The following is a 144,179-nucleotide window of genomic DNA, read 5'->3' on the forward strand; positions in this document are numbered from 1 at the left end:
AAAATGAGAATAATTGTGAATTGATATAACCTTTAAAAAACCTGTCAGGAAAAGTAGATATTGTGCAGATTTCTCTGTGCTTCCCTGTCTGCCAAGTGAAGTCTTGTCAAACTGAGCAGCAATCTTCCGCCAAATAATTCCACCACTGATTAGTCTGTCATAGGCTTTGTCAGTTTATCTTAACTTCTCTGCACTATGGACTGAATACTGGATACCAAACAAAGATCAAGAGAAAAGAAATGTTATGCTTTCTCTCTGTATAACACTGCCTTAACCCAAACATCCTCCTCTCCTGAAGTTGTGAAGCAGCGAAATTCCTCCCCAGGACCCCAGACTGAAAAAGGAAACAGTCACATCTCCAGTAGGACCAAGCTGCTCACGCCCTTCCTGGCGAGACCCAGTGTAGGAATGGTTAAAGGGGTGAGGGGAAATATATAACAAATTGATCAGTATCAGAAAGAGTGATCCTTTACGTGTCACAAGCAAAATATAAGCAACCTCTCTGTCCTATGCGAAATCTAAGGATAGGATAGGATGGAATGGAATGGAATGGAATGGAATGGAATGGAATGGAATGGCATATTTCAGTTGGAGGGGACCTGCGATGATCATCTCGTCCAACTGCCTGACCACTTCAGGGCTGACCAAAAGTAAAGCGTGCTGTTAAGAGCATTGTCCAAATGCCTCTTAAACACTGACAGGCTTGGGGCATCGACCACCTCTCTAGGAAGCCTGTTCCAAGAGAATAGATTCCCCTGGGAAATACATGTGGTTCTTCCCCAAAGGAGAGTTTAACTAGCTTGTGTAAAGAAAGACAAATTGTGTAAATTGGTTAACCAAAGGGTAAATTGAGAGAGGGCTGGAAAATTGTGCTAGGTGAATGCGGGCATCTCCAGCTGTTGACAGTGGCTCATGAACAGCTGGATAGCAGAACTTGCTACAAAAAAACGCCAGCCAGCTTGTGTTGCCATGGGACTGTCCCAGCTGCCAATATAATTCAGAATATCTGTGATTCGTACATCAGTGGTTCAGATCAAGAGAGTTGAGTGAACACCAGAGATCTAATAAATACATCCACTCCCTTCTCTCATCTTCAAAGGGAAGAGCAGGGAAATAAGCTTCTGACACACAATAAGGCAGTCACCCCTGCGTGGGAGAACGGACTCCTCAGAAAGTATTTATAACATGGTTAGGGGCAAGGCACCGGCATGTTGGACAATGCATTGACTTCTCTGATAAACACTTTCTGAAAAGTAATTTCTGGAGCTAACAAGGAATTATGTAAATGGAGACATAATCAGATAAAGTGATCAAGACTGAAGAAATGAAACACTCTTTCAGGGTGCAGTTGTGAAAAGGTGATTGGGATGCATTTAGCAGATTTCAGCTAATGAAGTCAAAGTTGTGATTGCAGGCAAGTGAGGAAAAGGAACAAATTTTAAATGGTAAGTCAGTATTTATGTTTTCTAGACTTGCAGGAAGTCAGGGTTTCATTTGTTTCAGCCCAAGTGGTTGAAAAAAAATTATAGGAAATTTTGAAAACACTCTTTTTAGGAATAGTTCTTTTTTGTGTTTTGTTTTTTTTTCGCTAAAAAAGTAGTTTTATTTCACCATCATCATATCCAGTAACTCTGATAAACACTCTGACAAACACTCTGACAACCATAATAAACATTCTAGTAAACACATTGATAACATTCATAGTGATAAAGTCTTGTAGAAACATTTGCAAAAATGGCAGGTAAGGAAAACGATGATTTCATGAGAGATTCAGTTTCTTCAGGAAATGCTCCTTTTATGGCAATTGATAAGCCATGTTTATTGAAACTGGATTAAAAGCAGGTTTTACCAGCTGTAGGGAAGATGTAGAAATTCTCACTGGGCCTGAATCTGTGCCTCTCCTCTCTCCCATCCCATCTGTCCACCTGCACTGTGGAGATACTGTGCCAGTCTGTTGCAGGTTTCTCCTGCCATGTGCTTATATGAGAGCTGCAGTTGCACCCCTCTGTGGGGTAGGTTTCAAGTTTGAACCTGATTCCTTCATGTAGATGCCTGCATGCTGCTGCTGTTGCTTCTCCCAAAACTGAGTCATTCAAGTGCCATCTAAGAGGAGAGCGATATGACTTAGGTAACGAGAGCTGCGGTGTGAAGGCTGCTGTTTGATCCTACAGGTAGGTCCTGAGTTGCAGGAGGGACCACTCATCACCATGCTGTCCTACTGTCCATCAGGATGTCTTCTCCACCTCTCCTGGCTGAGCCGCTTTGCTGTGCTGCAAGAGATGCAGTGTCTGGCCCTAACAAATTGCATTTGCCTGAGGATGTGGGTGCTGTGATGTTTTCTGAATCCCGGCAGGCCTTAGGCAGCAGAGAACAGTAGCCTAGGCAGAGTGCTCAGCTCTGCAAGGGGAGAAATGGCACAATGTAAGCATCAGTTGCAATCTGGCATCATTAGTTACTTCATTTTTCTTAGATGATGTCCGATACAGTTATTTGGGTTGCATTGTAAGTTAGGTTGAAAGCTAAGGCCAATTCATGGAGTTGGGAACAGTATTTTTTTTTTTCTGGTAAACAAGAAAAAACGTTCCTTTCACTTTGTTGATCCAATTCATAATTATCCAGTGTAATTACTCATAATATTAATACCTTCTCATAAATTTTATTTTTCATTGCAACTGTTATCCAACAGTCATTAATAAGGTGCTAACCTTTACTTGGTATTCCATCTGTGACTGGAATACCAGATTTCAGGTATTATAAATCAGTTTTAAAGGTTCAACATCAGTTTGAACATTTCAAAGCATACCTGTTTCTGTCAAGCTTTCGCAAAAGGATGTTTCAAAATTCATTATTTTTTTAATTCTATTTTGAGAATCCGTTTGCACGTTTCAGAAAGCAAGCAGAGTAAGGAGTCAATTCTTTGGGATATTCAAATCATGGAGCTAATCCAAGATCCATTCAAGTGAACAAAATTTATTGCATTTACTTCTTCTTTCAGTAGACTCCACCCTGCAGAGACGTTAATTTGGGCATTGTTGCATTTGGTGTCAGGCAGGGAAGGATGCTGTGGATTAATAGTTCTTCCAGGATGGGAGGAAAGAAACACATTTTCATATGCTAAAGGAGATACTAAATGAATGAGTCATTCTGTTGAGCAAATGACACCTATGTGCTTATGGCACGTTGATATGTGGAAATCATATAAAGTCTGGGTGCCACCATTTTTATTATATATTAGGCTATCATGTTTCCACTGATGTCTGCACATGTTCTTTCATGTTTGTTGACTGTTAAAGGACATCACTGCTTTCTAACTGCTAATAGTTCTCATTACTATTAGTTCTCAGATATTTGAGAATTTATTGGTATTATACATGGGTCTTTCTAGCAAAAGAAAAGCTAGGTATGTGCTTAAATGGAGCTAAAGTTGGAAATTTGGCATGTATTTTTAAGCCGTGCAGTGCAGTTTTATTAAAACAAAGAAACTTATGTCTTGCAAAGTTACAAGCACGCTTAGGTGAGTGTAAAGATTTAGCAAATCAGTGTCTCAAACCAATCTCTTAAATCACTGTGATTTATTCTTTTTTTATTCACAGTCATGAATTTCTAAACCAAATGTAAACAGCAGTCTTCAAACCTCTTATTCAGGGTCTCTAAAGTCCACTTCTCTTACTAAATTAATAGGAAACAGTTTTTACTGCGTATTAACTTTCAGTTATTTTTTCATTGCCATTTACTTCAAGTCATTTTATGGTACCCATTCAAATTTTGAGAAACTGGTGTCTTGGTGGACTTCAGTGCATCCAAACATGAAGAGATAACTAGACCTGGATCCTGCAGCCTGGGTTGTGAGGGTAGACTCCAACACGGGTACACAGCCCTTTTGAGGTCAGACGGACCGTTAATGGGTACCACAGTCCACCTTTGGATCGGACTGCAGGACGGTGGCCTGGGCTGAAGCAGACCCCAACACTGGCTGACAGGAGCCTCGTAATGTAGGACCCGCTGAAGTGTATTTCGTCCTGCACGTTCATCAGATGGTAAAAATAATTTTAGACATCCCCATATTAGATTACTGTAAAAAATATTTGACCTACCAGTTGTTACTTTATGATGCATACTGCATAACTATTTACTATTATTTACTTACTGACCAGAAAAACAAGAGCCAAATCCTGGAATTCATCAACTAATAGAGAAAGATCTGTATAAAGCTCCTGCTGTGCTTGGTATACCACATATGTCTGAGGCCAATTCCATAAAAAGAAACTTAACATGAAGTTGATCCTAGTTTAATTCAGGCTTTAAGATGCATACACAATATTTTGTAGTATTTGGGAGGTGAAAATATTAATAGTGTTTTCTTATTTAAAAAAAAAAGTTCAGAACTAAAAATAATGAGGATTTTATGAGAGGGAAGACAGGAGGGAAAGAAAAATGCATTGTAGGAGTATCGTTGCTGGTTTGTGGCAGTTCTTTTGGGCCTCACAGAGGAATGAGAGCCTTACGGTGCCTGAGCTGTACCCAGCTGACGGGCAACCGCTCTCCATCCCTTGGATTTCCCCCTTCCCAACTGTAGGCACCATGCAGCTCCTGACACTCTTTCTGAATTCAAAACCCTTTCTGGATTAAGGTTCAGGAGGGGGGAGCCTTCATTCTGGATGCTTGTTTTCCTTCGCAGTGAGGGGTGGGGAAGCAATTCATCAGTGGCTGCGGGGGCCGGGGATGCTTTCCCGTACAGCCACAGCCTGTTGGGGCTTGGTGGAGCAGGCAGCAGCACCGCCGGTGTCCTCAGCCAGGGCAATGGGGCCCTTCTTTGTGTCCCAGGCACCATAAGGCATCACTTGACGCATTCAGTCTCCAGCAGTATAATTTTGACTTTATTTCAATAAGCAGTCATCTGCAGTGGAGTACATTGGTGGAGTATGTTTCAAGCTAGTGCATTTTTAGGCTACTAAATCTACTAAATTTTCCTAGGTGTCTCTAATTTAGGATTTGCTTCTTTCCAGAAGAGCTATTAAAAATCAGCCTTGATACACAAAGGTACCCTGCTTATGAATGTAAGGAAAGTGGCACCAGATGCACCACAAATAAATAAGCATTTCTGAGTTGCACTCAACACATTCCTTATACTGATAGCCGCCAAATTATGTTTTTTTTAAAATCAAATCGTAAGAGTTAAAAACGGTTTATCTCTGCTCATCCACCTGTGTTTCACATTCTTCATACAGTTTTGCGCTGTTGAGTGCTTCTTCGTGTCCTCTCTCCTTATGTTATTACATGCTTCTGGTATCACTGGATGAAAAGCATTCTGCCTCTGCTCGGTGTGCAGAGCCCATGCCGTGTCTTTCAGCATATAAATTAGCATCCAGTGCAAGGTGTGTTTTCATTTGTCTGTGTCTAGTTTGGCAGCATTATTTAATGGAGGTTGTCGTGTATAGAGATTCCTGTATTATAAAAGGCAAGGCATCCTTAAAAACACATTTTCAGAACTTCATCAGGTGAATCACTCGGCTGGATATGAATGCTTCAGTCTTTTGCGTATGCAAATGTGGTATAAGACAGAGGGCAAGGTATATGATTTGGTTTTTTAGATATTGAAATCAAACTTTTGCTTGTTCTTAATTCTTGTGAAACCTTCTTGAAATTCTTATTTTAACCTATTTCCCTCTAAATTAATGACAGGTTTGCAGGGACAAAAGTACTGACTGCCCTCTGTGATTTTTTTTTCCCTTGAGCCTGGGTTTGAAAGGGATCTGTCATCTTATGTTCGTGGGCTGAAAATATAGGTGTAATTATGAATAATTGGTTTAGGAATTAAATATTTCTTTGGAAAGGTAAACTGTCAAGCAGGAAATATATGTAGAAAATCTCTATAATGCACTTAATTAAAAAAAAATCCGTATTAGTAGCCTGCAAGTATCCAAGCAGTAAAAAGACTTTAAGCTTTGTTTACATTTTGGCTGCAAGAGGTGCCTCTCTTTAAGTATTTAGATAAACAAACCAAAGCTGCTGTTTTCATTAGCATGTAACACAGGGCCCTGTTTCCTTACCTCGGAGAATATTAAACTAAAATTTGGTAGCAGAAAGCAATTTGATCTCTTGCAAATATGACTCTTGATAAACCTTACAGTATGGAAAAAAAAAAAACACCCAACCTTCAAATTTCGTACCTATTGACATTGCTTAATAAAAACATCTCGAGTGCTGGTGCTTCTGGGTGTGTTTCCAATAGCAATGTGATTGCAAGGCTCCGTGGATAAAATTACCAATCCTTTGAATTCTGACCTTCAGTCTAAAACAGCTTTAGAGGTTACTCTTTTTCCGATTTGTGAGATTGCAGAGAAAAAGTTAATGCTGCTGGAAGGAAGCGGGGGAGGGAGCTGGGCTTGGAGATGAGAACTGGGACTTTGAAGCCATCTGAGAAGTTTTCCTCTGGCCTTGATTTGTAACAACAAATATTGGCAGTCTGAGTAATTATGCGAAGTTTCAAAATAGAGCATGTGGCAATTGAAATTTCTGTGAATACAATTACTATTGAGACCCAATTGATTTTAAGGGAAATTATACTGTTGGGTTCATCGAAGCCTGAGAGCTAGCTTAAGCCCGTCATCCCTGTCTGTGGGGAGGGGAAACCTCAAAACTGAGTCCCCCCTAGACACATCGACTGGAAGTGCCTGTCTTTCTCCACTGAAGATGAGGGTTGGGATCATCATCTTAAACTAAATGCTTAATTTTAGATGGTTACAGTAAGGTGGGAATCTAACCCCTGCTGAACAAATGAGTGTCACGGTATAATTACTGTAAGGTTCAAAAGAATTTATTATGGTAATTTCTTAAAAACAGTTTACAGGAAAAGCAATTGATGCGAGTGTAAAATAAATTGCCTTTGTAATGAATATTTTAACTTAGACTTCCACTTTTTCCTTTTCATTACAAGGCCCAAAATGTGGAATATTTATGAACTTCACTTTTAGAAGATACTTCACCCTTCCTGATCATCGTAAGAAAAATATGTGTGACTGAATGTTTCAAGGTTAAGGACGTACATATTTACTGTATTCAACTAATGCAAGGTTTGTGATTTGAATGTGTGTTTATGAATCACTTATATTAGTCATAAATGCAGCCTTGTCTTAATAATTTATGAAAGTGAGCTCGGATGCTGTTCTTGCAATTTTCTTCATAATTCTAAATGCTTTAATTAACAATTATTTTCTCTATATCATTTTTTTATTTGCTTGTCCAGTCTTATATGTCAGCAGCTGAAAAATTATGCAATAATTGACACAAATAACTAAAATACAGTAATGTTCCACTGCTCCATCTACTGTTGAACAGTGACATGAATAATGCTTCAGGAAAAAAATACGGAACGCATTTAGGAAATAATAACAAAATGGAATTTGCAACAAATAAACCTATTGTTTCTGTGGTTAGTGAACAAACATATTTTTCTTGCAGAATTAAGAATTCTGAGTACGACTTTAATTCAGAGTTGAAAAACAAAGAGGAACTTTCCATCTCCCTTTTCACCTTACAGGAGGTGCTGACAAAACTGGTTTTGTTCATGTTAATGGAAAATAGTCAGAGAAAAGACAGTCTAGCATTACTGAGCTGACTCATGTTATACAGTGTGCTGTATTTGTATCACTGGCAAAAATGGAAGTTATTGCTGTGAAAAAAATTTGCAATGGTTTGTAAATTCTAGCTTTTTTCTAGTAGCACTAAATTGAAAGATGAGGAAGGCTTAAATAGTTGTGGGAGGACGAACTACGGAAAAATGGCATGTGTGTGAAATGATGTGTTTTATAGTCTTTACAGAACAACGGAACTTGATTATTTTGTCAGCTCACTGGTAGTCTCTGATTTGTACTGCGTTCTTCGTGCAACTTAGTCTTCTGAGGAACTACTGAGTACAGCTTTTATCACCCGTTAGAGTGCTAGCAAGCTGCTTCTCATCATCGCTGGTGCATTTGATTTGACTTGTTCATTTTTGTAAGCAAATTACTAATCACAGATCACAGTGAAGGATGATTATTTTCAATTTTTTAGGCAGTTATGTTTCCATGCTGAGCTGGAGTAAAAGCTTGAATGTAAATTAGAAAAATTAGCTCTTTTTCAAGGATGCTCACAGGTTGCAATTTGCTCCTTTCATTTCACTCCCTGTCTTGCAAACAGCTAATTCTCCAAATAACTTTGCTCAAAGATAATTACGTTGCCTTCAGCAGAACTACTTTTATAAACAGTTACTAACACGTTTATGTATCTTCTGAGCTGAGGTTTTTGCACAAAAGAAATGACATTCTCACTGATTCTTAGGTACCATAAACAGGGTTAAAAATCCCCCTGTAAAACTATTGAACTTCATTGGAAAATGGAAAGTAATTTTCAGTAGTTCAATTTAATAGGTAAGACACTGCTTAAATGAGGGCTGTTGTAGTTAGAAAAGCTACAAGATTACTCTTAAATCGGGAGTTAGATCTCAGAGCTCTGCCCTCAGAGTGTGACAGACCTGGTGTCTCAGTCTTCAGAGAAAAGCAACGCCATCACTTTTGGGTAGAGCGTCTACTTCAGATGATCTGGCAACCAAAACTTATCAGTATTTTTTTGTGGCAATCATAAGTATAATTACCTTCATGAGATTTCTAGAAGAGAAAAATGATGTAGAAAGTTTTCAGTTGGGTGTTACACAGTACCAAAAGAGAGATGACAGTATTAGATGTATTTAAAACTTACCTTCATGTAGGAAACCCTCCTTTCACCCTGCCAAACTACTTATTTATTTTGCAGTTAGAGTACTGAGCGTATTTATAGTTTACATTGTTTGTGTCTATAAATATATATATCTGCTATATATTTTTTCCCCTGTTACATAATGCTTTTAAGATGCAATGAATCTATTGAAAAAACATGCATACCTTGATTTTGGAAAGTGAAAAATTGAGAAACACTAAGGTACTTGCTATCAGACTAGTCTTTGGCTGCTTCTTCTGTGGAAAATCTCTGCATTCGTTTATGTGGTCGTTGTCAATAACTATTTCAGAATCATATAAAGTCATGCATTCATTCATTCAAAAAGCTATAGCAGTATCTACTTAAGATTAATAAAGACTACTATTTCATATTTTAAATTATACAAAATGATCCTGTACTTCATACTGAAGTTGCTGATTAAAAACAAGTACAATTGCATGCAAACTAGCAAAGATGTCATTGGGGCCAGCAGTTCATACACATTTTGAGTAAGGATGATGGTTAGCAGCACACACCTTTCCTTATAAAATGCTACACGTAGACCTTAATTCATTATTAATTTTATCCAGTGTACCTTGAAAGAATATAATGAAATTGTCCTTCTCAATCACACTGATAGTTTTTGGACAGAACAGTTAAAACGGTTGATTTCTGTCACTTTTTTTGTTTGTATTTACCAAGGTCTTCCTACTTCTGCTCACGTGAGTAGCATGAGACAATAAGGGCTCCTGTCAAACGCTGCAAACTTCTCCTCCAGCCAGGGACGTCTCTAGGCAACAGCTGCTATGTGTAAGATAAAACTTGTATGGAGACATAGGAGGGCTATTGCCTGCTTCAGAGGGTTCTGATGTTGCATTGCAGTTGTTACGGGAAGAGCCAGGCGGCAGCTTTCGGGATGCATCTTTTGCTTTAGTGAAGTGTCGTCTTCCTGGGCCTATTTCTAATGTTAAATATTTCAGTAGCATTTCCTACTTAGTGACAAACATGCAAACATCCCACTACTCCACATCCATCTTATATCTAATTTTTCTTAATTATCAGCACGTCTGTAATTGTGGTACCTAAGGGCCCAGTAAATACTGTGTTCAGGATGGACCCTCTTCACTTGTGCTAAAACGAGTGTGTGACACTGCATATGGAGTTAAAACCATATTGCATGAGTAGTAGTTGTAAAAATCTATCCAACAGCTTGTTGTTCCTTTGATATTATGTAATAGGCCTGGTCCTTTACTTCTTTTGACTCTTGAGATGCTAGCTGCATCAGCGGGAACGCAGAATCAGGGCAAATTCAGGCATGATATAAACATGTACAAATCCCACTGAAATCTCTGTTCCAAACCCAGTGTTAGCGCAATTGTGGTTTAAAATTGATGTTGGGTGCCAGTGATCAACAACCCAGCCTGCACTGATTTGGTATGCAGTTAGTTGGAAGAACAAAACCAAAAAGCCAAGTAAACAAACTTCTTTCAGATAGGTTTCAAATAGGTGCAGTACTGAGCTGGCATAATTAGATTAGCTATTGAAATAAAAAAACTGAACTCAGTTAAACCAAATGAGGATCTGGTCCATGGTATCAGCTGTAGGATAAGTTCATAGGTTAGACCATACCATGGGGTAATGATATACACTAATCTGAAGTCCAATCTTCAGACATCAGATAAAGAACTTTAAGGCACTGTTTAATGGCTGCATAAACACAGAGGACCCTACTTTATCTTATATCCCCCATCTAGATCATTTATATAGCTTCGGTTCCCATACTGCCTACATGCCATACTACAGAAAGGATTAAAAATTCAAAGCCGTTCCTTTTCTTGCCATGCATCGTCAGCACCCTTTTTCTGATCATCTTAGCCTCTGTGTAATTTATCCCATGTTTATCGTCACATCATCAAGCTTTGTATGTGTGTGGGGGGATCTGTCTCAGTTTAATTAAATACAGAGACTGGGCACACTCCTGAAGTTATTACTTAGACAAAACTCCCATTAGGGACTGCAAACTCCAGCCAGCAGTAAACCTGTTTCAGTAAGCTTTATTTTCAAAACAGTAAATTTTTTTCATGTATTTGTGCTATTTGTTTTTTTCAAATATCGCATGAAGTAGATTTGAGGAAAAATTCACATACATCACTAGAAGTTGCAGTCATATTTTTTAACATCATTTTTCGATTTCCATAGCACCATTGAAATATCACTGGTTTTGAGGGAGGTTTTGAGTTACATTTTCCAGTGTCAGATGGTACCTCACAACAAGAATATGATATTTTTTGAGGTTTTTTTCCCTCCAAAAAATGAGCTTCTGCTTCCTAAAAGTATGTGCCTGATCTTTTTCATGTAATAGATGGAGCTCCTAGAGACAGTGAAGCAAGACATGTGTCTTTAACTCTATATAGGATTGGGTAGGGTTTTTTTAAACTGTTCTTATTATCACTGGTAGAGACTTCAGTGGTAAGTATTTTCCAGAGGATCACGGCTGTTGCAAAAAGCACATAGTTCAGAATGACTGCATACCCTTGTATTTCAGCATTTCAGTGAATTTTACCTGACAAAACTGCATGTCTCCATAATAAGTAATTTGTATTTCTTTCACAGTTTAATATAGAACATCATAAATAGTTTTCTTGGCGCGAGATCTGGTTTGCGACTATAAAGAAGTAAAGGGATTGTGTTTGTGCTGGCTCCGCAGACGGGCCCAATCGAAAGCTGCTTATTTTGACCTGGGTTCCCATATATGGTGTGCGACTGTCCCGAGATCCCTTTTCTCCGCTAAACAAAATGAAATCCTAGGTGCCTTTTCAGCTCGAGGTTGACTTGTAGCTTTGCAAACCGATCTGCTTTCCTGAAGTATTCCCAATGTACTTGCTACGAAATAATGTCTCGCTTACTGGGATGTAGTAGCCAGAAGACATTTCTCCTCTAGAAGTATTGCTTTCATTCACAGATTAGTTAATTGAAGGTAAGGATATCTTAGCAGTGAATAACCACAGATTTCTGTAAAGAAAAAAAGTGCTGTTTGAATCTATTTATACAGTATAAAGTTATTTTTTTTATTTAGTACTGTAGACCTGGCATAGTATTAAGACTTCTTTTTTTTGGTACTGCAAATCATTACGCTGTTTTCCTCATCATATTTGGATTATGTGTACTGAAAAAGTGTAGAAAAAGAAGTGTTACATGAATTGAAAGATACTGTCTGCAAAGTGGAAATGCTCCGGAGAACCCTGGTCAAATTTAGTTATTGTGTACGTTATAATGTTTTTTAACATAATGTACATATTTTTAAACGGGGTTTTTTTGAATTATGAGCAACTAAAAGTGCTGTAATAGAAATGTATCATAAACCCATTTCAGTTTAATGGCTTACTAATTAAATTATTTAATTACTTATTGATTGGTAAAAGCTAAGCTTTAAAGAGTTACTGTTACTTAATGCACAAATTTAACTCTATGCAACCGTCACTCTCTTCTTTGGAAATATTTGTAAGGTCTATGGAAAGGGCCTTTGCACAGTTTTAAATTTTAAAACTTTAGTAGGTGAGTACTAATAATTTAAAATACAAATTTGACTGTATTTACAATTGGTTTTAGGGGTGCAGGTATTTCACATATCTGCATGGTCTAAACCATTTTAAAAGTTCCAGCTACTTTATTTAATAAATACCTTTAAATTGGAGAAGGCTGGCTTAAATAGTTTTAGCAGACCTTTTCTTTACAAGGTTGCAAGAATGTCAGATATTTGAGAACAAATCTGTTACATATCCAATCAAAACGGCATGTCCGGACGTGCATGCTGGTTGTATGCTTAAGCGCCTCTGTGAGTATCCTTATTTAGCTTCTCTCATTGATACAATGTTGGTGTAATTCCAGTTATTCTATTAGGACGGCTTTTGTTTAAACCCAGCTTACGAGAGGGGACGCATCCACACACAAACTTTTTAAATGAGGAGGGACCCGAGGGGATTCATTACTTGTTCTGGGGTGAGGCTGAAGAAGGTGTAAAAGGGGCTCTGGCGCGGAGGGGGGCTGCGGGGCGGCCGCCGGCCAGGGGCGCGCAGCCTCCGCGCCGGTTCCGCGCAGCCGGACGCCGGCGGAGTTGCGGCAGCCCCGACTGCGTTTCGCCCAGGCGGGAAGGTTGACTTCAGACCGCGCAAGCCTCATTGGAGTTGTTGCTTTTAAACCAATAAGGTTGGGACAAGAGAATAGCTGCGGTTTGCATTACAAAAACAAAAACAAAACCCAAAGGAAAAAAAAAAAAAGAGGGGGGGGCGAAAAAAATAAAAAAGAAGAAGAAGAAGAAAGAGGGGAGTGAGGAGGAGAGAGGGCGCGGGAGCGGCAGCGTGCCCCCAGGCGCTGCCTGGGCAGACCCACAAGGCTGAGCAAACAGGCGGCGGGGCTGGAGGCTGCCCGCGCCGCGGCTTTGTCTGCCCGCCGCCGCCCCGCTCCGGCCCCGGCCCCGGCCCCGGCCCCGGCCCCGGCCCCGGCCCCGGCCCCGACCCGCGCCCCTCCGCCCCGGGGCGCGCCCGCCCCGCCGCGCCATGGGAGGCGCCGCTGCCGCCGCCGCCGCCGCCGCGCTCTGATCGCGGCAGCGCGGAGGTTGCGCGGAGCGGAGACGGCGCGCCCCGGCACCGTGAGTACCAGGCGGGCGGCGCGGGCGCTGACAGCGGCGGCGAGGCGGGCGGAGCGGGGCAGCGGGAGAAGCGAAAGGGAGAGGAAAAGACCAGGAAAAAAAAAAAAAAAAAAAAAAAAGGAGAGCGATTGCGATCGCCTCGTTGCAAAGCAGCCCGGAGTTCGGCGGCGGCGCGGGTTAAGCGTGCGCGGAGCCGCAGGGGTACTTTCTGCCGTCCCGGGGAAGAGCACCGCTCAATTATAAATCACTAGGTGCAGCAGTTAATTTTGGCCGTGTTTCAGGCTGGGGTTTGTAGGCTTCCCACAAAGCAGATGTTAGGCGGTTCTGTTTATTGTGATCAGCCAGGTTTGGGGATTCTCCTGTTTGATTTCCTAGAGTGCTAATGGGCCGGCAGATAGGAATAACGTGATGGTGAGATGTTAAATGGGGGGAAAAATAGGCACGGAGCATAGGAAACCCGTAGACCTTTCTGAAAGAGACATGAGAGCGTGAGAAAAATAATAAAAAAATTGGAAGGAAGAATGCCTGACAGAGATTTTGACAGCGCTTTCTGAAGCAGGAAATCCTTTTGCTTAATATGTTTAAATTTTCCAAACACCAAGGGAAACACACAGATCCCCACAGGAGAACTTTTCAAGATGACAGAATAAACATCTACACAACTGAAATAGTTGACGTTTATTGACATTTTAGGTGGCTTAGTTAGAACGATGATCTTAGAACGAGGACGTTAAAGACCGTTTGAAGTCTCATTAAATTTACATCTTGCTTTTGAGCAACCGAGACCCGCAGAACGTCCCCAAGTATGTATTTCTTTCGGTGTTTCTGACAAACACCAACAAGAGGAAAGACTGCCCTTTGCAGTGAAAGGGTTGTTCTGCAAAACTAAAGGTGTTAGTGCATTTAAAAGTGTTTCGTAGAAGGTGGTTGGGTTTCGGTGGGGTTTTTTTTTGGTAAGTAAACATTTAAAAATTAGGTAAGCAGAAGAGAGAAAAACTTTCAGGAAAAAAAAAAAGAGGAAAGCATATTTCATGTAGTTTGTTTAAATTTAAAATGATCACAGAGAGGAATTTGGGGAAAGAACTGGAAATGTTGTGTAGTGTATCACTGGAAGTTTTTAACGTTAGATACCACGTATAAAGAATCTTTTATTTTCCATCCCATACTGAGACGGTTCGCAAAGCATCTGCCAGAACACAGACTGCTGGTTTGGTGTGTAAAATAAATGAATAACGTGTATATGTATCTGTAAATATATATATGTGTCTGTATACACGTGATATACTTTTGTGTATATGAAGACGTATGCACACAGCGTTTTAGATGTTGCTCAGGAGCCCATGACACGCAGTATTTAGGCAAGCACCTCACTGCTGTCGAAGTTTTCCCGAGGCCTGGTGGGGTCTGGAAAGGAGCAGCCATCCTCTCTCAGCAGTTCTGCGCAGTGACAGACGGCTTGAGTCACGCCTCGCCTTTGGAGAGCGGAGAAAAAAAGAATGAGTAATCATTTTGTTTGAATTGCAATAAGTATGAAATATTTCTCAGGAGCCAGAAAAATCTTGGAAAAGCAGAAAGACATTCTTAAATGGCTGGTCAGAATAGGAGCATTGTCACACTGTAGTACTTCTTTCTTAAAGGGAAGAAAGTGTTGGTGTTTCAAACCGTTTCATTCATAAGTCTGTGAAATGAGCATGCAGGACAGCACTTCTAGAAGAATTTACACTAGTAATTAAAAATGAAATAACTGTAATTACCTGCTTCTGGTTTAATAAGTGCAGTTTGTCTTTGATGTATCTAGTGAAAAAGCTCTACCTCCTCACTTAGAGCACAGCCATAGGATTATTGGAAGAGCGAAAGTATTACCAAGTTTTATGTGTTGCCAGCAAGGTGCCTTTTTGTAGCCAATTTGCATTTTAGTTTTGTAACATTTTGGCTGTTGAAGCCATTCTGCCCGTAGATCCTCATTGCATAGCACTTTTAAGGAGGGAAAGAGTGCTGCTGGGGGAAAAGTCCTCCTCTCTCCCTCCCTCCACCCCCTGCTAAAAATGACAGATTGTTTTTTTTTTTTTTTCCAAAGGAGGAACACTCTGATTTGAAAATTGCCATTGTCTTTGAAATTTGCTTCTTTAAAGTAGAACTGTTTTAAGAAAAAGCGCATGTGCTGGCTATAGTTTTCTGGGTTACCTTCTTATTTTCACTTAGAAAATTTCTTTTCAGCTGGAAAAATGTTTTAAATTATAGCCATTAAAAAAAAAAATTGCTCCTAGCAAGCAAAAATACTGTGGAAAACCTGTAATTTAGACAAGTACCTACATTTTATTTGCTCTGTGCTGCTGAAATTTAGAATCCCTTCCCATTTACAGTTTACTTTTCACAGAACATTATTAACTTTTTGGCTTCATACATGATATTCTGTCAGATGCTTTTGATTTGTAATTTAGCAAAGTATAATAAACAGTGCAAAAGTCATGAATTTTCCTCCGCATCCTGAGCTCTGTGGTAGGGAAAATGTGATAAAATGTGTACCTTAAGTCTTGTTTGATGATCTCTCAAAGCAAGTTTGCCTTCTGGAAATAATTTCTGGGGTTGAAGAGCATGGTATTAACAGATTTAATGTGGCTATTCAATGGATTGGTGGAGTACTATGTGAGGTTTAACAAAATGAGAGAGACAAATTGAACATCAACAAAACCTACATCTGTGAAGAATTATAAATTTAATTAGAAAAAAGGCAAACTTAAAAGACCTCATTAACTAATCAGAATTTGATGTTACTGATTTAAGATTCTTAAATGGATGAATTTCAAGTAGCTTTGCTATCATTGTCCTTTTTTCCTCGCCATGTACTATATAGTGCCCTGATCCGCAATCCGTGTTAAAGAGAATGAATGTGAACGTTATTTACAACAATCAAATTATACACAGTAATATTTTTGAGGTATTAAGGAGAATATGTATGTCATTTTCGATATAAGGCATTGTTAGTTTAAGCAGAGCGCAGAGTATGAAGGGTGAGTGACAGCTCCTTTTTTCTCTTTTTGTTTTTTGGTTTTTTTTTTTTTTTTTTTAATGTGCCCCTTTGGCCGGCCGGGTAATAAGGCCATTGCATTTTTTTTTCACTTTTTGTTTGATATGTGAGTTATGTTGCAGAACTTCAATTATCCAGAAATCTGTTGGCAAAATGGGAGAATGTATGAGAGCAAGCACACGCCACCCAGAAATGTTTTTATTCTATGAACTAGTCGTCATAAGTGTGGTTCCTTACTACGTTGTAATTTTGTACTACACATAAAAAACTGAAAGCATGTGAAGTGTAGCATTTTGTAAACTGTAACTAATTTCACTCACATCTGTGTCTAATTGTTGTCTGCATTCGCATTCTTGAGAGCAGATTTATTTTTCCTGGACCACTCTGTGGATTCAGCTGACCAGCCTAAGTGAGGATTAGTTGTTTTAAAGTTATTTTGATTAAAGAGTCATTTTTAAATATGGTAACGTGCAACACATGGTTTAAATAATCCTTGAGACACAAAGGAATATATCTAAAGTATGTCTAATGAAAATGAAGATTGTGAATATGAACTTGCACAAATCATAGAGTGTTAGAGGACATATACAGTATATATTTAATTCACTATGAATGAGCTGGATTTTTTTTTTCTTCTCCCATGAATCCTTAAATGAAATCTCTCTCACTATGCACACACGTGCACATATACATATATATTTGTAAGTGTATGGAAGTTATTATTTTTTTAATTTGGGTAAATAAAATAGTGAGGATTAATTGTATTTTAGAGTTTAGTGAAGTATGAATAGGGCACTTTTGAAAGTATCAGTTAATTAAAGCATCTATTTGAAAAGGGAAGTTTTTTCCTATTATAAAAGATGTTTTAAAGGATCCTGTGCAAGAGGGAGTGAAGATATCTCTGTAAGCAAACTTAGTTCTCACCTATAATTTTTTCCAGGTGTTTAGAAGTAACAGCAGAAACATATCCTAAGGCACTCTGCTGCAGTTTCTGGGGTAAAGAACTGAAAAAAAAAATTACAACAAAATGCACAGTTTTGAATGTATCTGCTCGCCTGGTTTGATTTGGCATGCGACAATGTATTGAAAAGCACATTATACAGTACTTTAAGTACCCAGTTATAAAAAGATTGATGTTTTTCAGAGTGCATCATTGCATGCTTCTTGACATCATTTGTAATGTTCTGCGTTGCCTGGCTGCCCCTAGCAGTTGTTTACTCTTGCTAGTAGTAATTCTGTCTGTGATTAAAAATAACAAAAAAAAACCCCAACAAACCTACAGACACACAAGTAGGATTTGCTTGGATGATTTTTATGGCACTTAAAATGCCTCATCTCTCTTGTCTTTGCTCTGTGATTATTTAAGAGATGTCGGTTCAGGTTGAATGGAAACGCACATGAAGGATTCTCAGTGCAGACATTAAGAGGATATATACCTTGCCCAGAGAAGCTTTTGTGTGCTTTTAAGCTAACAGTGTCTAGCAGCGTATCTTCACCTGAATTTTATCACCTGCTGACAATTGTTACTGGCTACAGAGAAGAGTCTGTTAGCAAAGCAACAGTGGTTTTCTATTAGGATATGAAAAATCTATTACTCACCTGAGTTGTTAAAGGAGTTGTTTTATTAAACTGGAAAGTTATTGCTGGGCTTCCCTGTGGAACCAGATTCCTTTTCTTGATGAGTGACCTCAGAGGTAAACGCTACAGCTTCCTCCTATTTATTTAGCCAGAAGTGTTCTTTTAAGTCATTTTATCAGAAATCTCATTAGCGACCGGAATTTTTACGAGTAAGACCTTGTGCAATAATGTGTGGGGTTTTTATTTTGATTTGCCTTAGTTGGAGATGGGCTTGTTTTGGAGATGGCTGTGTAATACTGTTGGTCATATATTGAAGATCTTTGCCATAGGTAGACCTGCCCCTTGTTGTCTCCCCCCCCCGCAAAAATAGTGTCAGCCTCTCCGGCTTGCTTCGCCTCTCACCTTTGGAGCGAGCTACTGGTGGGTTCCCCGCTGCCCAGGCACGGAGGAAGGATGGCGAAGAGCGGAGGATGAGGAAAGCCAATGTGATGAGGGCAAGAAGCTGTCAAGAGTTAAGGGGATGGGAGGGAGAGATAACCCGACCGGCAACAAGAGGCGAGAGGGGTGGAGGATGCTGGGGGGCTCGGGGCTGGAGCGGCCCCGCGGCTCCCGCTGCCCTTGGCGGGGCGGCATGGTGGGGTTACCTTCGCGGGGGTGCGCGGCCGTGCCGTGCCGTGCTGTGGGAGGAGTGAGCCCCTCTGCAGCTGTCACGGGCCCCTGATGAATCACTATCCCGTCACTTGGCCGCCGTCCCCCGGCGCGGGGAGGAGGGAGAGAGACCTGCCGAGGAAACAACAGTTGAGCCTTCAATTTAAAGACAATATGCCTTTCACGGGCACCGCGCCCTCCTCCTCTCCTTTGGGGTTTAAAGGACAGAATTGTCATCCGCGGTGATCTCCTTTCTTTAAATTAAGGCCTCGTAGTAAAGCGGAGTAATAGAGGCTTCTGTTTGTTTCCCTGGTTTACAGGTGCAGAAGTCTCAAACCAGTTCAGATGTTGCTGTTTCCTCAAGCTGCAGGTAAGGATTTGATTGAAAATTGCTATTTTTCTGCAAGCCTTTTATTCATTTTTTTAACTTCAGTTGATAAGTAAGTATTTATTCTTGTTTTCCGCATTAAGCAGATGAGTAAGTGCTGGAGCGTTGCTTTTATGTGCGTGCAACCAAGTCTGTAAACCACGAGCACGTACACTTTTTCACTAAATTGTCTGACTTTATGTTGGATACTGGCTTTTCACACTCATTGCGATATCGTCCTTTTTTATGTGTAGATTGGTTTAGGTAATGAAATATAAAGTGAAGGATTTGTGTTTGGAACTTGTGATAAAATCTCAGTTAAAATGTGAAAACCTCACAGCTGAAATGACACTTATGCTTAAGGGTATTTATAGCATTACTGTGGGAAGAATTTTTTATATAATTTTAATAGTCTTTAAAAGAGCCTAAGCATTTCTTTTAAACCGAAAAATTACTGGTTCAAATGCCTTGGAGGCAGAGCAACCTATGAAATTTCTGCTGGGAGCAATTGCTTAGACTGAGTACATCAAATAACATTATCAAAAGTTTTAGGTATAAAGAAACGGAAAGATGGGGCACTTCAATCATGAGCTTCCTCATCATCAACCAAGGAATATGTCATGGTGGTGATGGCTGTTAGCTGTTTTGTATAAGGCTATTAAAAATGCAGATTGGAAATATTCAGCTGCTTGTGTGCTGTATAAACGTTTAATTTTTGCTTTGAATCGGAATTGCTCTCTTCTTATTTTGACTAAGTGACAGCTGCTGAGATACGACAGAGTGCTAAGGCATACTAACGCCTATATGGATTCACTGTATGTTGGTCATATCCCTTTTCAATTGGGCACGCTTTATGTAATCCACAAAGCAAACAAGTGAGCAGACATAATAATGTTTTAATGCTGCATTTGTTTCAACGGAAACAGAGGAACAATTAAGTAGTTTGCCAGAGTAAACACATACATCAGGAATATCTCATTCCCTGTCAGTAGATGATAGGTTTCCACAATTGCTTCAAGTGTTTTATTTGGTTTGGAGGCCCATTATATTGCCACTGAGTGGTAAATCTTGAAAAAGCAGAGTGTTAATTTGTTGTTAAGAGAATATATGTCTTCATATATTGGTGATTCTGTCTTTGTATGTATCTTAAAAATACAAGGTGAAATGAATGTTTAAAGTACAGTACTTCGTATCTAAATTTTATTCTGTTAGAAGCTGCAAAAATAATTACGGTAGCTGGTCAGTCATGTGTGCGGGGCTACAAAATGAATTTAGCAGTAGAAAAGATCAAGTTGAGAGAAGCTGTTCATTTTTTACTGAGTGTTTTTGGGATGTTGATTAATAGCAGGCTGCATCTCATGTAGGTAATTCCTCTGTAATCCAGGTTGAATATGTCACTAAAACTAGTTGCATCTTATTTTCAGGTCTATGGAAATGCAGGATCTAGCCAGCCCACATAGCCGACTAAGTGGTAGTAGTGAATCCCCCAGTGGTCCAAAACTTGATAACTCTCATATAAATAATAATTCCATGACACCCAATGGCACAGAAGGTGAGCCACCATTTTTTTAGTGTTTCATAGTTTGTTGTTTCTCCTTGTTGCATTGGTGTTCTGGCAGTCTGTAAGCCATATAGAGAAAATGTTGTACTATTTTAGGTGATATGTGTTTATGTAATGCGGTGTATAGAACTGATGTTCAATGTTTATCAGTAGTTACTATTATCAAGTTTCAGCAATAGCTTTCATTCCAGGTTTATGTTCCTTTCATGGAGTTTGAATAGAGTGAGCAGAGCTTAAAAAAAACCCTCAAAACCCCCAGAAAGGTAGTTTAGTGATGACAAAAAAGAAAGTGTTTACAGTTGTCGAAATACAAAAGGCAATCTTTCCGTCTTTTTCACTATTTCAGTATTTCTTTATGTTCTCACTTTTTGCAAGCTCCTAAGGCTATGAAAGTTTTGTCAAGTAGGCTAATAAAACTGAGTGTTGAAATTTCCTCAGGCTAGCTTGCTGCTCTGATGGAGTGGCCAAAATTCAAACAGGTGTAGTAATTCAATGGGGTAAGCTGATACTTATTTTTCAAGAAGCGGTCAGCCAGTTGATAAGTTATGTTTGTTCTCAGTCGAATACTAACAGCAGAACAAGCTAACAGCTTTGCCAGTAAGGACATATAATGAAACACAGAAGAGTTTATATAATAAGCAGTGAAAAATACTCTTTCCTGTAACATTTCTATGGCAATGCTAGGAAAGATCGTATATGACGTTTGGCTAGCTATGTGGACAGAGATTTTAATACATTACTAGAAAATAGAATCGCACATCTTCAAATAATACTTTTCAATATAAACGTACAGCTTAATAACTTTTGCAGCAAAGATATGCCTTTTTTTCCCCTAAGAACTGGGTCATATTAGTGCTGTCAGACTGTTTAGGATTATGGACATGCATTGCATTCTTCCAGGAAAGGCACATGTCAATCAAACAGATGTCGCCCCCCTCAATTCCCCAAACATCTCTGTTATTCATTCTAATTGGAGTCCTCTGTAGTGGGGAGGGTTTATGGGTTATCAGATTAACAGGCGTTTGTGCCAGAGTTGTATATAATTTACTTTTTGCTATCACTGTAAAAGTATTGCTGCAATCAAATTTTAAGCCATTTGAAAAAAAAAGAATTTTTAAAGAATAAATGAAGTGCTTAATGTCTTAATGTAGTTTAAGCAGAAAAGTACTTCATGTCCACAAATGAGTTGTCTTTCTTTTTCATGCCCAAGTACATTATTATATTTTTATATCATATTATCAGGTATATACTGGTTATTGGTAGAGGATAAAATTGCTCAACACTTTCAAATTAAAATTCCTCTTGCTCACGGAAGCCTTTGCTGTAAACTTCACCAGCTTTTGTACCTTCCATGTAACCTGAAGGTTCTTTAGTAGCACAAAAATAGGGAGTGTTCCTTGAAACACTGAAAGACACTCACCATCTGGCTTGACTTTTTCTTCTAAGTAGTTGTTGTGTGCAGGCATACACTCTGAAAAATGGGGTGCTTAATATTACTTTGTCAGGAAATTAGCTATGTATTGTTTCTATTCATGCACTGACCTCAAGTAGAAAATAATTTTGGAAATAATATCCCAACTTCTAGGTAGGTATCAGAGTTTATCAGAGAAAGTAAATTAAATCACGGTAACTTATTTATCTGACATTAGAATTTTAAAGCTCAGGCATATTAATTTTGTTTGAATTCTACCCAGAAAACTATAACTTGCAATACACGTTTACCTTCTGAGATGAAGCCAAATGGTTTTCTTTTGTTTGCAATTTTCCCTCAGGTGACATGACCCTCCTCAGCACTGCAGACTGGTTGCTAAGCCCTAGCACACAGACCCCCGCAGGTTTGGGTGGCTGCGGTGGGCGCCGCAGGCGTGGGCGCTCAGCATGCATTTTCAGATGTTGTCCAGAAAGCGTCCTGAGAAATAGCGTGTGCTTGGCAATTCTCATCTAAACTTTCTAAATTGAAAATTCCTGTCTCTGATTGCTCTTAAGTGACAAATAAGGAAAAGTTTGTGAAACAAACATAATTGAATAATTTATTTCTGAATTAGATGCGTGCCAAGAGACAGAATTTGTGAGTGAAGCAGCTGCCTAAGAATCTGAAAGTGGAATTTTTGCTGTTTTATCTTGAGAAAATGTTTGGTTTGGGTTCCTTGAGCTGCTAAACAGGCTTAAGAAAAAATGGAGTGAATGAGGCAAGGGTTTCTTGTTTTTTTTTAATGAAAGGTGCAGTAAAATTATTTTTTTCTGAGATTCTTGAAGCAGAATCCTGCTGAGACACAAGTGGCAGATTGTAAGGATGCAGTTGTAAGGGCTTGCCAGACACCTTTCTTAAAATGCTGCAGTGTGGTTTGCTTGCTTGTTGCACGGGGAGTGAAGGTGTGGGTTGCTGAAGCTTCACATGTTAAATATAATATGTGAAACCAACGTCTAATCTACTACACGCTCATTCTCACTAACATGAAAAAGCCCTCCTTTTCTGGCATAAGGGACCTTCATGTGAATGAGAAACAGGGCCTCCAGGTATTCACATGTCATAAATATCTTGTAAAGGTATGTTAAATTTGATTTGACTATGGGTGTGATTTAGGCAAATTTCCATACCCCAAAGTGCAGGATATGTTCACTAGATGAGGGGGAGGAAAAAAAAAAGAAGAAAAAAAAAAACCTGTCCCAAAGTGAAATGGCCCCGTTTCAAACAAATGTTCATTAATTCCTCTAAGGCACATTTTCAGACTTGTCTCTTATTGATGTTGTTCTACAAGAGGATGTGGTTGGAATATATCTCACTGTTATCAGCTAGTATTTTTAGCTTCACACTTAGTGGTAAATTTTCAAAGCACTGAATGGGGATTTAGTTGTGTGATTGAGTCTGAGTTTAATCTCTGCGTGCAGCTTTGATATAATAACTCTTTGTGTGCTTAATTTCACTTTGGTAGAGAAAAATAGCTGTAGTGCAGAACTGAGCAGGTAGTGCTGGCCGAGGACTGCAGCTGAAGAAATTCAGGGGGTTTTGGGTGACTGCTATTTATTTCCTTCTAACTAAACATTTTTAAACAAGTCAGATTTACTACTTCTTGTCTCAGATAGCAATTCCTCTACGGAATTCTTTTAGAGCATAATTATTTCTGTAGAACAAGCACTATTTTAAGTTTGTTGTAGATCATGAGACAGTCTTCATAGCTCTGGATGTATGTGTGGTGAGGGGAAAAGTAGCATTTCCTTAACATCTTGATTAAAGAAAAAAAAAAATCTTAGCTAATAAGAAGTAATTACTCTGCTGGTGTTTGTTTTTTTTTTCCTCTTCCCCGGGCCGGGCAGCATGGTCTTCAAACCAGTGATGGGGAAGTAACAAGGAAATTATAGACCCTGACCAGTCAGAAATATCCCAGGAACAAATGCAGGGGAGTAACACTAAAATATCTGGCTAAAGACGCTCAGAAAAATCAGTTCTGGCATGCCAAGATGGTGCTGATGATATAAATACTGCAGTATTTGAGTTTTCTGTGATCTCTTTAAGTGTTTTTCCACAAAATGCCCTCTGTTGTAGGGAACAACAGACACTGGACACCATTAAAAATTTGGCCCTGTATGACTTGCCTAAGAAAACCTGTTAGAAAAAAAAAAAGAGAATTGAAGTAATGTTCATAGTCATGCCTTATCTCTAATCTTCCTTTGTCAGCAAATTGCTGTGATGGGTTCATACTGAAGGAGTTAAAGAAACAATAACAACAGAAGCTAAGAAAATTGCCATTCGTTAAGTTTTATCAGACAGCTAGTGGCTGTTCCAACAACAGTGTCCACTTCGGTAGATATACTTTAGAGGGGAAAGGCTGTGAGTGATCAATAAATTTGAAAGGAGTAGCAAAGCTGTTTTCCATAGCGGACAACTGCATCCAGTTTCTGCCTACAGTGATTTTTACTTTTATCTAAGGAATGTAAATCAGTTCTGATGGATTACATACAGTGAGAAACAGAAGCCTGTGGCCCATCATGATGATGTTTTATGCAACTGGAATGGAAAAGAATAGATGAAGATTGAGAGAAGCCGTGGTTTTTCAAGCAACTACACTTCATTCACACTGGGAGTATGGAGCTGCTTCTGCCCTCATTTTTGAGTGTTCAGAAGGAAGAAGAGAAGGCATTTTCATATCAAGCGGGAAGGGAAAATGGATAACAAATTGAAGATCAGATTTTCAAAGATACATAGGAAGGGAAGCTTCAAAGGGAGTTGGACATCAAAATTCCTTTGGAAAGAAAAGGTTCTTGCTCTTTAAATACCTGCTGCAACATGAGAATGAGATCCCACACAAAGGCATTCAAAGCTCCCCACTACGTGACTATCTGATGGGTGGCCACTAGAAAGGTTGTTTTAAGTCTGGTGAATGTAAATCCATCTTCAGGCTTTCAAAAGACAGCACCGTGTAGTATGTTTGCTGTCGAGTTGCAATATTACAGAATGGAGAAAAAATTGGTTTTGGTATTTTCTGAAGTAATGGTGGAGTAAGATGTTGAAATCCATAGAGAGAGTATGGGCTGGTCATTGCTATGGCACATGATGCAGATTTCTGTAAGTAAATGATATGTTGAGTAGTCGTTGTAATCCTAACAATACTTTGTAGCACTCGAAATAGTCTTTCAGTATTGCAATCAAACCTGCACACTGGCAGTGAATAATTTTTAATTTTGTATGTTATTATAATTTTTAATAGTTATTCATAATGTTGTGTACTTTAGGGTGCAAAGTTGTGCTAGATGATGGCAATCAGACAAAATGATCCTCCTTTGGGAGATGTTTGGGTTCTGGTATCTTTTAATTGCTCACTTCTGGAGTTTCTGCCAGTTATGTATGCTGAAGTTTCTAGACTTGTGTTTGTGATGAAAAGCTTGAAGGTATGAAACTTGTAATTGATGCAGGGATACCTCCATATTTAGACATCCTGAAATAATAGCCCGGTAAAGGTGAATCTAATCTTTGCATTTCGGTAGGGTGTTAGCATCAAGAACAATTGATGCTAACTTCTTTACTCAGCCCCAGAAGAGTGCAAAAGGACAGTTGTGTGGCCACAGGCAAAGACTGCAGTGGTCCCAGGCCCCAGACTGGCAAAAGCAACCTGGGAGTTTGTAGGGGCTAGTAATCTGGTCTTCAACCTGCTGCTACTTCTAAGATAAAAACCAAATTCACATCAGTCTGCCCGTTTATGTGAAGGCAAGGCGCTGACTTGGACTATCTTTTCTTTCCTGCTTTTCACCTTTTTCTTCTTGCTGTATTATGTTGGCTTCCTTCCAGACTCGTTGTCTTATCTGTGCTTTTATTCTCCTGCTTCCCTGAGAGTCCTTCCGTCTGTTCTGAGCACATGTAGCATAATGCTCTATTATTCCTCTTTCATAGGTTTTTGGCCAGTGAAATAACTTGTCTACTCCTCTGTTGGCTCAGTCTAGCAACTCCTGTTGCAAGGTCTTGAGGAGGAGACTGGCTAATAAATATTTATGTATTTATTATCTTTTCTGTATGTATGTATGTGCATCTGTTTGTGAAAACGTCACCATTTTGTTTTGCCCCATAACATTTTCCTGAGAGAAAGGACCTCGTTTAAGTGAAAAGTCAATAGCAATACTGGTTCCCACAGACATTTGAGGGAAAGAAAATACTCCAAATGAGAAAGGACTTAAAAAAAAAAAAAAAAGAATGGAACATCTTGGAAGCACCATTATTTTAATATCATTTATTTTTGCAAACTTCTCATAAAATGTTTTCACAGCACATGCCATGCCAGACTGTGGATGGAGAGTGGTGGTGTGAGAGCACCCTCTGAGTGTGCCTGAGGGTCCCAGAGCCCCGATGACACAGTGGCTTTGCACAGGCTGCAGGAGGTCAAGAACCTGTGAAGATACTCACTACTTCACTAAAAACTGTAACTGTGACACATCGCGCTAGGTGCAGTGTCTCTCCAGCAGGACCAGCCTGTTATGTACGATCTGCATGTGTGCAATCGCGTGATTGCACAGCACAAGATAGGAATATCATATGCCTGGCCAGTAATACAGAAGAGAAGGAAATTCAGCCCCTGCTGTCGATGTTCACAAGGAGAAACTCCAGGGAACAGGAGTAAGACATCTAAATCTAGACTAAGATCACACCTTAATAGACAATAGGGTGATATTTGAAGAGCCTTTGCAAATTCGGAGACTTGTGGCCCTTCAGATGATTTAGCACTATCATTTACATCTTGTAGTCTTCTGAGGAGTTTTTGCTTATCACAGGTAGATAAAAAAGCATGAAACTTGGTTACGCTGCAAGGTTAGCCATGTCATCTGACCCCTGGTCAGTGAGTGAAGTACTTGTGCCACCTGGTTTGATGAGACAAGCTGGGGAGTTTGCTGCTGCTGCTGGGTGGAGGGGAACACAAGCTGGTGCTATCCCTTTGTCCAGGTGAATTTGGCTTTAAGTCTGGCAGTCCTAGAGTTCAGACCCTGGCCAAAAGTAGAGAATATTATTTCCCATTTATGAAAGGCCCCAACTGCTTTGTCATTCTGCTTCTGTCTTCATGTCTCAGTCTTGTTCATGACAAGGCATGACTTCTCCATGATGCTCTCTGTTCACGTGAAGCCCTCCATGTTCCCAGAAGGTAGCTGAAGGCAACCTTTTTTTTTCATTAATGCCTGGGGCTGGGATGCTGTGTGGTCGTGCTGTCTGGCTTTGGTTTAAAGAGTACAGATATTTTACACAGACGTGGTGCAAACTGTTACACATGTGTAGGGGAGTTGCCATGGTCAGATTGCCCATCAAGGATATTTGAAGGCAAAAAAAAAAAGGCGAAATAGACCATAACACCTTTAAAAGGATTGTTTCTGGATATATGCTGCCTCCATTTGGACAGAAGAGATACAATCATTCGGTATAAATTGACGAGTGAGTGTGAAGGGGTAAGAACCTTAGTTTGACTTAGATATTCTCATCTCCTAACTGCAGTGAATGAGACTGTTTTAACCCATGACACTTAATTCTCACTCAAATAGCCAGGTTGAATCTTGATTAGCAGCTACAGGTACTATCAAAATTTGTCTCTACCTATATGGTTTTGACTTTTCTTTCTGGTTTTGCACTGTAGTGGTGACACCATTTCTCTGTAAATTTAAGGTTTTCATGGCTAGATGAGCAGGTTACAATGACATTAAAGCTCTTTCAGTTGTAACATGTAATATAAGAGGAAGATGAGGGTCATGGGGGAACTGTGCATACAGTGAAGGCTAGGTGTTAGCCACGGCCAGAATACTGCAGAAGTTTTGAAGCCTTCTCACATCAGAGGAGGGGAAAGCAGGAAAGAGTCTGGGCTTGAACTAGAATGTGCTGCTTTGAGCAGGGACTTTCTTTGAAAACTGAACATAAATTTAGGCTGGAAAATACCTTCTCATAATTACCTTCTGGTAATTTCCAGACAAATGAGATTCAGGAAGAGTCCTCTGCTTTGAGAAGCAAGAGCAAGTAAGTTTATCGGGCTTCATGGTCAGGAGCTGATGATTTGACGGTCTGTGATAAAAAGAGAGAATAATGTCCTGGATAGGAGTTAGTATAATTGAGTAACCTATTTATAAGTAACCTGTAATCTTTGGTAACTTCTTTATAATTGCAAGATTTTTCAGTACAAAACAGTTGAGAGTTTGAATAAAATAATAGAAAATATCATCAGCTTAGAGATTCAATGTAGAATTTTTGTCCTGTTGTTAATGACAAATCATTTTCTTTGAGCTTTCAGATGAGCTTTGGGCTTCTAGTGTGTACAGAAAGAGGATGGTATCAAGTAAAATAGTGTATAAATAGCAATGGATACATAAAATACTTAATCAAGATATAGCGGGGCAGTATCTGTCAGGAAAATTTGCATGAACATAGTGTTTAGCTGCTATTATTTGAAGATGTCACCTTGAGACAGAACAAAATAGGGCTAGAGATTGTATTTATATGTATGTCTATAAACAAACTGACAGCCTCACTTACTTTATTGAGACTCTGTGCCCTGTGAACATTGAGAGCTGTCAGCCAGGAATTACTTCATTTTGCCCACTTATTTGTATAATACAAAGACTGTAACATTATAATATTAATTCAGTCTTAAAACTGCAAAATTAAAACCGATTTAATAACTCAGCCATGTTTACAATATTTCTATTCTCATTTAATGTATATGGCATAGCTGTTAACAAAAACTAGTTCAGTAGAGCAAGTCTTTTAAGTATTTTAGATAAAGTAATTTAAAAAAGATATTTAAAAACCTTACTTTTTGCATGCTTGAAGGTGCAATCTTTAGGATGTATTCTTAGGACTTTTGTGTGAGGAATGGCCAAATGTTAGGTCTCTAAATCCATATTTAAAACTGCTAGCATCTCATTCCTCATAGCACTGTTTACTGCTATATACTCCAGTGACTGCATGACAAGGTGTGAACTCAGAAAGTTGTTACTTGGCCAATGAACCACGTGAACTTGTGAATTCTGTTCTGAAGTTCTCTCTCTTTGTGGAGTTCAGAAACTGCCATGTAGCCATTTTGTAATATGGCTGACAAAACACGGCAAATTGCACTTGCTGTCTCTGAGTGTCTTAAGAAGAAATATCTTGACAATCAATATAACGTTAGATGAGCAGTTATGCTATCTCCAAATGTTTGCGCTTTTTTTCTCAGAGCTAGCATGTGTGTTATTGTCTGATACTCCTGTTTTTTTCTGTTGTTCTGTTGTGTTGTTTTCTTATACAGTTTCTTTTTAACTCTTGTTTTTATAATCTCATCAATGACTAGAAAAGAAAAATAAGGAAGAAAAATGTCTCTCTGTTGACATAGCTTCTTAAGCTCCCTGGTATATAAATCAAATCTATATCACTTATTCTAAATGTTGAATTTTTGCAGCAGATTAGGAATACATTAGATTGCTTCTTGAACTTCTTGTTGATAATCTGTTTTATTACATGAGTGATTTTGCTGGTACTAAAACTTAATAGCATATTGCTAGATCAGAGTCTGTCTCTATAATGCAAGTCTGATAATTCTGCACCTCTGTAAAGCTCTGTTTAGATAAAGGAACAGCAGAAATGGGAACTCTCCTGTTTTGCTTTCTGTGGTCTCTGCCATGACTGAGCATGCTGTTGGAACTTACTGGCAAGCTTGCAACGCATTCTGTGTAAATGTGGCAATATTCCCACTGATTGCCCAGTGTCATCCTGTGAAAGCTTAGGACACGTTGCAGAAATGTTAATTGTCATGGAAAATGTGGAGGGCTGAAATCCAGAGCATGCTTAAGGAGCATGCAGCAGGGCCAGATCTGTGCCCTTCCAAAGCCTTGTTTCCTTGGACAGCTCCATATATCTCTCGTGATAGACATGGATTACTGATGCGCTACGTAGAGTAGCAGACTTGTAACCTTAGGAAATCCCTTCTTTCCCCATGATTCAGGGGGGAAATATGCTCTGTGGCAGGTCAGTTTTTGTCTTGGGCAAACGAGAGACCTTCCTTTGCAGTGAGAATCCACTTAGTGAATATTTCCAACTGGTAAAACCATGGCTGTTTCTTCTCAGTTTATTTCTTTGTATAGCAAGCTTTCATCCTCTTGAAATGTTTTTAGGCTCAGATAGAAGGAAATACGCAGTCACTTTCTGGCATTTTGATTAAAATGTTTGGGGAATGGAGGGCTTTTCAGTTCCTGTCTGTCTTTATTAAATTCCCAACTAGCTGCGGCACAAGGTCTGTTAAGGTCATGGTTGTTCCTAAAGATAGCATGATAGGGCTTATTTATTATCACCCTACTAATGGGTATCCAGATCAGGAATAATGTGAACAGCCTTTCTTATCCCATTTTTCATATATTCAGGAAATACAACAGCTGAGAGAGGAGACATAAGTAACAGTTGTTATGAAAAATTTATAAGCACTTCAGTCAGCAACTAGAATTCACTTCCATGAAGAAGGCACTGCAGTGTATTTCATATATGTTTTCCTTTATCTTCAAAAGTCGTATGTTTAGTAAAGAGCATTCAGTTATAAACATAGTTGCACTGAAGTATTGCTCATGATTCATAGAGGCAGAAATTCCATTTTGATGAGATTTTTCCCAAAATGGTATCTTCAACAAGGATCTGAGATCCATGTAGGTGGCAAGCAGTGCATGCAAAGTAGGCTTTTAAACCAATGGCAAGAGAGGCACTTACATCCACTTAGAAAATTGTCCTAAAAATCTTTATTTAGAACAAATGATGCTATAGGTCTCAATACTGTGTGAGGTGGCTCAGTGTAGTCCTTGGGCTGCTAGTTTGCAGTGATCCAAACAATGATATTTTATTCTATAAGGAATATAGAAGAATTGTTTCTCCAGCAGAGAAGAGGGGAAGAGTTTGGAGAAAGCATATACTGAAATCTTACACCCTTTACCTCAAGTTAGGTTGATCTGTCTCATCTTCCTCTCTTTTCCTCCTCCACAGCTGTCAGATATAGAGAAAAGCATCTTTCAGTGTTATTTCCAAAAGTATAATTGCATTATGGAAATTAGGTTAAGAAGACTTGCAGATTTTTGGGAAAGCTGGAGTAATCTATGAGGGGAGTATTAGTCTGACTGTAAAATGTAGCTGTGATAAACTTCTAAGAAAAAGCAGAAGATAACATAGGTGCTATCTAGATTAACAAACTGTGTAGGACTTGCTGTAAAAATCTGGTAGTTTCTGGAAAATTACTTGGGACAGACATTTTGCAACAAATATTTTGTTGCATCTGTGTGTTAGGCTTTCAGTATGTAGTTATGAAATGGATGTTGGATATGTTATATGCTGTGTTTTTTAAGAAATACATTTGTATTAGAGTTGTAGTTAAGATCATGAGTGCACTCTTGAAGTGAACCTCTTGGACACCCCTTCTTACCACATGTCAGTTCACCTTGTGGAGTCTCTTGGACTTCACATCTTTCAAAGAAACGTGCTCTGCAGGAGTGCAGCTGATGTTCTCCAGCTGCTGATGGGTGCTCACTCCTTGGGACAAGACTAAACCTTGCATGAATAACCCCCTCCCAAAATGCCTAAACTGTGGATACTGGACCCTCTGCACCAACCATTTCATTCTGTGAAACTTCTCCTACTGGGCTGCACTGCTTGCTTATGCAGACATAGCAGTTTTGTGTGGAGCTAGTATTGATCTCCCAGGTTAGTGTATGCAGACAACACATCCTGCATGAGAATGAAAAGAAAATAGTGGGCAATTAGTAAAATCTTTAGAGATTGCATGTAAATCCCTTGGATGAGGTCAGGTGAACGAAATAGTGAGGCATGCAGAAATAAGAATTTGGATTGGCAAGGAAAGGAAAGGTTCAAAAGGGGAAATTGCCTCTCCTTCATCCTTTGCAAACCTGGCACCAGAAGGGTTTCTGCTAGTGATGGTTGCAATTCCTGAACATGTATGTGTAGACGAACATATGTATGCACACACGCACACCTATGTCAAGATGACACTAAGGCTTTACATGTCAATGGGGTGCAGTTTGCCTTGGTTTTCTTGGATTCGCTTTCTGCAGTGTTAGTGAACTGCCTCGCTGAAAGGTCAGGTATGCACCAGTGCTGGTGTGTGGGAAGCGGCAACTGTGTGTGTCAACAAGAGCAAAAGTGGTGGGATGTTGATAGTAAGATCAGCTCTATTGTTTTCTGAAACGTCATCCTCAGTTGCTTTTGGTGTGCTGTATCTCCAAAAGCTAGGTATGTAAAAATGGATTTGAGGGATTGCCTTGCTGATCTGGTAACTCCCTAGGAGCAGGTATTGTGCCTGTTTGCATCTGTGCCAGGTCAGCCCCATCCTTGCTCCATGGATCAGAATATCATTACCGAGATTGCGCTGGAGTAACCGAAAGGGAAATTTGCTTATTTACTTGAGGCTTTATTAAAAGTCATTAATTAATAATTAATTATGAAGCAGCATGAGCCAGGAGAGAATCTGTCTTACTCTCAGTCTTTTTCACTCTCTGACAGACGTGTTGTGTTGCGGGTGCAGAGGGAATCATAGAATCATAGAATACCAGGTTGGATAAAATGTAAAAGCATTCTTTGAAGTACCTGGTAAGGACTGTGTCTGATTTGTTTATTCAGGATTGCTGAGTATAAAGTTGGTGTTCATTTTGAGGGGAGAAATATACCATGAGGAAAGTGGTTTACTTCATTAGAAATTGTCATTTTTCCTCTGAAATGTTACTTGGATGGAAAAAAAAATTCAACAGCCCTCAGAGAAACCCATTTAAAAATTATTTCCTTTTTTGTCTTATTCAAATTGCTGTCTTTCAAGCCTGTAAATGTCTGTGTGACCTGATCTAAATGTGGACCCTTATTGTTGGGTCTGCAGGATTAAGAGGAATCAGGACAGGTGCAGGGAGTTGCATGGGGACTTCTGGTTTGTTACAGTGGCTCTTATTCCTTGGGGACAGAAATAACCCTCCTGATCATTTTATATGTATGTGTAAATCATAGCTGCCAGTACTTTGCATTGTTTGTATACACAAATACATAAAATGCAAAATATCGATAGCCATGATTTAAAACATTTTTGGCAGATTTCTGTTTCATTGAATTTGTGGCTGTAGTGAGTGTGTGTGCATGCGTGTGCAAGAATATTAGGTGCATATAGAATATATTTTATTTATATTTCTATAGTTAAAACAGAACCAATGAGCAGCAGTGAGATTGCTACTACTACTACCACAGACGGGTCTTTAGACAATTTCTCAGGATCAGGTAAGGAATAAACAAAGGTTCTAAGCTCAGCATTTTTTCATTTACTCTTTTCTTATCCCATGTGGTCTAAACCTGTGCACAGCTGTTAAAAAGCCTTGTGCACTTTGCAGCTTATGCCTATTTCTGTTCATCTTACTCAGACAGTGTAAGTCAATAGGAGTTTTCCCCGAGTAAGGAGCATTACAGCATCGGGCTTATTAATGTCCATTGGTGTCTTCGGTGGGAGTCTCACTAGGGAGTATTCTGGCCCAGAGTAATTACTCTTTTGTTTTCTGTGAGGAACCATACCTGCCTCTGTGATTAGTGTTGTAATTGAGGGGTAGGTCTTCCTCATTTATTGTAATTTATTATTATCAAGGTATTCATTCTTTTGTCAGGCTTTTTTTCTTCCTGGAAGCCAAATACATCTTAGCTTCTAACATACAGGAGACAAACGCTGTGAGAAAATCCTAAGATGTTTGCACAGTTTTGCATACCTGTGGATTAACTGTGGTATTTCTAGCACATCATTTTTATGGTGCAAATCAAATAAAAAAGGATCTAATACTATGTGATGGGATTATATTTCCAGAGTAGCAAAATTTGACATCTCGCAACCGGTCAGGCTCCAAGTAGCCAACCCTTTTCTGGTCTTGTCACAGCCTCCATTTTCTGCACATGCTGTTGAGTATGAAAATATCAAACTTAAAAGCCAAAAATAGATTTCTAGAGTATTTTAAATCTCTGAAAGAAGAAAAGGTAGCGTGTTTAATAGTAGCTACATACATCTGTGGTCGGACCGTAACATTTGGCATATCTGCAGCCTCACAGGCCACAGAAAGAAAAACTATCAGGTGTGGAAGGCATGGAAAGAGATTCCCTGCTTCCCTCCACGCTTCACGAGCACTCCTGGAGTGTAAAGATGATGGATTTTCCCTGTAGTTGGCCAGGAAAGGGGTAGCTGGCGAAGGGTAATTATCCGTGCCTTGTTTATTTCCAAGTACTTAGCAATAGGGCCTGTTGTTTCTCCGGCTGTCTGATTTTACAGTAGTCTCATAACCTGCCACTGACCCCTTCCTGGCAAAGGCTTCAAAACCCACCTTGGGACCTAGAGAAGAAATGGCACCCAAACGGTAACCAGAGAGGGAAAGGCTCCCGAAAATAACGCCTGGAGCAGAGCATGCCGGCACATCCGCCACGCTCTCAGCAGCACCCAAAAATACCGAAAGAAATTGGGATGGGTTGGCGTAAAGCTCTGTGTCAGCAGCGGGGGAGAAGCTCACTATTTAGCCTCTGAGGCTTAAGTGTTTCACTAAGAAAATTTGCACATTGGTTGTGGCATCTTTATGCAATACTGAATGTTTTGAAGGTCTGAAGCATTTTAGAAAGCAGATAAGATGGGGAAAAAAAGAAGGAAGTGTAATATGGTAATACATCATCTGCATTATAGAATTATTTAAAAAAAAAGAGGCACGTGCTCTGAAGCTGGCCATATGTTTTCAATCGAGGCACGCATAAAGCTCCTTCATAAAATGTAGGTCTTAAAAATTCTAAAAGTTAATAAAATGTTGCACTTGAGATATCAATAATCCTTTGAAAATATGAAGGGAAACGTTTCCATTAGGAAATAGATTGTTTGCATTGAAAATGTTGTCTGTGTGCGAGCAAAAAATAAACTATTGCTCAGGAGTTGTACAAAGGGGCAATTTAGTATTTGAAATTTGTAATCAAGATTTTAATGTTAAGCATTCTTGTATAGCTCCTGATAAAATATTATTTTCTATCTAAGGTATCAGTGATATTTGAATTTAATTAAAATCTTGTTAATACTCTGAAATTCTATTAGGAAAAATAATATTTATCTTTGGTGTGTGTATTTACACTTCTGTGTGCTTTCTTTTCTCCTTGGTGCAGCAATTGGAAGCAGTGGTTTCAGCCCAAGACAAACACATCAGTTCTCCCCACCACAGATTTACCCTTCCAAGTATGATATCTTTTAAAAATAATAATAGTAGTAGTAATAATAATAATAATTGAAATAGGCAGATTTTAACCTCATTTAAAATAATAATTGGGTCCATCTGTTAAGTCATAATTTAAACCACAGCAGCTTCTAGGCAAAAAAAAAAAAATTTTTAATGCTAAGAATGTATGTGAAAAACATTTGGAAAATTCTTATTTTATTTATTCTTTTATTGGTTTCTTATTGTTGTCTTGTCTTTGCCTTAGAGTTTCTGTTGTCTAGCATAGCCTATGATTATGTGTTAATGAAGTAGCAGGATTATAATAAGGCTAAAAATAAGTACACGCATGTCTGTCTAATGCAGTGTCTGTCCTATTTTCTGTCATTTGTAATCAATAGCAGACCATACCCACATATTCTTCCTACCCCCTCTTCACAAACGATGGCTGCATATGGGCAGACACAGTTTACAACGGGGATGCAACAAGCTACAGCTTATGCCACCTACCCCCAGCCCAGCCAACCTTATGGAATCCCTTCGTATGGTAAGAAACCCTGTCCATGTTACTTTATTCCAGAGGTAAATATTTTTTAGAACAAGGTTACGTGACCCTTGCGTCACTGCTTAGTGGGACAGCTGTGCTCTCCAGCATTTCTTGTGGGAGACTGGTAATTTTGCCATTGGAGTGGGTGATGCTTAATTTATGTATTAAAGAGCTAAGAAGCTACTGAGAGGATGACTCTGTTTTGGGATCAAGCAGAGAGATTCATTAGATATTTATTAGTGATATAAGAAAAACAGCACTGAAATGGGAAAAGACATCTAGAGATTTCCATTACACAGGCACAGCTCCTGGTGACTTGCTGAGGAGCTCTGCTATCCAGCAATGGAGTGGGGTACTTCGGGACATAAACATCTGAATTTCAGCTGATCCAGATTACTGGAATCCAAGTGAATCAGTGAAGCTGTGCTGATTTTCAGCAGGTGAAAAACTGATTCAAAAAGACCCCCACCAAAAAATTCTCACTTTCAATGTTTTAAAACTCCCTGGAGGTGAAAATTGAGGTAAATTGCCACTAAAGCTGTGTCTGCCTGATGAAGGAGATAGTACTAAGTAGCAAATATTAAAAAAAAATAATAATTTAAAAACAGGCTGCTGTGGGTGAGACCATTTTGCTGCCAGACTGTCTGCTGGCAGACCACATAGCAGTTCAGCAGCAAGGATACATTATTAGAAAATACATCTTCTATTCTTCTGGGGGAATATATTAAAAATATACAACCCACATGCTTTTAGCAGTATATTTTGTAAAGATACATTCAGGTAATGTAAGTTCTATACCAAAAAGACAGCACTCACAGTACAAGCTGTGCCCCTTAAAATCATTAAAACTTTTAAGTGCAAAACTGGTGAATCTTTCATCCTGAAATCTGCAAGTTGAAATGCACCGGGTCTGCAGCAGATTATTGTGAACAGTAGGTACAAGAAATAGATTACTATTTCCCCTTACTTTAAAAAATGTGTTTCATTAATATATCATCAATAATTATGATCCAAGGAAGCATTTTTCCTGTGGCTACAGCCTTGATTACTTACTGCCAAAAATATGGTTCTAAACATGAATTGGATATTTCAGTTTCAGTTTGAATCCACATATTTTAAACTTACTTACACAAACAAAATATTTTAAGGATATTTAAACTACATTTTCAAGACTACGGAGAAGGGGATTCTTCCCACCACCACCAGAAGCTCATGTTGGTGATGAGAGCTTGTCTGCTATTTCCAGCTGGATCGGGTGGTGTGATAACAGACAACCCCTTTCCCCGCCACGCTTTTCTTGACCTGTTTCTCCTGCGGACACCTCATGTTCATACTTGGCTGGCTGTGGTGGTTTGGGCAGCCCAAACAGTGACTTTTTAGTTTTTTGCTTGGTTCCTCTGGATGAAATCCTGACCTCACTGAAGCCAACTATAAAACTCCCACTGACTTCAGCAAGGCCTTGATTTCACTACTTGAGTTTAGCTGTCTCGCTGTCGTCGGAGCTATAATTGAGAGTTGCTTTACTTGGCAACTACTCGCTGGGGGTTAACATGCCTGCCTGCTCTTTTCTTTTGTTTTGTTTTTTCGCCCAGTCCGTCCCCTGTGCCTAGGACTTTGGATAATTTAGCCTAACGTTTTACATTGCAGAGCTGCTTTTGACCACCGAAACCCCCAGCTCCTGAGCCAAGTGGATTTTAACACGTTTTGTTCTTTTCAGACAGTGCCTCATGACTGGAGCTAAGGTGCTTCGTGCTGATTTACTTTATAGGAGCAATATTTAAAAGCAAATAACTACTAAAAAGTTTTGCGACCTAACACCGTATATATTTTTGCATATTTAAGGCACATCATATAATCCGTGCTCCCAAAATAAATTACATGGGGAACACTGGGACGCTCATTTGCAACAGGCAAGAACTGAAGCCTTGTTTAGAGCCAAACATCTCTTGGGTCTCTCCTTTCTCCTGTCCAGGCAGAGAGCTTCCAGCAGGTATAAAGAGAGGAGGCTTATGACATAAGTGAAAGGAAAAACTCTTGTTTCTTTACTCTGGGGTTTACTGGAAGAAAATGTACTCATGAATTCCCATATCAGCCTGCCTCAAGTTTTCTCTCTAGGGCAGAGTTTGGGAAGGTGCTGTCTCGAATGCACCTCTAGCCTCTTCATTTTTCCACTCCCCCACCTCCATGGTGGTGCAGCCGTGCAGGCAGGAAGGGGGGCGGAGGGGAATGCCACTGACAGCTGCCTCCCAGGGGCTCCTGGCTCTGCTTCATCTGCAAAGCCCCTGAGGAGGCTGGAGAATTTCCTGAAGCTCCCTCCTCCTGCCTGCTCCGGTACCAGCATCTAGCAAAGGCTTCGCTTACCAACTTCTTTTCTTTCCAGACCCTGGCAGTCCCCTTACGTTTTCTCACTGTCCCTTCCCCCTTCCTTGCATACATTAGACTTGGGAGAAGCAGAAGGGAGCATCAAGGTTTGATGAGTGAAGGCCTTCTAGATGAGAGCAGGTGGGAAGAGTAAGTCCCAGGAGATGAAAGGCTCTTCATAGCATGGAGGTTTGCAAAAGGGCACGTCAGTGCCAAGTTGTCTTCACTCAAGTGGTATCCTCCTGCTGCTGCCTTTGATCGTCTCTTCCCACTTTGTCCGAGATGGAGAGTTAAATCAGGCCGTTAAAGCTGGACTAGAAATGTAATGCTTGATTTAGTTAAACTTTCTCTAAGCAATATTTAATCAGCATTTCAGAAGTCCTTAAACAGACAGCAAATAGGGATTGCTGATACCAGAACATCCATAGCAGGAGTTTCTCCTTGGAAAGGAGGTGTCAGATTCGTCATTGTGATTGTTTAATTGTAATGTGAAACAGAAGAAGCAAGTAAGCATCAGGGAAAACCAAGCAAACAGGGTTAGTCTGGCATTAGCAGGTCTGGCAGAAGGAATGAAGGGTAATTAATGACAGCAGTTGAAAAATAATGATTTAAATGGCAGAAGAAAATATGCTGCTATTTGGATATAGGGAGATACTGATGTTTTGCAAACACAGTAACTTCTCAGCCCTCTCCTACCTTCAAACGTTGTTGAATATTGTTTTAAAAAAAAATATAACCAGGAAATGGACTTAGATTAACAGTCATTTTCAAAGGAATGTTACTAATTCACACTTAGTTAATTCAGTTCAAATAACGGTGGTTTCTGAACAATGAGGTACCACTGAATGCCACAGTGAAACCTAAGAGTATTGTATTACTTTTCCACTGCTTTGGCTATAATTATTTTTAAATGGTAGTTCATGTTGGGACAGCCTTTTAATTAAAAGTAAGAGACAGAAGCTGAATTGTGTGCTTTTCCTCAGTGTTTCACTTGCTGATATTTACTTGCTTGTTGCCTCACAAATTGGGGGAAGAATCACTGGAACTGGGAGGCAACAGTCATTCATTTAATTGGACTTTGGATTCTTTTATTACTAAATGTCGAAATCAGAGGGTAATGTGATGTGTAATGGATTTCCCTGTCAGTGCAGATTAATGACTCTCTGCTATGTTTTTCCCAGTTTGGGAGATTGCTTCAGGAATAGTTCCTGTATATTATGTGTTTATTTGTTATAAGACTGGATGCCTCCTATAGTGTTTAATTAGCTTTAAAAATCGTCATTACACTTGATGCTGCTAGTTTTCTTTATCCACTTCTAATTCCTTAGAAAGCTATTGCACTCGGAATGTAATGTAATTTTCATGTAGGAATATTATACAATGCAAATCTCAGTTATGTCATTAATGGGTGGATGGCAGGAGAGCTTGGCTATGCTATGCTTCAGTAAAATCATATAAAGTTGCTAATCTACCTCTGTGAAATGCCATGAATATATGGAAAAGTTAGCTTCTGGCAGGAAAGGAAAAAAGGAATAATGCAACTTCCTGTTCATGTATAAATTTCTTTTGCAGTTATTGGAAACACAGTTTTGAATTTAACCTCTCCCTGGTGAACTTCATTTTAGTGTGTGCTTTTAGACTACCCTAACCCTGTTCATTTGTGCATGCTCTCGATCTTCGTTCTCTCATGCATGCAATAGTAGGTATATGTTAAAAATGCTGTTAATTAAGTGATTTTATTTTCCATCCCTGTTTGAATACGAACAAATAGATTTGCTGTCACTAACTGATTTAGGTGCATTGTGGGCAGGCATCAAGACAGAAGGTGGATTGGCACAGTCACAGTCACCTGGACAGACAGGATTTCTAAGCTACGGTGCCAGCTTTAGCACACCTCAACCTGGACAGGCTCCCTATAGCTACCAGATGCAAGGTCTGTATAAACAGATATTACCATTAATTAGATATAGTTAATGCTATGGCATTTTTTTCCCCCCTTATTTCTTTACATTCTTAGAATAAAAATGAATGTTTGCTCGAGTTCTTACCTCTGATGCTATCGCAGTTGGAGCTGAAATGATGATTGCCTTTGGTGAGAGCAGCGACAAGCCAGCTCTCAGCAGTTTGGAAGACCCCTCGCTTAGTGACTTCATTAATTTTTAAATAGTGAAGTGCTGTAGTGTTATTACAGTAAAAATGTATCTCCAAATAGCAATCGTTTAATAAATAGTGAATGTGACAAAGCGAGTCCTGGAAAACGTGTCAGGATTATGAATTTAGGAAGTGCCAAATATAATTTGACACCTGAGTGTGTGCAGGGAGGGAGAAGATAAAAATACCTACTGCAGCTGTGGAGGTAGCTAAGTAATGATTGAAGTCTGTTTCTTTGAAGTCTATTTAAAAGCTGTAAGTCTTTGTATGTGCAGGCTATTATTATCAATTATATTTTGTAGCCTTACTTGCCTGTTTAGTTTACTTAATATCTTTCCACCTTGTTCTCTGTATTCCCTTTTCCCCTTCTCTATCGGGAAGTCGCTGGGTGTGCCTGCTCCTGGATTTTCACCACTTTAAGGGATATTTTAAAAAAAATCTTTGTTTACTAGAAATAGCTGATTGTGGATGTCTGCTGCAGGACTTTTCACCCCTGAATTTGACAGTTGAAATCATGTGTGTTGCAGACTTTAGAATTGTTGAAATCAGTATCACTCACAGAATTGGACCGCATTTTTTAAAAGTTTAGCACCTCTCTTTATTATTACCATGCTCCATTTAAATTCTGTGCCATCATGTAAACGCTCCATGAAATGTCTTGAGGCAGAAGTGCTTTCAGAGACCAAGTGAATGAGGTTTTGCTTTTGTTCCATGGCTTTAGGGGTATATTGATCCAGTCCTTTGCTCAGACACAAGAGAGATGTTTTTTGTTGGTTGTTTTTTAATCCTCTTTTGAACTGTGTGTTGAGTAGCTCCATAGGGCAGAAGCCACCACCTGACATCTGAAGTATTGCTTACTTGTAGTGTGCTCTGACAAGTAAAAGGAAGATAGTATAAGAGTAGTATGCAAACTTTCATCTACATGCTGAATAGTGTTGATCTTTTGCTCATCACAGTAAATATAACCATAACCAGGTTATTGGTTTTGCTTTCTGCAGATAAGACGCTAAAAAAAACGAACAGACATACCCCCCTCTGAAAAAAATCCTGCCTCTCTGTAGGAGAGAGCTCAAAGTGCTTGCCAGCAGCAGCTACGAGGAACTCCTTGACCGACATTCCAGCTTTTAAGGAACTGATAATTCATGGTCGCTAGGAAATAGAGTTATTGAAAAATCATGTCTGTGTTGCCTGTAATTTCTGTTGCAGTAGCGCCTTTGTGCCAGTCATGTATCGGGATCCTGTTGTGCTAACTTATACAGCCAAATGAAAATATAGTCCCTGTACAAGTTGGAGGGTAAAATAAAACACCCAGGCTTATTAGGGCCTAATGTAACAATAAAGCTGACACAGTTTAGGCATAATAAACAGTCGTCACCCCATATTGGTTATCTAACAACAGCTCTAAAGGTGTTTTTTTTTGTAAGATACAGAGCAGAGGGATGTCAATAAAAAAGGATTTTAGGGAGGACAATGAAGTAGTTTTGCAGATGTCTATGGGAAACTCATTCGATGGAAGGAGGAAAGGGGGAGCAACATGGGATAATGTGAGTGAATGCTTGTTGGAAAATTTTAAGAGTAAGTAGTGAATTCTGGCATTAGTAGAGCAAAGCTAGGACTCAGTCAAAGGACTACATAGAGGTCTGTCATAAAGGGTATTGCTTTGTTTTCTGCGATATGCAAACTGTATATAAGATGAGAATTGTCAAGGTCATGAAAGGGTGGCGGTTGTCAACAGTAAGATGTTGGAAAGCACTTCAGCTGTACATGTTGAAATGCAAGGATCTAAAAATATTCTGCAAAAGAAATGTGTTAAAGATGACCCAGTTGTGAAGCTCTAATGAGCGGAGGGTCAGAGGCGTTGATTTCATGACAGTATTGTCTGCGGGGCTGAGGGAGGAGGGGGTCTGAGCCTGGGTTCTGCTCCAGCTTTGCCGTGCTTGGGCTAAGAGCTGCCTGCCCGTGGAAGGCAGCAGATCGCCAACAGTCTGACTTGGGTGGAAGAGCCACAGGTCAGAGTGGGAGAGTCTGGGGGTCCCCGTGGTGCGTATGTCATTTCTCTTGTGCTCATGAACAGCACAGCATGTGGATGAGGGAAGGACTGGTCTCCTACAGAAACCTTACAGACCGTAAGAGTGGAAATAAGGAGAACATTTCAAATGAAAATATTGGTGGAGTTGTTAGAAGCTAAGTAGAAAAGAATCACATTGCTGAACAGGTCTTTCTTGCAGTTAAATGTTGACTATATATTTATACTATGCATGAAAATATGTCTTTTTAATGTTTTCATTAGGCTAACTTTTGAATTTGAAACAACTTTAAATTGACTTAATTCTTCCTTTTGATTGAACAGATGTTAAAAGTAAACGGAACATTTGTTTCCCTTTCCTCATTTAATTTTGGAAGGAGAACCTATTCATAGTTTCAACTATTATTTACGGACAAAATTGATTCTCTTGACAGAAGACGGGGTAGTGCTGCTGCTGTTCAGTTGTTTGTGCAGAAACCTCCAGAGAGGGAAATGAGTTTATTCTCCCTTTCCCCTCTAGCAGTATATGGGCAGGCTGCAGCCTCAGCCTTGCCATAGCCTGCAATAGCCATTCTTCATCTTCTGTGTGCGGCTGCTGAGCTGCTGAATAGAGATAATGGATCTCACAACCTACTTCACAACCAAGCGTTAACATGACAGCGTGCTCGGGGCCCTGCTGGCTTTCTCGCCCGCAGTAAAGGGGATTTCCTAGTGGCCTTGCAGTTGCCGTGCTCGTGCTCCCTGATTGGGGTTACCTCGTGCTCGAAAGCTTTGGAGTTATTCTGGTTCCTCTCCGTGGGGTGAATGTCTCCCTGCAATGTAAAGGCGCTGCCTCGCGGTGTGTGTGCAGCCACTTAAACCCAGTGCTTTTCCTGACCCTGCTAAAATTACAGCGTGATTAGTCACCGAACAATAGCAGAGCGACAGACTGCCAACTTTTGAAAATGATAAGGAAAATCGCTGCCTGTGACTCCTTGCTAAGATTATTCTGGTAATTGGATTTTTGTTTGTCACAAATTTATCATCCCTATAACGGGGGGTGCGAAGTGGAGAGTGTGGGAAGAGGACCTAGATGGTTCTGCCACGTCTCCCCACTCTCTCCCCGCCCTTACTTTAATGAGTATGTTCCTTAAGCTGTTTTTCATATAAGTTGCTTTATAGATGTTGAAAGACCACTTACATGACTAATGGCTGTGGGAACGGGCCGTCGTTCCTATATTGGCAGAGTTATAAGGATTGCTCAGTGAGGATAAATGGAGTGGAGAAGGGCTAGGGGAAACGCCAAGGAAAGAGCTCCATTTGCAACCGTCTTCTTGAATATCCTTTGATTGTGATAAAAGAACGGCTTTTACCCTGCACACGGGTATCCTACCGCTGGAAGGGTACTAGACCTGTGGTGAGCCCCAGCATTGTTTTAGTTACCAAGACTGTGATGTTTGAGAATATACTAACCGATTGGTTTGGGAATTCATCCATAAAAAAGTAAACGTTAAGGTATTCGGTTATTCTTATACAGTATAAAAATATTGTGCTGGATGGCTAAGCAGTTACTAGGACAACAAGGGGGAGTTTGCCAAGGATTTTTAAACACTGTAAGCAAACGGAAGAAACCTTGAGTTTAAATAGCCCATCTGGCCGTCTTAGGCTTTCCCAGGAGAGCTGCACTAAACTTCTGCCACATACATTGTACCCTGATGATAGACATAGCCCATGGCAAGGAGACTGAGCTAGGAAAGCAAATGGACTTCTGTGGCAAATACCCAGGGGAGGACCGCATCCTGCACCTCGCGGCAGCACGGGGGCGAGCCCCGCGCCTGGAGCCCGCGCCCTGGTCCCAGCAGGGTCCAGCCGTCTTCCGACGCTGACTGGGATTCCCAGCTTTAATGTGGGTCCACGCTCTTTGCAAAATAGACCTTTGACCTGCAATTCACAGCTTTTATCACATTTTAAAGCTATGAAGCGGGCGAACTTGGGGCAGTAAATCTTGTGCATTTTGTAAAGATTCTTATTTTTGTGTTTGCTCAGCTAAGGCAGGAACAGCAGCTCTATGCCGTGCTGCGGCCGATTATTTAAAAAACAAATGGCAAAATTGGAGTATTTTAAAAAGCAACTTTAGGCCAGTAGTTCTGGGTGGCCCACAAAGCCGTTTTTGAGAAACCTGCTTCATGTTTGTTACGGTCTAGGAGACCCCTACCCCTCCTCCATAGGAGCCAGCGCTGACCATGAGATGAAAGAGAGAGATCTGCATGTTAGTATGTGTGTGTCTTTGTCTGAGAGGGAGAGATGCTGGCTGGCATGTAATTACTTTTCTCATTTGCTCTTGCAAATTATTTGCCAAAGTTTCTGTGGAAAGATAACGTATTCATCAAAAAAAGTTTTGGTTTTATTTTTTTTTCTTCTTATAACTATGAGAGACCTTTTATATCTTTTCAGAATGGTTCAAACCATGCACCTATAAAACTTGTGTTTAAATGCATTACTGCGTCACTCAGAAATAACTACAGAAATAAAAAGAGACACAGTGACTTACATTCTTCCAGCCAAAGCACTCTTAGAAATAAAATAGCATTTCAAAGTTTTGCAATTTAAAATATTTTTCAGCTGTATTTTGGCTCTGGGGTTTGTTATAATAAAAAATAACATCTGTTTTCCAATTTTAAATTAAATTTAAAACAACATGTTTTTCTCATTAGTACTGTTTATCTGTACTATCTGCTAAACTTGGATGTCAACTCTTCTGCTGAAGTAATCTGATTTTAGTTCACAGGATTAGTAGCATTTATCAACAACCACAGAGCTTTTGCACTAATAGCAAATATAAGAGAAGTGTTTACAGGCATTATCACACGTTAAGTTTAAGCTTCATCTTTTACTCCGCTGCTGTTGGACATACTTCACATCTTTGAGGCTTAACTTTTATAGCTTAACTTTTAGTAACTTTTGCAATCACAGCCCTTAAATATTTTTCCTTCTGACTTTTTATAGCTAGGATACCTATTTTTTTGTTGTTGTTGTTTAGAAAAGTAAATAGCTCACAAACGCCCTTTAGGGGTTGTACTAAGCATGCAGCCCTGCCTACATTCCTCGCTGTTTGGAGTTGCAAGAAATGTCGCTTCTCCCAATGAGTAACCACTGCATAGGATTTGGTTGTTAATTGCGTTGTCGGGTACATCAGAGGACTGGTGCATCCGTATGCCTGGCTCCCTGTTGATTTCCATCTCTCCTTGCCTCCTTTGCTCACCTGCAAGCTTTTTGCTCCCAAGGTCTTGGTATATCTTTGCACTAAAGCAGGTTTCGGTGGCAAGGGAGGCTGTAAACAACCGGGCACGCTTTGATGCAAGCTCCTTGCTGGCTGGTGCTCTCCCACTGGACGAGTTCAATAGGTTGCCTCATTACAGACTTTCTGTTGGCTTACGTAGCTTCACCCTGTGGATCCATATGTCTCAGCTGGTGGCTGTGTCACTCCCGGGTTATAACCAGTGAGGGCAAACTAGCTGAAAGGGGGTTGCTGCCCTTTTAGTGGAACAGCTTCTCAGGTTAGGTATTAAACAAGAGCCCCATCTGTCTATTTTTGGTGGCTCGTGAGGGGAGGAGGGAGGTGAAGGCAGTAATTCAGTCTCTGGGCTAAATTCAATCTTGGGTCTCCCTTCTCAGAGAGGTACTTTTTTTCCCTTGTGTCATGCCCGGTAGACTCTATTAAAAAAGAAAAAGGTTTGCAGCCCAAGGCTGTCTATGATCGATTAGCGAATCCTGATGGCTTCGCAGTCGGGCTGAGCTGTTTGGAGCAGGGAGTTACGGCTTTTGCTGTTCCTTCAGGCGCTGAGGCTCAGGGAGGGGAGCGGACCCGGTTCTCGAAGGCGGTAGGAGAAACGGAGCCAGTGGGCTTCAGTGAGGGGAGACGGCATCTCTCGAGACAAGGCTCACAGTTATTGTTCAACAAAAACTGAAAGTGAAGAAGCCCTCATTACTTACACAACGCTGGGGATAATTCAGAGGGGTGGAATAGCCTAATATTCAGTCAGACCCGAGGTGGTTCCAAATTCCTGTCTAAATTTCAAGTTTTTCTTTTTATTGCAATAATGAAACACAGGGTGTAGGAATGATAAATTATCACTTTCCCTATATTAACATGTTATAGACCTGATGACAACCAAATCAGTCAACATATGGGAAATATTACAAATATGCCATATCCTTATGATGTAGTCGCATGATGGAAGTTATTTTCCAATACTATGTTTTAGTAATTCACATAATTTTTCATTTCATTTCAGGCAGCAGTTTTACAACATCATCAGGAATATATGCAGGAAATAATTCACTCACAAATTCTACTGGATTTAATAGTTCACAGCAGGTAAATTTGTAAATATGAGTCAAGGAAACTTTGGCAAACTTAGAATTATCATCCACTGAAAAAATGTAACCCTTAAATAGCTTTTTGAATGAAATTAGCATAATTTCAAGTTAAACTAATGTTTATAAATGTTTTTCTTCAATTCATCATCTTCTATAATAGAACTAATTGTCTGCATTTGGTGTTCTTATTCACACATCTTCAGTAGTGTGCCTAATAAACTATTTGTATGGGAAGACATACTAAATGATGTGTAATTTAGATTTCGGTTTACTGCCTCACAGCTTTAAGTCCTACAGCATCCAGTCCAGGAAGCATACGTGCTGAAAGTCTGACATGTGTTTGTAGTTATATTTTGGAATCTATACTAAAAAGTAGCAAAACTTTGATGGACTATTCAGTTGCTTTTTTGTCTTGCAGGAATATCCCTCTTATCCCAGTTTTGGCCAGGGCCAATATGCACAGTATTATAATAGCTCACCGTATCCTTCACATTACATGACAAACAGCAACACCAGCCCAACGACACCCTCCACAAATGCAACATACCAGCTTCAAGAACCACCATCTGGCATCACCAGTCAAGCGGTTACAGATCCTGCAGCAGGTAATTACATGGATTTTATGGTCCCTATGAAGCACGTTTTTGTGAGTTGAAAGGGGGTTGAATTGGATTTTTTTGTGTGTGTGTGTGTGTAGTCATTGATTTTTTTTTTTTATTATTTCTTAATCCTGAGCCTGTGGCACATCTTGCACAGATTCTAACAGAAAATAGACTAAAGAAAAACTGGGATCAGTAAAAGTTTAAAGCTTGTATGAAATACAAGTTGTTTGTATTTATTTGTAAAATGCTTGTGTTAAAAATTGCAGGATATGAGAAGGTCTTTACGCTAAAACAGAACCCGGTGCTTTTAAGCTCTGTCTTCATTAAGATAAACTCCTTTGATTTTTTCCTAAGTAAGACTGATATCGAGAGGCCTTCAAACCATAGCCCAACTGTCCACTTGAAAAAGAGCTTTTGTGTTTTTCACTTTCGGAGGACATAATAATGCTTGTAATGGGGAGTTGAAATTGCACAAATGTTTCCATTTTAAGAAAAGATTTTCAGTGGCTTGTCCTTCTTCCCAGTCATTTTACCTTTCTTGCTGGAATTTGGCAGTCTTTTACTAGTTGAGATATTTTTTGAACAGTTATGCCAAACTGCTCCAGCTGTTTTTGGAAATGAGAGGTGAAAAATACTTTTCCCATTATTAAAAGAAAAAAAATTACATTTTTTAACAGTTCAAGCACGTCAGTAGTTAGTAGATGGCAGAAGTTTGCAATCTGTCAGAGAGAAAGTCCAAGGTTACAGATGTGTTTCTCAGTAATACGGTAAGAAGGAGCTATGATTTGGCAACGTTATCAGGAGGTTTTGTTTTGGAGTTTTGTTGGGGGATGTTGTTTTTAGTTTTCTCAAAGTACTTGATAGGACTGATCTTGCATGTGCAATGTGAGCTTTAATATAATTTGCTAGGACTCTCTTGCCTTTCTGCGTGATTGTGTACCTGAAGAAAATGTATGTAGTGTTGTCTCTTTTGATACATTTGCTGAAAGTAAGTAGGGAAGAAAATACAGCCGGAGTGTGTGTTTATATACACGAGATCACATGTGTGTGCAATGAATTTGAGAAAGGAACCTTTCTAAACAAATGCATATTGGAGGCTGCAGCTTTTAGAATATATGGGTGCATGTTGGAGTCTGCATAATTACTCTGCTTTTCACTTTGTTTTTAATGCTTTTGTTTTGTTTTCTTGTGGATTTTTTGCTTTTCTTTTTAAGTTGGAAGCAGTAAGTTCCTCTTATCCCCCCCAAAAAATGTGATCAAGTTTTAGCTTTTTATCATGATACTAAAATTGAATCGTTTTATCATCTGGGTTTTGATCTTTCACAAAATCTTTGCATGTATTTTTTTAAAGTAGTTGATACTTCCTAAAAGCAACAGTAAACGCATATATGGAGAGAGGAGGTGTATTTTTCTTAGTGGCTTAAAGGTTGTCTTCTTATTTAAATAGTTTTCTGTGCTGTATAAGCCTGCACAGAACTTTTCTATCAGTTCCTTTTTAAGGAGTTTTTCTTTTCTCCCTCAAATCTTCCACATTCTTGTTAAGAAAGTTTTGTCTAAAAGCTTGAAAGAAGTTGGTATGCTTTCTCATGGATGGGTCCTGCACCTAAGCCCTCTTCTAGTTTACGTTTTCATGTATTGAAACCTGTACATCCGTGGCTGCCCTACCACTGCTCCCTTAGACACGGTCCTTGGTCATGTGCACACCTCCTCTGGCACTGCTGGGACTGCTGTCTCTTTCCCTGAGGTATTTATGTTACTGATTTAACGATTCTGAACAAGTTCCTTCAAATGGTTTGCAAATAACAAGTCTTAATGTAGGTATGGGGTTATCTTGAGCTGGCTGCCTGTACCACAGGCAGGGACACATTTAGGAAAGTACCTGCTGTGGGCTACTCTCTATTAGGAGGAGCTAATGGAAGCCATCTTTCTGTTCCCCTTCACCAAATGGTCACAGTCAGCAGAAGGTATAGGGCTAGACTGAGATTTCTCCATTTATCTTTATGCACTTCATGCATTTAAATTAGGATCGAACCCATTGAGGCTCCTTCTGTATTCAGTGGAGAGAGATGAGTACCTCTGTTTAGAGTTCAGTTTAACTACAGTCTTAATCCTGAGGTGCCAAAGCCTCTCCACTGGTATGAGAGCAGTTCAAGGTGGCTGACATACCAGTGTTGGGTTCCTAGGTTAAAATTGAGTGAGAGCCTTTTACTGCCTCACAAACCTTCAACCCTGGTAGAAGGAAAGTGAGGACTAGTCAGTGAATCCAGTGCTGTGCCTGACATTTCCTCTCAGACAGTGTAAATTTTTTTGCTTTCTTCTTGCTGCAGCTTATTGCAAAGCCTTAGCTGAGCTCATACACAGTATCCTTGGAAGATAAAGCAAGGCTGGGGTCAAAGAAAAGAGGGATCAGCATGGAGGAAGGGAATGCTGGTGGAGTGAGGACAAGTGAAAGGCATATTAGAGAGAAAGAAATTTGCAGTTGGGTCAAAAGCACGGAACAAAGGAGCAAACTAAACAAATATTAATTACAATTAGTCAGATTTCTGTAGGATGTTTCGCCACATCTGGTCAAGTTAGGCTGCTGATTCTCTGCCACAACTAGAACGCTGCATATGAGGGATGGTGGGAAGCAGTGCAAAGCCATCACATTAGGCTACTGTACCCCTTTAGTCGGATGGGCTCCAGCTGCTGAATGGCAGCTGTTCTTACTGGATGTTGATATCCCTAGACATCTGCTATATTAAAAAAAAACATGTAATCTCTGCGGTTCTGAACTATGCCAGGACAAGCACAGAACCGCCTTCAGACTTTACAGAGGCACCAGAATAATTTGACAGACATAGGTGGTTCCTATGAATTTGGGCCAGTAAGTGAAACAGAAGAGTCTGGTAAGAAACATGTGAAAAGAGAGAAAGTAACTATGTGCTCTCATGACATTTTTAGTAGAGTTTTGCAGACTCAGAAAGCTCAGATAATTTAACTTTAAATATGTTTAATTCCTTGTCCAAATATAAAATAATCCTTTTATGGTTTCCCACAGTTCCTAGTTAAATATGCAAGTTTTTGCCATGCAATCCAGGACGTCCAGGGATTCTTGCAGAAGAATCTGAGATTTTCCATGCTCAGAGTTTCTTCTTTCTCTTTCCCTTGCGGATCTGAAAAATTTCTTGTACCTCCGTTTTTGTACCTTTTGTACAAAACCTTTTGATTGCGCAGAGGTTGATAGTCCCTGTCTCCATAAATCAGACATACAAATTAATGTTATTTTCTCGTGAACAGAAGGCTGTATTTTTGTTAGTGACATAATCAGAAAATTATTAAACAAAACAATAAATCTCAGTATGACATTTCAAATTTTTAATATGTGCTTTGCTTCAGATTTCACTGCAAATTTTGTTTCTGTTCAAAAGTAAGAATTTTCAAAGTTTTTCTTTTCACTTGTAGAATTCTAGCTTTTGCTTTACAGAATAAAATGTTTTTCATCAGAATAACAGCAGAATGTTAGGTCTCTTCTGGAAAGAGCTTTCAATCCATACATGAGTAGATTATCCCAGGTACGAACAGCAAGTTGCTGATTTTTCATGTGAGCTGTGGTATGTAAGAGAAGTAATAATAATTAAAATGATAAAAAATAATGAAAGTAGACTAGTGAGCAAAAATTCTTTCTCCCTTCCAATACTCAAATTCTTTGAAGTAGGTTCAGAGTGAACAAAAGGAAGTATTTCTTTATGTTGCATACAGGTAAGCTGTGCAGCTGCAGGATGTTGTGGATGCAAAAAGTTTATGCCAGTTCAAGCATTGCTTAGACAAACTCAAAACTTGGATTTACACAGATGCCAAATTCAATTCAAGAAATTCTTGACACAAAAAATCACTGGAGACAGTGGATGAATGAGTGCTATGTGTATGTCCGTCCTTTTTATGCTCTCTGACATAGTCACCTGCTGTTGGCCAGTGTTGAAATTTATCCTGAATGGATAGAATTTTGCCCCAATCCATTATGCCTGCCCTGATGTCCTAAAATAATTACAGGAACATTCATAGCATGTATTTCTAAGAGTTAATGTAGAAAATAACTACTTTTTCTAAAGCTTTAATCATTTTCTCTTGCAATATTTCAACTCCGTCATCACAGCTGGTAACAAAAAATTCTTGCTTTGTGCAAATTTTTGTTTAGAAATGCAGTCAACAAAGCTGAGTTTATCCTTCTATTTCATATGATGCTGTATTTATGATTTATTAAACAGTGTTTCTCACAAGAGAGACTTGCATTGTTCTTGAGATTTGATCTCTCTCAGTTTTCTTGGTTTCTGCAATAAGTATGTTTAAAATATTACTGGAAGGTTTTTTTCATATTGCTCACATACTTCACAATGCAGATTAAAAACCCCACAAGGGCTGTGCTAGCCAACAAATATTGTTCTCAGCCATGGGTCACCATTTTGCTCTTAAAGACTAAACTTCTTTTTCCTTGAACACTATATAACATTTAGTATTGCAAAAGGGAAAGCTACTTTTACAGTTTCTCCTTATCATATTTCATGACAATAAATTAAAGACAGGAAAGTGAAACAGAGCAAATAGACTATATAGGCAACTTTTCACTGATACCTGTATGGAAACAAATACTGCCGTATTCGCAGTATATTACTGGCGTTCTCATGTTTGCTCTTTTTCATAAATATAAATGAAGAGTAAATCTAGAGTATATATTTACATAGGAAGGAAACACAATGAAAATTCTGTAAAAACAGAAATGAGATTGGATGCATTAATGAATGGCAAAGTACGGCACTGGTTTTGCTTTTCTGATAATGGGTGTTCTCCTGTTTTTGTGTTAACAATGTACAAATTTTAACTCTTGCATTGCATTCAACAACATATAGCCTGACTCACTGTCACAAGATATATTGAGGCTAAGATCTTGATGTACTTTTCAACAGATTTTTTAGTAGATAAACAGGATGTTCGTCATTGGGTTTAGTAGGATTAAAAATAACGATAATTTCAAATTGTTTGAAACCATAAATAATGAGTAAGGAAGAAGTGCCTACAATGGAGAGAGGTACTACCTGCCCATGATGAGATTGCTTCACCTTTTTTTCTTCAACATTGAAAGTGGGAGAAAAAATTCTGGACCACTGCAGGGCTTGTTAATACAGTTGTTGTCACACATACCTAATGTATACTGGTTTACATGATATACATAGTATTATATTTTGTAAATATTTTGAATATACAATCCTAAATCAAAAAGTCACCCAAGTCTTGAAGTAAATTGGCATTCTTGCCAATGTTTTTAACAGATTATTGAGGGTTTCTGTCAGTTCATAATAGTATGTTAGTAGTCCTCAACCAACATTAGATTCGTTTTTCAGAGGGAGAATATTTTGACATTCTGTCAGAACAGCGCTGAAGATATCCTTCTATGATCCTGTCAGCAGGCATTATTGTATTACTTGCAATACTTATTTAGTAGTTTTACTTACTTACTACTATAGTAGTAGTAATTTTTTTTTATAGAGAAGTAAAAAAAAAAAATCCTCAAATACCTATGTGATTCCACTGCATTGTTTGATCCTGGTCCAGTTTTACATAAGCAGTAAAGCAAGAAGTTTGTATAGTGAAATTTTGTGTTTAGCTTTATTTATGCAAAAGTAAGAAAATCATAGCTGAGACTGACATATTGAAACTACCTTATACTTATATAATGAAATTATCTTATACTTTTATTTTGGTATACAGGAGTTGAAGTAACACTGGCCTGAGGATTTAAGGGCTCTATTTGAAATGAAGTATAAGATTTGGGTGGAAACCATTAATCTGGGCACAATCTAAATGGAAAATATTTTTACATACCTATTTGCAAAGACATTTGACTATAGTAGCTATCCTAGACCCATCTCATCCATGTTATTTACATTGTGACATGAGATATGATTACTTTGATAATGTGTGTTTACTCCTTTTTGCATACCCTTTCAGTGTAGTAGGGAAAAAGTCTGATGAAATTTGCAATGCCTTTGGCAACAGCAAGAGCTCTACCCACACACTTGCCAGTCAGATTTACCTAGGGATAGACTTGATTTGGGGATTTCTGGGACAGCTAGTTTTCCCCAAATTTGTCATTTGATACTATTGCTGTAGTAAGAAAATACAGCAATTACTTAGCGGGATTTCCGTAACAAACAGAAAGGAATTACAAAATACAGTGTTGCAAATGGTATCTCTGTGGCTGTATTGTCTATTCATAAGTAATCAAAGTATTCTCATTTATGAAATGATGGAAGATTGTCCTGTGTGACAAAACCATCAAAACTGCCCATGATGATGTATAACGGGGAAGTATATGCTTATGATATTTTATGTCAAGCTGCAATAATATGGTTCTTTGTAGCACAGGGGAAGGTCTGCTACAGTATGGTTCATATATTTTAGGTAAAACAGAATGAAAACATATTTCACTCCTCACAATTATGTGTATGTTGGAAAAAGAGGTGTACACTTGTAGAATCTGGGTTAAAAATGTTTTTCTTACTGACTAGAGAAGTCAAGATTGGGTCTGTTACACTTGGTCAAGGTTTGGAAGAGGGAATTCTGAGTGTGTGAAGCAGAAACAAGCCGTAACATTTGGTGTCAGACAGCCTGGGGCAGAGTGCAGAGAGGTGCCATAGCAGAGAGATCTAAAATGATGTGTGTCTGTTAATGGATGCAGAAGAATAACTGTTACTACAATATTATTATAATTTTGTGAAGGTGTAGGCAACAGACAGAAATGGCTTTAGTGGTCCAGACCAACGGCTCAACTGGCCCTGTACCCTGCCTGCTGCAGTGGCCATCAGCAGACACCCCGGGAGCAGCAAGGACAGGCTAAGCTTGTGTAAGACTTGCCCTGAGCACTTTTCCAGCTTCCAGATATTTTCATCTCAGGGGATTTCCAAAGCTGCTGTTGTTTGTATGTTTAGGGTGTGCCTACATTTTAATTTGGAGCAGGAGTCTGTTTTGAAGCGAAGAGCTTTGACTCAGCAGAGCGGTCCTAGAGCACCCAGCTAGAGTCCTTCCAGACAAAACTAACCTGGAAGGTGTCCTCCAGGACAGCTCCTAATTCCTCCAGCCCCTATTGAGGATGCTCAGGACACCAGATCAGGCTGGACCTACAATGAAATGACTTCCCAGAAACAGGCAGTGAAGCATGGGGTCGCCAGCACTTGTTTGGTCCCACAGACCCAACCTGCTAGTGCAGACAGGGCCATAGCACCCCTGAAATCCTCTTTTCCAAGGATTTCTCCAGGCTTCTCTTGAACCCTTGTAAGCTTTTGAGAGCCTGGCTTTTTTTGAGAAAAGGTGCTACAAATCTAGCTTTTATTTCTCAGAGTAGGTACAAGGAAGAAATTTTTTACAATGAGGGTGGTGAAACACTGGAACAGGTTGCCCAGAGAGGTGGTAGATGCCCCATCCCTGGAAACATTCAAGGTCTGGTTGGGTTGGGCTCTGAGCAACCTGATCTAGTTGAAGATGTCCCTACTTATCTGGGGGGGGTTGGACTAGATGATCTTTAAAGGTCCCTTCCAACCCAAACTATTCTATGATTCTTTTATCTGAACTCCTCCTTCTTGTGTTTAGCCCGGCTGCTGCCAGCTTCCTTTGGTGATCTTGCTTTATATTGGGGCAGGTAGTGGAGAGCTGAGCCTCACTCACTTTTCTACTCATGATTTTGTGCAGGGCTGGGTTTTCTCTTGCACCTTCCTGTGTTTGTGATGCTCAGGAGCAGGATAAAATTAAATTCAATGCTTTAGAAACATAATCATTTCCCTTGGCTAATATTAAAGTATGTCTGTTCCTATGAAGTTAGCTGAGGTTGAACAAATCAACATACTTCTATCAACGAATGTAGAATAATGGGTATAACAATAACATGTTTTGTGGCTATATAGCTTGACTTCAGCAAGGCTTTTGCTGCCCTGACAGTTAAATCTTTTCGCTTAGCAATTTTATAAGCAAACTAGGCTAAAGCAGTCTAGCAGAAACTACAGCAGAATGATATAAAGCCGTTTAGGAAACCACGTCCAGAGAGAAGTCAGTGAGAGCTTGCTGTTAAAATAGAAGGATGGCTACAGCAGCATTCCTCAGTGTCTGCCTTGGGCCCAGCATTTTCATTAATCATTTAGATGACGGAACAGAATGTGTTTGCCTATTAAATATGTAGATGACACCATGCTGAGAGGGGCTGTGAGTTCTTTGGAGACAGGATGAGAACTCAAAAAATGGAGATGTGATCTGAATAGGAGCAGGTGTGAGGTATACATTTAGGCAGGAATGATGAACTGCACAAATGTGGGATGGGGAATGTTGGCAGCTCCTTCCAGGCTCTACCTTTCCCTGCGGACCGCTCTCAGTACTCCAGATATTAGTGGCACACCGAGTACCCTCAGCCGCTGTTGTTTTTCTTGCTCCAGAATTTGTCAGGGCTTGGGCTTGTCAAGGCTCAGGGCTCAGCTGGATAGTGGATTCTTTAATTAGGTTTCCTTATGAGGACCTGAGAGCGACCATTGGACAGTGAGCTGGTAACCCAGCCGTGCATATGGAGGCTGTCCTGTTGAGCAGCCTTAATCCAAAAAGTACATGCTACGGTTTCCCTTTACATACATGGAATAAGTTTCTTACACACTATGTCACGTTTCCCCCCCATTGGTTACTGCCATCTGTCACACCGAAAAAACAGATTGGCCTCCTGAGTAGGCTCAGAAGCTCCAGGTATTAGCAATGTTGTGTATTCAGTTCATGTGCAATATTTGGCCAGGTCTTTGAGGAACACCCAGTTAAGTGCCACTTCTTCCTCAGAAGATGATCTAGGGATCCTGAAACTAACATTTATTGAAAGTATTGCAGAAAATGCAAATTGTCCCCTACCAAGTGGTGTCCAGGGGAGTGTAGCCTGCGGGACATGGGAAGTAAAGCTTTGCTCAACTTTGCTTTGCATTACTGGGTCCAGTTTGGAGAGAAAATAGAGAGCAATAATCAAAGCCTAGAAAAGAAGATCGTCAGGGAAGGGTTAACCTAACAACAAAGAGGATCGGAGAAGAGTCTTCAAATGCATGCAAATACCATGAAGGGAAGAATTTTTTCCCCACTTTCATGGATGGAACTTAAATTGCTGTAATGAATGCTGAACTTGTATGTTTTGTTTCTAATGGTATGGCTGTTGAAGCAGCAGAGTAGCTTGCCTGGAGAGATCCATAAGAGCAAGACAGACAAATCTCTCTCGGGAATGATGCAGCTACAGTGGCCCCCAGAAGAGTGGGCTATGGTGTGCCCAGCCAACCTTGGTGTCCCAAGGTAGGGTGGGCTATGGTGTGCCCAGCCAACCTTGGGGTCCCGATATAGGGTTGAGAGTCTCTCTGTCAGGTGAGGGTCTGGCCCATTCAGACAGATGACTTGCACCTGAGAAGGGAAGATGGAAATGAGCCTCCACCCAAATTTGCAGCCCTGTGTTAGACATTTTGAATGCAGTGTACCTAAATGAAGGTGTTCGCAAAAATGGAAAGCTGGATGGCTCTTACAGTCTTTCTTCCCCACCCTCACCACGCTCTGCTCTGTGTGCTCACTCTTTTAAGGTTTACTTGGTTTTATTTGTCATGAAGGTTTTTTTTATACTTTTTCCATGCTATCTGTTCCCTGTTTTATTGATTATTATTATTACTACACCAAGTTTAATACGGAAAATTTTAGGCATATCACATCTGTGAGAAGAATTTAAAAAACTGGGATCTAAAGCCAAACTCCTAAAAATACTGTCAGAGACCAAGAGCAACCCTAATTTCAATTAGTCAATAGGAAATGCAATTTTTCATTACATCTGAATTTTAGAGCACATATTTAGAACACCATTGGCTGATATACCTGTTGGAGAAATTCTAGTCTGTGTATTTTACTGGGTTGTAATTTATTTCAAAGCTTTTGTACATTGTTTTCTTTCTTTTCTTTTTCTTTTTTATTAAGGGTTTTAATAATAAAAAAATGTATAGGGGATAAACTCATTTAAGTTTAAAAGGTTGGGAAAATTTGTATTAGTTGAGTTATGATTTTTTATTTACGTTTTAGTACAGTAGATGAAAGAGCAATCAGCATTCAAAGTATTTGTTCAGATAAACATTCTGAAGTGTAATTGTCATAGGAAAAAATGTATATTGGAATGTACATGATCTTCGACATTTAAACCTCTGTCTTTAGTTATGTAGACTGACGTGGCTGGGTGATTTTTGTTGTTTGGCACATACACAGAATCACTCTTTTAGGTATAGGTTGAGTCTTTTTTGAGGATTCTTTCTTTTACCTTGAGTTACATCTTAACTTATTATTCTGCTTTTAGCCTGAGATACTTAGGTAAAAGTAATGTGAAATATATAATATATACAAATTTCCATTATGTGTAGATTCAAAGGCTAAACATGAGAACTTCAAGACCTTTTCCATTCATTCAGCACAAGCAACGGTTATTAGTTTGAGTAATTGTGAATATGTGGTGTTACACAGATGTCCAGAGTCTCCTCCTTAATCTAACCTTTGACCTCAACAGGATGTTTTTTTAGGAGAAAGAATCACTTGTGTGAGAAGTATACCTGTCTGTTCAAACTGGAATGCCATGGTCTAGGTGGATTAAAAAGTAAATAAATATTGATGCAAATATTCACAGCTACTGAACTCTAAAGAGTAGTTAATGTTAACTGAGACGTGAAATTGATAAATATATTGTATGCTGAAAATTCCAGCTGCCTTCACAAAAATAGGTTTTTTTAGGAAAAAACCCAATAACTGCCAAAATAAAAGTCTTTTCTTTGTGAACTTAAGACTGTGAAAGAAAGTCTTGAAAACAGATTTTAAAATGTCTTGTTGCATTTCTGAGGAGTATGGTACTTCTAGTTAAATGAGATAGGAAGGATTGAGTGTCTGCTTTGTTAATGTTCAAGCACTTTACTGTTACTGAGTCTATGGATGTTAAGAATACCAAAACATCTTCCACCTAGCATGTTTTCAGGAAAACTTGGTTGTTCTTACATATGTAAATCATCGTTCTTTTTCACCTGTTCAACAACAGTAAATATTTTTGTAAATAAATTTTGCTGAAGCATAATAATTAGCATACAATACTGTTTATGAAGAATTCTATCATGTCTTGAAGGTACTCATTGGAAAAGTTCAGTGTTGAGTAGGCCTCTGAAGAATACTGTAAATCTCATCTTCATAGTTGATGCATATTTAAAACTTATTAATTGAACTTACCCTGGGAAAATAAGGACTCTATTTTATTCCATATTTAGAAAGAATTCTATTCATCTGGCTCAAATGTAGCGATCTAAAAGTAAAGTGTCTGCAACCAGGCAATTTGGAAAAGTTTTCAATTTCTATATGTTATTTTTTTTCATACCTGGATGTTTTTTTTCTTACCAGTCAGCATAATGGTTATCTTAAAGCATGTTTGAAAACTTAGAATTAAATCAGTGTTTAAAAAAAAAGCTGGTACCCCTTAAAATTGTTCATTTAGAGTTTAATCTTGTCTGTGAAGTGATATGATCTTCTCTATGGTTTGAAGGAATGAAGATTTTTTTTTTTACTTACTCCTTTTTTATTGGTTTACTGAAATAATTTATCTCTCTGTTTTTACATATAAATTGAACTCGATTTAGTTAATTTATGTATCAGTATTGCCACTTATCATTGTAGATTTAATTATTTTAGTTAGGACTCTTTAGCGAACATCCTGGTTTTAGTGTTATATGTAAAAAGCAAGTAAGTTGAACATTTTGAAGTTTAAACTGAAAGGTGAAAATGTCATTTCTTTACTACAGCAGAATACAGTACAATCCACAGTCCATCAACACCCATTAAAGATTCAGATTCAGATAGATTGCGTCGTAGTTCAGATGGGAAATCACGTGGACGTGGCAGAAGAAACAATAATCCTTCACCACCACCTGACTCTGATCTAGAGGTACATTATATTAGATGTCTTTGACCTGGTACAGACTCTAATTTTATCATTATTTTGCAGAGAGAAGTATTATTTACACATCAAAAATGAAGTGGCAGTGGAGCTCCCTTTTTTTTTCCTAATAGTATTTTTGTAGAAGATAGAATTTTTCTTGTAAAGAAACTTCTTCATGAAGAGCACCTATTTTCTCTGAAAAATATTGAGGGTTTCTTTCTCCTTTGGATTATAAAAAAAAAAGCAAGCTTTTCCCAAGTCAACGAAAAGTTTGCGTTTGGACAGGAGACACTTCTAGCACAATAGTGGTTTTTGTTCTCTTTTGCTATGTTCACATTCCCCTCAGTGGCCCATGCTTTGTGTTGAGAACACATCTCCAGTGACACACCACAGCTATGAGTGTCCACACTGCATTACTTTTCCTTTCCAAAAGCTTAGCCCATTTGTCATCACGGGAAATCCAATCTCACCAGGATTTAAAATACTTGTATTTGAACACTTTATTTTTCATTAAAATATCATTTTGTGTGTGGTCAGAGGACAAATATAAAACACATATTTTCCATTGGCTGTAAGCGAAAGAATTATTTACTGATGCCATAAATTCTTACACATGCAACATCTGAGTTCATAGTTTTCATTCTTCAGGTGCCTAAAATCCATTAAAAATTAACATAGATTAAGGGTTTTTAAGTGCTTAGCAGCAGTTTGCTTTATTTTATTTTTAGAGGTCATTTTCAAGAGCAGTTATATGAACTTTGTTTTGTAAGACTTGCAGAAATACAGAATTCAAACCGAGAAGATTTAATTTTCAGAGGCTTCTCTTCATTTATTTCAGTTTCTATCTCACATCTGGCTTTAAAATAATACAGCATACATCTCGTTTTCTGTGTGTATTTGACAATAACTATAATTTTATTCCAATAGAATAATTTGATATAATAGCAATTGTAGTAAAAAACTAACAGATTGTATTACCCTATTCTGGAAAAAACTTGTTAGTTCTGAAAATAAATGGCAAGGAAACTATGGTTTTAATATATAACCATTTCAATACAATTTTCTCATTTGTGCACTTACTGATTCAAATTTTAACTTTCCATATCAAGTATCAGCTTCACAGAGGAACACATTGATTTGATTCTCTTTTTACAGAGAGTATTCATTTGGGATTTGGATGAGACAATCATCATTTTCCATTCCTTGCTTACAGGGTCCTATGCCAACAGATATGGAAGGGTAAGTGTCAAGAAACTGATGGAAATTTTCAGTAGTATTTGCTGGTTTATGGTTGATACACAAGGAAGACCAGAACATTAGTTGATTTTTCCAGAGGCAAAATGGTACTGGTGTTTCAAGACATAAAAAATCAAGGAGTAAAGCTGTTTCACATGTCCATTCTTTGCACTTACTCAGCTCTTATATTCAGTAAATAATTAAATAGCGTTGGGAGTAATACTTTGACTGCTTGAGGTTTGGTTTGTAGGTACAGAGTGTCTGAAACCTGTTGATATCATCAAAGTCTGCAAAGGTTTAGCTCCCCTTAGAGAGCAAAGAACTTCCAGGAGTGATTGCTAAAATAACATTTTAGTTCTGAGCGATTGGCAGTGGACTGTGCTGTGTATTGAGAAGGCAAGAGGAAGAATACTTTTGGACACAGACAGATTACTCTGAAATTTTTTACCTTAACTTTTTTTTTAATCTACATATTGACTGATGTTTTTGAAAGTCTGCTTATGAGTCAAATCTTTCTATTATGCACAGTCTATAAATCATAACTGAACTGGTGAATATGTCTACAGACTGTGGGTTTCCTTGGTAATTCTCAGAAGAGAAATGTGGTCTTAGGTGAATAAGAACAGTTTATGAATGGAATGCCCATGTGCGATCAAACTTTGTTTATCCAGGATTGTATTTGAAAGCTGATGTCTCAGCTTGTGCTTAAGTCTGTTGTGCCATTTCATGTTCACTTCATGTGAGGTATAACTAGAATGTGATTTTTTTGGTAACCTTAAAAAAGTCTTCATATAATGAACAAGCAGATAGTTTTGTCTGGCTTCATGTAATCACTCCGTCTTCTTGTAAAGCTTATATTTATCACTAAAAGCTTTTACCCTACACCCAGTTGAGTGAAGGGCAAAGCTACTACCGATTCAGTCCGTGCCTGGGTCACGTTCTGAATTCCTCCTAATACCTTTTTGCATTATAAAAATCTAAGGCAGTACTTCTTTGCAACCTTCCTTGCTTGTTCAGGTGCATTGTATTTTCAGAAGCGTTTGCTCTAATAGCAGCTTACCTGTTTGAGGAATATAATTAGTTTTTTTCATTATGTGTCAGAAAAGCAAGTTAATTCAGTAGCCTTGGTTTCCTATGTGTTAATAGTTTCTATTTAGGTAGTAAAAAGACACTAGAACTTTAAATGTTTCAACAATTATTGTATGGCTACATACAGACTGTAGCATTATAGAGTATTAAACATTTACAAAAAGTTGTTTTCCATTTCTCAGCCTTTGTGAAGGTATGACGAGCTCCCTCCAAAACCAGCTTTTGCATGGCACCCCAAAATCACCAAATCTGTGACAGTTTAGTTCAGCTCAGAATGAGGAGAACAAATCCCAGTGCTAACAAAAAAACTCAGTGCAAACAGAATCTCACCACTTGCTTTTGGGCAGCAGAGCAGGGCTGGAAAAGCCTAATTAGTCATTGCCGTAGAAGTACTTGTGCAAGCATATTTTTTCCATTTGTTACTAGTTCCCTATAGTGGTTTCGTTAACTGGGGCCTGAACATAAACACCTTTCTTGCTGAATGCTTGAGGCTGAGGAAAGTGGCTAGTATTTAGCTGCTGAGATATAAATACATATGCTGCAAGGAGCTGGGTGACTCCTGATTGCAGCCCCATCACTGTTGGCACTGTTTACTTGAGATGTAGCTTTCGCCCGGCTGGCTCTGGTTGCGTGGCATGTGGCAGAATACTTCTGCATTGCTAAATGACAACCAACCATTGATGTAAAGAGGGATGACAGCATTAGTGCTTATGCTGTGGATAAATATCCCTTGCTGGTGAGGGGTAGCAACGTGCATGTCCATGGTGCTCAGATGCAGTCATGAAAATGTGCCATTCTTGCTTTGTTTTCTTAATGTTTCATTCATATCACAGTTTCTCTTGGCTTATTGACAGCTTCAGACAACAGTTAGCAATTTCCGTAGACATTGGAAAAAGATAGTGTCAAATGTTCAAAGCAAACATGCTAAAACATATATCTGTCATATCAGAATTGTAGGGTTTATTTGCTGCAATGGGAGGTGCACATTTTTTTAAAGAGTAATGATTTTTGGCCTTCAAACTTAGAAATACAGATCATAAGTCAATCTGAAAAAAATAAAAAATTGCTGCAGGAAAGTTTTGTTCTTTTCACCTGAATTCTGCTTTTTGAGTGATCTAATCGTGTTCTCATATGTTTCTGCGCTGTGGCAAGGGCTAGAAATGCCCTTTTAAAAAATTAAATCTAAGCTGCTCACATAATCATTAAAATACAAAAGCTGGATCTTCAAACAAACAAAAATATCCTAATTAAATAGTAGGGGATTTGGCAACTTGGCATTCAGCTCTTTTCATAATGCCTGAGTGAGTTTCATGGTGAATGACTATGAATGACGAGCAGCCCTGCTGCTGAAGGGATTGATTTTCTTTTCCTTATTCTCTACCTCATTCCTCATAACTTCTTGCTTGTGCCACCCTTTTCTGTGTATTCTTACTTTCTCATCTGTTTTTATCACCTGCTCTCCTTTTGCTGCTATTGTGCTCTGCTTTCTCCCTGCTTTTGTCCTTCACCTTTGGTGGAATAAAATAATACCCTTGTTTTTCAGTTTGCACAGTCATGGTATAAACTGCTATGTTTTTATTTAAGGGTGATTTGAATTTTATGAATTTCATGGAAATGTATGAAACTAGTATAGGAATATGATTTGTACTTCCATAAAAAGAAGAAAAAGAAACAAAACAAAACATTTCCATTTGCTTTTGGAATTTTTTTTAATATGTACAGAGAGAGATCTGTTGATCAAATATCAAGTTATCAGTTACTTCAATTGGCACTAGGGCTTCTAACACCTCAAAACTTATGTTTTGAGCCAGATGTCAACTGATTAAGTTTTTCAATTTAGAAAAAGTTGGAGCCCCTCTTTAGTATCTTGGAGCAGGTGGAAATACGTCTCAGTACTGGCACTAGAATACTGTGGTCTTAACATACATTTCCATTCTCCATGAAAGCATTTATATTCAGAGGCTTTAAAGGAATTTTCCTTTAAATTATAAGCTATTTTAATGTGGTTTAATATATTTTAGAGATTGAGAAAAACAAAGCCTGGTTTCACTTAACCCTTCATTTGTGACCTGTAGGCTTAAGTGGAAAATAAGCCTTGTACCCAAAGTGAACTTTCCTGTTTTTCAACTTCTTGTTTCTCCACAAAACAAAGAAATCAAGTGGGTAGAATTTAGAAATGACATACAGACAATGTTTTGGCTCCAACACCAGTATTCAAAACAAGAGGCCTGATTAAGCAGTTTGACATTGGTATTTCTTTTCTTTAGCTAAACTGTACCTCCCTCAGAGATTTGTACCTGATTTTGACCATACCTGAAAAGACACTCCTCCTGAACCTGCAAATCCCAATCAACAAGAACAGATTGTTAGCTTTCCTCCTCATTGTGTGACGCCTCACAATAATTAGTTAGCAATTAGTGGCTTAAAATTGCAAAAGAAGGTTTGGTATGGGATTATTTTTTTTAAAACCTTATTCTAGCCTAATCTTTTTTTAAAGTTTTCAGCCCCCACTGTAATGTGTGACATCAGAGTTTAATCTACAGCGGTGCCTTAAACCAAGGCTCTTGTGCTTTTTACTAGAGCAGTTGCAAGATTGTGACTACACAGATATTTAAAACGCTAATGCAGATAAGGCTTTTGCTTCTGTTAAATATGTGGGTATCCAGAGCTGCAGCTTAACACAGTTTTTATGCTAAGTGGAACTTTCTATAGAAAAAGATTGTGTTTAATCAAGGAATTAAGTTTTCTTTGAAAAGCAACCTGTTTTGTTTCTTCTCTTAGCTTTTATGGTATTTAATCTGACATTTTCAGTAGGTGCCAATGATTTTCTTATTTGTTTTTCTCCTAATTAAATTAACCTAATAAATGGCATTATTTTAATATTACTTTAGAGAAATCCCCATTCTGTTTTGTCTGCCATTTAAAAATACCTTGGAGTGAAGTGGTTCACAGAAAGATTTACTGAAAGCCATTTTTTCAGACTCAGAAGTGGGATAAAAAGTTTAATAAAAATGTTTCATTTAAGTCATGCGTACATTGAAACTGAAAATATATATTGAAAGCCATTTGTTTAAAATTAACCATATGGGTTCATAACCAACATAATGTTCTGTCTGCCGATTTATTCTGCTTTTCAAAATGATGTTTCAATTTATGGATGGAAGCTCAGAATGGGATTAATTCTGCACTGTTAGGTTAGCATTTGATAATCAAGATGTAGCTAGTGATCTTCATTTGCATCTTAGACACAGTCCATCTAATTCCTTTTAATAACTGGAGCAGAGAGTTCTGTGGAGCGACTTCTATTAGTGTTCAGGGACAACAGAAATCCTTGTCTGGTTTAAAAAAAAAGAAAGGCTAATGAGCTATGAAGGATGGTGGGGTGGTAACTGGGCACAAAGATAAGCAGGAATGTCAGAGGGAAAAGTAGCCTCAGGCCTAGCTAGAGAGAAAATATCACCTGCTTTCCACCTCACATGCCTACAAAAGTAAAATAAAGGAAGACATAGGTCTACAAAGAGAGCAATGTTAAAACAGAGAGACAGAATACTTTTGTTCATATTTTAAAGTCTTTCCATTTGAATTAAGAAGCCAGATATTCTTTTTTTGTCACTGCCAGTTTAAATAGAAGGCTTATTTTTAAGGGCAAAGTTCATCAAAATAGCATGATGCAATTTCTCTTCCCCATTTATTAGGGCTATTTTTTTAATACTAGAAAACTTATTTACTCTTAATGTACATGAGTTCAAGAATAGATGTTTTGCCTGTTCTGTGTAGCTTCATTTCTAAATACTTCTTTCCAAAATTCTTTTTTCTGGTTTGTTTTACTTAGGTTTTGGCATTTCCAGAAGACAAACAAGCTGCCAAATCACCATTCTTTTCCAACTCTTTGCTACTGACACATTTTGCCTTTTAACCAGTAGTTATAGAAAAATGTTTGAAAGTTCAGAGATCATGTTGAAACACCTATTAATTTGATTGAGAGGTGGAAAAAGAAACTCGGGACTGCATCTCTTGGTTTTTAACTTTGAGTTGTCATCAGGTTTAGAATATTAACTTATTTTAAGTAAAATACGAGTTTGCACTTCTGCAGTTCTATTTAAAATGTAATTCCTAATAAACTAACATTGTTAATAGAGGGTGTCATGAGATAATATAACATGTTCTTTCAAACTCATGCTTCTGTGCGCTTGGATATACTTGGCATTATAAATTAGAAACTCTATATCAAATGTATATATTAGCCTTTCTTTTCGATTTTTCGGATTCAAAATATATAAAACACAAAAAAAAGTCAAAACAAGACAAACATCTGTAATGCATTTGGTAACCACAATGCTGAACATGCTTTTTGAGTTTATTAGCTCAGTAAGGAATAAGTTGTTATGGTAATTTCTGCAGCGAAATTAAAGTGTGTTATGTATTAATAACAAACAATAGATTTGTTCATTCTGCATGGGTGGGCCAAGCTGAAAGCATAATTAAAGCATGGTTTTGTGGAGAATCAAGGAGTGGTTTTAAATATAATTGCCATTTGCAAATAAAACATTAACGGTGATTTGCTTTAAAGTCACTAGGTATTCCCAGGACCGAATCCTTTCACTTGTGATCAGTGAGAGTATATTTTGAGTAACAATAGCATTATTGTGCCCCAGGTTGATCATAAAACTTGTAAAAAGTTGTAAAATCTGGAGAAGTTTTAGGAGAAATGGATTTGCCCTTTCTGCACGGAAGGCAGAGAGCCCATGCCAGGGATGCATGAGGGTGACCACAGAGGTCCCGCTGCAGAATCAGTTAAAGTCATATTTTTGAGTGTTACTGGTAAGTGTTATAGTACAGGATTAGAGAGTTGCTGAAGTTAAACTGAACAAGTGGATGTTGCATTTAATACATCCAATAATCTCTCTTGAAAAGCAATTCCTCCAGTTTGTATTCTGGTATGTATGTTAGGCATGGTATTGATGGTGTACTTGCTTAATTTCGTCTTTAAGGATCCACCCACCTCTGTGTCTCTTGGACTCCGAATGGAAGAGATGATTTTCAATTTGGCGGACACGCATCTATTCTTTAACGATTTAGAAGTAAGTGTTCATTCTTTGAAAACACATAGAGGTGATTTAATATTTGTCTCTTTTTATGTGTTATTAGATGGTTTAATAAGTATTTTTGGTTTCACACTTTTAAAATGGAAACGTTTAGAAAATATCTGTATAATTTAGTCATTAGGATATATAATAATATCTACACTAAATGTCTGCAATGGCATTCAAAGGTTACAATAGTTTAAATGGTAGGGTTTTGTCTTCACAAGTCTTAGTATTTATGACTACAGTAGACAAGTTTTAGAAGCGGATACACCAAAAGTGTCTATAAACTTTAGAATTCAATAGTCTGCACAGGCCATTAAATATTAAACTTCAGCTTCTATAAACAGTTAATGGCTGGATAGAGATTTCTCACTTACATCCCACTGTGGCCAAGTATTATCTTAAACCCGAAGGAAATCATTAATGTTGTATATGCTGTCCATCTCAGTGGCCTGTTACTGGGGGTCCTCCGCCTTCCCCAGCGGCAGGTACGATTTGTTACGCACTAGGGTTTCTCTGCCTCTCCCCTGTGGCGTGTGGCGAGGAGCTGGTGTCGGCATGCCAAGGGCTTTTTCAGGCTACATAGGCTATGGTTTGGCGACGCTTGTGAGATCGTTCTGAAACTATCTGAACTGCTGAAAGAGGCTGACACCATAATGCTTGGCTGTTTCATCTTAAAAGGGAAAAAAACGATTTCTGTTCATATTTTAATAACATGAAAACAGTCAGATTTCTTCCCCATCATAATGAAGACAGCTGTTTATTTAAAATCCAACTGTTAAGCAAGCTTTTGGTGGGGCTGCCAACATATATTAATCATCAAGTTGTTGTTTTGCTAGATTTTAGAATAGTGTGTTATTCCAGACAGGCAAAAGAATCTAAAAGATTCAAATGCAACTTTTGCTGATCAAAGTTAATTGGCAGCAATTGGCCTTTAAATATTTCCTGATGTTTCCCTTTTCAAAATCAAGGAAAATACACCTTATTTAATAGATGAGCCAAAATCATTTGAAAAATGCCAGTGTGTGATAGACCTCAAATGTGGTTTGTCCAACATCTGTCCTATATTTTGATTTCTTTTCATCTAAAAAGAAACCACTCACAGATGATTTGGCATCTTACAATGTAATGAAATTATTTAAATGTGCTTTATTTTTTCTTCCATTCCTTAGCGGAGTATTTATTTTTTATACTTACAATAAAATAGTTGATTTCTTTAAATTTGAAAATAGTGTTTTCTTTCATTAAGGTAGCTGTATGTAAAGATATGATTGTTTTAGATATAAGAAACATCATTACTGAGTTGCCTGTATAGGACTGATTTTTCAGATTTGTAGAAAAGTATAACAATGCTAGTTATTTTCCAAATCTGTTTCTGATTTCTGGATATATTTCATTTTATCCAGAGCAAAAAGAGAAAGTACTACTGTATCTTACCAGCATATTCAATAAAGTTCAGTGTGTTTTCATGTGCTGTGCATAGCCAGATAGTAGACTTGTAGCTACTTCTTCATACACAATTGTTAGCCTCACTGACTTCAATGGAAGTTAATCAACTGCATCTTAGGGATAGTAGATTTTCTTCTGCTAATTGGCATGTTATAGCCTTAACAGTACAGCACAGCAGTTTATTCACTGAAGAATTCTGAAGCTGTGTATGAAAAAAATACTGATCCAGGTGGTTCACGGAAGCAGAGGAGCTCACTGGATGAGCTTGGTTCTTTGGACTTCCCCCATAAAAAGCCAGTTTATCTTGCATCTCCAAACTCAAGTGTAATAGTCTGTGTCTATACCCTAATCTGTCTTCTTCATACACAGAGGCACTTAGGAGTGAGCAGTTGTGTTCACATCCTTGTACATGAAGTCTAAGTCCTTATTTCTGAGGAACATGAGGTCTGATCTGAAAGGTCATGGTCTGTCCAAGGGAAAGAAGAACATGTTCAGTGGTGCAGGGGAGTGGGTTTGTGCTAGTGGATTGCCATAAAGAAGTCTTCAGAGAAGTACACAGGGAGGGGGCATAAGAGAGCCTGTACTTTGTGGGAAGCGGCATGTAAGGACTGGACCTGGCCACAGACTGAGGCTTTCAGTTCACCAGAAATTTCAAGTTTTTTGAAACATGTTGCAGACACGTGGTGTTTTTGAAGGAATGTGTCCTCCTGGAGCCACAGTATGTCATTCTTGTGAGCGTCACCATTATTAGCAGGGCCTGCCTGGTTCCCAAGGCCTGCAACCTCAGGGCAGATTCCTCGCATCCATGTCAGCAACTTGAAGTCCTTGCTTGGTGGTTTGGAAGTTGAGGCTGCCCTACAGCTTGACAGGCTTCCATGAAAACTGTTGGAAATTTGACTTGACTGTGCCTCAGGCTCAAAGCATCTGTTCTTGCTGATGAAGGACCAAGTCTGGAAGATCTAGTGGTGACCTTGCTTGGGCCTAAGCTTTCCGATTGATGTACATAAGCATCTGGGCTGTTAGGAATTGAGAAGTTTGTAGGCAACGTTGCCAGTGAGCCGCAGAGCTTGGGCATCTTTGCCCAGAAATAGCATGAAGACAGGCAAAGCTGGATTTGGAACATGTCTAACCCGCAGTGTAGACATGTCTTTGGGTCTAGGCATAATTCAAAGCGGGAACCTGAAAGCTGATGCTCTCCGGCTCACCCAGGCTCAGAGGGAGCCCTTCCTGGCATATAGAGAGGCTGGGTTTACAGGCAGGCAATCATCTGTCATAACTTTGGCCCATGATGCACATTTTTCCAGATACCACAAGTTAATGTTTTTTAATAAAAATCTTCTTTTCATCCGAGGCGTTCCAGAACGCTCTAATCAGAACAGCTCTCTTGTTATCCAAGTTAGGGGGAAAGTATTTTGTCTTGTTATAAAGTGCTGAAGACTGAGTTAACATTTTGAATGCAAAGGGCAGAGTTACAGCAGTGATCTCCGAAGCACGGCTTGATTTGTGTATGGCCTAACTGGCTTTTCAAAGCTCAACCTAGAGATTTATTTGATGTTATTAGTTTAAATTCTAAACTTCAGTCATTTTTTAGTCTGTATAAAGTGAATCAATGCCAACGTGTATCAGTTGCAAACTAGTTTACCCATCCTAATTTAGTAGATGATACAGCCAGGTAAATTGATCATCTAATTTCCTATATGTTGCTCTTTGTGTAATAGTAGTAATAATGATATTTGTAATTGGCATTTTTCAAACGTAGTGAAAAAATTCAGTCAGATCTCACCATCTATCTCTGAAGTCAGTATTCTGTTTATGAATGGGTGAGCTCCACTTAGATTTACAATTAGTTACTGCACCCTCAGTTTGTACTAGTTCTTAGTTTATTGTTTTGAGAAAAAGTAAAAGAGATGGCTTATTTCCTTCACTTTGCACAGGTTTATTTGGAGTAATTAATTTTGAGTTGATATAATAGCAAATAATTTCAGATCTTAAAGGAACATTTCTTAAACAGCATGTTAAAGGGGTATGACAAGTTTTTTAACATACTGAAAGGAAAATATTAATGTTTACTAATGTATAATTCGATCTAAGTACCATCATAAACAATGTTTTCTTGCATTAATAGTAATTTCGTAATGAAATTATAGAAGTATACTACGCCAAACAGTAGAAAGGCTAGATCATTGGGCCGGAGCCAACTGTATGAGATTCAACAAGGCTGAGTGCTGAGTCCTGCACTTCAGTCACAACAACCCCATGCAATGCTAAAGGCTTGGGGAGGAGTGGCTGGAGAGCTGCCTGGCAGAAAAGGACCTGGGGGTGTTGGTCGACAGCCTCCTGAACACGAGCCAGCAGTGTGCTCAGGTGGCCAAGAAGGCCAATGGCATCCTGGCTTGTATCAGGAATAGTGTGGCCAGCAGGAGCAGGGAGGTGATAGTGCCCCTGTACTCAGCACTGGTGAGGCTGCACCTCGAGTACTGTGTTCAGTTTTGGGCCCCTCATTACAAGAAGGGCATCGAGGTGCTGGAGCGTGTCCAAAGAAGGGCAACAAAGTTGGTGAAGGGTCTAGAGCACAAGTCTTCTGAGGAGCGGCTGAGGGAGCTGGGGTTGTTTAGTCTGGAGGAGACTGAGGGGAGACCTTCTTGCTCTCTACAACTACCTGAAAGGAGGTTGTAGCGAGGTGGGAGTTGGTCTCTTGTCCCAAGTAACAAGTGATAGGACAAGAGCAAACAGCCTCAAGCTGTGCCAGGGGGACTTTAGGTTGGATATCAGGAAAAACTTCTTCACCAAAAGGATAGTCAGGCATTGGAACAGGCTGCCCAGGGAAGTGCTTGAGGTATTTAAAAGAAGGGTAGACGTGGTGCTTGAGGACATGGTTTAGTGGTGGACTTGGCAGTGATAGGTTAATGGTTGGACTTGATCTTAAAGGTCTTTTCCAACCTTAATGATTCTATGATTCTATGAAAATAGTGCTGTGTTCTCAAAATTTAGATTCCAAAATCTGCATTTGGGCTTCCAAATAGGAAGTTTAGGTTTTCAGTATTGAAAATTTTCATTTAAATATCTCATAAATATCTATTGTATAGTAGAATTTTTATTGTGTGCAGGAGGGAATAACTACATTGATGCAGATTCAAGAGAAACAGAGTCTCCATCCCTGGAGGTATTTAAAGAACGGATAGATACGGTGCTTGAAGACATGGTATAGATGGACTTGGCAGTGATAGGTTGACGGTTGGACTTGATGATCTTAAGGGTCTTTTCCAACCTTGACGATTCTATGATTCTATGATTCTATGATTCTATTATCTCATCAGAAAAGAATGTGTGATTTTACATGCTGATTACGTTGTGATAGGGATAATAAGGTATGATATTTTAATGGTATATATGGAGCACTTACACATATTAGGTATTTTAGGATGTATGTATGCTCCAGTGTTTTAGGGAAATTAGCAACTTGGTGATAGGACTGAAACGTGACATTTACCTATCTGCATCTTTAAATATTGTATATATTTACATATTTATACTGACCCTCTTGAAAGATTAGTTGATTAATTTCTTTGGCATATCAGGTCCATAGTATAACTAGGTATGTTAAAGGAATAATTGCTCATAGTGAATGATTATGAACATCTTATTTAAAAAAAAAGGTTAGTTCAGTGCTTTGCAAACTCTATTCTAAAATGGTACCATCTCATTAGATCTGCTCCTTTAGAGATATTTACTGAAGGTGGAAATGTCACTTATGAAGCCTTTTTTTTCTTTTTCCTAACCTTACCTAACACATTTTTATGAAAAAGGTACTTTTTTCTTTTGTTCTGTGTTGAATTCTATTGAAGCAATTAAAATCAAATTAATTTGCAGTACTATTTCATGATTATTATTTTTTTCTTTTAGGCTTTTTATTTGTGTTTGTTCATTTCAGGTTTTTGGTATGGGCTTTTGTGGGGGGTTCAAAATAAGGTTCTATATATTATGATACAATAAAAAAAATTAATTTTGACATCTCTGAGAAATGCAGTAATGCATAAGGGCAAAGTAATGATGATTACCATTCATTTTTCTTCCATCAGTGAAGGATATATAATGCACACTCATGGCTTCAGAATTCACTTCTGTTTGTGGAGTCTCTATATGCAAAGTGATGATATGTGTATGAGAGTCATTTATGATGAATGGCAGTATGGTCTGAGTTTTTCAGCTATGTTAGTTGATGTATTTCTCTTAACAATAAAAGATGAGGGAATGCTATCAGGTATTACTGTAAAGCATTAAATTTGGTTCTCTGGGAAAAAAAAAAGAAAAATAATAGTTAGTTATGTTCTAACAATTAGGAATGCTGACCTTGATTAATTTCTCCTCAGATTCTTACTTAAAATGCACCTGGATGTATATTAATGTGTTCCTGATGAAAATTCAGAGCATAGTCTCTTCTGTGTGTCAAAAAGAGCTGCATAAGTGCTTTATGATTACGAGTATGGTGTTACTTCAGATTAATGAACGTTTAAGGCATTGCATTAGCATATTACTATGCATGGACCCCTCTGGAAGGCTGCCTGTGTTAGAGTTGCATGTGATTTCAGTAAGATGCAGCTGCCCTGCTCGCTTCCCACCGTGGCTACCAGGCAGCACCTTTGCTCCTCTGTCCTGCCCGCCTGCTGCCGGCGGGGATGGCCGGTCTTCCCACACCGAGGAGCGGCACAAGCACAGCCGTCTGTGTTGCTCTAACTCTCCTGCCTTTTCAGTAAATAAAGTTAGATTAATATAGCAACATTTTATAAATCCTACAATTTACACATATGGGAACATACCCAGCTCTCATGAAGCATCAAGGTACTGACTTACGTAGATGCATCTTTTCATAGTTTAAAGCAAAGAATAAACAGCATTTACATCCTTGCACTCTCACACTCTGTGTTTGCCCTGTAAACCTCCTCCCTCCACCCATATGGCAATAAATCCTTCCAGGACTCCTACTAGTCTGTAACTGCTAGCTTGGATTTACTCAGATCTAGAAGTTGATAGGGAGAAATTAACTGCCAGGTATTTTTTTATGAGAACTGCCCTTTGTGGATTGTTTCCTGCATAATTTACTATGTGGATGTGCCTGCTCTCCTTGTTTGTAGCTCCTGGTCATCGGACTATCAGTATTTATCAACACTACTTCTCCCTTGTATTCCTTTGCAAGCTCAAGGCTGTGTGGAGGGCAGCTTTTCTGCTTGAAATGTGACTGGGATGTCTGACACCCAGCAGTATGCAGAGTCCTTCTGTTCCCTAAAGAAATGTAAAGGACCTCTAAGGCTCATGTTAGAATGCAGACTCTCACGGCACTAAAGCAGATGGTGATACCTTCTGTACTAACACCGGACACTAAAGGGATTGCTCCAAGAAGAGGTGCTCCAGGGAGATCGTAGTGAGTGCTCAGGCCTAAGAAAGGGAACAAGAAAACCCCAGCACAGCAGCCATGAAGCCTGATCACAGAGCAAAACTTCTCCAACGTTAGTCCCTCTTTGGCCTTTGCCTTCAATTCTTACAGGTGAAACTAGGCTGCCTCCCTGCTGCTGGAAGCAAATGCACCATATAAATCACTTCTAGGCCTCAAGGAGACCTTTTCTTCATGACAGGGACATATATTCTTCTTTTCATCAGGCTGAGAATTTTCTCCTTTGTAGGTCTCAGTAACACCGCAGGAGACTAAGTGACTTTCTTCCCAGGTCCTTCAGTGACGGTGCACACAGCTATGTCCCCAGCGTACCACGCAGTACCCTGTAGGAATGCCTTTGAAGCAGTACAGCCATATGTTCTGTTTCTTTAATCTGAAGGAGAAAGGGAAACTATTTCCCCTCAGACCTTGATACTTTAATATGCCACAGACTCAGGCTGGTAACTTTTAGCACAGTAGCACTCTGAAGCATGATTTGGGATCGTGGGCATTATGATAATACACATTATTGAATAATAACATTCGGCTGACTTACAGCGTGCAGGTTACTGCACATCTCAGAGAACCATGACCACTGTAGGGTAAAATGCTCCTCTTTCTGAAAGCATTTTAGCACATCTGGTCCTAGAGTCAAGTAATCTAACAAGCGAACTGCTTGGATGCAAGCCAGCCCTTAAGTGCAGGCTTTGAGCAAGCTCCAGAGCAAGCTGGGAGAGCAGGTTGGCCACTATTAGTAGTGTGGAAGTGCATCATTTATTCTCTCACACCTTGTGGAAATGTCGTAGAGCCAGGTTTGGGCAGGTGTGACAAGTATGATGTTGTCTAGATTTGTATGGAGGTCCAGTCAGTGATGGGAGTTGGGGGAGCTGCAGAAGCATAGCCAGGCAGACCAAGGTAGTGGAGAAGGAGGACTGTGAAAACACGATCACCAGAGAGAAAAGCTTGCTGAACTTCTCTGCTTAGAAAAAATCAGATCAAGATCATTTTGTGTCTAAAGCCATGCTCCAAGCTCTGAACGTTTACAGGGTAAGCCTTTGCTGGCATTATGTACTAATCAGTTGCCTGGTGCATGTATTTTGCATATATATTTGTGTAGAATGAAGTGATACGAGGTCCATTTTTGTGGTTGCCACTACTTTGTTAATCCTGATCAGTGTGCTGTGGTCTTCTCATCTACAGATAAGGATGATGATGGTGATAAGGATAGTATCTACAGATACAAGGATGATAATTCTGTCATAAAGTACTCAAGAGGGAAAAGAAACAGCCAAGTCTGGTGATTGTAGTAGTTGTTATTGTGTACAGTTGTAGTTCGCTTTCTAACAATGCTTCAGCTTGGTCTCTTTAATGTCTTAGTCCTCAGGAACATCCTGACACAAATGCTCTCTCTGCTGACACAATTAGAAAATTCGTGCATTCAAACAACTTTAAAAAAAAAAAGGACAAAAAACCATTGCAAGTAGTAATCCAAGAAAACTTTCCAGTTTTCCATTGTATTTGCTAATTTGTTTTCTACTGTTTTTTTGTTTTGGATTATTTTTGTAAATTGTCATTGTTCCAGTTTGGGTTATTCATACATTTCAAGTAAAGTCCGTTTTTTAAAAGCGCAGGGAAAAAAAAAAGAAAACAACACTTAGAGCAGGAGGCTGTCGGTCATCACTAAACATAGCAGTGTTTCAGGTGTCTGTAGTTGTGAGCTAGTAATCAGTATGAACTCCATGTAGTCTACTGTTTGGTACCAGGGCTTCTTTTTGGGATGCCTATTTGTACTACAGGGTACTAATGAGCTAAAGAGTAGGCAGGCATGCTTTGTGAAGAAATACATTGGCACGCAAATTGCCCACTATAGTAAAGAGCATTTCATAGAATCATAGAATGGTTTGGGTTGGAAGGGACCTTTAAAGATCATCTAGTCCAAGCCCCCTGCCATGGGCAGGGACATCTTTGACTAGATCAAGTTGCTCAAAGCCCTGTCCAACCTGGCATTGAACACTTCCAATGATGGGACATCCACAACTTCTCTGGGCAACCTGTTCCAGTGTCTCACCACCCTCATCATAAAGAATTTCTTCCTTACGTCCAATCTAAACCTACCCTCTTTCAGTTTAAAACCGTTACCCCTTATCCCTTGTCCTATCACTACAGGCCTTGGTAAAAAGTCTCCCTCCATCATTCTTATAAGCCCCCTTTATATATTGAAAAGCCACAATAAGGTTTCACCAGAGACTTCTCTTCTCCAGGCTGAAGAACCCCAACTCTTTCAGCTTTTCTTCATAGGAGAGGTGTTCCATCCCTCTGATAATTTTTGTGGCCCTCCTCTGGACCGACCCACTGCGACAGATCCATGTCTTTCCTGTACTGAGGACTCCAGAGCTGAACGCAGTACTCCAGGTGGGGTCTCACAAGAGCAGAGTAGAGGGGGAGAATCACCTCCCTCGACCTGCTGGTCATGGTTTCTTTGCAGCCCAGGATATGACTGGCTTTCTGGGCTGCAAGTGCACGTGGCTGGCACATGTCCAATTTTTTATCCACCAGTATTCCCAAGTCCTTCTTTGCAGGACTGCTTTAAATCACTTCATCCCCCAGCCTGTACTGATACTGGCGATTGTCCCAACTCGGGTGCAGGACCTTGCACTTGGCCTTGTTGAACCTCATAAGGTTCACATTGGCCCACTCCTCAAGCCTGTCAAGGTCCCTCTGGATGGCATCCCATTTGTCATTGGCATACATGCTAGTGAAAAAAATTTGTGATAGACAGCAAGCTAACTTTTAGTAGTAATAAATCCATCTCCAAGATGGTACGCTAAATTCATTTCTATCAGATAACAAAACGTGTTTGGTCTACATACTCTCCCAAATTACATATTCAAAGGTGATCCTTCCAGTGACAGAATTAAAGTTCTTGTCCCCTTCGCAGGAAATAAAATACCAAATGCTGACATACTTTTCATGGTCACAGTTGTACTTGCCTGTTACAGCTAGGTTCTGCAGAGGCTGAAATATCGGATTTCAGTGTCAGTCTGTACAGGAGATAGTGTATTGAAGGGCAGCAGTAAGGTACCTGGAAGTCATCGTAATAACTGCATCAAACTAGTATATAGACAGTGTCTGTTACTGGAATTACAGATCTACCCCAGGTATGGAGAGATTATCACAGATCTACATTACATATTACATATTATATATTACATATTATATTACAGATCTACAGAATTACAGATCTACCCGATGGCTTGGAGAGGCATACTCTTCACTGGGTAAAAAACTGGCTGGATGGCCAGGCCCAAAGAGTTGTGGTGAATAGAGTTAAATCCAGTTGGCGGACGGTCACAAGTGGTGTTCCCCAGGGCTCGGTAGTGGGGCTGGTTCTGTTCAATATCTTTATCGATGATCTGGATAAGGGGATTGAGTGCACCCTCAGTAAGTTTGCAGGCAGCATCAAGTTGGGTGGAAGTATCAATCTGCTGGAGGGTAGGAAGGCCCTACAGAGGGATCTGGACAGGCTGGGTCATTGGGCCAGGGGCCATCTGTATGAGATTCAACAAGGCTCAGTGCCGGGTCCTGCACTTCAGTCACAACAACCCCATGCAATGCTAAAGGCTTGGGGAAGTGTGGCTGGAGAGCTGCCTGGCAGAAAAGGACCTGGGGGTGTTGGTCAACAGCTGGCTGAACATGAGCCAGCAGTGTGCTCAGGTGGCCAAGAGGGCCAATGGCATCCTGGCTTGCATCAGGAATAGTGTGGCCAGCAGGACTAGGGAAGTGAGGATCCCCTGTACTCAGCACTGGTGAGGCCGCACCTCGAGTAGTGTGTTCAGTTTTGGGCCCCTCACTACAAGAAGGGCATCGAGGTGCTGGAGCATGTCCAAAGAAGGGCAATGAAGTTGGTGAAGGGTCTAGAGCACAAGTCTTCTGAGGAGCGGCTGAGGGAGCTGGGGTTGTTTAGCCTGGAGAAGAGGAGGCTGAGGGGAGACCTTCTTGCTCTCTACAACTACCTGAAAGGAGGTTGTAGCGAGGTGGGGGTCGGTCTCTTCTCCAAGTAACAAGTGATAGGACAAGAGGAAATGGCCTTAAGCTGGGTCAGGGCAGGTTTAGGCTGGATATCAGGAAAAACTTCTTCACCGAAAGGGTAGTCAGGCACTGGAACAGGCTACCCAGGGAAGTGGTTAAGTCTCCATCCCTGGAGGTATTTAAAAGACAGGTAGATGTAGTTCTTAAGGACATGGTTTAGTGGTGGACTTGGCAGTGCTAGGTTAATGGTTGGACTCGATGATCTTAAGGGTCTTTTCCAACCTACGTGATTCTATGATTATATGGCAGCTTTAATTGCAACAGAAACCTTAATGTTGTGCTGCAGTGGCAGGCTTTGAAGGGTAACATAAAAACTGCTATACAATGAATGACATGAGACAGTGGTTTGAAAATTCTCTTATAATCCATAGTGAAACAATATAGTTGTTCTAAAAACCTGTCTAAGGCTTGATGGAGATTAAGAGATGCAAAACTCACTGTAAGAAATTTAACAGACAGAAGTTTGCCATCTATTTTCATGCTTTTGCTGTCAGTCCATTAGCAGATTTCAAAACACTGGCTTACGTTATATTGCTGACACATATAAACACCTGCCCTGACTGAACTTTTACTTTTGAGGGGTTGCAAAATCCCTGATATGTGCTACAGAGCTCTCCTTCCAATGCTGATCGTGCCCTAAGCACAGATATGATATACTGCTTGATGGTTCAGCATTTCAGGTTCAAAACTAGGTAATGATGTGGTTCATCCTGAAGGCCACTTAGTGCCAGAATTGTCATTTCAGATTTGAATAGGCTCTTTTTATTACTTAAATTATCCCAGAAGTCTGAAATAATAGAACAGTGATGCCAAATGAGTGAGTAAATAGTTGATACTAATGGTAAAAGCAGTTAACGTTGCTATCAATTAATGTACTGCTTTCCATTTATTCTGGCATAGAGAGGCTTCTCTTTGACTTTTGATATTTCATGGAGCTGATGTGAACAAAATGTTTTTTACATTTTCTTTAAATATTATGAATACCACTGAGCAAAAGCCTGTCTACTGCCACAGATGTAAATACTGTAGTTATGACTCATTCATAAGTTTCCAAAGTAATCCATTATTAGTTTATAACCTAAAAATCTAAAAAGTTTCACAAATTCAAATAACATTCCTGAGCAATAGATTTTGTGTTTTGGTCTCTGATTAAGCTGACAGGTGTAAAATCTCATACAGCCAGTCATGTCCCTGGTGCAGCTGTAAATGCTGAAGAGTGCAAGTTATTCCAGCTAAGATCAACATTAATTTACACTCAAATATCTTTTCCAGCCCACCCTTTCTGTTCACGTGATGCAGTTATTTTGTGCTGATTCCACCACTTTAAGGCAAAACATTTTTTTCCTCACTGAACTCTTTCAATGCAAACCCAGAAGATAAACTGAAGAGAACATAATAGTCACCTTTAAAAAAAAATCTCTCCTTGTTGATTTGGGTACCATCTTAAACCACAAATCTCAGATTTGCATTATTCAGGTTCGTGTATTGAGTGGATTAGTCTCTGTAAATGATGTACCTTTTATTTTAGGAAAGCTAGGCAAAACTAAGTGTCATCCTTACATGGCATTTTGCAGGATGAGAGCACATTAGCTAAACCTCACATAAGTAGAAAATTTTGGAACTACAGTGTAAGCATCTTAGCAGTATGCATCATAGGTAGTCTCTATCAACCTCTTCACCCTAGATTTAATTTGATCACAAGTTTACAATGTTATCAGTGCAGTTGTCTGGTATCTTGAGAGCCATCACGCAGTTTGTGCTGGTGTGGTTACGTGTGACTGCTATGATAGCAGTTTAAATTTTAAGAAAATATGTATGCACATGTCTTTTAAACAGATCTGTTTGTGCTGGGTTTTTTGTAGGAATCATATCAAAATGTTGCTACAGGGAGAAAAATTAAGAAGTGTCTTTCATTCATTTTGTTTTAAAAGCACGAAAGGAGTGCTTGAAGTTGGTTCCCAAAATGTTTGAGTTTCATGGTCTCAGGAGATTTCTACTGTTTCAGTGTGGTTACAATAAGGCCTCTATCTGAATTTCATCCAGTTCAATGGTCTAATGAAACTTTAAAGAAAGGGGGAGGGGATTATTCCCTTTACTCGTTGCAGTATCACTTTTATTTTTCTGTGTTTTAAAGTAAAATTTGACTGCTGTTAATTGTATTTTTAAAATTTGTCTTTAGATATGGTCAAGAAGCTGGGTGATTCTGTAGTGGACTGAAGCGATCTTAATGTGTGCTGTTAGGGCATGAAGACTTAATGAGGATTTTATAAAAATGTAAATGAAAGCTTAACAAAAGAAACAATGAGGTATTGAAGGAATGGAGGTTTTGGGGTTTTTTTTCCAAGATCCTTTTCCAGTCGGAACAGGGCAGTCCAGGCACTTTCTGAATGTTACCTGCAGTACTATATGCAGTCAGGAGATGATAGTTCTTACATGTTCACTGACAACAAAGTACAGACTGCTGTCCTGAGAACTGAGCTCAGCTGAAATATTATTGGCACAAGAAAGATCAGCTATATCTAAGCATATGATCCTTTTTGAACTGTAGAAAATCACTGCAATCAGTTGAAAGATCTCCTCTTTTTCTTCTGCATATTTGTGTAACTTGCATTGCGAATGTAAAGTATGGATACACAGGGGAATAACGCCTTCCCTAACATTGGTAGGCAAGGGGGAGAGCCAATTGTAGCAGCAGTTATAACTCAAGTAAGAGGTTTTCTAAGAATTTTCTCTGACTGAAAAGTTTAAAAATACAAGTCAGATATTTCAATTCATTCGTTGGAACAAAATATATGTATTTTTCTTAAAGGTGTGTTTACAAGTCCAAAACTCCCATTATGGCCTTGGTCAAATGAATAAAGCATAAATCAAACCATAATTACCTACAAATAAGGGTTGATGAACAGAAAAAAAAAAGACAGTGAAAACATACACTGACTTTTTTTGTTCCATCACTTTAATAAATCCAGACAGAAATTTGAATACAAGCAACCTCTGACTCCCAAACTGTCAAGAGGACTGACTAACAAAACTAATGTCTCTTTCCTGAATCTAATCTCCACTAGTTTGGTGTTTAACAAAGCAAATATAATGACTAACAGAAGTATCTTCCACAAAAAATCATAAAGCAAACAGGTTTTTTTTTTCCTAATTGTTCCATTATATTGTAAAATCATATGCCTTTCCTTACTATAGGAAGGTAGGAAAAACAGAGAGGAAAAAAGTTTCGTATGACTAGATTTTTAGTTTATAATCAAAAACCACACTCAAGCATCTATGCTGATGTATTATTTCATGTATTGGGAAAGAGATTGTAATTTTAAGTACGACATTGTATATTAAGAAAAAAAACAAATACTGCTTGATTGATTGCAATTCAGTCTTTTTTTTCTTTTTTTTTTTAGTTAAAAGAAGTACTGCAAATAAAAAATTTTAAAAACTTGCCAACAACAAAGCTACTTTTACTAAAGTATTAAATCAGCAGTGTGATAATATAGCTTTTATGTATAAACTTCGTGTGGTCATGCAAAGGGTTAAGCTATGTGATTTCAGGATAAAAGGTTTCCTGAGTTGACTATTATTCCTATGGTCTGCCAACAACTTTGCAATAAATGGAATGATTTTTATGGGAATGTGGTTATTCACAGCAAGACTACAGTTGGTGTCAGTATGAAAAATTCTTCTTTAGTAGATTCTCTCAGCAGGGATAACAGATCTGAAAGAAAGGCAAAAAGTAGTTACAGAGAACTCTGGCTGGTGTTGGTGACAAATTGTGTTTACAAAATGATGGGGTAACCCATTGAAAAAGAAGAAATCAGAACAACAGTAAATCAGAGCCTTACTCCTCTAAGTACTGCTGTTCCAAAACAAGTTACTTGCGATCGTGTGTATCGTTTAATAGCTCCGATTTCTCTTGTCCATAAAGCAAATGAGACTTCTAGGTTTTCAGTTGCAGGGGTGTGAAATAATGCTTCAGAAATCAGTAAAATTGCTGCAAAGTTATACCATTGTCCTTGAGATAACATAAAGTATTGGTAAGCATGAATTAAAATAATTCAGGAGAAAGGAGAAAACATTTCTCCTTTGATTAGATTTTAATATTATTTTATAATTATTAGTTACAATATTTATAATTTTTATTATTTCTTAGTATCACTTGTCTATTTTTTACTACTTTATGTTTTTTGAAATAATATTATATAGAAGGAAAGTGTGATGGAGAATGCATGAATATATTCATGAACTTAGTTGGTATTAACAGTTACTGCATTTAGGTTTGGTTTGTGATAAGCTTTCAGAGTGCTTAAAAGATTAAACCATCGACTAAGTCTGCAGCACCACCATTAGAGCCGGTATTATCTTCCATTCGAGATGAGGAGTAAAGTTACATGGAATTTAATGATTCTCCCCAAACCATACAGCAACTTTATGGGTTTTAATTTTTCAATCACTCGTAAAGTTGTTGGAGGATGACGGGGTTTATTACTATTTTGGCTGGGATTTTTTTTTAAAGCAATAGGTAGCAGCTGTTTAAGAGATAAGCACAGCAGCTTTGAGTGCTTCCTGCTCTTTGTTTCCCTCATGCACAATTACCCCAGTTCTATTTAAAACATTTCATTTGCAAACTTGTCTCAGAGCATTGCAAGACCTCAGTGTAGCATTATGGCATGAGCTTCCTTTGTTGTGCTGGGATCACCAATGATGTACCAGCAAAGAAGAAAACCAACCTAGCTGTGTCAATGCCAGGAAAAAACCAATATCCAGTACAGAGCAACAGTGTTGTTGATAGGTGGAGGTTAACTTCTCTTGAGGTAAAGGGGTGGGTTTACTGACCCAAAAGTAAATACTGACTAAGATGATACCAAAGAAAATAAATTTCTTCAGAACATTACATTTCACATTCTCTCAAACCAGAAAAATAGTGTTTGCATTTTTAATATTCTAAGAAATATTTATTCACTAGAAATATTTTAAAACTTTTTGTTTGAAAATAGTTTTCAAAAGAGAGTGATAGTTAACGATGCAGCTGAAAGCAGAATCAGCTCTTGGTGGTTGTTGAATGTAATAATTCATGTTGGTCATGTAAATATTTATTGCTGCTAGTACAAAAATTGAGAATATAACAGTCCAGCTTTTCATAAAGTGATGGGTTTTGCCAGATGACCTTCATTTAGCAATGAACAATGGACAGAAGTTCACGTGTAGGCCACTAGGTCTGGTTCTACTGCTGTGAGAAATAGCTGTTTTCCTTGAGGCACCTATCTGATTTTGGCAGAGTTAGTCTGATTTGGCTGTGATTGGAGGATGGATCCTGGAAAGTCGTAGTGTACCTTTGGCCCTTTAGTTCCTAATTAGTTAGCTGGATGTTGAATAAGAAACAACTGTAGTCACTTATTACAAAAACAGGTAGAAAGAAGTGTAGAACATACTGAAAATAGATTTCTGGGCCATCCAGCTCAAAAAAATAAGCAATTACAGGAAAGGCTGTTGAATAAGCCTTATTCCTGGTGAGATACAAAGGATGGTTGCAGGGAGAGGAAAACTTCAGACAGATCTGGCTGAATTATCTCCCTCCCACCCCCAAATACCTAAGGATGGCAGCTGAACTAATCCCTGGTCACCCAGAGTAGAGTCATCCAGGGCCCTACAGAGGAATATCTATTGAAAATTGCCTTTCTCATTTGGCTGAAATAAGAGTGCTCCTCCTCCTGATGTTTGTAATGTCTGTAACAGGAACCTCCTGAACAGACTGTGGCTAGGTATGCTTTATGAGGAGCTTGTGATTCACCTTCTGATAGTTCACCTTCACCAACAGAGAGTTCTGGGAAAGCCAAATGTGATTACTCCAAAAGCTTCAGTAGAGCTTTTTTTTTTTTTTACAGCACTACATTTATTTGTAGATGTAAACCTAATTTTTAAGGTACTTTAAGTCCTGTGAAGAGTAGGAGAGTTCACTTTCTAATGAACCCATCAACAATTGTGGACTCCATTCCATCAAGCATCCCAGCAGTTACCTTAGCACATTCAGGCTGGGGCACAAAGCCCATCTATTTGCATTTAGTTTTTCACAGTAGCAATCCAGGAACAGCTCACTTTCGCTGCAGGAAGGAAGGAAAGAAAGAAAAGGAAATACAAATCATGTTAAGGAATTTTCCCTGATATGTATATGAGGGAATGACTGGAAATAGTTTCTCGTCTACATGATACTGCAACCATGGGTGACTTGCAGAAAGCTCATGAAGTTCCACTTCACGAATGTGGGTCTAAATTACACCGCACATGTAGCTGTAGGTAAATGAACAGAAATGCAAAACAAAGTCTTTATTCATAGGCAGAACTGTGGCTTTGCTGGTGTGTGCAAACCCAGCTAAAAGCTTTGACCCATCCGAAATGCATGATGCCTGGCTGTTGTGGAATGTGCTGCTGTGGTTCATGAGCGTTAGAGATATGAAGAATAACAAATACCTCCTTAGCTTACTTGAGAAGATCATTCCTATAGGCTTATGCAACTTATTAACCACTTCTTTCATGTGGCCAGTGATGAGTACCTTCATACTAGGTGCCACTGAAAATAGACCCTATATGATTTCCTTTCTCAAGAAAACCAGATGGAGTGGTCTTCGCACACGTACAGTTCAGCTGAAATACACGGTAGCCTACCAAGCTTGCAGCATCGCTTTACCACTTTATTTACCTTCCTGTTGCTTCTCCCTTTCTCTAAATGTAAGGCTGTAAGGTGGCACAAAAACTCTTGCCTATCCAGCTGGCAGTCCTAGAGCTCTGGCGACACAGATAGTCATCCTCTTCTCCAGCTGGGCAAGGCAGCGGTGCCTCAGCCCACTCCCTACTTCTGCCACTAAGCAGTGGCATAGGGGTCAATGTCTGCCCCACAGCATTGGGGGGGGGGGGGGGTAGAAAAGGAAGGAGAAAAATGCAAAGTTTTGTGCAACGGTCTTCAGTCTGCCCATAGGAGCAAAAGTTGTAGCTGTCTGTACTGGCAAGGTTAGCAGAGAGAATTTTAATCCCAGTTTTCATCCCATTAGCAGATAATTACAAGGATGGGAGACTCGCTAGCGCAAAGCATTGTAGCTTTCATTCAAACATACGCATTTAGGAGATGATCAACAGCACCAAGGCACAGCAAGTTTAAATGAATTGGTTGCACAGGACTGAAAGAGAGACCTTCCCTCTTTTTGTGAAAATTTCCATGTGAACCATGAGAGGACTCTCATTTCCTGAGATATGAGACATTGTTTTCAGGCTTTTATGGAAAAATCATTCTTTTCATAAGTTTAATTTTGAAATTGTTTAAAATTTAAATATATTTGAACAACCTTTAGTATATAGTTTCAATAAAATGTATATGTTCCTAAAAGTATACTTTCAAGTTAATATGTTTGGGAATAATTCATGACATGCTGACCGGGTTCATGGCTTTTGTTACTTCTTTAAACACATTCATATTTTATTTTCACTGGCTTTCATTAGTCATAGAATTTTTTTTCTTTTTATGAAAGTATATATCCACGGATAACATGAATCATGTTGTAAAGAAGGTATTTACAATATGTGAAGTGCTGAACTTTTAAAATAAAGTGAATTTGACATTTTGAACTTAACACTGTCCTTTCCAGGAGTGACACAGACTCTCTAAACAGGTAAACTTGAGCTGTATTTAGCCATTTCTCTCTATGGGTAAAATTCTTTCTCTGACACCCTCCTCTTCCCTTCTCTTTACCTGCAAAATATACAGAAATAGAATAACAAATTATTTTGTCAGAGTTGTAGCAATAATTGATTGTTAGAGAGGCACTCCAAAACACTTCCCTGAGTAAGATCGTACATTACAGAAATAGAATAGTTTTATGTTTTATCTTGTCTGAACAACTGGAATGTAATGAGAAATGATAGGGAATATCTCTGAACTGGAACCCGAACAACAAATCTACACCCTAAAGCAACGAAGAAAGCTCTGGGGTTTGGAGGACTGCACTTATTGTGATTGTCCTGAGGTCTGCTGACCCTGTGCTAGAGGTATGATTTCACATTTTGGTCTTCCTTTTCAATAGAAAGATTTCAATGTACCAAGTAATATATACCGAGACACTACCAGTTCTTGAAATATCTGCTTCATGGCATGTATGAAGTAAATAGAACTAGCAAAATAGAGTTTTCTTTTGCTGTGGAAATGTAGCTGTCATGTTACAGGTGCTATATAGATACTTCTCTAGGTCGTGTTTTATTTTAAATTGGATTCTTTCAGTTACAAGGTGCAGCTGAAATGAAAATGTAAACCTTGATTTTAGTTTAGCTGCTTCAGTAAACACAAGTTGCAGAATAAGATCTGTATTTATTTTGGAACAAACACTGTTTACTTTAGGAGCATCATATTTAGTCCAAATGCACTTGTTCATGTGAGCAAGCAAAATAGGATTTTAATCAGTTTGTCTGTTAGAAAAGAATTACATCCATTGTGCGTTTTAAAAGGGTTACATGTTCAGTGCAGGAGAGCACTTCTAAGTCATTGGCTATGAAAATGAGTTTGTTAAATAATTTTAGTTCTTAGTCCTCAGTGTTTATAATAGCTAATAGTTTATATAGCTAATAACATTAAATTTAATTTTTTGATGTGCTATTTTAACAGTAAAAGGTGGGGTTTGAATTTTTGTTATGATTTTTTTTTTTACACTATAAGCTTCTCTTTATAGTCTTAAGTTTAAAATGGGAGTGTTTTGAAAGCCTTCACAGCCTGATTTAATTCCTTGACTGTTCATCCACAAATTGTCAGACTGAATGAAGTGGATTTCAAGAACTCTCTTTGTTCTTCATATCCTGTGCCTGACCCACAGGTAATCTGCACCTTTTTTCTTCAGCGCCGAATAATTGTGGTGGGAAAGAAGAGAAAATGTTAGGGTCACAAAGTGCAGGCTAGACAGAGATGACAGGTCCTGCCAATTGAGTGCCAGTATTGAGAACCTGCGAACCGTAGTCTCTGCTTTTTCACATGGATTTGCGCTGTATGTTAACAGGCACTCCGCGATGATGGGTTAGGAAGTTCAGCACTTCAGCGTTTATTGCCTCGGCTTGAAAGGAAGTGCAGGGGGTTTTGTATATTTAGCAAGTACAGTAGAGGAGCATTTGGCACAGGCCATATACATAAATATGGGGTATAGGTATGTTGTTCTATGTAATGTCAATTTTCTAACCTGTATGCATACCAGAGATTTTGCTATCCTTCTAGTCAAGTAAAAAACAGAGATTTATTTGTCAAGTTTAATGACTACTCTTAAATAATGTTGGGATCCTTGCATGTTATTTTTCTAACATTAGAATAGAGACTAGTTGGAGCAATCTGCTTTTTATTTTGCAGGAAGATAATCACAGCTATAAGTAAAAAGGTGTAGAAACGAACAGATTTCTAAAGAAAAATGGTCATTCACAAACTAGCTTTGGAATATGCAATTGTTGCTTGGAAAAACATTCCTTGAAAATCTGTAGCCTGTGTTTCCCAAAGAAGCACATTGTGATGGCTTATGGAAGTGATGAGTATTTGCGGAGCAGATAATAATCTGAAAGGATATATATCTTAAAGAGTATGTATTTTATTTCTGGAAAAGACATAAACAGAGATACTGCTGTTGTAAAAAGCTGTATAAAAAACACAGCAGTGTACACTAGAGGATTTTTTTTTTAATTAAGTTTTTTTCAGATACATCACATTTGTGAAGGATTGCAGCTTTAACTTGTTTTGCCAGATCTGTTCTCACATGTACATGACCAAATTTCTCTACTGTTCAGTAGGGAAAATGAAGCAGTGGATATAATTGCGTAATGACAGATATGAGAGGAACAGAGAATCCCAGCAATCATTTCCTGTGACTTGGCCAGCTTCCAGGCTGTCTCAATGGGCACGCTGATGTAAAGGCAAAATGAAAATAGCTTGTTCTGAAGGGTGGTTGTTGGTTTGGTTTTTTCCCCTCTCTCATTTGACTTTGCAGACTATGGTATTGAAATAATTCGTTGACAGCGTGGTGTTAGTTTTCTCACGGTAAATTAAGAAGATTAACCAAATGTGGAAATGTATTTTAGCTACAATCAGCAGATTTAGGACTGTAGTACTTCGGCATTCTGTGAGGTTATGTTCATAATATTATTCACGTTATTCCTTTTCATAATGTGCAAAGTTGTCCAGAGTTATCTTACACTCAGTGTTTATTCAAAGACAGCAGAATTATTAGATTTATTTTTGTTAGTTTTGTAACACAGCAATGTAGATGATCAGCATGCTAGCCGTTATGTCACTCCGCTTGGCATGTAGTATTGGCACAGATAAGAGGAACTCTTGTAACAGCCTTAATCTCTTTTTTTTATTATTATTAATTTTCCTACAGTAAATTGAGTAGTGAGGCATATTTTACATAATTATGGCAGAAGTGCACAACTTGACGGGTGGTAGCGAAGGAGCAAAGTAATATAAATATTTGCAGAACATTTCTGCCATAACTTAATGCTTTGCATATGAATCTTTATAAAGATCATAAGTTAGTTTAAAGGAATGATTCCAGAAAACTACATAGGTCCAGGCATTTTAAGAGCTGTGAATGATGACTGTGGAGCATCTCTGGGACTTTTTGGCTCATCATACAAAAACAGAAAAGAGAAGGAGGAAAAATTAGCAGGAAGGAGTTAGCAAATGCTTTGGGAATGGAGGAGGGAGAAGACACAAGCTTTCCATGTAGAAGTCTTAGGCTAGACTCATGTAGTCATTCATTTTCGATTGTTGTTTTTCTTTGGCTTACTGCATTTCACTGGAGACGTATTTTCACTTAGCAAATGATTGCAACAGTTTTATGGAACTGCTGCAAGCACGTATCTGCTGCTGCTTCAAGCAGAGCTGATGGAAGGGAACACAGAAATAAGTCTCAGTTACTCTGTGCAACGTCTGCTGGTTTAATTGAGCTGCTGCAGGAGATTTGTTTCAAGCTAAGCTCCCAGTTGTGGCACTGAAAGGTCTGAGGGACACAATCACATGGATCCATGCAAGCCAGCTCTGCGAGAGAACAGCAAAGGACAGCACAGACAGTAACTTCTTAAACTACTGTAGGTAGATTTGCTAAGTTACACATGCTGACACTCTCATTTTCCCTTAGGCTAATTGGGAAGCCCACAGATAACCCCCAATATCACCATTAACATCGTATCTTTGAGCATACATTGAGCATGTTACTAATGTTTTATATCATCTATCTAGTGTCCTCCCTCATCCAAACTTGCACTTTAAGGGTACAGAGGAAATGTCTCCTTTCTCTCCCTTGAAAATAGCTTTTGCTGGGATCTCCTTCCTACAGGCTTTTAAATCCTCCTGCATTTCACAGCTTGCTGTCTTTCCTGCTGCCATTCCTGAACTGAAAAGACTTGCTCTCTCCCTTTGCAGAAGATGAATTTTCTCTCTGCCTCGAATTCTTTCTTATAATGTAATTCTCCATGAAGCCTTTTGAACAAACCTCCCCAGCTTCCAGACTGCACTTATTTCACGTAGCTCTGGGGGTGCTGCCTTGGGCAGCTGCCAGGCTGCTGCCAGGAGGACCAGTCCTGCTCCCACTGTCCAGCCCCACTCTCCTGTCGTTTCCCACAGCGGCCATCAAGCTAGTGTGCTGATCGTACAGAAAACCAACCAAGAAAAAACAACTGCTCCAGGTTTCTGACCAACTTGCCCTATGATTGCTGGCCACAGCTGCAAGGCATCTGCAGCAGAGATCTGAATCAGAGCAGTGTCACTTCCCTAGACTAAATTACCCTTTGCAAATACCTGTCCTATCCCATGTCTGCCCCTCATACACAGAACATGCGTGAATAAGGTCTTTTAGAGTTTCTGTATGTTGTAGTAGCCCAAATCTCATTTTCAAATGTGAATGTAAGGGTTTCATTAAAATCAGTGCAGTTTAGAAGACCTGTGTGAGAATAGGGTTTAGATGCCTAAGATGCTTTGCCCTTCTGAAAGTATCCCTGAACTATACCAAGTGCATTTTGCTTTCCAGGGATTGCTCCCAAAGTGCAGAGCTGCATCTCAGCCTGTCTGACTGAAATCCAAACCTTCATTGCAAACATGTCATCACTTGTAGTCCCTCATGAAGATTTCAAACTGGATACACTGAAGTTGCAAGGTCAACACCTTTAGGAGCAAAACACAGCTTGCTACATAATCTTTATACATAAGCCACAGGATATTTTGCTCCTTACTTGCCAATTCAGCCTATTTTAAAAGAGAATTCAACAATTTTAATGTTCTGTTTTGGAGCTGACTGCTAAACTGATTCTATCATAATAAAATACATCTGCATAAATAACATGTATTTATAGTGTTTCTACAGGGACTTTCAATATTCATTTCAGATATCACTTTGCCACAGAAATTAGGAGGAGAATACTAGTACTGTATTTCCTATGAAAATTTTACAAAAGTATCAAATATATCTGTAAAAGTTTTAAAATGGTAAGCCTGCAAACAAACCAGTATTTTTTTTTTCTGAATGGCTGTTTAGCTCTAAGTTGGCTCCCGTCACAGAAGCTTTTTTGGGAAGTACTTGAGGATTTTATGACTCTTTGTATTTTTATTAAAATATATCTTTGCAAAAATGTACTGGTTGAAGTGCATACTTTATTTGTTGGTAATTGTCAAAGTTCATTTTAGCATATCCCTGATTATGGTGCATATTGAGTAAACCGCAATTTTAAAATGTTGAATGTGTGGTTGCTTGCTTATAACTAATCAGGGGGCTGAACAGTGTCTGAGGTAGTCTTTGCTCACGAACAAATGTTCCACACAAAGAAAACAAATACAAGGTGTTCTGAAGGAAGGTTGGACTAGATCAATTAATGGTGGGCAGGTAATTGGCTTCTTTGAAGAGGTATTCCTAAATAACTTTACTGCTAAAAGAGCAACTGCTAAATGAGTGTTTTCCCTTCCAGTGTTCAGGGGTTGAAAAATGCACTCATCACTCATTAGCCCAAAGTCTGAGTCAGCTAGACAGCGTGAAAAAATACCTGGCACTCAAAGCTCACGTTTAGCCTCAAAGCTGTGTCCTGCCACTCAACAGGAACAAAACAGTCGTGCACTGCTTGTGACCTTCCTTTACTTGTAATGTAGTGTCAATCACATTGGTCTTTAATCCTTTCCAAATTATAACATGTATCTCTTGTGCTTTAATTTTGCTTCATTCCGTTCCCGACTTTATTTTTTTCTTCTTTTATCCCTGACAAAAGAGGACACTATCTCTCTCCATTATATTCAGTATTTCAAAATTTGTGATGTTCGTGACCTTTTCTTTACTTTCTTGACACTGTTTCTATACCTTTACCCAACCAATTTTTAGTCTCTGATTTCTCCTCTGGGTTTTTCTCTCTAAAATCCCTCTTTCTTTCAATACCATGATTTCTATTTCTAATGTATCATTTCAGTTCTCACATCCTACCTACCAAGCAGATGGTCTGTGATGTTCCAAGACCTTGGGACCCAAGGCTTGTGATGGTCCCAAGACCTTGCAGTCTAAATTAAAATTCCAACTCCTTGTAACTGTGGGATCTAAGATGTAGTGGTGTCATCTTTCCTGCCTCTATCTTTTGCCTGAGAGAGCTGAATTTGGAAGTCTATTGAGTTATTCCTTGTTTCAGCTGCTCCTGTGAGAAGCTGATCTTCTACTCCTTCCTTTAGTTTTGTGGTTGCTAAAAAAATTGTTTCTTTTTCCCAGATTTTTATTTTGAATCCTCTTCTCCAGCAACTTGTTCCAGTTGTCATTCAAAGTTTTCAAGCTGGGGGAGGAGGCTATTGACTTGATAATTTTCACCGCTACATTGACAACTCAATCTTAAGTTTTCTATCCATGGAGACTTTGAGAAGTCACTGAGCAGTGGAAGAATAACTACAATGGGAAACACACGGATTCAGGAGGGTGTCCCCTCATTAGCTTACACTCGGTTCATATTTGAATCATTAACTTTGTAGGCATTTAGATGGACAGTTCCTTTCAGTCTTAAACAAAAAAACTTAATATCTGTGAATTTGATAACTTGCTGAAGAAGCTTCCGGCTTTTTTTTAGCCAAGTTGATTTTCGAAGCCTGGCGACATATGTTCACACTTGTAGTTTCAGCTGTGTCTGTACATCTAATACATTTTGTTTGCCTAAGGAGGAAATTCACTGTATGGTGGTTAAATATGAGCAAATGTAGTATTGTCTTTCCTGTGCTGGTTGTCGCTCTTACCTCTCTCTCTCTAGCACAAGCTACCTACACGTAAAATACAGAAGAGTATGTAATACAGTAAGGATATGTTGTACAAGTGCAAAAGACCACACCTTGTTCTTCAAAGCGTTTGAAAAGTGTCTGAGGTATTTTTCGTAGACCCTTGTTTTTAAAAATCTAGAATCCACAGCCATCATGTGAGGCCAAATAGACTTCTTCAGCTTTTTTCTTATCTGAGGTTGTTGACCTCAGGAGAGGAGGAGAAGGTTACAGGGTCAAAGTCTTTTCCTCCTTGGAGCTTGCTGCTTGCTGGGAGAGGGTTGGCTGGAAAATAGATGTTTTAGAAAAAGGGTTGAGGGTCATGATTTTAATTCTGTTAGGGAACAGCTGGTTTGAGTTTCTTTCCACTTCTATCTTCCCTCCCTTCCTCACAAATCCATGGAGAGAGAAAAATTTGTTCAGAGGAAAGCAGTAACACAAAAATAAAGGATTGCAGTATTTTCATGTTTAAAATAGAACATGTTTGTTATAGGACTTCACATTAAGAGAGAGAAGAGGAAATTATTAAAATAATTTAAATCCATTATTATTTTGAGCATTGAATTGAGATTGATCTAGAGTGCCAGAGGTTTATTTGTTTTCCTGCCAAAAGTTAAATTGTTAATAGTAATGTTCTAATGTTTTTTGGTGGATAAACAATATGCATTATGATTTTTAATTTAGTGATGGACAAAGCTAATTATGAATGTGCCATGTTAGTTTGCATGCAAGTTGCTGAAGAAAGATGGTTTGATTTGGCTATTTCTGTTCAGATTTTCTTCATCTTTGCATGCTGCTTTCATGCACTAAGACCAAACAGAGAGAAGGAAACTCACAACTCTCAAATGAATGGCAAACTAGGAACAGATTTTTCGTCTGTGCTTCTCTGAAACACTGGCCTCAGGCTGTGTTGGTGTGTGGCTCAACAGCAATCAGAGGTCATAATTTCATTGGCGGTTAGCATCAGGTTTAATTTTTCTAATATGTTACATTTACCAAAATGTCTGGTTTCAGTTACACTTATGCACTGACTGAATCAGCTTTGAGCAGCATGATGTTTTAAGGTACCTGAAAGGCTACAAGAACGTTTATGGAACACATATGCTAATTGTTTTTAAGCACTTTCCTTTCTAAACACAAAAATGTGTTTTTGGAAAGCCATTTAACAGTAGTAGCTAATGATGGTGTGCATTTATTCTAAGAAATGAGCACAAGGAATAGGTAAAATAGTTGTTTTAACAAGACTGCCATCTACTGATTTCCACAATTAAAAATATCCCTGAGGAGTAGATTGTTCATAGTTTTTTATAGCTTTATTTTCAAGATTTGCAAGATCAAGAAAATTATAATGTCTTTCTGTCACCTTAGGAATGCGACCAGGTTCACATTGATGATGTGTCTTCAGACGACAACGGTCAAGATTTAAGGTACAAGAGAACTGAACAAGATAAAACATTGCTTTGCGAGTTCCTTCCTGGGAAAGCAGTGAACTGCTGTAACGCTTACAGTAGCCCTCTGTCTTTTTAGCTGTCTTTGCCTTTGCAACCCAGCAAAGTGAGTAGCTGGTGGTTGAATGTAGCCTGTTGCCTTTTGTTAATCTGGGGTTTTTCTTATCTCTGACTAGCACCTATAACTTCGGAACAGACGGCTTTCCTGCGGCCGCCACCAGTGCGAATTTGTGCCTCGCGACGGGGGTGCGTGGAGGAGTGGACTGGATGCGAAAATTGGCTTTCCGCTACAGACGAGTAAAAGAAATATACAATACCTACAAAAATAATGTTGGAGGCAAGTGACTATGAAGTCTGTAACAAATATAGACAAGAAGTAGTATAAAGGAAGAACTTTTAGGTTCTGTTCCTTTTTTAACATGGTAGAGTTTAGCAAGCTGTTTAGTTTGCGGTGTGCGGAAAATTGTCTCTGAGCTAATGAAAGCAAAGGAAAATGACAGAACTTTACTTAATTACAGTGCAGACATGCCCTTATCTACTCCACAGGTCTTCTTGGTCCAGCAAAAAGAGAGGCTTGGTTACAACTAAGAGCAGAAATTGAAGCTTTGACGGATTCTTGGTTAACACTTGCACTGAAAGCACTCACCCTTATTCATTCGAGGTGAGTACAAAGAGTATGGGGTTAGGAAAATTGAGGATGTCTGCTGATGATCTAGAAGAGGCTGCCTGGTCTGGTGGGCAAAATGCTGAACCTGGAGGACCTTCTTATTCCTTGTTCTGGTCTGGCCATGCCACTCTGTACCTTGCTCTCCTGTAAGGTGGAAAAAAAACCTTTCTTTGTAAGTGGCAATAATAATGGTGAGGGATTCTGATGGGAGGGATAAGGTTTTCCCTTCTCTGTTTTGTTAAAAAAAAGGGTGTTTGTGTTTTCTCTTCCATAGGACAAACTGTGTGAACATTCTCGTAACAACTACTCAGCTAATTCCAGCTCTGGCGAAAGTCTTGTTGTATGGACTAGGGGTTGTATTTCCCATAGAGAATATTTACAGTGCAACTAAAATAGGTGAGCTATTTTTATAATGCTGTGATACATTTGAAGCTGTAATTCTAAATAAAAAGATATTGTATCCTATATTTATTTCTCACATGCATTCGCTGTAGCAAATATAGAGATTAGTAATACCTGATCTCATGAAACACTTTTCATGCTAAAGCATCCTAAAAGTGCTTTTCAAATGCTTGTCATGATCCAGCACAGCAAGCTTCAAATAGCTCTATTAACACTGCTGGAGCCTCTGTTAGGAGGAAATAGAATTGCTTTTTTGTCATCGTTTCTCACAACTGTGAGACTATGTAGCAGTTGAGGAGGCTTTTTAGTAGGCTGTGAGTACAGGATGCTGAAGTCTCCCCAGATTAGCAGAAGAAATTCTGTAAAGGTAAGCCTTGGCTCCATTTGTTTTCATGGGCTCTGGAGCAAATTTTGGTAAACAATTTACCAGAAGCAAGAATGTTTTGCTGCAGAATGTAATTATTTAAGTTCATTCATACTGACTGTAATAAGCTTCAGCCGGGCAAATGTTTATTTCTGTTTTCTGGTTCAATATAAAAGATGTTATTCTGAGTATGTAGAAGTACATAGGACCAGATGGCAATGGTGCTTGTAGTTTTTAACGTGATTATGACATATCTGTTCTGTCTCAGATTCCCTCAAAATTGTGGGCTACATGAAAACATTTTTCATGTGTTCTTAAGTATCTATAATACAGGAAGCTCAAATGGCCAAGAAAAAATGGTGGGTTATTTTTGTTTGGTTTTGTTTTTTAAAAGAACCTTGGTTGAGAGTTTTATGTAGAAATTTGAAAGCGTTACTATAAAAGATTTAAAACTGTTTTGGGGATAGAAATGTTATGATACTGTCTGTCAAAACTTTAAAGTAAATTAAAACTTTGAATTATAATACTTTAAATGCACATTTTAATTAAAATATATTTTAATAAATATTCACTTGTGACTTCACGTACACAGGACAGAAGGGTATTTTTGGAAAACTGCTTTCAGTCACTGTCACAGGAAATCATGAGATTTTTGTAACATGACACAACTCATAGTTTTCGAACACCGTTTCAACCTAGTTAGTGTTGGAGTTGTCTTATGACTGGCGCTACTGTTAAAGGGTGTCATTGAGTAGTTTGGCTTCTCCGCTGGCTAGAAACCTCTTTTTAATTTCCAACTTATTTGTTCTTACACTGGTATTGTTCTGTAGCTGAAATAACTATTTTGAAAAACACAATTTTTCCCATCAGTTGCTGTAGACACACAGGTAAGCATGTACCATGACCAGAATGAAGTAATCTTTCAGAATGGGGACATTTGAGAAAACTCAACTGTAAGCATTCTTTCTGGCTTCCCAGTACCTGAAGCTTCCCAGTATCGATACCTATGTGTAGGACTGGAGCACTGGGATCATGTCCTTAGGTCTGTGCAGTGAAGTAATGAGACTCATTAATGGATCCCAGTGTAGGATCGAGGACCTTGCCCATATATTGGATCACAGGCACTTAAATCTGAATCTTTTGGGTGACCTTCTAAATCAGGATACTACTGTTTCAGGAGCAGTGATTAATCTTGTCACAGGTTGTGGAGAAAAAGCTAGAATTTCCATTCAGATTCAATCAATTTGCTCAGTTCAGGATACTGACCGTAAACAGCCGGTAGAGAATTCTACTGGTAGGGAAATTCCCCCTGAAACCTGTCTCAGATTAGGGAAGGAGACAAGAAAGGTGATATTGTGGACCACTAGTCTGCTGTGTCTACCATGGCGTATGTACTAAAGGACTTCACAGAGCAGATTTTAAGGTTGCCTGTCAGCTGCTGTGGTGGGAGTAAAGCTGCAATCGGCCTTGATACACCATCCTGCGGGAGAGGCTCTTCTCTCCCAATACCTCTAATTATATGTTCAAAGTGTTGGGGAGATCTGGACTAAAAAGTGATTTATTTGATGTCATCCCATCACCACCTATCCTGAATAGTCTGATATTTTTCTTTCAGGAAAGGAAAGTTGTTTTGAGCGAATAATTCAAAGATTTGGAAGAAAAGTAGTGTATGTTGTTATAGGGGATGGTGTCGAAGAAGAACAAGGCGCAAAAAAGGTAACGGCCCTTTTTCAGTGCGGGTTGATTTCAGGAGTCTGAAAGCAAAATTGTCTTTTCTTTGACATGGTTCAGCATGCATTGACATTTGGGGTTTGTGTCTTTGCTTTATGAAATATGTTTTGACCATATCTAGTAGAAAGCTACATAAAACTGTAGATAATAATGTGCCCTGCTGTTCTCCAAGAGACACATTATGCTAGCTATGTATATTCAATGTATTTCAATAAGGAGCCAGAAAATGGACCCCGGCTTTTGTGCCAAGAACTAATAGTTCTGTTTTCATTGGCATCCCAAAATACCACATAGGATGTTATGAATATAAGCAAAAAATGGCAATTCATGCTGATCAAAGGCAGTGTGCTATTTAACTGTATGAAATATGTATATGTCACACCTTGAAAGGTATGTAGGACTGGAGTAGGTATACATAAATTTTAGTTTTCTTGTGTGTCCATAATTTGGATTCTGCATTCAGGTAACTACTTGTGGCTTGTCCTGCATTCATAACCTCAGTTAACTGAGCAGAGGATACTATTTTACTGTATCTTTATTATTTTTTGCTTTTGTTTGGGAAGAAGGGAAAAATTCACTTTTTTTTTTCCCCAGTGTGGAGTAAGCTCCCTAAAAAGCAATACTTCCCACTGACAAATAATAGGCAGTATTCCTAGCCTTGCTATTCTAGCCAAGTACAGCAGATAGAGAGTCTTCACTTGGAGGAATGAGGCATAATATTGGCTAATTGAACAATAGGAGAAAGAGCAGGAAAACGGGCATTTCTGTTCTTGCTTCCTTTTACAGGTAAATTGCTTTTACACAGCTGCTTTTTTACCACGAAACTCTCTGTAGTACTTCTGTATCTGTTTCCACTGTAACTTTCTAAATTGCAGAAGTGAAACTAATTAGTCCGCATGGCGTTTTAACAACCATTGACTGGTTTTGCTTCATGAATTCTGGGTTTTGTGCCCCCGAAGCATTGCGGGTAGGTTCCCGGCTCGTCCCGGCACTTCGCAGAGTCTCAGTTTCATATATCCCTTTGGCGGACTGATGGGAACAGTTTGCTCCTTTCTCCTTCAGAAATGCCTTTCATCTTTGCGGAGAAATGTTTTCCCGCTGTAAATGATTACATTTTAAAAGCTGCATTTAAGATCAGGGGAAAAAAAAATTCTTCTCTTTGTTCCTTTTCTGTTGCTCAGTGAAATAGTGTTGTATATGATAATGGCAGGAGTAGTCCTTTCGGTAACATTATCTAATTCAATGCTTTTTTCAACAGGAAACATGATTCAGAAAAGCATAAGAAAAAGCCTTTCCAGTCGCTAAGAGGAGTAGCAGTATAGAAAGTTCCTTTGTGCCATTACTTCTGTGTATTCTTTCTCGGTGGAAGGAATTTTCAGATTCAAAGCATGTTAGATGCTCTGGATTAAATTATCCGCTGCAGCGATGCCAGAGAAGTCAATAAGTAGACCAGCAGCCCTGTCTTTCTGCAGAAACTATTAATTTGATTAAGGAAAATGCTTCTGTGATTGTTGTCCTGCTTCTTACTCCACCGAAAAAGAAGTCACCGCTTCACACTGTGAAAGCAGGATTTGCCTCTTAAGTTTTGGCCCTCGCATCCTGCAAGAGCAAGAACCACGCAGTGCCTTGCGGTACGAGGAGCTGCTCCCGACTCAGATGATGCCTTTCTGGTTATCTGCTCCTCAAGTTGTTTTTAGGGTTATTAGGAGGAGCATGCATGGGAATGCACCCTAGTGTATACTGTGCTTCAGTTTAAAGACATATGCTTTGTCTAAGGAATAAATGATATCGCTGTATTAGAAAACAGTAAAAGCCTAGGCTTTCTCTGGAGAGTGTGCAAACAAAACAGGAGAAGATTTACCCCCACAAAAACACCCAAAGCCCATCAATCCGAAGTGGCATAACTGTCCCATGATGTACCCCATCGCCTTGCTTATCCCCTGAACCTTGTTAGGTGGTTCCTTCCTACCTTCCTTCCCATCAGCACGTTGGGTTTTGTGATACTCTCAGGGCAGGGACAGCTTTTGTCTTATCCCTTTGCACAGCGCTTTGCTGAAGGGATTTGGCCTGTGGTGAAGCCCTTAGTATGTGTACGTTTCTTTACACTACTTGGACTGTAAACGGTACACCCTTCTTTAAATAGCACTTCATTGATTTCATGTAAACTATAATGAGTATTTTTGAAGTGAGCGTATAAATTCAAACCCATTTAATTTGAGAGATTTTTTATTCTGTGTTCATTTAGTGAAAAGAGCTGAACTTCCAGCTTAGGAGGTGAGAAAGTTAGTGTTTGTTATTAAAAATAATTTATCAATAATTTATTAATGATTTATCAATTGCTTCATCATAAAACAAGATTTTTATTTTTGTCCTTCATTCACAGAAAATCCTGAGTCAATACAACAATAGGAAAAATAAAGGACACATTTAAAATCTTTTCATTATTGTCATTATTGTAAAAATTCAATAATAGAAGCTTTTTAATACTGTTGAAAAGACCATTGCTCTTTAGAGAAACATTTTTAGGATAGACTGTTTTTTCATAAAATACCTCTTTTGATTGATGAAAGTAAATACAATACACTGAGGAAACCGCACACTCTTACGTTTCACGTAGCACAGGACAAGCCATGGTATCAACACCTTTGTTTAGCTGTCACTTCCAGCAAAATATTTTATACGACAATTAAAATTCTCGGGACGTTTGCGTTGCAGACCGAGGAATAATCGTACCCTTCTGGATCAGTTCAGCACACAGCCAGGGTGGCTGTAATACCAGGGTTCACGCGGAGGTTGCTACCTTCGGATCAGCTTCCCTGGGAAAGGAGGGAGAGGAGGGAGAGAGGAACCGGTGTGAGAGCAGAGGAGTGCTCGGGACGGCTGCCAGCGTCGGTGCGGGTGCCCTGTGGGTCAGAGCTGCCGCATCCGAGTGCCACTGCGGTGACACAGCTATTCGCAGAATTAAGTTTCTGGGGTTTTCTGCCAGAGACTCCATTGTCTCGGCATTTTGTTGTGCTTTGCTTTGTTTTGTGTTTTGTTTTTTGTTTTGTTGTGTTTTGGTTTGTTTTGTGTTTTGGTTTGTTTTGTTTGAGCTCATCTTTTGCCTTTGCCTTTGGAGACACAGTTGGGAAATACTCGTAAGGCAGGAAAAAAACCAATTCCTGAGTTTTTCTACTTAGGAGAATCCTCCAAAGGATTTCTAATTTGCAAGAGGAGACAAAGGAGGAGGCTCTCTGCACTGAGGAGCTGGATTTTACATCAGGTGATTCGGGAGAGCCTGGGCAAATCAGCTTCTCCCTTTGTCTCCAAAATGGTCATGCTGCCTCGGAGGGAAATTGGGAGGAAAAATCATAAATCTTTGTGGAGCAATAAATAGAATATAAATGGGTATCCAATATGCCACTGCTTTTAAGCTCGCAGTCACACTGTGCTGCTCAGTTTTAGGGTAGGAAGTAACGACGACCGCTTAGCAAATCTGGCAGGAACACAACAAAAATACTGTGAAAGATGACAGAAACTGATGAGCTTTCTATTCAAATCCGTCACAAATCTCAGGAGTAAGGTTTTTGTATAACTACGTATTCATTTAAGGGAAGGAGGATAGTCTGCACTTTTCGGTGTTGCCATCAAAAAATGGCTTTGTTTTGCACATGTATTAATAGAAACACTTTATTTTGTTGAATAAAATAGTTGAAGTTTTTTCTTTTAGGAAGTACATGGTGAAAAATAATATTGCTTCTATTTCAGAAATAAAATACCTTAATATTTTAGGTTATTTAATAATGTTATAATTATTAGATTTACTAAATTAATAATTTCACTTTTCATGCTTTTTACACCAAAACCGAATTCAAACTTTTGCCACCATATTTCATTTCAAAATGTCATCAAAATTAAATCATTAAAAAGTTCATAAATGTATTTATTACCAAGTATCATCTACAAAACAATTCATGTTTTTTAAAAGACAAAAGCTTCATATTTACTTGGAAGATATTGAAATAGTACACAAAATCATGGTTTTACTACTAGTCTAGATGCATAGTCCTCCAATATGCAATAAGAAAAGCTTTCTTATAGTTTCATTAGATACTAGCGCATCCAGTTACACCGCCATTTATTAGCAATTAGCATTTGTCATCCCTTCTCCCACAGCAGCAAATGAGATATTAGCATTTTTCAGTGTGCTCAGAATAGAAGACACGTGTTGTTCATGACATGTGTGCTAAGTGTTGGCAGGGGATGATTTTCTAAAGGCAATATTTAGTAAATATATATACAAAGAAACTCTTGCCTGGACATTTGGTAAGAAAAAATGTACTTCTGTCTCGTGGGTGTGTTGCCGCTTTTGACAGGGATGAATAGTTGTGGGTAAATGAGACATGTTAATACAGGAATAATGTATAAGGTTTTGTATGATAATTTTGTTACTTTAAATGTTTTAGTTTTGTACAATCATTTGTTATCTTAGATAAGGTGAAAATTACTGTATATGAACACACAGGCATATATATGGACACGTGTGTGAGACTGTAGATACATACACAGACATATACATATAGATATATATAGGTCTGTATCGGGTTTGTTTCCCCTTCTATTAGATATGAAGGGTATGCTGTAGGGTCAGACTGACAGAGATCTGAATCAGCCACGTTCGGCTGTGCAGAGAGCGCCAGTGCAGATTCCAGCCGTGCAGCCACCGCGTTCCTGGCGTGCTTTATTTCTTGGGAGTGTGCTGCTGATCTTTTGACCTATATGCAGGAGAACTGAAAATAACTGTAATCCTGAGGTTTACACAACCTTTTTATTCTCATGGGACTCTCCAGAATCATTCCACACCTCACTCCAGTAACTACATGGAGTAAATGGAGGTATACTCCTTTCACAGACAGACATATATAAAGCGGAGGACACTCAAGTGAATTTGAAATAGAAAGATATAGCCAAAATAATGACCACTTAAAGTTTTGGTTTAAAATCTGACCATAAACAGCTGAGGGTAATCCAAAACTTGATATTGCATATGGGCATCTAGCAAGAATCGCTGTGATTTGATTTAGCAGAAGCTAAACCTTCTGTTAAATCAATCAGAGTCTTTAACTGCCCTAGCTGCCTGGTGTGTGTATGCTCTGCGATGCTGAGGTTGTTACTAGGGAAGCAGTATAATGCTGGAGCTGCATGAAGTGGGAGCTGGAAGCCAAGAATTTATTGCTACAGTTCTCCCTATTCATTAGTTTGCTGTATGACCTTGGAAGGCACCCATGTCATTGTCTCTTGGCTTCTGCAGAGGCACTACGCAAAGGCAGGTGTCCCCCAAACTTTTTGCCACGCCACATCTTAGGTATGCTATTTACACCTCCCTGACCCGGTGGCTGAGGCAGAGCTGGTGCCAAGCTGACTAAGAGAAGCAGGGAGCCGTGGCTGGCTGGCAGGGAGAGCAGGCAGGTCCTACCTGGCAGGGGGCTTGTGAGAGAAGAGGGAAACTGCAGCTGCGCAAGAAAGGGAGGCAGCGCTGCTGAGCACCGCTGGCCAACTGCAGTCAGCTGGCAAACACTGCACGGACCTGCCACAAGCACAAACCTGTCCCCATTTGTCCTTGATGTGACACCCCTAGCAGATGTTATAAATTCTGCCAGGAAGATCTCGCAGCCTAAATAAGAGATAGATGCAGAGAAGCTTTTGGTGAGTCCGGAGAACAGCATGATTAGGAATTTTTATTTTGTTTTGCTCTTGCTGGTTCATTTCCTGAACATGGTGCAAGAAATGAATCTTTAGGAAAGATTTGAGTTGGAAAGCAGCAGTATCTGACCTGTCAGAGTGCAGAGGATAGACTATCTGTATAATGTAACAGGGAAGACACTGGGACATGGAGTTGTAACCGAGTGAGCTAATTGCATCCAGTTTCTGTTGCTGGTGGAGCATAGAGAGAGTACAATGGAAGTCTAGATGGAAGATGTAGAAATAGTAGGTGTCATAGTCGGTGTTTAACACTTCCTTCTTAAGGAAAGGATTAATCTGTAAAAGTGCTTTGGAAATATCATAAGCATTTTTTCCAACAACATCTCAATTGTCTCTGAATTATTTTGTTTGCTTGTTTTGTTCTCTCCATAAAGCAGCTATCACTTATGCATTTATCTTCACGGTGAGATTTAGTCAGCTGTTTCTCAAGGCTTTATAACAATCTAGAGTAAAGTGCAGCAGAACAGAAGCTCTTCCAATGGTGCTTCCTTGTGCGTCGTTTTATTTTCTTCCTGAAGAAATTTCTTTGCTCTAAAAGCTCAACATACTCTGAATGTGGGCATCTGTTGATGCATCCATATTACCTTTTAATTCAGATCAGAAGTGTCATATCAAATGAGACCTTCCAGTCATTCCCCCTCACTATGCTTTGATTAACAACCGGGACTGGTTTTAGGGGAAAAAGGAAAAAACAACAGATTTCTTTCGGATACAACTAAAGAAAAATATATTATCCAGGTGCTCACCAAATGCTCTCCAACTGCTAATGGGCACTTTTTCTACGATGCCAGACTAGAGCTATTCTGAAGTGAAAAACCTGAAATATGGGCACTGGGTGCTTAGCGCCACCTCCTTCGCTCTGCATTCCCTTGAATTGTGCAACTCTACTTGCGAACACTTGTCCTTCATTGGGTGTGCATTTTCCAGATTCCTTACAGTGCTCCCTTGCTGATTATGTACAAGTCTTTAGTCTTGCTTATTCATATTAATTAATTCAGTATTATCTTCTCTGACTCTCACAAGAGCAACAGTTGATTGTTCCTTAAAATTTGCCATTTGACTTCAGAGAGACTTGCCGCTACTTACATGGTTACGTTTCTTTTTAAAATCTCTGCTTTATTCTATAAATTCAACTCAATTCATCCTCACATCATCATCTGGATTGAAGCAGCATTCTTCTAAAAATGATTATTATTTATACACTGACAGACAGATGTTTACCTGAGCTTCTAAAGACAAATTTATCATAGGCTTTGTGCTAAGGTGTTTGCCTTCTGAGATAAGTATAAGGTAAAATTAGAGGGCTTACAGTAAACTTGCAGCTGGAAACAGAGTTTCACATTGTTTTCAAAATTGTTGTCTAACTTAAAATTTGAGGAGAAGACCTGAATGAAAAAAGGTGGTCAGCGTAGAAGTGATAATCAGAAGAGATGGAGTTTTGCCACTGATTTCAGTAGACTTAGGAATTTACTCAGGAGGTGCTGAAGGACGATGAAGAAAACCTCTCTGAGAAGTTGTAGATAAAATGTTTGGGGAACTCAGAAGCTATTGTGATAATACATTGCTTGTGGTTTGCCTCCTAAAAATGCCAGGACACAAGCTGACCCAATTACAAGGTGAACATGATCATGTTGGCCTTCAGACCATTGTTGAATTGAAACTTTTTTCCCATGGGATTTATAGAATATTTTCCCGAAAAAAGCTGATGGTTATCTTTTTATTTATGCAAAAGTTCTTGCTGACACTATAATCCCTGGTTTAGAGTATAAAGATAGTTCCTAATCAGATTTTTACCCTTCATGGGTGAGGTAATATGTGTTTTTTCCTGGTATTTGTGGTTTTGGTTTATTCAGGTTCTTTGCAAACCTATTTGTGCTCCAGACAGATTTTATTACAGCTAATAGGAAAAAAAATGGGTATTTATTTTAAAATTGTCCCATATGGAAAAGGTGTTTTAAGATCAGTGCTAACAATGAGCGATGTTATGCAAACCACTGGGATGAAATTCCTTTCAAAGTGATGTGAGCAACACATGAGCTATTCTGAATCACCATGGCTATGTGCTTAACTCACCTGCCAGGGATAGTTCCACAAGGAACACGTATTGATAGTAAATAATACTTTCACTTCATTTATTTTTTTGGTTTTTAATCAAGTTCTGTTCCCCTCCTCAAACTACCCACATCCTTCACATATAGGCTATTTTTCTTAATTTTTTTCTAGAAATATTATTTTCTTCTACAACATGCTAAAATCTGTTTCTCTTATAAAGAGAGGAGAAACCCCTCCCTTCCTTATGATCTCCTGACATGTTTGCTGTCGTTCCTGTTGGTAAATAGATTTGCTGTTAATGAGAATTTATGCAGAGGGGGTGGGTCAGAGAAACCAGAGATAAACGTGAAGGGCTCGAGGTTTTTCTCTTCTTGTGGTGTTCCCTTATCCTTGCGAAAAACAATGGGTGGGTCGAAATACCAGAATGCTTGGGGTTATTTTTACATGTTGTCTGTGCTGTTCACAGCATGCTATGCCATTTTGGAGGATCTCGAGCCACTCTGACCTTATGGCCCTTCACCATGCCTTGGAACTGGAGTACTTGTAGCAGCTCAGCAGCACTTTGAAACCCCAGAGCCTCCTTCTGCCCGTGGACTGGATGCCTGTGTCTTGTGTCAGCATTGGACTACAGAACTTTGTGATTTCAACATGTTGACGTACAGCTGCAATTGGTCTTAACCCTTGCCCTTTCAGTAAACGGAGGAGCATGTCTTTTTCTTCAGAACAGCTGTTGACTCTGGTACTGCGAGTCCAACGAAAATAAGCCATGCAAATGTTTGAACAACTCATCTTTATCGTATTCGCTACCAAAAAGAAATAGAGAAGGAAAGAAAAAAAAAAAAAAGAAATAAAAGGTTCATACCTGTGAAGAAAAAAAAGGATCTGCAGATGCTTTGTAGTTTTTAGACTCTTCAATGTGACACACACCATTTCTTCAACACAGCAAACTTGATTGCACAATGAAGACTGAGATTTTTCAAAATACCAGTGGAGTAATTTTCTTGTAAAGAAGGTTTACTTTTTGGTTTCTCATACCCAGGGTACTCTGTACATCTTTACTTATTTATGAACAGACTATATTTTGACATCATATAACTGAGGATATGTATAATAGGATTAAAGGCATTTATAAGCCTTTACCTTATGGTACAGCAACTACTTTTGATTTTAGCACATTACAGAGTAGTTTAAAATATGTCTAATTTAAACTAATAGGTACATCACTGAGACAATCATGTACAGGAAGAAATTTTTGTGTAAATTTGTAATAATGAATGATTCTTTTACATATTGTTAAGGTAAATGCTATTGAAAGATAGTAATGCCTTGTTGGTGAAGAATGAGGCCACATGTGCACAAACTGTTGTGCAGTGCCTTATCAATGCGTTGGATATAAATATGTAGATAATGGATTTTTTTAGATAAATTTGTCAAGACCAAAAGCATGGATGTCAAGTGTCAATAAGAATTGGGTTTTGTTCTTCTCAGCTGTTTCTCTACCTTTTTCTTCTCTCACCTGCTCTGATTGCGAAAAGATTGATTTCTTTCCCCCCATGAAGGAAATATAGATAAAACACAACTGAAGAGGAGTCCTTTGCTGTTTTCTGTTTCCTCTTTTAAAGTTAACATATTAACCCTTTTTTAAAAAGTATTGAAAAATGAATTAGCAGATTCATTCCATAAAGAAATAGAAAGAGAACAAAAATATATTTTAAGACATGACTTAAACTGGAATCTTGGTACCAAATAGTTTTTGTCTCATCCAAAAATGAAGGAAACTATCATCATCGTTATTTTTAGAAATTAGAAATGGGAATATCTTGGAGAAATTGAACAAGATTACTCACATATTTAAGTTTTTTAATCCTCTTCCACCAGGAGTCAGATTTTCCTAAGATATAACATCCATTGCCGGCAATGGAAATACCAAGGAGTTAAAATTTGCTTTTGTCTATACCCATTTACAGGACAAACCTAGACTGTGTCTGTCTGTGACTTGTGACTTTTCTAATCTTGAAGGCCATGAGCTACTTGGTCAGATAAACTGTTAGTCTGACTTTTCGGCTTGAATTGTACCAATTCCCTTTACCCGATTTAAATCTCTTCATTAAAAAGAAGCCTTGGCTTTGTCGGTCCATTCTCCAGTTTTTCTTCTTGTTTTCTTTTGCTAAAAACACCAGCCTTGAAACAGCTACCTGCAAAGCTACAGAGCACCAATGTAGCTACACTACAACACCCTTCTCTATTGGAGGAATCATATTGCTGCTAGAATTCAATGTTTGTGGATCGCTTTATTACCAACAGAGAGGTTTTTATCCTACCAAGACTTGCACATGTGCTTTACTTTACCCAGTATGAGTGCTGGAATTCACGCGGTACTCACATACGTACATAAAGCACGTTGTGGGTAGTTTTTAGAATCGAGACTATAATTAGCCTTTTTTTTCCTCAAGCAAAGTAGACAGTGATGGGGGGTTGGTTGTCTTTTTTTTTTTTTTTGGCTCTTTTAAATTTTTACTCACTCATGGACTGAAGAAAACAAACAGTTTATCTGGGCCTTATTGTACAAAAAGTGTGTTGTGTCCACAATTGTGTACAGAATTTTTCTTCATTAATTTTGTTTTAAATTAATAAAATTGATTTCTGAACATATTAAACAACTGTCTTGTATGCAAGTGTATGATATTTCTGCCCTCTAGGTTGGGAACGAGGAGACATCTCTCATCTCTTTGCTGTCACAATGCAGAAGTTGTTCACCTGCATGTGCCCGGCTGAGAAGTTAAATAGGATAAAAAATATTTGCATCTAGTTTACAAAAAGCTCAGTTAGATGGGCAGCAGTTGTTTCGCTTATCAGCAGGAACTAGAGGAGGTCGGTGCAGAATAGGGACTTGGTGCATGGTGTAATGGAAATGTGTGCCTAAGTGACTCATAGAAGTAAATGCCTGAACGTTGGGTGCCGCAATGCCTCTGAATGTCATCCGAAGCAATCCATGTGCTGAATGGATGAGTCCCATTGTTCAGACACCTCACTCAGGGCTACAGCAAGTCTTCCATCCTCTGAGGATCTACAGGCCTGAAGGTCTTTGGGAATTCAGGACTGGTATTTATCTTTTGCAAGCACAGAGCAAGACCGCCCTTTAAATCAGGGGAAGAGTGACAGTGCCCTCCATTTTATAGCAGACGCTTTATTGTAGACCCATGAAGTATTGGTCCAGAGGGTGGGTTTGATTTGCTCTTCTAAGGAAAGAGAGGGGCATGCCCAAACCCACATCTCATCTTCCACAAGTTTATCCTAATTAACAACTTTTAGACTAATTTGCCCAAGAAACATCCTGCACTCCTCCTGGTACTGCTGTGCCACCCTGCACAAAGGGATTAGTTGGGCCAGAGACTGCAGAATAGAAGTCACTGAACCAAAGAGTGAGTATGGCTGCACTGAAGGGAAAAGCAGGATCAGCCAGGAGGAGAAAATGTGTCCCATCAACCATGTATGGTTGTTTTGCAGTGACTGGTGAAGAGCCCTCTTTGCTCCTCTGCCCGTGAGTGAGAGCCTTGAATGGAGGCTAGTGGGCACTTGTGCTCACTTTCTGGTCTAGTGAGACCTGGGTTTTGTTGCTACATTGTGGTACAGCTTCGAAAGGAGAAATGGACAGTGCTGCAAGCTAAGAAAGGCATGGCTTAGTCAGGTGTGCATTTGTGTCTTCTCAGAGAGAAAAGGGATTAAGTCAGCATAAATTCTTTTTGAACTAATTGTCTAATTATAACAGTAGTGACCAAAAGGAGTGCATTGCACCCGTTCCCTGCATGGGGTAGAATTAACTGATGTCTGCCATGTTTTCTGAGCAACTTGATCCTACTGGTGTCTGGGGTGCTGGAAGTGCCTGGCAAGTCAGGTCCCTAGGAGGTTTAGGAGAAGAACTGTCTACTTTCCAACTCTCTGATGGCCCTGAGAGTGAGCCGGGAACCAAGACTGGGCATATGTGAAGAGATGAAACAACTAAATGCAAATAACTCTTAACTTGGCAAACCGCAGTATCTGAAAATTTTAGGTAAGGAACAGGAATATAGTTTCATTGTAGAGTCTGCCTAAGTCTCACTTCAGGTAACATGAATTCTTTCTGTATCTAGCCTTTAGCATCTCCTTCAGTCCCATGGAAGAGGAAAATAACCTGAATAAAAGGTTATGGGCAACAAACTAAGCTGTAGTATTATCAACTTCTGTGTGCCAAACACCTTTCTTTTCGCGTATCTTCCGCACATTCGCCTTTCCTCCAACAAATGTTTACTTGGGTTTTGCTGCAGTGTAGCTTGTTCTTTGGCAGTGCTTGGTGCAAGATCTCCAGTCCCGTTATGTGTGAAGGACTCAGTTGCACCATGCCACCAGGTGCCAGAAATTGTCTTCCTTTAGGAAGTGGCTTACCCTCATAAGGCTCAAAGTGGAGTTTTCTCAGTTGCAGAAACATTGAACAAATTCTTCCAAACAGTAGAAGTCTGGAACAAGCATAGTGGCTGTAATTCCATGAGGTTTTGCAATTTGCTTCTGCAAATGATAAACAAAGCCTCTGAGGTTTGCTGTTTCTTGTGATTACTAGGATAGAGATCTTTTGGAGACTGAAATCCCCTTGCCAGCTGGCCACGCTTTGAAAAGACACCTCTAAAGCTATCTCCTCCCCTCGACGCACTGACTGCAGTGCTCAGGTGTGCTCCTGCACTGCCCATGAAAATGCACTGACTGTTCTATTGAACTCATTTTGGAGCTTTTGTTGTTTAGGCTGGTGGATGACCACAATGTTTTAAAGATATCCTCTTTCATCATTTCTTCTGATCTCAGATTAGTCTTAAACCAAGAACATGAAATTGCAAGCGTTGCTTAGCTCTAAACATTTGCTTCCAGAACCCTGGAAGGCCTGTAGCTAAACATTATCTGACATTACCCATGGTGGCTATGTAGCCTAAATGTTCTACAACATGAATCAGCTCCTTTCATACATGAATACACATACTCATATTAAAAAATATTGCCTCAGGTCCCTCATTTATTTTCAACTTTTGCATGTTAAAATTATTATATGTACAGTACTGTTGCTGGTTTTGAGGCCAAAGAAGCCAGATGCAATATATTATTCTGCTGTAATCCATTAAAGCATTGAGTTTACAGTGACAAATCACAATTACAGCTTTACAAACTTTTACTTATAATGTGAAGATTACATTAAGCTTTTTGTTTATATTTCCATCCCTTTCTTTTAAAGCTGACAACCTAATAAATGGAAGCAAAACCAAAACTAACCAAGGAACTGCTTCTATGTATTTAGCACTGCCATGGAAGTTGGGTGCTCAGAGTTAAATTATGTCTATATATTTTCAGCACAGCACCCATGGCTCTAGTCCATTGCAATAGGCACCTAAATCCCCTCTGAAGTCAGTGGCTTTCTTTTCTGAGCCTCTCAATGCTCAGAAAATTAATTATTTTTTAAGGAACTTCATACAAAGACCCTACTTAAATTGAAATCTTGTAAGAAAGCAGGGATTCCTGTAGAGTGAAGGGCACCATGTTATGATGTAGGAAGCTCATAAACTTGGGGGCTGCTTTTTGGAACATGTCAGTACTGCTTGAAGTTTCCATTTCTTAGATGCTCGCTGATAACAATGTTCAGCTGTAATAGCTTTAGTTCTAAGAATAAAATGCATCAAAATCATTAGAGCTATGTAACTTCGAGGTAGTGCCACGGAAGTAAAATTAATAATAGTAATTATTATTATTTACATCTTTCATGACTGGAAAGCATGCTCAGTGAGTGGTATCTTTGCCTCAAAAATGCTTGCAATGCAAGCCAAAAATACTGTTAGAAATTCTCTTTTGCTTTTTCCTTCAAATTCCTGCTTTTCTCAGTGTTGTGATTCTTGAATTCTGCCCTGCAACATGAGTAGAGGATGGGTGTCAAGAGACATGTTGCTTTGTGTCACATGCTAAGGGAGAGGCACAGTCCTGCACCAGTCTTCCTCTGTTCTTTGTCAGTGGCAAGGTTGCACAGCTGCCACTTCTGTCATTCTCCTTTTAGCCAGGGTCTGGCTCTAACAAAACCATCCAGCTCTCTTGTACTGGCAAAGGGCTAGAAGAAAAAGGGAAAAAGCAGGGGAAAACAGTCAGCTCCCAGGTTGATAAAAAAGGGAGAGGTGTGAGCATTGCAGGGCTCCAAAGAAGTTCTGTAGGTAACCAGGGAGGGTCACTGAGCAGAACACCCAGCACTCCCAGTGGCCTCCCAGCAGCTGCCCAGTGCTCTGCCCAGGTATGTGATGGGACAAGGGACTGGTGAGAGGCCCCACAGTCTCTCGGCTACCCTATCCCACCAGCTTCATGGTGTGGAAGGCCAGATTGGCCATGGCAAGGAGGACAAGGACATGCTGTAACTCAAGATGGCCCTCAGATGAAGAGGGTGTAAATCAGTCCCTCTTCTGGCTCCTCCTGAACCTCTTGCCCTGTCCCCATTACCTCTGCGCAGCTGCAGCATAGCCCCTTACCGTGTGCCAGGAAGGTCACAGCAGGACGTGGAAATCTGTGGCGTAAGTGTCCTGGAGTCCCTCCAAAGCCCTCCTTCCCCCCACCCCGAATTAAAATGATGTGTCATTGACCTTATTGACTGACTGACTTCAAAGCAAATGGTTTGCGATGGAAAACGCCCCTTACTCTCATTCTCCAGCAGAGCTATGAGAGATAAATAAAGCTCTTCTTACTTTTGCCTACCCAAATCATCCTTCTTTATAGCTGTTTGTCAGCATTTCGTTTTGTGTTCATGCAAATAAACTTTCACATTCTGATACACTGGGGAAAAATATATGTTTCATTTTGTACTAATATTCTACATTGCCATTTCTGGTTTTTAAGTGGCTATTCCTGCTAATGGTGTTAGAATAACAGCGGAAGGAAAACAAAAGATTTGGGTTTATCCAAACGAAAATACAGCTCTGCCAGCTCTCATGGAAGCCATATGATGTTGCCAACTAACACCTTGTGGAAGTCAGCCCAGGGCAGAAGCAAGTATGTTATTAGCGATCTGCCTTTTCCATTGCTTCACCGCCACTGGCAGTTATTTTGCTGGGAAGAGGTATTTGTGACTTGGGTTTGTTTCTCACCCGCTCTTTGAAATCTTTTGCGTGGACTGCTGACTACAACCCCCCGAAGGGCTGGCCTTTGATGCTGTGCTATTTCCAGTCTTATGTATAGATGCAGCATTATTTTCCAAAGTGGGAATTGAAGCATTTGCAAAGGAAGCCCCAGTCTGCTTCATTTTCTTCATTGCCAACTGATGTCAGATTTGACATGGAAATGAGATGAGATCTAGAGATTGCATTAAACTGAGTAGCTGGGACTGCAGAGACAGGAGATATAATGCAGAGGAGGTGGAGAGTGGTTAGAAAGAGAAAGAAAAAAAAAAGTAATTTTATTTGAAAAAATGTGAGATAATAAATCGGGGAAAAAATAATCCAAAGCAATGAGTGGGGAAGAATGATGAGTTGTCCGGCATGGAGTGAATCAACTTTACGTTTAGGAAAGCAAGTTTCATTTCTAGTCTCTGCCACAGAACAACCCCGGCATGTTGCTAGGGCCTCAGCCCAAAAAAGGCTCAGACTCAGCAAAGCTAAGTGTCACTGTGGCTGGCCACCAACGGGGCATCCAGAGCTTCATCTGGGCATGCGTACTTTCCATGGAGAGAGCTGGGAGCCTCGGTGAGGAGCTGCTGAAGCCAGCTACCGGCACCAGAGCTGTGCACGAAATCCTGCCCTCACTGTAAGGTTGGGTGTTATGTCTCGCCCCTTGAATGATGGCTGGGAGCCCTTTCCTGTGCAGGAGCAGAGGCTCCCGTGCTGAGGCACATGGCGGGAGGTGCCCTGTGTCCTGCGTGGCTCCTGCTGCTCACCCTCTCTGCAGAACCTTAGTAATTAGTGGCCACTCGCACAGGATACAGGTGACTTTAATACAAGTTCACTTTCAGCCCTATCCAGATCTATAAGTGTTGTACTCCTGGGAGGATGCCTGCTGTTAATATTCTCAGAGAGTCAGAGGATTTTTGTGGGAGTGGAAGAAGACAGGAGAGAGGGAGGGAGCGAGCATGCAGGCCCTCAGAGAAGCACACAAGGATGGTGTTTGCAGAGCAAGAATGCTTTGCCTCTGTACAGCTTCTTAATGCAAAAACCAGAAGGTCCTGGGAGCTGGCACTCAGCTCGGGGCTCCTGCCTCTGAGGCGTGTGCTCACACCGCCGAATTACAGTCATGCCCTGCGCTCTCCTCAGCAAAATCCATTGGGTGGACTGAAACAGATTCAGCAGGACAGAGTGACGATACTTGTTTTCCCTCCTCTCTGGAGTAAACAAATGCAGTTCTTGATACAAACGTGAGGAAATGAATAGAAAGAAAATCATAACATTCCCTTTTACCTCAATAAACTCTATAATTCCAGAAGGGATTATTAACCTTGCATTAAATTCATGTTCCAGCTCCTAAATCTATCTATGCAGTCATTATTTATATGTGACTCACTAAACATTCAGTAGAGCATCTCTGTCATAGATATCAGAGGTCTACTTACATGCCATTTGGTACTTGTCATTAATTTGGGGGTCACAGGAGGTTAGTCCAGTAATATCTCCACTACACAGTGCGTAAATCCTTTAGGACAGCTCCCGCTATCTTCTTATAAAATGTGAGTTTGAAATTCAATTAAAAAGGCCCAAATTTATCCCCAGTTAACAGCCTTAACCCCGTAAACTATATACTTAGTTCTCTAAGACAAGGAAAGCTCAGCAATATAAAATGAAAACAGGAATAATCAAGGTTTCAATATCCCTTTTAAATGGCAATTGCATGGAAAAAAACAAAAGTTCTTGTGAATGTTAGCAAGCCTTTTTTCGGTTCTTACAATCCAGCTGAAATCCATCCTTCTGTAATCTTTGGTCCAGCATTTCTCAAATACTTGCTTTTAAGCCACTCAATTCCTCTCCCCATTGCTCCAGTTGCTGTGTGAACCAGCAGGCCTGAGAATTTTGCTGAGGGTCTTTGGGCATTTCCCTGCAGGACACCCAAATCAGGAGATGGGTGCACAGAGCAGGTAACAGAGCCAATGTTAATATCTTCTTGGGAGTGAAGGTGCTCTTATTACTGTTGGTTGTTCATAAGAAACAGGCTAATATATTTGTGCGTTAAATGACAGCTGAGAAGTTCAGTTTCTGAACTATTTTTTGTAATTTTCTTTCTTACAGATAAGCAGAATTGAAATTCATTTGCAGTGGCTATAAATTTACTTCCATTGAAGTCAAAGACTAAATTTCCATCAAAACCTGAATGTAAACTCTCTATTACAAATCCCAGACATTGGGTCACCCATTGGTTTCTACAAAAGTTATGGACATCTGTGCAGATCTGTAACTGTAGGAGATCCTGAAAGCTTATTGGTATTTTTGCTTAATATTTGCTCTTCTTTTCCACTAGGAACAGAAACGAGACAAACCTGATGGTTGCTATGGCAACTCCAAGCCAGAGCTTTTTCTGAAGACTTTCATTTGGTTCTTGAACCTTGTTTTGCTCGGGAATGTGGTTTGATGTTATTTCCTCCTTCCTGCTGAGCAGTCCAAGTCCTGAGCTGGGCCGCTGGGGATGAGAGAAGATACTGACCTCGTGCTCCTTGGTTTTGTTTTTTTTTTTCCTTGACCACCTTTTCACCCACATTTGTCTGTGAAGAAGTGATCTTCTATGATCCTGTTCTTACCATTTTAACTTCTTCTTACTGGGTGCAATGTCCTCCTCCATATTCAATGATACCCCAATGTTTTATACATTGAGATCTGAGACTGAAGCTATTTAATACTTCCATAATAGTGTATAATATATTTCCTTCTGTTCTGAGATGGAGAATACTGTACCTGAAATGTGCAGAAAAAGTTACAGTTCAGATACTAATATTTTCCACAGGCTTCTAATTACTCTTTCATCTGTACCAAATATAGAGTGATGTTCAAACCTTGTGTAGGTCTCTGGCAGGACTTTGAACAGTTATGTTGTCACTGGTCAGGTTTCTAAAAACCATTCTAGTAATTTTGAAAACATGCTGGCAAAAGGAGTCTGTTCCACAAGACACCGGTTTAATTCTTAGACAGTGGCTTTCTGCTGAATATTTGTGGTATCGTTCTAAAGTGTGGAAGTACATGGGATTTCTAAAACCTCAGTTTCCTGGTGGGAATAGTTCTGGACAGATGGTTTTACTATCCAGATGACAAACTAATTGCCAATAATTTTGTAGAAATAAAAGTCTTATTTGAAATGATGACCTAATTGTTATGTAAAAGAAGAATAGACTATTGTAAATGCTTCATTGTGTAATATAAATCTGAAGATGAGCTATGAATGCTGCTTTCAAATCAGTCTGTTAATTAGACTTGTAGGTGAGATTCAGGGGTTTGTGTTCATTCAGAGGCATAAAGCATAGGGAGATTTTGGCTCTCATAGATGGAAAAAAATAATTTAATCCACTCCTTTATAACTGGAAATGGAAAGTAGACCCCCTTCAATCATACTTTGAATCAAAAATGAGGGACAGCTGCAGTCTGAGGTTAAATCCAGTTATTCCCACAATTCAGTAGAGAGATTTGGATTTTGGCGCTTTGATTTACTAATCCACCTAAGTAACCAAATGCCATTGCTTTTCATCTATGAGAGGGTAATTAAGTGAGAAAAGCTAACCAAGATGCAGTATGTTTGTGGCTGAACTGGTACATGAACATGCTAGAACACGTGTGACAAGTATGCCCTAGATCTCTAACCCATGTGTTTCCATTCCCAGTCACTCAGATTTCACTTCCAGCACCAGTTGCACAGTTAATATCAGTGTGGGTATGAGGAGTTCCCAAATGGACCCAGGGCCACCACGTGTCCTTCCCACCCATCTTCAGATAGATTCTGTTGTGAACCTACATTTATGCAGAAATCAGTATTTTAGCCACCAATCACCTTCATCTTCTGTTATATCCGTCATGTCACATGATAAGTCAGGAAGCAGAGGCAGCAGCATATGTGTCCGTGCTCATCTTTCTCATTAAGACCCTCAACACCATATACGCAGGGGGTGCTCTGCCATGGCTGGGTTCAAGCTATTCCATATACAGCCCTGTTTCATGTATCTGTAGAGTACATTCCTCAGCTCCACTGGTCTTGGTCTTTTGGTGTTGAATAATATTAGTTCCCTGCATTCACAATCAGTGTACTAATGTTGCAAGAATGTGAACTGTGAAATGGCAGAGCTGCGGCTTGTTGTCGTGGCATATTGGCTCTTCTACGCAGGTTGGATTCCTGAATATTAAATTCAAGTCAGGTCACTGAGTCATATGTCAGGTCATCATGTCTCATTCATATTATACCTTCACTTGAAAGAGAATTTTCTGTTTTATCTTCATGTTCAGTGTTTTCTAAAGGTGGTCTGGGTAAAATAAACAAAATACCATATATTTATGTCTATGGCTAGAAGAAAGGCTTAGTTTCAAAGTCATTACAATACTCCTTAACAACAGTATGCAAAATTTAAGCCTGTCTAAACAATACCAGGAGGAAACAGTTGCATTAAGTGTATAAATAAAATTAATCATTGGTTCTCCAAAACATAGATTAAGCATGCTGTTAGTGATATAGCCCATGAAAAAATAAACTACAGAGCCCTAGCGGTCAGACTATAACTAACTCTGACATCCTCATATATTCTTGTAAACCTACAGTGGTTTGTAGTTTTCAAAAAGGAAGGCAAACAAATATAAATTGAAAGGCTGATCTATGATTTGAAATTACTCAGCCAAAAGTTGAACCCATGCAACTGTGTCATTTTATTTATCCATCAGCACCAATATTCTGCCAGAACTCCCAAAACCCTCAGCTCTGTAGCACAGACAGTAAATCCTAAAGAACCATGTTTTAGTAACACTAATTGGCACAGCTGCTGAAAAAGACCAAAGACCCAAAAAAACAAATAGGATAATGGCAAAAGCCTCTGCCCACAAACCTAGCTTGTGGTCTCTGCAACTTTGTCACAGCATTTCAGCTTGCCAGATGCTGACTACATCAGTCTGCAAATATTCTACTATTCCTTCATTCAAGAATTGTTGAGGTTGCTTGGTAGATAACAACTATTCTGGATCTTTAAAAATAAAATAAAAGCGTAGGATAGGATAGGAAAGGATAGGATAGGACAGGACAGGACAGGATAGGATTAAAAGCAGCAAAATAAATAAATGGTTTTGGTTGAATAACATAACTGATGGGAAGACAGCAATCATTTCTTATCTCGCAGAAACTAAAAGATGGGCAGCAGTTTGGGAGAAAGGATCAGCCAGGCTAGAAGAAATGATTTGGCTTAGAGAGCATGTTGTGTGCCATGGCAGCACCTGTGGTTAAGTTTAGAGTCCATGTCAGCTGAAATATCTTGTACTAGTTTGTCTGGGGCTTAACCCATCTCTCCCCAGAGTTGGAAGGAGAGCAGGCAGTGCTCCATGGTGGGAGAAGCCAGGCTCATCCAACTGCAGCGCAGCCACGTATGACCCTCTCCTGAATTGGGGATCTTCGCTTGTGCCTCTGCGGCACTTGCAGGGACACCCGAGCCCCTTCAGAGCTAGAGCTAAAGTACTGGACACTGCAGAGTTATACAGCATGTGTTTCCTCCAGAAAGTGCCCTGGGTCCCGTAGAAAGGCAAAGCATGAATATGGCCAGCAGCAAAAAGCCCCTATCCTTATCAACTAGTGCCCTCCAGACAGTGCACATCATGGGAAAACACTTCAGTTCAAGATGGTATCTTTTGTGAGTCAACAGTAGTGCACTGGAAGGAGAACAAGGACTGATGAAGCTCCGGTATCCAGGATGGCTGGGTTGTGTCCTCTGGTTCCCCATGTCATGCTAAGTTAGTGATTTATTGACTTTATCTGATGTCTCTTATCTCTTAGTAAAGAAAATATCATACACAAAGTAGCTGTTGGGACACTGGCATGATTACAGTTGTGAAGCACTGTGCACTTCTCAGACATCCAGAAAAGGTCAAATGTTTTCAGTGATGTTGGTATTTCATTGTATGTACATTTCCATTTTAATTGTGTGTTATTTCTATTTCAATTGTTTTATTTTCTTTACTCCCCACAGATCCCAGTGGATCAACCAGATGTCCTGATGCTTGTGAGACAGTCCACCTCCTTCTTCTTACCCTCCTCTTCCTCTTCCGCCTCCTCCTCCTCCTCCTGCTGAATTTCCGTATCCCTTGAGAGTGTGCCATTGCAGCCCGCCTCTGGCTTTCCGTGTGGTGTGTAAGGTGCAATAAGAGATAGAAAAAAACCATCATCCTTGTTGGCCACACAGCAAAAGTATATGGAGATGACACTTTCTGCTTTCCCACCCCTCTAAATTCAAGGCTGGTGGCTCTGCAGGGAGGAATGTCATCTCTTGTTCAATTTGGTAAGATGCTCGCAGGAGAAATCCTCCTACAAGCAGAGCTTATAACACCACTTTTGCCCCGGGCCACGGCTCTCACGTTGGCTACCATCAAGGTGTGTCCCAGATAATTACAGCCCAGCAGCCTTTCACATTTCATGAAATTGGAACCAGAATTGAATCCTAGAGCTACTGTGGCAGCTAAATGGCCAGGGTGTTGTGAAAGGTTTGCTTTCTTCTGAAGGGAACAATCTGAGTGTGAGAGAGGGAAGAAGAAATAGTTATACAGAAAAAACTGCTTCAATTCCAGTGTTATTAGACCAGTTCTGATGCCGCTTTTCTCTCTCCCTTACCAAATATAATCCTCTTCATAAATCTCCTTTTCTTCCTCATATTTTTCATGCCTGGTTGGTTACCCAGTAATTGAGATGGCTGGGCAAGGAGTGGGGGAGTTGTTTTGTTTTCCTCAGTATTTGTTTTTTTAAAAATGTGAGGATAAATGGAAAGGAAATATTGACAATACGAGCATTTGATTAAACAACTGTTAAAAATAATATGTAAACAGTTTTCTGTAACATTTGTTCTAAAATATAGTATCTAGCAAGTCAGCTACATCTGAAGCTGTAAGTGGGTCTTAGTGATTTATCTCAGCAAGAGCTAGTGCATTGCAGGTTCTTCTGAAGGATGCAAAATTGTTTAATAGGGATTTATCCATTAAAGGAATGTGAACCTTTAAAGGCCTGTCAGGTGCTGGCAGAGGTTACAAACTCCGTGAGCAAAAGAAGATGTTACGCCTTCTACCAGCTGACCTCCATGTGTTGAAGGGGACACTGCCACAGCAGCAGTGTCTAAGGAAAGATTTAGCTTAGAAATCCTGCCTTCTCTCTCTTGGCTTTATTGTCAGCACTTTGTGTGGGCACCACAGCCAGGGTCTTTCAACGAGGTTGGGATGAGAACACCTGTCTCACTCAGGATGATGTCATTTCTGCCTTAATTCATGATAATACAATCAGCTCACATGTTATAAATTGCCAAGAAGAATATGTTCAGGCTGTGATCCAAAAAGTGTTTTGTTGGGGTTCTTTTCCCCAGCTGAAAGGTAAATAAGGAGCAGGACTGGAACATGGAAGAACCACTCTAGATTTTCTGAAATACCTGGGTTTGTCCAATTGTCTAATGCCTATTCTGCCTATCTAGTTTCTAATCTTTTTGGTTTAAATCCTACTTTACATTTGTTTTTGTTAAATGTAATATTCCATCAATATTGCTGTATATTTTTTGTTTCCTATGCTTTGTGAGTCTAGGTTTTTCGGCTTGCAATAAACTTAATTCTACTGGAATCTATACTTGTCAGCTGGGGAAAACGAAAAGTCTCTTATGCCAGGTGAAATTTTGCATTCCCATCTACCCACCTGCTCTACACACCTATGGTCACTGCGCATCACACCTGTGCTAGTCCCACTTTTCTCCAGGCAGGTTCTCACCCATCCCAGGTGCTGCTTTCATGCATCCCTCTTTCCTTCAGAGCATTCCTTTAGTCTTCTGGAGGGCAGACTTTGGCCTGTTTAGGAGCCTGGTTGGCAGAGTCCCTTGGGAGGCAGTTCTGAAGGGCATAAGAGTCCAGGAAGGCTGGACATTCTTCAGGAAGGAAATCTTAAAGGTGCAGGAGCAGGCCATCCCCATGTGCCAAAAGATAAGCTGGCGGGGAAGAAGACCAGCCTGGCTGAACACAGAGTTTATGACCTTTGGAAGAAGGAGCAGGCCACTCGGGAGGACTACAAGGATGTCGTGCAGGGAGAAAATTAGAAGGGCCAAAGCCCAACTAGAACTTAATCTGGGTACTGCCATAAAAGACAATAAAAAAGGTTTCTATAAATACATTAGCAACAAAAGGAGGGCTAAGGAGAATCTCCATCCTTTGTTGGATGCGGCGCAAAACATAGTGACAAAGGATGAGGAAAAGGCTGAGGTATTTAATGCCGTCTTTGCCTCAGTCTTTAACCAGTTGTTCTCGGGGTACCCAGCCCCCTGAGCTGCAAGACAGGGACAGGGAGCAGAATGACGCCCCCATAATCAAACTGGAGTTAACTCCAGTTGGCGGCCGGCAAGTGGTGTTCCCCAGGGTTTGGTATTGGGGCCAGTTCTGTTTAATCTTTATCAATGATCTGGATGAAGGGATTGAGCGCACCCTCATTTAGTTTGCAGACAACACCAAGTTGGGTGGAAGTGTTGATCTGCTGGAGGGTAGGAAGGCCCTACAGAGGGATCTGGACAGGCTGCATTGATGGGCCAAGGCCAATTGTATGAGATTCAACAAGGCTCAGTGCCGGGTCCTGCACTTCAGTCACAACAACCCCATGCAACACTACAGGCTTGGGGAAGAGTGGCTGGAGAGCTGTCTGGCAGAAAAGGACCTGGGGGTGTTGGTCGACAGCCGCCTGAACATGAGCCAGCAGTGTGCTCAGGTGGCCAAGAAGGCCAATGGCATCCTGGCTTGTATCAGGAATAGTGTGGCCAGCAGGACCAGGGAGGCGATTGTGCCTCTGTACTCAGCACTGGTGAGGCCGCACCTCGAGTAGTGTGTTCAGTTTTGGGCCCCTCACTACAAGAAGGACATCGAGGTTCTGGAGCGCATCCAGAGAAGGGCAACAAAGCTGGTGAAGGGTCTAGAGCACAAGTCTTCTGAGGAGAGGCTGAGGGAGCTGGGGTTGTTTAGTTTGGAGAAGAGGAGGCTGAGGGGAGACCTTCTTGCTCTCTACAACTACCTGAAAGGAGGTTGTAGCGAGGTGGGGGTTGGTCTCTTCTCCCAAGCAATAAGCGATAGGACTAGAGGAAATGGCGTCAAGCTGTGCCAAGGGAGGTTTAGGTTGGATATCAGGAAAAACTTGTTCACCGAAAGGGTAGTCAGGCACTAGAACAGGCTGCCCAGGGAAGTGATGGTGTCCCCATCCCTGGAAGTATTTAAAAGACATGTAGATGTAGCACTTAGGGAGATGGTTTAGTGGTGGACTTGGCAGTATTAGGTTTATGGTTGGACTCAATGATCTTAAAGGTCTTTTCCAACCTAAATGATTCTATGATTCTATAATTCCCAGGCAGCAGCAGGGGGAGAGGCTGTTGGTCTGTTGCTTGTGCCTGTGGTAGCATACTAGGAATGCATTTTTGGTTTTGGAAAGCATCTAGTCAGGAAAATCATTTCAGTTATTTCCACTCATACTCAAAAATTGATGATTTTTAGAAGGAAAGCACATAAATCAGGTGGAAGTTGCTAGAAATGTTTTATTCTTATCAGCACAGAGTAAGAAAATTTGTGGTCTGATATTGACAGAACATGGCTTTCCTGGGTTAAAATACACATTTACCTCTGCTACTGGTTTAGAAATGCTTTAGGAATACACAAAGGATTTTTAAAAATAAAAGCATGGTGCCTCAGGGAGTACCGCTAGTTTAAATAACACATGAAAAGTATTTATGAGCCTTTTTTTATGAGGTGGTCAAAGCAAAGACCATCCAGCATGTAACATAAGACTGGCTAAAGAAGAAAGGTTTTTCAAAACCACATTGGAGAGTTAAGCATGAATGGAATTTTATTTCAGTCTCGATTGCTTATTTAAATTAATGATGTTTTCAGGTGGAGTCTAAATGATAATACAGATCAAGGTGAGTTTTGCCAGGGAGCTGGACACTAGTCTATTATTCAAAGAATGTTACTGACTAATGTTGAAATAATCCTAAACAGATAATAGGTTTAGTGAAAGGGAATTTTTAAATAGTTTCAAACATTTTCAAATGCACCGGAATTGTGTGGACCCATTCTTTAGCAACGGAGATTAATATTCCTGAATAGTCCCATGCAACTTAATGGCAGATCTCCCAGTATTTATCCAGTGTGTCCAACCACAGCAAAGTGCAGAATAAAGGTCATTGCCTCTTGTTTGGTCAGGCAGTACCAGCTCAGTAGTTCCTGCTGTGGTGTTATAGAGTTAATGAGGATTTCACTACAACACGAAGAAGCTCCAGTCCATCCCCGTGTCAGGGGATCACCTTCAGGTCTAATTCCTGAGATTGCCAAACCCTGGCCTGTTTCCTGGAGCTCCTAGAGGGGTTTTAAGTGCTACCACTCCAGACTGGTCTCTCACACGCTTTTCTTCCACTTCGTCCACACTCAGTCACTCTCTGGCTCCAACTCTTCTCTTCCTGTCCCTAACTGTCTTATCTCCACATAGGTTTCTGAGCTAGAAGACCAGAGACTTAGGATACCAGGTGTTTTCTGAGGTACTATAAGTCCAAGGTACCTACTGACCCAAAACACCAATCTCAGTAAGGTGAGCTTTATACTTCTGGAATTATACCTCACTAATGAGGGAGACTGCACTGACTTCAAGTTCTTCCGTGGTTCTTCACTGCAACTGTACTGTCCAAGTACTTGGATTTGCAGAAGTACAAGTTGATGAGGAAAACTTGTGAATGCACATTGTTTTGTTTCTGCCTTAATTATGCCTGTACATATTTAGCTAATTAGGACATTCATTAGAAATTACTTTTGCAATTACTGTGCTAGTAAGTAGGGCAGAACTGAACAAGATTGATTACAGTGGGACTACCCTTACCTGCTTAAATTAAAACATGGACATAAAACCTCAATGTGTCCAGAACAAACTTTATCTGAAAAAAGGAGAGCTTCTAGCATGCTATTTGTGTGACTTCATTGTGAATAAGATTGGTGAACTGATCTGGATGCAAAATCAGTTAAAAAAATTTTTTGACCATGTTTGGTTTTTTAGCTGGAGAAATTTCTCTTAAGCTGGTATCACTGTTGACCATTTTGTAACATCAAACCACAGCCTCCTACAGGAGACGTAAATAAATCCTTCCAAGGGTGGCATGGAACTTCAATAACCTTAAACCATTTTACACCTAAATGAGAGCATCTGTGAAAGGGATTAGCATGCTGTAATTTATGTGCAGTGACTTCCCACCTTGAGCTGGTTTGCCTTAACTTTCCCGTGTGTCCCTAGGCAGATAAGCAGATATGGAAAGAGCCTGGGCTGCGCTGGTTCAATCACTTCATGGAATGATTCCACTGATCTGGGCGTTTGAAACCAATCGTGGACAGAGACTACTTAATTTTGGTGGAGGAGCTTCACTGGACAGACTTGAATCACTCACAGCACCACTTCAGCTGAGTAGGTTTTTCAGCGATTTATCATTAGTGACGAGGGCAGTACGTTTGTCTTGGTAACTATTGTCGTTCCAGAGCATGCTGTTGGCTATGGTAATGGAGATTAAAAGCATCTTAAAATGAAACAGCTGCAGTCTCTCAGTTGTTATTCATTAACGTTTCATTGTTCAATCTGTTTTACTGATTTTCATAGTTCATAAAATACACAAAATGTGCAGAAAATCCGATACCGAATGAAAGAGCAAATGTATAGAGCAAATCATGCAGTCTGAGGAATGGCTACAGTGGAACAGGCAGTCTGAAACAGGCTGAGCATGAATTCACCAAAGGAAGTGGACTAAGCTGCTGCCCTTCATTTACAAAGGCTGGAAAAAACTAAGTGCCTCTGTGGAAGTACGTAGCTGAAATGATAGCAGCCTCCCAAAGCAGAACACAAGCCTATGCTTCCACTCAAAGGGATGTAAGATCCTGCTCAAAAATGTAAACAATTTGGGCAAGAAAGGCTTGAGCCCCAAGATTTGAGCTCCAAGAAGGGCTTTGGCCCTACGTTAAGTGGGATATAGTTGAATGTGTGTATATGCATTTGTGTGTGTGTGTGCGCTTTTGCTCCTTGTAGAAAAGGCTGTGCAGAGGCAGTAGTAGGAAGCTCAAAAGCAGAAAGGAAGTTGAAGAATGGCCTGATCCAGTAGAGTCATCAACAGGAAAAAGAGCTTTTGTGGGGAAGCTGCCCTAAAAATTTCACTGCTAAAACCAAAGTTGTCTCCCATTGCTTAATACTACCGGGTTTCAAGAACGCAGGACTTGTAGCCAGAGAGAACTGCATACAAGCTACCTGACTTCATCATCAATTTCTCTTCTTAAAAAGAATAACCTTCAAACCTCCAGTTTTTTGGCATAGCTAATCAAGTTGAAAAGGGTAACAATATAATCTGCATGAACAGTACAAACTGTGCCTGGTGGTCAGGGAGCCAAACTGGCATCATCCAAATCCCAGGGAGGCCAATGGGATAACTCTGATTTCACCCAAAGTATGCTTTGGGTCAAGTCCAGCAGTAGCATATGTATCATCTAAGCGTATATTGCTTCCCTCGCAGGGTAACCATTGTTTTAAGTGGTTACAAAACAGCAGCACTCTAATAGCAAAGACGTTACCCTGTCACTATGCTGCTAGTTAAAGACAGAGAAGATGCTTTACGTCAGTGAAGCTCTTTGTCCTGCCAAGGATCACTCCTGCTTTACAAAGCAGCGGCTGTCTCCAGCGCTGCCTCTGCCCTGCCAGGGGTCACGGCCGTGAACGTATGCAGCCGGCATATGCCCTGACAGGGATGGGAGCATCTAAGGCCTCCGGGCAAACCTCTTGAAGTTCCATAATGTGATTCCCAGGCCATTTTGGACACTCTCTTCCCTTGGACTTCATGCATAACAAAGCCATAATGGGATTCTCAGTGTGCCTGGGCTCAGTGCCATATGGACAGCAGTTGTATCCTGGCAGAGGAATAGTCCAGCCCCGGGCATTGCTTTCCTGTACTTTGGGAGTATTTCAGGTCTGGCACCTCTATGAAATTGGTCAGAGAATAACATTTGGCTATGTCACCCATGCTGAACACATTAATTAACATTCTTATTAAAGCGCCTGGCTTTTTCTGTAGCCATGCAATGTTAGTTTGTAATACAGACTATCAGCTTTGCTCTATGAAGCCAAACACCGACCTTCTTCTCTTTCATTCTCCTAGAGCCTCTTTTCCTGTGATTTTCATTTACATTGCTAAATAGTCCAAGCATACTTAGACTACTATCTGTCTCTCTCTAGAATACAGCAGGCACTTATCTAGCACTGTAAATGTAATAATGATAATAACAGAGCTGTCTCTAAGTGTTTATTTGAACACACTTGGTAAACTCAAGGGAAAGGCTGAATACAGTGACATACTTCATTAAAAGACAACTGATGTTTTATTTAACTCAATAATTAAAAGTTTTACAAAGATCACCTCAGGGTGGTTTTTTAATAGGTCAGTTTCAACTGAATGCCCAAGTCAACAGGTATGACAATTGTCCAAGAGAATTTTAATATAAGTAATAAAGGTTCTTACAGGTTCAGATATGATTCCCTCAAGACAATAAGAAGTGTTTCTATAGATATTATGATGACTGTATAAATTATCCATCACTCCTCTGTGCACAAACTATAGAAGACTCCCAAATGATTTGAGTAGTTTCCTGCAGCAGGTCAGTGATGATATGGAGCTGTAAAACAATGGTATTCAGCTGCTTTAGCTCTCATTCAGAGAGGATTTTTGCCTATTAGAAGGACAGTATTTTGCATGAAGTAGAACATGGAAAGAAAAGAGATGCTGACTGCACAGTTGTCAGATTGCTTTTTTTTTCTTAAACAGGTTATTTTTTAAGAATTGAGTGGTTTTGGAGGGACAAAAGAAAAGCAGTTAGCAGGGCAATGTCTTGGGAGCAGTTAATTAGTGAGAACATGATATGAAAGGGGGATTAAACTCTCCTTTTGTCCTGATGAAATGGATGCTAGCTCCTGCATGGTCTATTCCCAGCCTGGTGCAGAACCTTGACAGCTCTTCTCATGCATTAAGTGCTATAAAATGTATTCTCATGCTGCCACTCCAATTTCTGGCATTCACTTTACCCTTTTCATGTCCTCCCAATCTTAGCTTTTTTTCCTCTCCATGCTGCTGCTTTCTAGATGAAATAGTTTCCTATGCCTTTTGTGAAAAATCACTTCTTCTTTCTGTCTCCCTAAGGGAAGAACTAGTTGTTATGACTGGGCACATTTCTCTTATGCATGACACATTAACCTTGCAAACCTTGTGGTGCCAGAAGATGTTACTCACCCTGACAGATGTTTGCTATGCCAATACAGCCTCAGCAGTAAGCATGGTGAGTGTTTCCTAATCTGCTTCAGCACAGGGTTAGTGGATTAGCTCAAACCACGTTGATGAGTTTTGAAGTTTATCTGGCCACATTTATGCTGAGCAGCCTGCATAACACAGAGCTGAAGGCTGGGAGAAGGTCCAGTGAGCCGCCAATGGAGAAACGAGGACAGTTAGGTCTTCAAGTACTTCAGTTTGGTCTGGCAGAAGACATCAATCTATGCCTCAAACTTTCTTTACAAGCAAACCCTGATCCCTTAGTATTTTATGCCTTGCCTTATACATATTTAAATAGGGCTGAAAAATATTTGCAAGGCAGGGATTTCATGCAAGTATATGGGCTCCACCTGGCATCAGTAAGTTAGACCAGTATTGACCAGCTAAGAGCTTGGCCCTTTGTATTTTAGGCATGTGTATAATGTTATACATATGTGAGTGTCTGCATGTGAACATTGCGGTGTAAAGGAGAACAATCATAATCTTAGTAAAGTATGAACATGAATTGTTATAGAATTACCATAATAGTGTTTATAGTAGTGGGTATAAATGGTACCATGAGGCTGATTAAAGCTAAAGAGCTACTTTTCCTGCTCGCTGATTACAATTAGCTCTTCACTGAATTGCTTGCCAAAGGACTCCATTAAACTACAGTCAATTGACCTTACAGGCTGTATTTTTAGTATGCATTAAATGCACAGCTGAAGTTTTTCACATGGAGAACTACACATACTCTGACCACAAGTATAGTGAGGTGAGTGGAATAATCTACCTGCAACAGCAGGAAAAGCTGAGGCTTTGTACATACTGTTACGTTACACATTTGCAAGCTTTCATAAGCTTTTAAAAGTCCAAATCTATCAACTATTTCTTTAGCGTGCGGCTAAGTCCCCATCAGCCTACTCTCGCATTTAGGTATGTCATAAGATTACATTTCAGGAGTTTGAGGGGAGGGAATAATTTTTTTATCCCTAAGGACCACCAGTTGAGAATGTGATCTGGGTGTTCAGTTACCCAAAGCCCATACACTTACTCATGGTAAATTTCAAGACACTGTACTTGTATTTGATCAGTCCTTATTTTCAGTATAAGAGCAGAGCCTTTCACCTCACAAATCTCACTTTCTCCATTTCTTTCCTCCAAACAAAACCTCCCCCCTCTTTTTGGTAACAGCCGCAATCCCCGATACTGTAGTTGATATATAGCCAGCTCTGTACTTTGTTAGTGTCTGCTTTTGCTTTTGTAACTCAGAAGGGTCTATTGCTTCCTCCAAGCCCCACCTAGATTTAACATAAATTTTCACACCCTCCTCTTTGTTTTAATATTTGATACCCACCCAATCGTCTTCCCTGCTGACTTTCTTAAAGCACCATGAAGGCTGATTTTGATCTCGCTGTGAATCTGACCAAATAAGATTGGCATTTAACAAAAAACCCTTTTAGAAACAAAGCCCTGAAGGCTAAATGAAATCACGCTCATTCTGAGAGTTGCAGTCATTTGTCCTTGGCTTGTTTTTCCCAGAAATGACTGGCACAGGAATATTTTTTCATAAGGGTAGTTGGCTCTGCTCTCACTTGGCTGGTCTTGGGAGATGATTTCAGTTACAGTTTCATCTGCCAAGTCCCATATTCCCTTGTGACCTAGTTTGGATTTTAGTTTTCCAGCTAGACCACCTGCCTGGTGTTAATTAGTTATGGTTTCCTTTTTATATGCAAAATTGTTTTAACTTCATGAACTGGCACAGATTTGCCTGGGCTTCCCTCCTAGTCCTACTGTACAAGCAGCGCTGCCTGCCTAGGCCTGTCATCTGCACTATAAAATCAGCCAGCCTCAATCAGATATGACAAATTGTTCATCGGGAAGGAGTAGGAGAAGAGAAGCAGCAATTAACTTTCATGTTTCCCACTTTGAGGCTGTTGTGCTCTCTGGACTTAGAAAATCCCTGTCTGACTGAGTTGCTGGTCTTTTTTTCTAAAAAGTTGCTGGTTTTTAATCCAAAGCAGAAGGAGAGGTAAAATGTCTTTAATAAGTACTAGAAGTCCATGTGCCCAGCTATTTATAATCAAACTATACAGCTCTGGCAGGGCTGTTCTTTCACACCCAGATTATTTGCTGTCTACTTGTTACTATATCAGGCTGGACTGATTATCCTGTTACTCTGTTAAGTACTCCCAACAACCTCTGTGCACCCTACCTGGTCCATTCCTGTTGTAACTGGTGTTATGGGAACTGTTGTACCATGGAAGAACATCACCAGACCAGCTGCATGGCGCTGAGGCTGGCCACCAGCCTGGTCTTCACAAGGATGCCACATTAGCCCACAACATTCTGGGCTTCCTCTGGTCTGAAAAAATAGCCAGGCTCTTCTTTCCCTAGCTGCTTTTTCTTGACATAGGTATTCTGTCTGCCTCCTTTCATAGCAGCCTTTTGCCTTTGGCCCTGACCAACAGACTTCCCCATAGGTTATACAGGTTTTATTTCCCTGGATATTGTTTCTCCACTTCTGGGCACTCAAGATTTACAGTTCACTTTTTGGAGTTTTATCGTTGTTGATAAATGACGGTAAAGGTGGTAAAAACAATTTTATCTTTTCTAATCTTCTGTCAGCTTTCTCACATGCCCTTTTAATCCATCCTAGCAGAAGATGCGTATTTCTTGGTCAGAGTTGTGAGTGCTTGGCTACCCTGAGTCTGCTAGAGCTGTCATCACATCCAGAGTTTCATGTGAACAATGATCATCAAAGCTCAGTTATCTACCTGGGAATCCCTTTGTGTTACGGCAAAGTTTCTGCTAACACTTCTTACAAGCAGCAGTGAAGGCAACCAAGACCCACAATCAAAACAACATTGTCGTTTTAGCTGTTTGGCACAAGGGCTGTCCAATACCAAATGGTGTAAGTGGTGGTAAATGGAGTCAAATCCAGTTGGTGGCCAGTCACGAGTGGTGTTCCCCAGGGTTCAGTGTTGGGGCCGGTCCTGTTCAACATCTTCATTGATGATCTGGATGAGGGGATTGAGTGCATCCTCATTTAGTTTGCAGACAACACCAAGTTGGGTGGAAGTGTTGATCTGCTGGAGGGTAGGAAGGCCCTATAGAGGGATCTGGACAGGCTGGATTGATGGGCCAAGGCCAATTGTATGAGATTCAACAAGGCTAAGTGCTGGGTCCTGCACTTCAGTCACAACAACCCCATGCAATGCTACAGGCTTGGGGAAGAGTGGCTGGAGAGCTGTCTGGTGGAAAAGGACCTGGGGGTATTGGTCGACAGCCGCCTGAACATGAGCCAGCAGTGTGCTCAGGTGGCCAAGAAGGCCAATGGCGTCCTGGCTTGTATCAGGAATAGTGTGGCCAGCAGGACTAGGGAAGTGAGGATCCCCTGTACTCAGCACTGGTGAGGCCGCACCTCGAGTAGTGTGTTCAGTTTTGGGCCCCTCACTACAAGAAGGACATCGAGGTGCTGGAGCGCATCCAGAGAAGGGCAACAAAGCTGGTGAAGGGTCTGGAGCACAAGTCTTCTGAGGAGCGGCTGAGGGAGCTGGGGTTGTTTAGCCTGGAGAAGAGGAGACTGAGGGGAGACCTTCTTGCTCTCTACAACTACCTGAAAGGAGGTTGTAGCGAGGTGGGGGTTGGTCTCTTCTCCCAAGTAACAAGTGACACGACAAGAGGAACTGGCCTCAAGCTGTGCCAGGGGAAGTTTAGGTTAGATATTAGGAAAAACTTCTTCACTGAAAGGGTGGTCAAGCATTGGAACAGGCTGCCCAGGGAAGTGGTTAAGTCTCCATCCCTAGAGGTATTTAAAGGACGGGTAGACGTGGTGCTTGAGGATATGGTATAGTGATGGACTTGGCAGTGTTAGGTTAACAGTTGGACTCGATGATCTTAAGGGTCTTTTCCAACCTTGACAATTCTATGATTCTATGATTCTATGAAATGATGCCATGTCAAATACTGATGCTGAGTCTATGGCTTTGGATTCTGGTAGACACAAACATGCAAAGCTATCTGTGTGTATAGTACGCCTACTTATATGTCTTGCTTTTTTCATTCAGTGCATGTCATCTCTTTGCAAAATTTCTTTGACCAGTAGCTTTTAAACCCAGAGGTACTGTTAAGTCCCTCTAATATGAACACACCACACAATTTCACTGAATAACTCCAGACCCATTATATCTAACTGAAACAGCATCTATTTTTCAGAAAGATATCCACATCCTCATGTAAGGATTTAAAGTAGGATTCACTTCTGGCTATGTAAAAGTCAGGTCCTTAGTGTACAACAACTTCAAGGTACGTTCAGAAGCCTTTAATTTTAAGACCGCTCTTTGAGCTACTAAAAGTTCCCTTTAGTGTAGTTTCTTTCTCAAAGGAAACCTAAGGTAGGTTAGATCAGAGATCTAGCTTTCAGATGGTTAAAATTAAGTGAAACAAACTTTCTCTCTTTCCATCGGTGACAAATGTACTAACTTTTCTGTTTTATCATTTAAGATGTGAATGACATCTTCCAGTTTTGAGTTGGCCATGTTAGCTTTCATCTTTATGGGCCTTGTCCCTAAACTGTGCAATTTTGAAGACGCTAATTTGGATGATAACATGGATGCTGTCATCTGTCTGCTGAGACAGGTGACACGAGGCATCACTTGATGCCTTTTTCTGTTTCTACACTATGCAAGTTAGATCTACAATAACTGTACAAGTGGCCAGAAAACGAATATTTCAGTACAGATAAAGAGAGCCGTTGTATTAAAAAAGGCCTCCTTTCTGAATTTGGGCTGAATTTGTCTTCTTTCTCCTCAGATACTTTTCACGATGTAACAAGAGACCATCCTGTGTAGATCCAAATTCAGTGAGGCCAGACAGCTCAAAGCTCACATACTTTAGGCTCCAACCCAGAGATGTGACGAGGATGGAGCTGACCTCAAGTGTATGAGTTACGCTGCTGACTGTCACAGAACTACTTACTTGGTTAAGTGTCTTGGTACATCAAAGTTTCTGTGGGTCCATTAACAGTTCCTTTGAAATGAGAGGGGTATTTTATAGGTCCTTCAAATATCAAAGAGGTAGGGGTCCCTTAATACCACTCAAATTGTGTCTGAAATAATAAACTAAGTGTGCTTGGAACCACTCTCTGGCAGTGAGCGCAACTGGCACTTGGGTTCACGTTGTCACACTCTTGCCCTCCAAAGCAGGGTCCTTGCATTCAGGTTGCCCACTGGGAAGACTTTCTGTCCCTTGCTAGCCCTCAGATCATGCCTGGGTATTGTCCAGGAGAGTGCTATTCGACGTGAGCCAAAACTATCCCTGGGACCTTTTTAAACATTTAGGAGTACAGGCAATTGAAGCTCAGTGCCTGGGAACATTCCTTGCCACTTTTTAATTTACTGGAAAAGTTGTAGCCTCAGAGACTGAACACTCATCTCAGGTTACTTACACAAGCATGCACAGAGGCAGAAGAAAACTGAGAGTCAGATAGTTAGGAAAACAATCACTTTCTGCAAAAGCCATATATACTTAACTGCGATAATCTGAACAAAAGAAAATGGACTTTCACCAGGCTGCTGAAATGCTGGAACATTTCAGATTATGGAACTATTTGTGTGTCAAATTCAAATCTTTATCCAAGAAATACTTAGAAGCTATGGCTATTAAAAAAAAAAAAAGTTAATATTTGTTTTAAAATCAAAAATTATTTTGTGCACTTAAAAATGTTTTGTAAACTAACGGAAAAAGGACAAATGAACAACTGCATAACAAAACAAAAAAACCCAAAACACTCCTTCAGGAGTTTAATCCAGCTTGAAAGGTGAAATTTTAAGAATAGTAATGATGTGAAAGGAGAATATTCCTAGGCAACTGCAAGCTCCTGTTAAATCAGTAGCATTACTGTTCTTATCATATAGCATTGACAAGCCACCCACTTCCATTGGGCTAATATTGTACAATCATGAAGGAAGACTATCTGCACTGAAGAGCCTCTGTTCTAAACAGGTCAAGTACAACATCCTTATCCAAAGTTAGCTAGTATCTGCAAACAACTTACTGTAGGATGTATAGCAAACCTTATTGCACTGTGTGAATCTTGTACAATATGTAATCTTTGCAGAGCATCTCAGAGAGAAGAATGTGGCCAATTTCAGCATATGCCCTCATTTTTGAATTTTCACAGAACGTGCGTCCATGCTTCAGAATTACGGCAGTCCCTTCTCTTCTCTGTCAATGCTCTCGCTGCACTTTCAGACCATGTAAATAATTTGCTGATGTGCAAGCTACAAATGCAGCCCTGCTACCTACTGGCCCTGAGGCCATTGCCTGAATTTTCCCTTTTTCCAATCAATCTATGTATACTTTTGTGAAACTGGATACGTTCATCCGTGCATGCTTTAAGAGTACCGGTTCTTTTGAAAACCGTTCAGAAAAGACACCGGAGCTGATGTACCTTACAGTATATGACTCTATTGAGAATAAATAAGGGGGGGAGTGAACCGAAGGAAGGGAAGGAGGATAGCTGAGAGTCCCAGCAACAGCACAGAGCCGCAGGAAGTGGCTAATGAAACTGGATCCGACAGCAGCTGTGCTGTGTTGCATACGGTGTCTAGCAGAGATTTCACTGGACTGTCCAGAGGATAACAGGAGGATGTACAGCCTGGCAGGCACATTACAGTTTGCAATTAAGAAGCAGTTAGAGAACTTTTTTTTAAAGGGACTACTTGACTGGAAAAAAAAAAAAAATGAACAAGGTGTGTTGGAAAAATTAAGCATCTACTTGCCATTTGTGCAAGTTCCTGTAGGGCATTTTCAGTAAAGATTTTGTCAGAAGGATTTTCCCTTTGCAGTATTCATGCTAACATAGAAGATGTTCAGCTGGCCCAGTTGAATTATTAGAAATGTTGTTACAGTTTTTTCCCAGCTAAGATCAAATGAATTATCTCTGAAATTCCAGAAGCAGTACAAAATGGAAACAACCTGAGTGGCTTCAGGAATTGAAAGTGGGGAACAGTGTCACTTTTTAAATTCACCAGTTCTTGAGGAGTTACCAAACTATCATATGAACAGGACAGGCTTTGAAATGCTTTCCAGGTCTGTAGGTTGAAAGGCAGGAATTTCTCACAAAGAAGAGTAAAATGAAACCTGTAGTGTGAGGAGGAGCCATCCCACTTTCTAATTCATCATACATGAAAGCCAAGTGCCGGCCACAAATTGAGCTGGGATTACTGTGGGTCTTTTAATAACAGACAGCCTTTCTAGGGCAGAGTCTTTGCCAAAGACTATCTGGAGTCTCATTTGGGGCTGACAGGGAGTAAGATCATGCACATTTCATTACTACATAGGTAACTTGTGTGATACAGGCTTAGGTTTTGAGTAGCTACTGGTTACTGCTGTGGATGCAGCCCTGCTTGAATGGAGTGCTGGCTTGAGTATTTGACAAAAGTCTTTATAAAGGCAGGTTTTGCAGCCTAAGTTGAACTCCCTTCTGCTGTAGCTACTTTGCTGACATTCTCCGAGCTAACTAGTTTAAAGCCGGTGTGGCCATATTTATCCTTTAAAAATGCAATTAATTTCCCTAGATTTTAACCATCTGAGGTGAGAAAGATGATAGTCTAATTTAACCATCTGGTATAGGACAGCTTGACTCTAAACATGGGATTAATGGCTATAATGGGAATGGCAAACATGTCAGGGAGCATGATGGACAGAAAGTCTCCTGCTGTCCCACTGCAGGTTTGAAATGAATAAGGGGGTCTAAGACTCATATCAAGGAGCAATACACATCCTAGATTAATCCCTTGCAGGGTATTCACTGGTGTTACTAAAATCTGGACAAGATAAAGGCTTTAAAGCTTTCTTGGGTCACCTGGATGTCTCAGACCCATCCATATAGCCTGGTTACCCTAATATGTGCTTTCACCATCACCCAGGGAGACAAAGTCAGATGAGTTGCTCTGGAAGAACCTGAGACGGATGAAGTCCTTTCTGGGGGTTCTTGTCTCTTTTCTAGACACCAAAGGGACTTCAGCTCATGAGCTAGGACAAGATCGTAACTTTTAGCTAGGTAGACATATGTGAAATGACTCCAGTGTAGTTAAGCCTCTCCAGTTCATTGTTGCAACAAGCCAAAGACAGCTGCAGTAAGCAAATTAAGTCAACTGCCAATGATGCCCAGCTGCTGTTCCTACCCTCCTCCCCGAGGCTTCTCAGTTCTGCTGGTGTAACTAGTTGTCAGTGAACTTTACTTTGGGTTTGTGAATGAACCAGGGGGAAAAAATGGCTGGACAGAGAGATCTGGGGTGGAAATCACCCAACGTGAATAAGCAGCAGCTGGGCTACATCATCTGACCATAACTGAAGCTTTCTGTGGGCTTGAGCCTCGGCCCTGCGCAGTGAAGTATTCTGTATATTATGAAGATCTTCTTTCCTAAGGAAAGGGGGGGGAGCATTTCTCCCCTCTACGTTAGCACAGGAGAGAAGCAGAGAAAGCCCATGGTAGCTTCTCAGGCAGGCAGCGTGAAGCAACGATCCCATGAGGGTTCTTCAATGGCAAATCTGAGAAATCAGCTGTGCGGCCACACTGACGACTCAGCGCCACACGGTAATAAAAGGGTGGGTTAAACAATTTTAGCTACAAGATCCTTCCAGTTAGTTATACTGTGATAGACTTCCAGAAATATCTTCCTGTCATCTGCAGAGAGAATGCTCAGTGGTAGGTCATGAAAGAAAAGCAATATGTATGCATACTCGGTTCCAGCTGAACAGCTCATATTTTTTCACTAGGTTTTTCTATATACAAGATGCTACAAATAGTATTCAGATGATATTATGTCGCTCCTGGTCCCCTGAATCCCTAGTGGGTTAAAAGCGGCAAGCTCTGTGTGCACTCACATCCCCTGGAAGAACTACAGTAATATGCAAATGGCACATGTCATCACTAATTCCTGGGAACGGTAGAGAAAATATACAAAAAGTTTAATGAACGGAAGAAGAAAGAGAAGTGGTAACTGACATTTCTAGCTAGGGAATATGACAATCAACAGCAGGGCTACCAGCCAAATCCTCTTATAGGCCCGAAAATGCTAAAAGTTTTAGCTGAGTGTAAACAAATGCCATGTTCGGCGAAAAGCAGTCTTGAGGGACAGATCTGTTAACCATCAGTGGGCATGTTTCATCTCACCGCTCCTTTCGAGCCAGTTAAAGGGAGCTTTGTGTACCTGCTTACAGACAGGAGCTGCGGCTCTGTGACGCAGGAAACCATTACCTTCCCCTCAGGCCTAAAAGTGGAGACTGTAGCTGCTGCCTACATACATAAGATATAATATAGACCATTTATAAACACAGAAGTCTTCAAACGCCTTCCCTTAGGCTACTACTTTGCAATTTATACACAAAGAGAGCAAGGGAAATGTCAACTTCAGGTGAAAACTGAGGACAGATTTATTTTTTCATTTAGTGTATAAAGTGAACCCGTCTTTTTACATTAGCCTGCAATAGCATGAAGTATTGTTTAATGCTTAAAAAAATGAACCCTATCTCTGAAATCATGCCTTAAAAATCTGTGCAAGTTAAAGCACAAACCAAGGAAAGCATTTAACTGCTGGTTTCACCCTCAGCTCGGGAGAAGTCCCACTGAAGTCAATGGCGTGTACTTGATGTCCTGCCCATGCTTTGACGTACCTTTGCCTCAGGCCTCAATGACCTTCTTCTGTGAGAGAAGCCAGTCTTTCCCCTTTCGAGCAAATATGTTCTTCATGCCTGAACAAGCCAAAAGTCAAGTCATTCAGATCATCCCGAGTTCCCAAAATGTTTATTGAATTGTCACTTGTTTACAGTCGGTGAGCTGTTCAGCTGCTGAATCAAAGCATCTCAAAGAAGATATTTAACAGCATTGGTTGATTTTAACAGCTTTTGTAGATTTCTTCTGTATGATTTAATTCAAAGCATCTCAAAGCAGATATTTACAGAAAGGGACAGCAAAGTCTGAGTACATCATTTGTAGGGGGAGGTTGGACTTGGCTATCTCCAGAGAGCTCCCTTCCAACCTCAGCTGTTCTGTAAACCTTTAAAAAAATCTACAAGAAGCTAAAGCAATGCTAAGAAACTCTCCCAAGGAATTGCTCAGACTGTGCTTGCTGTACTAGGATGTCTCTTTCTTGCAGCAGTAACTCACTGGGATTGACCCACCGTCACAGAGCCCTCCTACGTCAGTGGGGACCTACGTAGCCACAGAGGCTGAGCAATGGGAGGTGCTGGTGAAAATCTGCCCCGGCATTACTCCACTGCAGTGAAGGGAGCATCCCAGCTGCAAACTGGTTCCAGGGATAGCAGAACCCACTGGAAGCTGGTACACTTGCTTTATTTGCCTATCACAGTAATATATCTGTGGTTAACCTAGTGATGGCTTGTGGTTTATAACGTTAAAAGAATTGCAATTTGATTAACAAACTCCTGAAGAAATGTTCTCAGCAAGAAAAAGATGTGTTTGAAAAATAACACAAATCATACAGTCAGGTCCAATCAGTTTAATTTTCTGGGGCTCTTTGGCAATGCTAAAAGGGTACAGTCAGTCACACAGACTCATTCTTTATTTTTTACACTGTAATTTGAGTGGAGCTTTGTCATAGCTGTGCTTTTTTCATCCAACAGGTGGTTTTGGGATATCTCACCTGCAGACTAGGAGTGCTTACAGGTATTTGCTGATTTTTTTTTTCTTGATAATTTTCCAGCACTAATAAGTTAACCTTGCTAATTCTTCTCTACAGTGGAAAATTTTCTTGCAATACCTAAAGGTAACACGTTAATGATTACTGACTTAATCTGTGCCCTGAAACACAAGTTCTGCAGATATTCACATGGCTTCAGGCTTTTATTTTCCAGCCTGAAGAAATCATTCTATAGTTTTTAATCTCAGCCCCCTGGGTTATAGGGATATATCTGTGGATTACCCACCCAGAAGGATGAATTTAAATCAAACCATCAGTGATGGTCTGTGTCTCCAGGATCTTTGACTCTGCTGTCAGCCAGAGCCACATACTCGGTGGTCCTTGGGTGGGATTCCCAGGCTGCATCCCGGTCCTGAGCCCATGCTGCCTCCCACCTTCCCACGGCATGACCTGTGTCTCTTACCTTTCCTGGGGCAGCAGATGTGGCAAGCCATCACCTCTTCTCACCAGGAAAACAAAATGCAGCGCCTGCCTGGCTCAGCCCAGCTGGAACAGATACAATTCTTCCTGCTGAGCATCCTTCAGGAGAATTACCCTGGGCCTCTGTTTGTTACAAAAATAAAAGTAAAACCCCAACCCTGCCCCCCTCACCTCCACCCAAACCCTGAGTAGCACTACTACAGGCATTTTCTTACGTGAAAGCCATGAGTTTGCCTTCCCTTTCTGCTTGTCAGGACTCTGGAATCAGGCCAAATGTATTCACTTTAAGAGTCATGTCTACATGTAGAAGAAGTGATTCAGTTTTAAGGTGTTATCACCTGTAAACAGACACTTGCTTTGATAAGTTGTAGACCTACCTCAGGGATAAAGTACAGTCTGGATCAGTTATTACCTTGGTTATATCCACTAATCCATCTTTCCTAAAACTCCTTCTAACACCTGCAACCACTCCGAGAAATTTCAAACAACCTTTTTCATGTACAAGAATGATTAAGTGGCCAAAAGAGGCATCTCTCCTTTCCCCTTCAGAGCTGAACTTTCCTGCGTAGCTGGATAGGCAAAAGCCCTCCTGGCCCACTGAACATCTGGCATAACGCTGTGCACGAGATGTCACGCAATTGTATGGGACAGCTTCTGGAATGGCAGGGGGAGTAGCAGGATGTAAGTGCCTTCCAAAATAGGTGAAACTTTGACTAGTCCATAAAATTACACAGAAAGCCTTCTACCTTCTGTTTCTTACTGCAAACTATTATGAATGCAGTCCCGTGGCTGTAAACGTTCCAGTGACATTCAAGAAAAGTTCAGTAAATTAGGTAAAATACAGGTTTGAAAAAGACTTTTACTACAATCTGTTGCACACTGATTTATTTTTTCCTTGTCACGGGTAATCTCACTTCAGTTTTTTTAGGAGTTTCATCTGTATCAAAGAGAAAACAGGACAGATCATAGTAAAATATCTTTCTAAACAGATTGTAGAAATAATTACCTACCATAGGCTTTTTCCCTCCCTCTGCTCAGGAAGGGGAATTTTTTCACTGGCTTCTGTTGATGTTCTATTCCTGTCACCATTCTGAGGCATATGAGTAGTATGAATAATGTTGCAATTTTTCTAACCTATATAAAAGCTTGAGAACTATAGAGCCTTAATAAAAATTGTATTGCATTAAAATAATTGCTAGAGAATGTAGGACAGTATCGACACAAATGCTTCCTACTCATTCAGTGAATAGAAAATCAGCAAGATGTGAGCCCCAAAGAGTTTGGGAGACAGTCATGACCTCTGATACTTGACTGGTCTCAGGTGCTGATTGTAAGTGCAGAACTCGAATAAGACAGAGCCGATATCTGTAGTCCGAGTGATTACATTCCAAATTATGAGGTGACCCTAAAAAGAAACATTTGTTTCAGGAAAGCACTGCTTTAAGCTGTAAAAGCAAGGAATGGGTCAAGGAAAATAAAGTATATGTTGGCAAACAGTCATGAAATGTGTACAAGTATGCACTGGCTTTGCTCTGCAAACTTTCCAAGTACCTGATGCTTTAAGCGATCATTCTTGGAATGTATTATTAAATTATAAATATGTATTTAACAAACAGAATAAGTATTTGAGGATGTCAGTCAAGTGTAAGGAAATATTTAAGAGAGCATAGCCAAAAGGAAAGTGCTTGCCCATTGTACAGTAATGGATGTGTGTGGGATTCAAAATATATCATTGAGGTAACACAATACCATACAGCATATGACTAGCAAAACCATAGACTTACACTGCTACTGATCTGGCTGAAAAATGTTTAGCAGAGCTCTAGAGCATTAAATAAAGGAAATTTCAGATCTTAAGTCAATGGACCAATTGAACATTTTCCATTCCAAGAATGTACCAAATAGGAAAATAAAATCTCTGTCTAAACAATAATTAATTTTATTGAGTTTTTTTTTTTTCTCTTGTGGAATATTGCAATTGGAAAAAAAATATTTTTTACTGTTTCATTTTCATGCCTGAAAACTGACATCTTTCCATGCATAAGATTTTTGTGCTCAACTCATGGGATTTCAAGGGAAAAAATTCAAATTAATGGTATAGAGAATGAGCACAATAAATACAACTCTCCATCACTAAAGATTAACTCTTGTCTTGGGTGAATTTTGAAAAAGGTAAGAAAAGAGTTAGAAACAGAGGAAGGGAAGGTGCCTTCTGCACAAATGAATCTAGTCTCCCGCCAAGTGCACAAACGCATTTCTTAAGTGCTTGGAATTGCAAGGTAACATTTTGTTTAGTTAGCGGAAAAAAGCTCTTAAGGAGTCCTGGGGTCTGGGTACAGCATTGTGACTTTTACCAAGGAAGGAGCATGAGGCTTAAAATTTTAATGAAATAATTGGGAATTTCATATTACAGGACTTAAGGTGCATGCCATGAATTGGGAAGAATTTAATAAAGCAATGTGTAAAAGTAGAGAAGAATATTTTTCACATCTTGAACTGAAAAGAAAACATGCTGGCAAGAGACAAGTTTTGAGAAGAGGTACCAATAATTTGGCAGAAAAAGGTAATTTTTAAGAAACTTCTCAGAACAATGTCAAGGCAGTCCAGCTGCAGGAATTTTTGACATAGAAATCATCAAGCAAAGGCAGCTTTTTGTTATCGTACTATGGGGTGTCCTTGCAGTTGCTGGGAGACATCATGAGCATTCTGACTTCTGAGAAACATGGCAGCTGCTTCTTCTAGCTATTCCATCTCATTACCTCCAACTTTTTTTCCTAAAAGATTCTTCAGGGTTCAGCCAGCCAAAAGGCAGAAACAGTGAAAAGGCTTTCTCGTGCTGAGGAAGCCGTGGTGGATGTCCTCCAGCCACTGTCCCCATCCTGTGCATGTGCCTTTCCTCACTGCAGGAAGGGCAATTTTTATGGCCCTACTAAACACCTTCCTCGTGGCCAGGACCTCTCTTCAGTGGCAGGAGAGGAGGGAAAGCTCCGGCAGCACCTCACTGACGAGAGGCGGTGTCTGGTCCTCACCTCTTCCCCTGTGGAAAAGGTCATACACAGGATGCCTTAACACTGCCGGGAAGCTAAAGGAAAGCAGTTCTATAGCAAAAGGTTGCCCAGGTCAGACATGGTGATGCTCCTGCTTGCTCCCTTTTCCTTTCTTTCCTGGCCACCTGGAAGCAACAGTTCTCCTGTACTGTCTGTTCTTTCCCATCCCAGTGAGATGAGGGAACAGGAACTGCAAAGTTAAAATTGTGGAATTTAGGATTTCTAAAGGCAATACTGAAGACATAAGTTTTATTAGCAATTGACACACGTGCAATTTATTCTCTCTGTGCTACAGTAATTAAGTGCCTTAGCAGCCAGAGCAATAATGGATACCAAAACCTCAGTACTTTCCTGTGGTTGTCCTGTGAACTGATGACTCCTGAGCCACTGACAAGTAGGAGATTTCAATCAGATTACCTGAAAAGGTGACTGGAAGCATGATAAATGAAGGTAATTAGTCACTGTCCTTGCAGGTCTGCCCGGTCTGTAAAGTACGCGACAGTCTGCTGCTCCTGCAGATGGGAAATCACAGGGAATCCCAGCCCCAAACAAATGGGGCTCTTAATGCATCACCTCCAAAATTAAACATCATCAGCACAACACCGAGAAAAGAAGAGGGAGAAATGAAGAGAACCTTTTTAATGTCTTGATCTTTTCCTTATTTATAAAAGCAGCCACAAAAGTACTTTCAGCACAGGCAATTTTTTTTTTCTAAATAATACCTACCTATGCCTTCGATTTTTCAGTACAGCATGCACAGAGGCAGTCAAAGCTGGAAATAGGCCTGACCCACTGGCTCAGATTGAGGACTGGATCCAGCCTCTTTCAGAGTTCAGGGGTGTTCAGACTGAGCCCATTGCTAATAGCTGTATTATTACAAAGGGACTTACAAAGCTAATGCTGATATAAGACATGTTTCTCCACAGTAATAAGCTTATACATAAAGAAACATTTCCTGTAGATCAGGTTACAAGTGAGAATTGTACGTGCATTTCTATATATTTAAATTCCTACTAACTAGGAGGTGAAGTAAGTAGTAACCACTCTGCTGAGCCAGCTGTCCCTTTATGGTTATCAAGCCATAAAGTTCTCACATGAGAAAAGGTGTCAGTATACCTAGAGACAGCAAATCATGTGGAGGTGTTGAAGAAGGTGAAGATTTACTGCAGACATATGCAACCAGGCATTAACTTGGCTGGAAGTCATTGATGCTGTTGAAGAAGAAAGAATTTGCTCGTCTCACGGGCTGTGGTATTTTACACATTTTCCAATGTACTTTTTCATAGCAGAAAACCATATGTAAATCTCCTTAAAAACATGATAAACATAGTTGCAGCTAAATCCATTCTAGCCTAAAAAGGGGAAGTTAGAGGCTATCCCCTCACTTGTGATTTTAATTTGGATCAAGATAGCAGAATGGGAGCAAATCCTGCACACTGGTGCTTTCCCCTCTGTCCCTGGGAGAGAAGCTACTCTGGAAAGGGAGGACACGTGTTTGGCCAGGGAGGGCAGAAGTCCGTGAATGGGCTGGCAGCTCTTCTCTATCTTTATGAAGTTGTGCTAGAGTTTCAGTGTCACTGTGGCCAGTTCCTTATGAGGTCCCCTGCACTGCTCTGTGCAGGGGAGGTGCAGGGAAGAAAAGCAGCTCCTTATCTGCAGTTAATAATTTAGCACTGAAAATGGCTGGAAAATAAACAAATTAGGACAACAAAGTGCCTTGCGATCCACATGCAACTTCCTTCCCGTTGTCCTGTGCAAGTCTCGGAGGTGCAGGAGAGCTGCTGAGCGGGCTGCTGGCTGCTTGCACCATCACCCCAACGGGATGGCACGGGGGTGAAGAGGAGGTGAAGGTTCTGTCCAAGGACAGCGATGGTTACACCAAGAGCCTGCAGAGTGGAGCAGATGCCAGTTTTCAGGCCCGTCGCAGGTGAACTGTGGCTGCGAAGCGGTGGCAACACTCCTCCTGACCTCTGAAGGGTGCAGGTATAAGCACAACCCAGTGGGGTTTTGAACCTTTAGCATCAGAAATCCCCCCGTGCCCTAAGTGAGGAAGTTTAGACACTGTTATGCGATCAGATAAAGAAATTAATGTGTGGAGAGTCTGGGAGAGTCCGTATTTGAGATTTATAAATTATATATATAGATATAGCAAAGACGTGATGTTACTGTCTGTTAGTGTAAATCCTTATGAACTCAATGGAAGTCTGTGAATCTTGTTGCAGTTTTGTGCAGGCTTGTCCCACTATGTTTGTTAATGTATGTAATTAAATATTGTTCTACTTTGACTAACATACTGTGCAGGAAAAGTGTAATGAAAGCTAGCCACAAAGTTTTAGAAATGCAGTTACTAGGCACAGAATAAGCTCAAATTGGCATTTCATTTTGTGGGAAATGTGCTAAATGCAAAGATTTTGGCCAATACATTTGCTCCAGAGAATATGGTGTTTTGCTGAAATGAAAAATATTTGCTAGGCAATATTGAATTTCATTATGTTTAAATGGTATTTTTGTTGAGCAAATTGGAGAAAATATGTTTTGTTTTGAACTAAAGGTTTGAATTGCAACATTTTCAATTGATGTTACCTAAAATGAGATTTTGATATAAATTTGAGATGTGATATTTGTATTTAGGAAACATATCAGCCTTGTGATAAAAATGTCCACTTTCTTGGTGGACAAAACAGTCAGGAGCCTAAATTGCCCAGCACTTTTCATATCATTATGTACTTCAGCTACTGTTACTTTTGGTCCCATACCAAATAATGAGATACCACTTAATGAACCTGTTGTAACAACAAAATTCTCTTTCTGCCATGAATCAGAGAAATATATTGTAATTCACACACAAATAAAATTACTAGCAAAGCTGTAAGAAAAAAACCCAGGTATTTATTCCTGGAGAGATTCCTGTGGGAGATGTATTTTCTACTGCTGATAAAATTTCTGCTTTACAGAATCCAGGTCTCTGGAAACCCTCATAGTATGGTCATGCTGTGCTCAGGCTCAGAGCGCGCTGCATATGTGCTATAGGAAAAGTAGAATATTAAAATACAATTTATGTTACTTATTTCTGTAAGCAATTGAGCATTTATCACTGAGCATTTATCACTGTAGCTCTCAATTTCCTCTCACAAGAGATAGTACAGAGTGTATTTGATTCAAAAAAATCCACGGTGCCTATTGCTTTTTCCTCTCAATATTGTCAGGTGAAAATAACATCCCTGACACATTTTTTTGCATTTCACTAATGCCACCTATTTTATTAAACCTTGTATGTAAAACCACATCAGTCATACTTAGGGAAAATAATACCCCCCACCAATTTAGGTATAGTCAAATCAAAACCATTTTCACAAATGGCTGGCAGATTTTTGCATTTGGTTTACATGGTCAGGTATGTTTTTATTACTCAGTTGTTTTTAATAAGTAAATTTGTTTAGACTACAGGGAACTTAAAATAATTGTAAATATTTTCTGGCTGGTTATTGAAAGGAGAAATGAAATACTTTTTAGAATGCATTGATATAAAACAAGCATAGCAGTCTTTTTAAAATTTTTTTTCTATAGGCTCCAGCATATATGAATATCATATGTTTTTCCTAAACCCACCCCCCCAGGGTTTTTCTGCAGAAGCCCCAGCTGAAGACAAAGGACATAGTTGGAAAATCTGGGAGCAACTCTGATCCACCATTCCAGCTTCCAGCTCAGCCTGGGCACAGGCACTCAGAGGTTATTTCAAAATATTCCTGAGACTACTAAGTTTCACAAGGAGTTTCCAGCTGTTGTGAAGATGAAGTTGTCTTGACCTGGTCCTGTTTTCCCATCTTGCAATGAATGTAGCTTCATAAGACTGAATCTAATTTATTTGCCACAATAAAATTATCACACACACAAAGTCTGTCAGACCCAAGTTTTGAAATCCTTACTCAGATGTAATTAGGCAAAAGCCTGGCTTTAATTAGAAAAAATATCGCATACTCCCAATTCACCTACAGTACTTCACAGTGAACACAATTATGTTCTTCAGTGGAAACAAATTTTAGTCTTCTACCACAAATAAGAAAACCCACCATGTGAAAGGTGATCTGTTGAAATGAAGAGCTCTTCAAATTATTTGAGTTCTAAACTAACA

At 39.7% G+C, this 144,179-nt stretch overlaps 1 protein-coding gene across 7 annotated transcripts; it reads left to right on the forward strand.

Moving 5' to 3' along the window:
- Nucleotides 1–18,935: 18,935 nt before the first annotated feature.
- On the forward strand, nucleotides 18,936–106,452 carry EYA1 (EYA transcriptional coactivator and phosphatase 1). 7 transcript variants are annotated; one of them, XM_087735289.1, is made up of 19 exons: nucleotides 18,936–19,005; nucleotides 20,427–20,554; nucleotides 22,336–22,407; nucleotides 33,228–33,308; nucleotides 35,202–35,271; nucleotides 35,653–35,795; nucleotides 39,928–40,089; nucleotides 46,608–46,690; nucleotides 47,111–47,278; nucleotides 54,701–54,704; nucleotides 59,144–59,283; nucleotides 60,433–60,516; nucleotides 66,594–66,683; nucleotides 93,302–93,360; nucleotides 93,558–93,718; nucleotides 93,928–94,042; nucleotides 94,323–94,444; nucleotides 96,430–96,530; nucleotides 104,806–106,452. In XM_087735289.1, exons 2-19 carry the CDS (start codon nucleotides 20,431–20,433, stop codon nucleotides 104,884–104,886), a joined length of 1,860 nt encoding a protein of 619 aa, XP_087591415.1. In that variant the 5' UTR covers nucleotides 18,936–19,005; nucleotides 20,427–20,430; the 3' UTR covers nucleotides 104,887–106,452. The 7 variants fall into 7 exon arrangements, with proteins under 7 accessions (XP_087591415.1, XP_087591424.1, XP_087591403.1 ...); XM_087735298.1 differs by lacking the exon at nucleotides 22,336–22,407 and adding an exon at nucleotides 24,986–25,000; XM_087735277.1 differs by lacking the exon at nucleotides 54,701–54,704 and having other exon boundaries at nucleotides 47,111–47,297; nucleotides 59,141–59,283.
- The last annotated feature ends 37,727 nt before the right edge of the window (nucleotides 106,453–144,179 follow it).

This window comes from Nipponia nippon, unplaced genomic scaffold, assembly GCF_047370975.1.
Source record: "Nipponia nippon isolate SJK-2023a ecotype South Korea unplaced genomic scaffold, ASM4737097v1 scaffold_1, whole genome shotgun sequence".
NCBI lineage: Eukaryota > Metazoa > Chordata > Aves > Pelecaniformes > Threskiornithidae > Nipponia > Nipponia nippon.

Excerpts from the sequence above, each read along its gene's own strand:
- EYA1 (XM_087735277.1), top strand. The coding sequence starts at position 20,431 with ATGGAAATGCAGGATCTAGCCAGCCCACATAGCCGACTAAGTGGTAGT. Across the intron at positions 22,408-33,227 it reads GACCCCCGCAGGTTTGGGTG|TTAAAACAGAACCAATGAGC; the intron begins GCTGCGGTGGGC and ends ATATTTCTATAG. Across the intron at positions 59,284-60,432 it reads CACCTGACTCTGATCTAGAG|AGAGTATTCATTTGGGATTT; the intron begins GTACATTATATT and ends CTCTTTTTACAG.